This window comes from Sciurus carolinensis, chromosome 2 (assembly GCF_902686445.1).
Source record: "Sciurus carolinensis chromosome 2, mSciCar1.2, whole genome shotgun sequence".
NCBI lineage: Eukaryota > Metazoa > Chordata > Mammalia > Rodentia > Sciuridae > Sciurus > Sciurus carolinensis.
The window spans coordinates 72,449,996-72,594,174 of NC_062214.1; positions in this window are offsets into that span (position 1 = coordinate 72,449,996).

A 144,179-nucleotide genomic window follows, 5' to 3' on the forward strand; every position below is an offset into this window, starting at 1 on the left:
GAAAAGGGTCTTGTTAAATTACTGAGACTGTCCTGGAAATTGTGATCCTCCTACTTCAGCCTCCCAAGGCACTAGAATTATAGGATTGCTCCACTGCACCTGGCATGTTAGGTTTTTAAGAATTGTCAGTTGCCCAGAATGACATTTTGAATTTCTACCAGCATGTATAAATGATTCAGTTTCTCTACATACTAGCCACCATTTTGTGTCATTTCTATTTTCCCCCCTTTTCCTTTTCTCATCTCTTCTGTTTTTTTTTTTTTTCAGGCAAGTCTGATGGGTATGTAATATGTCATTATCTCATGGTGATTTTTTTGCTCTGTTTTGTTTCATTTTTTGGTGGTGGTGGTGTTTTTTGTTATTTGTTTGTGGTGTGCGTGTGTGTTTTGCACTGAGGATTGAACCCAAGGAGGATGCTTAACTACTGAGCCATATGCCCATCTCTTTTTTATTTTTATTTTGAGACCATGTCTCACTAAGTTCCTTAGGACTTCATTAGATTACTGAGGCTGACCTTGACTTGTGATCGATCCTCCTGCCCAAGTCATCCAAATCCCTGGGATTTACAGGTGTGCACCAGTGCAATCATGGTGATTTTGACTTAATTTTAATGAAGTTCAGCTTATCATCTTCTCTATGGAATTTGGGTTTTGGTCTAAAAACTTTTTTTCTAGTTGTATATATCAAAAATACTCTCCTCTGTTCTTTCTAAAGTTTTATAGTTCCATTCCACTTTTAAATGTGTCATCAGTTTTGAAGTAACCTTTGGAGAAGGTGAAGGTAGGTCAAGGTTCATTGTTTTGTCTATGGTTGTTCAACTGCTCTTATGCTCTCTGTAGAAAAGGCTTTCATTTCTCCATTTAATTGCTTTTTTGCTCCTTTGTTGAAGAGGGCCTCACTGATGAGTGTGTTTTAATTTCTCTATTCTCTTCCACTGATCAGTGTGTCTACCCCTCTACCACTATTACATATTATTTTCTATGGAGCTACAACTATATAAAACTTGCCCTTTTAACCTGCACTATTCAGTGATTTTTTAATATATTCAAAAAGTTTTGCGATTATCACAACTACAGAGTTCCAGAACATTTTAATTATCCACAATACAACCATGCACCCATTAGCAGTCACCATTCCCTCCTCCACCAAGAACCCTGTCAGCCACTAATCTACTTCTGATCTCTAGGGATTTGTCTAATCTGAATATTTCATTTAAACAGGACCATTCAATATATGACCTTTGGCTTATGGTGTCTTTTATGTCTATTTTTGCTCACTTACTCGTGTTACAGTATGTATCAATATTTAGTATCTTTTTTGGTAGAAGAATATTTTATGGTTTGACCATGCTTTCTCAAATTTTATTTTTTTATTTTTTTATTTTTTATTTTTCTGGTCAGGGAGTGCCAGGGATTGAACTCAGGGGCACTAGACCACTGAGACATATCCCCAGTCCTATTTTGTATTTTATTTAGAGACAGGGTCTCACCAAATAGCTTAGTAACTTGCTTTTGCTGAGGCTGCCTTTGAACTTGCTATCCTCCTGCCTCAGCCTCCTGAGTCACTGGGATTACAGACATGTGTCACTGTGCCCAGCCCAAATTTTATTTATATATTCCTCATTGATGTGCACATCTGTTCTTTCTTCTTTTTGGCTCTTGAGAATAGTGCTGCTATAAACATCCATGTACAAGTATGTCTTACAGTTAGTGTTAATCTTTGGAGCATACACTTATGTGTAGAATTGCTGAGTTATTTAGTCACTACGGGATTAGAGTTTTGTTTTTGCTTTTATAATGTACTTTTAGATCGTTTTTCAAAGTGGCATCACCATTTTACATTCACAACAGCAAAGTAAGACTTCACAATATCCATGACATTACTTGCTGATGCCTATCATTTTTATTGGGGTCAGCCTGGGGGAGTGAAGTGGTATCTCCTGATTTTGATGCATATTTCACTAATGACTAATCACAGTGAGTATATTTCCATTTTTTATTGGCCACTGATATACATTCTTTGGATTCACATTGATTTAAAGACTCACCATTTTTACTGAACTATTTGTCTTTTACTTTTTTTTAATTTTTAATTTTTTTTGAGTTGCAAGACTTCTTTATGTTCTGACTACTGAACTCTTACCATATGTGTTACTTACAATATTTTCTCCCAGTCTTCTGTTTTTCCTTTCACCTTTAGATGGTGTAATTTAAATGACACACACATGCAAATATTTAACTTTTATAAGGCCGGTTTATCTCTTTTCTGTTACTTGCACTTTTGGTGTCATGTCCATGACATGACCACATACAACCTTGCCTAACACGTGGTTTTAAAAATTAAAACCCATGGTCCCTTCTAATTTTTTGTTTCATTTTATTCATTTTTAATTTTATTTGCATTCTTTTGATTTTATATTTTGCTGTTATAGTCTTTGTCCAATTTCAGTTACTTTTTGCATCTTGCACAAGGTATATCCAGTTTCCTGAGACCATTAGTTGAAAAGACTACTCTGTCACAATGAATTGTTTTAGAACTCTTGTACAAAACCAGTGGATAATCCATTCATCTGTTGAAGGGCACCTCGATTGTTTCCACAGTTTAACTATTGTGAATTGAGCTTCTATAAACATCGCTGTGTGTGCATCACTTTAGTATGCTGACTTTAAGTTCTTTAGGTATATGCCAAGGAGTGGGATAACTGGGTCAAATGGTGATTCCATTCCAAGTTTTCTGAGGCATCTCCATACTGATTTCCATAGTAGTTGCACTAATTTGCAGTTCCACCAGCAATGTATGAGTGAACCTTTTCCCCTACATCTTTACCAACATTTATCATTACATTATTCTGATAATTGCCATTCTGAATGGAGTGAGACGGAATCTCAGTGTAGTTTTATTTTGCATTTCTCTTATTGCTAGAGATGTTGAACATATATTCGTTGACCGTTTGTATTTCTTCAGTGAAGTGTCTGTTCAGTTCCCTAAGAAAATGTAGTATATATACACAATGAAATATTACTCACCTATAAAGAGGAATAAAATTACGGACTTTGCTGGTAAATGGATATAACTGGAGACTATCATGCTAAGTGAAATCAACCAATCCCCAAAAACAAAAGGTCAAACGTTCTCTCTAATATGTGTGTGTCAGGGGATGGGAGAATAGATGTTCAGAGGACTGAAGGGAAGGGATGGTGAATGGAAATAAGAAAGATTGTAGAATGAATCATACATAACTTTCCTATGTACATATATGAATACACAAACAGTGAAACTCCACATCTTATACATTCACAAAAATGGAATCCTAATTAGAATAATCCATTTATGTATAATATGTCAAAATACACTGTACTCTCATGTATATCTAAAAAATTAAAAATTACAAAACCAATTTTTTACAAACACATGACATTATTTTATTTCCCTTCAGTTCTACTACATTGATCAATAGGACTATATTCACCTCAGTACAGCATTCTTTTCGTTACTGCTACAGTTTGAATGTCCCCTCCAAAATTCATGTTGAACCTTAGTCCTCAAAGTCATATGTGATTGCTTTGTGGAGATGGGGAGTTTAGAAGTTAATTATGATTACATAAGGTCATTAGGGTGGGGTCTTCATGATCGCTTTAGTGGCAATATAAGGAGAGGAAAAGATACACAAATCCGTGCCCACCATATGTTAGTCTCACATAGTCTGACTGTGTGTTGCCCTGTGCCACTTTGGAACTCTGCAGGGAGACCACAACCAGTAAGAAGGAACTTAATGCAAAGCAGCTGCCAAATCTTGAACTTCCAAAACTGGAGAACCGTGAGTGTAATAAAACCTTTATTGTTTATAAATTATTCATTCTGTGGTATTACGTTATAGCAACAGAAAATGGACTAACACAATCACCATCTAGTGAATTTTGAAATTGAGAAATATGAGCCTTCCAACTTTGTTCTTTTTCATGATTGTTTTGGATATTTTAAGTTCCTTGAATTACCATAAAATTGTTAAGATCAGTCTGACAATTTCTGCAAAAAGAAAAAATAACTAGACTTGATTTCAATAAAAATTGTATTGAATTTGTAGATTAATTTGGAAAACATGGCCATATTAAAAATCTGAATTCCTCCAGCTAATAGACATGGGATATGTTTACATTTAGTTAGATCTTCTTTAATCCCATTTTGTATTATTCTGTGGTTTTCAGTGTGCAAGTCATGCACTTGTCTTGATAAATTTACTCCTAAGTATCTTAATTTTATATTGTAAATATAATTATTTTCTTAATTTACTATTTGCATCATCTATTATGTACAATAGATTTTTCAATATTAACATTTTACAGCCTGCAAAATTACTCTAATAAATTAACTGCAATAGTATTTTTTGGGGGGGTGTAACAACTATTGAACTCAGGGACACTTGGCCACTGAGCCAAATCCCCATCCCTATTTTGTATTTTATTTAGAGACAGGATCTCACTGAGTTGCTTAGGACCTCACTTTTGCTGAAGTTGGCTTTGAACTTGCCATCCTCCTGCCTCAGCCTCCTGAGCTTCTGGGATTACAGGCATGTGCCACTGCACACAGCTACAATTGTCTTTAATAGGATCCTGTAGAAACCATATGTCTGTATATATTACCATGCCATAATCAACAGATAGTTTTATTTCCTCCTTTGCAATCCTGGATTGCTTCTGTTTTCTTTCTTGCCAACTTTCCCTAGCCAGCACCCCTATAGCAGACATTCTTGTCTGTTTCTTGATTTCCATACAAAAGTGTTCAGTCTTTCACCAATAATATGGTATTAGTCATGACTTTACATAGATGCCATTTTCCAAGTTAAGGAAGTTACCTTTTGTTCCTAATTAGTTCGGTATCTTTAGAATGAACAAGTGTTGAATTTTGTCAGACTTTTTTCCAAAACTATTGAGATTATCATTTGGCCTTTATTTTATTAATATAGTTAATTACATTAATTGATTTGCCTGTGTGATCCACGCTTACATCCTGTAATAAATGATACTGAACCATACTGTACCATCATTTTAAATGATGTCACATTTTTTTCTAATATTTCATTGAGGATTTTAGCATCTATAGTTATAGGGATATAGTTTCCACTTCTTGTGATATTTTTGTCTAGTTTTAGTATCAGGGAAACACTGGTTTCATACAATGAATTGTGAAGAACTTCATTTGTCTATATTCTGTAAGATTTTATGTATGACTGGTATTCTTTTCAATCATTGGTAGTATTCTCTATGAAGACATCTCTAGTCCTCAGAAAGCTTTTCTTTCTGGAAAACTTCTTTTAAAAATTACTAATTAATCTTATTGTTCATTATCTATTCCAATTTTCTGTTATTTTTAGCCGGTTTTAGCAGCTTGGATCTTTCAAGAAATTTCTCCTTTTCATCTAGGCTATGTGAAAAATTAATACACACTCAATCATAGTGTTCTCATAGGGTTCTTATTTATATAAGGTCTCCCTTATGATTTCTAACTTCAGTAATTTGTATTATCTGTTTATGAATTTTTTTGTCTAGGCAAATGTTTGTCAATTGTATTATTTTTCATATAACCAATTTCTGGTTTGTTTGATAAATGTCTATTAAATTTCTACTCTATAATTTATTTATTTCCACTCTCATCTTTCTTATTTCCTTTAGTATCATGTTTTGCCTTTAATTAACTATCTGTATTTCTAACTGGGGGAAAATGAGGGGTGAAATGAGGCTATTCATTCGATATCTTCTTTTTTCACATAGGTACCAATCATATGTATATATTCCTCTAAAAGTTATTTTGTGACTGCCTTCAAAGTTTGATCTTGTGTGCTTTTATTTTTATTTATCTTAAAATATTTTCTAATTTCTGTTTTTTTTAGTTTACACTAGTTATTAAGGAGTAATTTAACTTCTATATATTTGTAACTTTCATATCATTTTTTGTTTCTTTGATTTTTATTTCATTTTGGTCGAAGACTATACTATCTATGATTTAAATCCTTCTGAATTTATTGAAAATCATATTGCATCCTCACATATGGTCTCCCCGGACAATGTTTTGTGTGCACTTAAATAGAATGTACACTCTGCTATTGTTGGGTGAAGTGTTTTGCATTTGTCTATTATGTGTAATTGGTTCTTTGTACTATTCAAGTATTCTATTTCCATGTTAATTTTCTGTCTCGTTGTTCTATCCATTATTGAAAGTAGGGTATTGAAGTACCCAATAATTATGGTTGAATTGTTTATTTCTCCCTTCAATTCTGTATTGCTTCATGTATTTGAGGGCTTTGTTGTTAGATGAATATGTTTATAATTCTTTTATCTTTGTAATAGATGGAACATTTATCATTATCAGGCACGCTTCTTTTTCTCTAATACTTTTTGTCTTGAAGATTGATGTCTGTAATGCTAGTCTAGGCACTCTAGCTCTATTGTTGAAAACTGCATGGTGAATATTTAAACTTTTTTTCCACCTGAATCATTGTGTCTTTGGATCTAAAATCTCGTTTAGAGAGTTAATAGTTATTTTTACATTAATCCCTCTGATTTTATTTTGATTAATTTGCATTTCATGGTATTATTAATAATTTAAGATGTTCAACTGCCAATTAACTGTTTTTTTCTATAGCCTGTCTTTTTCGTTTCTCTATTTCTACTGTAAATTTGTAAAAGTTCTCTGTTAAATATATGGTTTTTGGTGTAACATTTTAATTCCATTGACTTTTCTTTCACAGTATATTTTAAAGTTATTTTCTTAATGGTAGCCTCAAACATTATAATTAACAGCTTAATTTAAAACAATGTAGTGTGGATTAATACCAATTTAATAGTATACTGGAATTTGCTATAGCTAGGGCTGTGTTCCCTCCAACTAATTTCTCTTGTTATTGTCATTCAAATTACATCTTTATATATTTTAATCCCATGAACACAGATTTATAATCATTGCTTTATGCACTTGCCATTTAAATTACATAGGATTAAAAAGTGTTACAAACAACCAATACAATTATGTTGTCTTTTATATTCACCTAAGTAGTTACTTCTACTAAGATTATCTCCAGTGTCCTATGATTTCAGCTAGATAAATGCCATTCAGTATTATTTGTGGCACAGGCTCATTAACAACAAATTATCTTAGTTTTGTCTGCTTGTTTTATTTTTGTTGCTGATAGCTATAAAGATATTAATCTCTTCCACATACATTGAAGGATACATTTGCTAGATATAAGAATTGTTCATCGACAGTCATTTTCACCCAGCATACTGAACATGCACCCTACTACTTCCTGTCCTCTGGTGTCTAAAGCACCTGTTACCATCAATGATGATGGCTTGTATCTGTTGAGTTGCTCCATTCCTGTTACTTTCAAGAGTTTCTCATTTTCCCTGGCTTTGACAGTTTAATCACAATGTATCCAGATATAAATGTGTCTGAGTTTAATTTTATTTAGAGTATATTGAATCTACATGGATTTGACCATATTTTTCATCACATTGGTGGCTATTTCTCCTTAAAATACTCTTCTGGCCTTTGCTTTTTCTTGTTCTCTGAACTCCCTAATGATGCATGTGCTGTGACATTTCCATAGGGGTAAACAGATCAATAAAGTTGTTTTTCTGAATTTTTAAATATTTTCATCTCAATTGGGCTATTTTTGAATTTGTTGATTATTTCCTCTGCCAGCTTCAATCTCCTATTGCACCCTCCTGGCATAGTTTTATTTCAGTTACTGTCCTTTTTTTCCTAAAAATTAGATATTGTCCTTTTTAAATATACACCTATCACTTTACTGATATTATTTATTTTTGAGGCACTCTTGACATTTTTTTTTCATTATTCATATATGGTTTCCTTTAGTAGTTTGAAATAGCTAAAGTAAAACAGTGAATTTAAATTAGTGACCTAGTAAGTCCATCATAAGAAATGGGGAATTCTCAAAGGAAAAAAAAAGACTTTTTTTCCTCTTTTGTATATAAACCACACATTCTTGTATCTTTGTATGCCAGTTTTGTTAAAACTGACCTTTAAAAAGATATGTGTCAACTCTAGAAATCATCTTCTCTATCTACCAAAGAGTTTGTTATTATTTCCTGTTGGTCTTCATTGAGAACATTAGTGGATTTTCTAAACTAATGCTATGATTATTTAGAGATCATATTAAATGGCTAAAGGGGAAAACCACATGATCATATAAATCATGATCATAGCAATTAAAGAAATTAAATTAAATTAGTAAACTAATCAATAGATACACTGAAGTATCCACTTGATTATTCACAAGCATAACATGAATGAATGAAAGAATTAATGAATGAATGAAACATGGGATTTTTCTATTTCTTATAAACAAATCAAAATTGGGACATGGATTAATTTTATTCTGTCAAAGTGTTCATCATTGTCATTGCTGTATTGACACCATTTACATTTAATCTAATTATTGATATATTAGAGCTTTAAAATCATTGTTTTGTTTTGTTTTTTCCTGTTTGTTCTGTTTGTTTTCAATATTCCTGCTTCTGGTTGTTGTTTTTTAACTTTTTTCCTATGAATTCCTTGAACATGTTTTGAATCCCATTTTGATGAACCTACGGTGTTTCTGTGTGTATTTAACTCTTCATAAACACACACACACACACACTAACATAACCACAGTCTAGTGATGTCATTTTACCAGTTCAAATGAAGCATCAAAACATTCCTTCTCTTTACAATTTTTTGCTCACCATGATTTATGTTATAATGATATAAAATATTCCCTCTATCAACATTTTGAACTCCAGGAGGAAATGCTGTAAGTTTTAATTTAATCATCAAATATAACAAGATACTTGGTGGGAGAAAGGACATGATATATAGCTGATGTATTTATGTATGTGTGTGTATATATATATATTTACATTACATATATATATATTTCTCACTGTGTTCTTCCTAGTCTTTGAAAATTTCTTTTTTCATTGCTCCCTACTATTTAGAGATTATCATTTAGTCACACTTTCATAGCACTTCAGAAGATGACAAATCATAGATAAACTATACCTTAGCTTTTCTTCACTTGAAAATGTCTTGATTCCTCTTCAGTCCCTAACCGGTATTTTGAGCAGATATGAGACTGAGGAGAGGCAGTCCTTTTCATTCAGAACCTGAAAATTGTTGTGCCACTTCCTTCTGGCTCCCATGGTTTCTGGTGAGAATTCCACTGTTTTTGAAATTGCTTTCCCTGCTCAGGTAGGGTGTTGTATTTTCCCTGTTTTCAAAAGTTTTTCCTTGTTTTTTAGTTTTCTGAAGTTTGACTATGATGTACCTTGGTATCCATTTCTTTAGGTTTGTTTTATTTGGGTCTCATTCAATTTCCTGAGTAAGTATGTATTCCTTCTGCCAAATCTAGTAAATCTTTAGTCATTATTTCCTTAGTAATTTCCTAGCCCTGTCAACTTTTTCCCCTCCTTTGAGAACTCCTATTTTATGGAGTTTAGATCTCTTATTATAGTGACACAGGTTGCTGAGGTTCTATCATCTATTTTTTTCCAGTCCTTTGCTCTCTGTTGTCATGATTTGGTATTACATTTTTCTGTCTTCAAGTTCACAGAGTCTGTTCTCTATCCCCTCCAATTTTCTGCTGAACATTGTTGTGTGAACCCCTTTGTTCTACACTTTACTGCCTTCACTTACTAGTTACAGAACTTTTTTTGTGGTTCTTATAAAGTTGTCCATATGCATGTTGTTTCAGAATGAAGACTGTTTTATCTCTTCCTTTCTAACTTGCACAATCTTTTTCTTCCTTCTTCTACATTATTGTGCAGTTAGAAGCATCTAGCATAACATTGAATGGAAATTTAAAAAGTGGACTTCCTTGTCTTATTCCTGGAATTATGAGCAAAGCACTCCGTCTTTCATCATGAAATATGAATTTAAGTATAATTCCAAAGGGGACATTAGGGTCAAAAAGAAAGAGAGAGAGAAAGAAGTGCCCTCTATGAGGGTATTTATAAACTGAGGTCATTTCACACCATCACCAGTCTACAAGTGAGCTATCTCCATTCCTGAAGGAATGACCAAAGAAAAGCAGTAGTACTGCCTGGTGTCTTCAGGGAGGAATGCGGGCATTGTCCACTAGTTAGGTCACATTGACAAACCATGGGACTTGTTACCTGCACTATTGCCCTGCTAAAGCTAGTAGAGTGAATTATTTGTCCCTTTCACCTAGGTTTTCTTATTAAATGGCATAAATGTTTTCAGAAGATTTCTACCTACTCTTTTAATGTTTATAAAATGTTTAGTGACTTATGGTTTTCTGTGTATGAAATTTTTGTATCTTCTCCTTTTTTTATAATTTGATTACTTATAAGCATATGATCTTATCATCTTATATATCTTTCTAAGGATTTGTTATTAAAAATTTTTCCACTAAGAAAAAAAAAACCTAACTCAGAGAGCAGATAACTTCACTGGTGAATTTTATGAAGTTTAAGAAAGATATTATGTTGATCTTACAAAAAAATCTCATTAAAAAGAAAGGTGGAAACTTTTCCAACCCATTTTTTTTCATTCTATGATTACCCTGATAACAAAATCAAATAAAGACATTATAGGAAAACTAAGATTAATTTCCTCATGAGCATGGATATTAAAAATTCTTAATAAAATATTAGCATAGTAGATCCATCAATATGTAAAAATATAATAAATCATGATCCAGTGGAGATTATAAAAGTTAGTTTTAGTGTTAAAAATCTACCAATACAATTCATTATTTAGAGAATAAAGTAGAAAATTATACAGTAACCTCAAAAGATGTAGTTAAATTATCTCATAAAATCCAACATCTATGCATGATAAAAATACAAAATAGCATTGAAAAGAACTTCCTCAAAGCAACAACAAGCATCTAAGACAAATCCACATCTGAGGTCATACATAGTAATAAAGAACTAAATGTTTTCTTGATATTTCAGGAATAATACCAGAATTTACCATTTCTATTCAACATTATACTGGAAGTCCTAACTGTTATGATAAGTTTAGAAGAAGGAAAAGATCTATGTAGATTGGAAAGGAGGAAATAAGGTAGTCTATATTCACAGGCAACATGATGCAGTTTATAGACAGCCTTACGGGAACTACCAAGAAGTCCTATAACTAATGAACAGAGGTAGCACAGAATAAGTTCAACAGAAAAATGGATGGAATTGGTGGGGGAAATCTACAAACTTGAAGATAAGACAATAGAAATTACCCAATCATAATAACAGACAGCAAATTAATTGGAAAAAATAAAGAAATGAATAGAGCCTCCATAACATGTGACACTGTAGTAAGAGATCTAAATTTCATATAATAGGAGTTCTAAAAAGAGAGGAGAAAGAGAACAGACCTGGAAAACTACTAAGGAAATAATGACTGAAGACATTCCAAGTTTAAGAGAAGACTTGGACATATTTATTCAGGAAACTGAATGATGCCCAGAGTAAACCTGCTTTGGTTTAGATAGTATGTGTCCCACAAAAGCTCATGTGTGAGACAATGCAAAAAAGCTTAGAGATTTGAAATGATTAGGTGATGAGAATTTTAACCTAATCTTCACATTAATCCTCTGATAGGGATTAAGTGAGTGGTAACTGTACACAGGTAGGGTGTGACTGAAGGAGCTAGTTGATGGAGGCGTGCCTTTTGGGGTACATATTTTGTTGTGAGAAAAGCTCTCTCTCTCTCTCTCTCTCTCTCTCTCTCTCTCTCTCTCTCTCTCTCTCTCTCTCTCTCTCCCTCTTTCTTTCTCCCTCCCTCCTTCCTTCCTTCCTTCCCCCCCCTTCCTGGTGCCATGTCCTGAGCCATTTTTCTTTACCACACTCACCCACCATCATGTTCTGCTTCACCTCAAGCCCCAAGGAATGTAATCAGCCATCTATGAAGTGAGACCCCTGAAACCTTAAACCCCAAATAAACTTTTCCTCCTTAAAATTGTTCTTGGCAGGTCTTGGTCATAGCAATGAAAAAGCTAACTTCAAACAAAAACTGAAGAAATGGGCACCAAGGTACATCATAGACAAACTTCAGAAAACCTAAACACAAAGAAAAACTTTTGAAAGCAGTCAGGGAGAAGCAACACCTTACCTGAGTGGGGAAAGCAATTTCAAAAACAGCAGAATTCTCACCAGAAGCGATGGGAGCCCGAAGGAAGTGGCATAACAATTTTCAGGTTCTGAATGAAAAGGACTGCCACTCCTAAATCTCATATCTACTGGAAAGTTAGTTTAGGAATGAAGAGGAATCAAGACATTTTCAGATGAAGAAAAAAGTAAGATAATTTGTCACCATACAATGTGCTGTCAAAAAAATAAATAAAAAGACTAAAGAAAGTTTTCCAAACCAAAAGACAATATTGAAAGTTAACTTGTATAAAGCAAATTTTCAAAGATGGATGAGTCAAATGTTATTTTTTTCTTTTATCTGTTGTAATTTCTGTACCCTCTCTATGTAAGCTTTGTTTTCCTGATTGATAATTCCATTTTAACTATAGATCTGTTTCAGATCTATGCAACTGACATTCTGTGAACTTATTCAGATCATTCTTAATTTTTCACAGCAATGTGCCACAGTTTTCCATTTGGAACTCTTATCAGTAGGTTTTTTAATTTTTTTAAATGCAGTTATAAATGTTATTTTTAATTATATTTTCCAATACTTATTGGTAGTGTATCCAATGTGTATTTATGTATGTATCTTTGATTTCCTAATATTGTAGGAATTATAACCTTGTTAAATGAACTTATGAGGCATAAAATAGGTTTGTATATTCCTTAAAAGAAAGTTCTCTGCAGAGATAAATTTTCATATACATAAAGGCGTGCTTTGCCACTTTTGAGATATTTTTTCAAAATTATTGTTTTAATTGAAGATATTTACAGGATAACATGTGACAATCTGGTACATGTATATAGCATATAACGATTAAATTAGAGTAGTTAGCATGTCCATCTCCTTAAACATTTAAAAAATTTTAGATTATGCATAATGAATATTCAGAGAATTGTACATATTTATGAGGTACAAGTGTGATTTTTCAATACATGTATAAAATATGCACTCATTCAATCAGGGTAATTAACATTTCCATCTTCTTATCATTGCTTTGTGTTTAGAACTATTAAACTTCTCTCCTCTAGTTATTCATAAAATATGTAAGTTGCTGTTGTGAATACAGTCCCCCAGTGTTCTGTAAAACCCAGGAACTTATTATTTCTATCTAATTGTGTTTGGGTACCCGTCACCTAACCTCCCACTCTCCACCATGCCCCCTACTCAGCCTCTAGTATTCATGACCACACATTCCAATCAACCTTATTAGTTTAACATCCATGCATGAGGCAGAATGTATGCATCTCATTTATTTCATTTAACATAATGCCCTACAGCTCCATCCATTTTGCTGCAAACAATAGGATGTCAGTGTTTTATGATTGGATAAAATTATGTTGCTGGATGAATGGATCAAGTTTTAACTCTTACGTACTAATCTTTGTGAAATTTATTATTTATTTTTATTAGCATTTTTGCTTAATTACATTGACTAGAACCTGGAATGCAATATTAACTGGAAGGGATGAGTCGTCAAGGCTATCCTCTTTAATCTCTGAGGGGAAAATATTAAGTCTTCCTCTATTAAGCTTATTGCTATCTGTAAATAATTTACAGATGCTTCTCATCAGTTTAAAGAATACCTCTTCTATTTCTAGATTGTTGATAGTTTTTTAATGGAAAAGGGCTTTGGATTTGTCATATGAATTTCCTGCATCTCCTAAAATGATTCTATGATTTTCATTGTTTATTACATATTATAATATTATATATATATATATATTATCATACTATATTATACAAAATGTATAATATATATGCATATGTTATACTGTTATGGTTTAGATTTGAGGTATTGCCTAAAAGCTCATCTGTGAGACAATGAAAGAAGGTTTAGAGGTGAAATGATTGGGTTAGGAGAGCCTTAACCCAAAAGGGATTTACTGAAAGCAGGTAGTGTGGCTGGAGGAGATGGATCATTAGGGGCATGCCTTTAAGGCTTTATAGATTCTCACAATGAAAGAGCCCTCTCTCTCTCTCTCTCTCTCTCCTTCCTAGTGCCAAGTTCCCAGCTGCTTCCCTCCACCACACTTTTCTGCCATGAAGTTCTGCTTCACCCTGAGCTCCAAGGAATGGAGCCAGCTTTCTCTGGACTGAGATTTCTGAAACCATGAGCCCCCAGAATAAACTTTTCCTCCTAAAACTGTTCTTGTCAGTTTTTTTGGTCATAGCAGCAAAAAAACCATACACTAATGCATATAATGTATTATATTGTTGCATATTATGATTATTATTATTATTACTATTGATTATTTTGGTATCAGAATTCAACCCACAGAAACTCGATTTTTTTTGTGGGGGAGGGGTGTTGTTTTGTTTTGTTTGTTTTGTTTTCAAGACAGAGTTTCGCAAAATTGCTTAGGCCCTCCCTCACTAGATTACTGAATTACTGAGGTTAGCTTTGAAATCACAATCCTCCTGCCTCAGCTTTCCAAGGTGCTGGGTTTACAGGTATGCAGCATCACACTTGGCTTTTATTATTGCATGTTATATTTTAGTGTAGTAATATGCTATATCTATAGTATATATAATCATATTTAAATTTTATTATATATTAATATAATCTGTAAATTATGTTGATTGTTTTTTAATCTTACATTTTAGGGATAAATTCTACTTGGTCCTAGTGATTAGAAATTTTAAATATTTCTAAATTCAATTTACTGTATTTTGTTAAGTATTTTTGCTTATATATTCAGTGGGGAAATTGATCTGTAATTTTCCTTACTTTTAAATTTCTGTAAAGTTCTGGTTTTTGTATAAAGGCAATGATGCATTCCTAAAATGATTTAGGAAATGGTCAAACCAGGAGGTCTGGGCTGCTTAACACAGAATATTTACAAGAAAGGCACATCTTCAGAGTTGGCCCTTCATCTTCAGACCTGATCCTGGGAGATGAGTTCTTGAGCTCATGAAATACTCTACCTGATAAGAGTTTCTTTGTATGACTGAATCAGTGGGCCATATGGCACCAGTTTAATCAGATAGTTTAAGTCAAAAATATGATTTATGTTGAGTGTCTTACTTTGTTCTGAAAGTTCTAGCCTGAATAAGTGCAGCTAGCCATGTAGGTGCTTTGTGCCTATGTGAGTGGTCTGCAATAAAAATACCAAAGCTCAGTTGAGCATCTCTGGGGGACAACTCTTCAAGTATGCTGCTGAGAAAATTAGATTCTCTAAAAGACTCCCCACGAAAGGACAACTGGAAATGATGGCCTGCTTTCTCTTGAACTTTATCCTGTGTTCCTTTCCCTTCTAGCTTTTTAAATGTTTCCTTTTATTGACCATAATTAGAACAGATTTTCTGAGTTATGTGAGTTGTTCAAGTCTCTCATTGGGTCTGAGAGGTATCTTAAGAATATAGTTCACAAGCTGGCAACACAGTGGGATTCACAAGAATGATTGTGACTCACCGAAATTTGCTAAGTTGTTGTCCTTGTTATTTGGAAAGGAAGGATGAAAGAGAAAGATGTGGAAAACTTCTGATGGATGAAAGGATACCAAGTCACCCATTTTATGAAATTATGAGACAGCATTTATATTGTGATTTTACTGAAGGTAAAGTATTTCCAGTAGGATTTAGAAATAATAGATCCAATTCCTTAAGCAATGACTCACTGAATACTTAGAGAAATGCAGAGTAATAATAAAAAAAGTTAAATGTGTAATCTCTTTGTTATTTTTATTTGTAATATCTAACATTAAAATATATGAGTGATGAGGCTGATTCTGGAGCTGCACCAAGCTTGGATTCTGGCTAGTTCTAGCTATCACTACTGACCTCAGTTTGCCAACAAATGAAAAACTATTATGGAACAGTACACTTTACTTCTATGACCTCTTGTCACCAATAAAGTAATACAAGTTGGGGAAAGGAAAGCAAAACCAGAAACTCCTCAAACTAAAACTACAATGTAAAGCAGTTGTCTCATTTTGTCAACCACTATAAGCTTCTTGAAGAAACTTTCTTAAAATTAATCATGAAGTTGACAGTTTGAGGAACAGTTTGCTTAATTTTAAAGGAGCATATCTGAATTGATTTGGGACCCAGACCATCAATAACATGTATGTACATGCTGTAACCTCACAGCTGATTAATACCCTGGGGAAGCCAGTCTGATGGACTAATAAAGGTCACTGTAAATTTGCTACCTCGTGAAGGAAAATTGACCCTCCTATTTTTTCAAGTAGAACTTCCCAGTTTAAACAACTGATATGTTGCATATTTATGCCATGATGAATTGTTTTTATGGTGACCAGGATATACATTCATTTAACAATTCCTATGTCCAGATCATGGTAAATGCTGCAAAGGGATTCTTTTGTGTGGCATCTCATGTAAACCTACTGCTAAAAATCAGGAAATGGTTTGAGATACTGGGTCGAATCAATTGTGTCTGTTTTCCTTTACAGGCCTTAACTAAAAAAAAAAATTATAGCGATCCAAAAGAGAATGGAGGAGACAAAGGAAATATCAAGAGACTCATTTCAGCAAAATGGATGTGTTTAAGTGATTGTAAAGTTATCAGATGAGTAGGCATTGATAGGATCAACACAAATGTCTTATGATAGTACCATCAGAGGTTAGATGGACCAATGGGATGCCCTACTATACCCCCAACACTGAAGGATTCTAGATGGATTTACTCTACTTCTAGTTTGGGGAAAGTTTTAAAATCAGGAGACAAATGTAACGAGACACCTGAACTCAAGTTTCCATGATCAGTGGCCTAGCCAATTGATTAGCATGAAGATTAATGAAGGATCCAGTGTTTATTTTCCACACTCCTGATTGGATAATTAGACCATGTACCAAAGTACCAGCAAAATGTTCAAAGGTTGGAGAATGGTCAAGGGCAGGACCTTTTCTGGAGATCCTCAGTACGGGAGTCCACTGAAATATGATTCCAAAATATGGTGGTGAACAACTAAAAGTAACTCAGATTAGACTGGGGGGACACATGGATATAGCAATGAATGGGCTTTAGGTGAAAATTTGAATGAAAAATGAAACATGTAAACAGATGTGAAATGCTTATATCTTCTTTACCTGGATGTAATATTAACATGAAATCATATCTGACTAGGGAACAAGTAGTCTATGTAGTATTGCAATAGAGATGCAATGTAAATTCACCATTAAAATAGTAATAATAAGACCTCTTATGTGGGAACCAGTAGAACTCTCTAAACCCACACAAGTTGTTAATTTGAACAGTATCAGATGCCTGAAAAAAAATATTACCACTCTATTGAATTAAATTTTAACTGTTAGAGAGATGGTGCCCAAACTTTTCTCTATATAAGAGCTTTGTGTATCCCATAAAAATATTTTTAAAAGTGGTTCACAGAAACTAGTGGTAGGTTATCAATGCTTGACTGAGGCAGTACCACCTACATGAGCAATACCTGATATGGCTTACACAGTGGAAAAAGTGCAACAACCCTAAGAGATCAGTATTCAGTAATGTATTTTTTTATTTTGAGATTTTCTTCTTTAAATTAAATTTATATATTTTTATTTTTCCATGCTGGGCATTGAACCCAGGGACTTGGAGATGCTAATCACACACTCTATCACTGAGTTACACTCCTAGGACTGAAATTCATATTTTAACAAATACTTAAAATTGTAAATTATATATATTAATGGGTGACATGTGATGTTTTGATATATGTATACATTATGCAATATTTAGACCAGGCTAAACACATCTATCTCCTCAAATTTTTATTATTTCAAAATCCTTGCTTTTATTTCTTTGAAATGCACAGTACATTATAGTTAGTTATAGTCACCCTACTGTGCAATAGCACACCAGAAAATTTTCCTATCTAACTATAATTTTCCCCTTTTCTCCCCAGCCTTTATAACCATGAACAAACTCTCAATTTCTACAAGATCAATTTTTTTTTAGATTGCAAAGACGAATGAGATCATGTGGTGCTTGTTTTTCTGTGCCTGGCTTTTTTCACTTAATATAACGATCCCCAGTTCCATTGATGCTGTCACAAATGACAGGATTGATTTTTTAAGTTATTTTTTTCCATTTCCAATCTCAAAAAAGAGTCAAAAACAGCTTGACTTCATGTGAAAAGGATTCAATTTGCACTTGTTATATTGCTACAGGACTACTTGAATTTACAGACATTCTGTCCTAACTTGGTTTGAAGGGATTTTGGACTTTATACCAATTCTAAGTGTTATAATAAACTGCAGAGATAATATCATAAATTAAGAAGTTATGAGTGATTTAAATCCACTGGTCACACACATGACTAACAAAGGAAGGCTGAACCTTGCTGCATTGGAGACCACGTTTTTCAACATGAGATTTTGGGGGACATTCCAGATTCAAACCACAACAAAGGGCAATATTGAAATCACTTTAGGAATTATTAGATTTAATTGTCACATGAATGATGTCCTATGAACAGCTCTTGATTAACCAACACAAAGCTGTTTGTTTTACAATTGGTAATACCAAGATGAATGGACAACATGCTTTCTGGAAGGTTTCCACACTATGTATAACTAATGGAACAACTGATTGGGAGTAAGACAAAATCAGTACAGTAGTTAAAATTTCATTTTTTCCTGCAGCAATAGAACAATCAAACAACAAAAATCCAATGTTTGGGTATTTATCGAGTTATAAGTGGTAACTTACACCAATGACCTGATCAAGTTAGTCAGAAAGGCAATGAAAAACTGAACTATCAAAGGATGCCCATACGGGACATGGTACTATGAAAGTTACTATGGGGAATCAAGGGTCATATTAAAATGAGTTGTATTCGTGACAATCAGAATTCCCTCCCATGATCTGAAGGCAATTGGAACCAACAAGTGGACATCCTGGTGTGCTGCTTTGAGGTGGTAACTTTTTCCATTAAATGAGTAGATAAAGGGGGAGCTGAAATGTTGGGCAGATGAACTAATCATTGACATATTCCTCTTGCACTCTCAAAGGCATAAAATACCAACAAAATTTGCACTGTCTACTAGCAAGAAAGACCAAGACTACAGATGACTGTGGGACAGATTACCTAGGGGAAGACATCACTCCTAGCTGACAAATAGACTATATTGTACCACACTGGTAGTTCCAGGAGGCTGTTTATGAGTCCTGAAGGAACAGAGATTGTACTTTACATACAGCCCAGTAGTAGATGAAAATGTTCAAAACACAATGAAAGGAAAGTAATAGAAGAGGACTACACCAATTTCGAATACCAGGTCACATTTTCTCAGAACAAAGAACACAATTACAGCCCACAATATCCAGTAATGGGAAAAGATCTCATATCAAATGCACATATCAGATTACATATCATTTATTTAGATTATTGTTTTCATAGAGCATCAGAACAGGCATTTGAAATATATTTTATCTAAAATGGGATGAGAAAGGGCATGAAGGGCTAATATATTTTCATGAATGTGTACAACACGAAGGTCAAAGAAGAGCCCACATTTGATAGCTTTCTCCACTTTCTGGGAGATCTGAACATGGAGAAAAAGGGGAGAATGTTACAGTTCTTCCCCAGTTTACCTTAGTTTTATTTGTTTTGTCATTTTTTCATTGACATAGATGTCAGTTAAAATTTCTTACTTAATTTCCAAAAGAGGAGTTCAAAATATCATTGTTATTAATTTCCAGATTAATGCTGTCTTCATTAGTACATACTTTGTATGATTTCAACCCTATTACATATATTAAAGTTGTTTTCATTGTCTGAGAGCCATTCTTTTATATAGATTTGTGATTTTTCTCGTTTTCACAGTGGAAAAAAACTTGCCCAAGATCCTTTACCCTGTTAAATAATTTTGTGATAATAATTTTAAAATGAAGCTCATAATCAGTTCAAGATCACGTTATCAGGGAAATACAGACCAAAACTATAATAAAATACCACCTTACATCCACTAAAATAACCAATATAATTTTTTTTTTAAATACATTGGTATGATCACTTTGGAAAGCAGTTTTGGTAAACTGAGATATTCATTAAAAATTAAAAATAGAATTCCTTAAAAACTAGAAATAGAATCTTAGTAAGGATGTTGGTGCCTAGACCAATATGGAGTGTTGGCTGTTTATTTTCCTGGAACAGTTGCAAATTTTTTTATCTAATTACCAGGTATTTGATCCGCTTCGAGTTGAGTTTTGTACAAGGTGAAAGAGAGACATAGTTTCATTTTTCTAAATATGGTTATCTAATTTTCCCAGCATTATTTATTAAAGTGACTATTTTCTCCAACATGGGTTTTTGGCGCCTTTATTATCAGATAATTGTACCTATGTGGGTGTATCTTTGTGTCTCGTATTCCATTGTTCTTCATGTCGGTCCTGATGCCAATGTCATGCTCTTTTTGTAACTATAGCTCTTTAATGTTAATTTGAGATCAGGTATTGCGATTGTAGGATCATATAACCAGCAAACAGATAATTTGACTTCTTTTTTCCTATTTGTATTCATTTGATTTCCTTTTCTTCCCTGAATTCTCTGGCTAGAGCGTCAAGAACTATGTTGAATAGGAGCAGTGAGAGTGGATATCCTTGCCTTTTTCCCTGATTCTAGAGGAACTGTTCAACAAGACTCCTAAAGTACAAGAAATAAACATCAATAAGTGGGTTAGAATCAAATGAAAAAGCTTCTGTGTATTAAATGAAACATTTAAGAGCATGAAGAAAGAGACTAAAGAATGGGAGAAGATCTTTGCTATCTGCTCTTCCAACAGGGAACTAATATCCAAAATATACAAAGAACTAAAAAATCTTAACATTAAAAAACCCAACAACAAATACACAAAACAAATTGTAGAACATTTCTAATAACCAAAGAAATGCAAATCAAAACTATATTGACATTATATCTCACTCCAGTGAGAATGGCAATCACTAAGAATACAAATAATAATAAATGCTGACAAGGATATAGGGAAAAGGAACAATCACACTTAGTTGGTGGGACTACAAATTATTACAATCATTCTAGAAAGCATTATTGAGATTCCTCAATAAGCTAGGAATATAAACCCTATATAATCCAGTTATCCCACTTTTTTGGTGTTTATCCAAAAGAACTAATATCAACATATTATAATGATATATGCATACCAAGGTTTATAGTAGCAAGATTAACAATATCCAAGTTATGGAACCAGGCTAGATGCCCATCAACAGATAAATGAAAAAAGAGAATGTGATATATATTTTTACACACACACACACACACACAATTGAGTTTCATTCAGCCATAAAGAATGAAATATGACATTTACTGGTTAATGGATGGAACTGGAGAACATCACGCCAAGTGAAATAAGTCAGATTCAGTCAAGAGTCTCTCATATTTGGATACTTGAAGGAATTTAAAAAGGGATCTCATGAAAATAGAAAGAAGAGCAATAGAGTAGATGAAGGGGATTGAGAGTGAAGGAAGAAGGAAGAATAGGGAAGTACTAGGAAATGAAATCTACCAAATTATGCTATGTCCATGTATGAACATATTATAAGGAATTCTTTTATATGTGATTATAATGCACTAATTGAAAAAAATAATACTAGACAGAAGACCAGTAGAGAAAGTGTATCAGAGGGAAGTAGAATGGAAGGAAAAGAGAAGATTCTAGGGAATGAGATTGATCAAATTATGAGAATGTAAGAATATAGCACAATGAATCTATCATGTATAATTAAAATGTTCCAATTAAAAAACCAGAAAATAACAAGTATTGAAAAATATGGAAAGAATCGGAACACATAAGTACTTTTAGTGGAAATGTAAAATGGTATAGCCTTTTGGAAAACTGAGTTGTTAATTCAAAAATTTTAAATAGAATTACCATGTGATCCAGTAATTCCAGTTCTAGCTATAGTCTCAAAAATTGAAAAAAGGGTTTTGAAAATACACATTTACAACTATATTCACAGCTTCATTATTCATAATAGCTAAAACATGAAAGCAACCCATGTTCACAGATGAATATTCAATATACATACAAATAAATATCATTTTTGAAAAGCAAATGATTATGTGTACATTTTGAATGAACTTTGTGGACATAGTATTAGGTAATGTAAGCCAATCACAAAAAAGATAAATGATGTATGATTCCACTTCAATGAAGTACATAGAGTAATATCACAGAGACAAAAAATAGAACAGGCATTGTCAGGAGCTATGGGGAGGGAGGAAATAGGGAGTAGTTGTTTAATGGACACAGAGTTTCAGTTTTGCAAGATGAAAGAAGATCTGGAGATGGGTTGCATAACAATGTGAACAACTTAGTGCCACTGAAATGTAAGCTTTAAAAGTGATTAAAATGGTAGATTTTGTGTTACCTGTATTTTACCACAATAAAAAGAATTTATGCAACCTTTTTAAAAAGTTGATCATTTTCTTTCAGACATGCTTGGATTTCAGTGTAGGATAGGGAATAAATATGAGGAAGAAGCCATATATGGTTCTACTGGGCAAAGGGATGTGAATGGAGCAGGAGAAGCAAAACTAGAAAGAAGCAGAAAGGCAATAAGGAATGAAGAAATGAAGGGTCGAAGATTAGAATTCCAGAAGGATTAATGGATTGTCTACAGTATTTTTTATGGAACATAAACTGAAAACAGGGGCTAGAGAATGAGATGTTTAGATTTAAGATTTTGGAGGTATACAGTAGTTATTGGTAGGGAATCAAACACAAGTGTGATTTCACATGAATATCTCTGTTCTGGTCAACAGCCGAGTTGTTACCCACAGGTAACTACATGGTGTTGAACCTTTTGATGGAACTGTAGAAACTAAAAGGCAAGCAAAGCAATTGACCAATCATTGTCCCTGTGTGGTGCTATGGGATTCCTGGAGCCTCAGTGTTCCTCTCATGCACTTTTCCCCTTCAGGTTGTTCTCACCAGGGTCAGGAGTGACAGTAGCACAGGCAATCCATGGAGCATGGCCTTCTTTACCTGCCTGCCAATCCTTATCTCTAAGCAACCTTTATTGGATGAACTGCTTTTTAATGGCTTACTGATGAGCCCAGCATAAGCTTGACTCCTCAAGGATTACCTTTTCTGCCATCTCACTTATCTTCCTACATATCCTTAATATTTGGAATAGGAAAGCAAGGTCTCTGATAGATTAAGCATATTCTGTGTATGTGTGTGTGTGTGTGTGTGTGTGTGTGTGTGTATTCAGACAATGAACTGTCTATGGAACTTTGACAAGGAGTGGGTTAAGAGTCTGACAGAGTGAAAAAAGCTTCTTAAAGTCTATAGGAGGAAACAGGTAGTATTGCCTTAGCCTCATAATTTTTTTTTTTTTGGTCGCTGGTTGCATTATTTATTCCCAAGGTGCTGGGAAAGGATGCAGAACTAATGTGCAACCCTGTGGCCAGGTGCAAGGCAACAATGTTTGAAATCAGGACTATCTGAAGGAAATCTGGCATAATGGCGCATTTTGTATAGGCTTTCTTTCTGAAGACAAAGACAGCCAGTGTCAGAGGGCTGGGAAAGGGACTCTAGGGGAGGAAAGAGACACAAAAGGGGGGCCCTCTGCCCCCAGGAGAGTCTAGTAGGAGTACTGGCAACTCCTTTGTCCTTCAGCTCTCTACAGAAAAGGGGGTGGGGCCCCAAAAGATGGAGAGAATGTTGGTTTTTTTCTTTCCCACCTCCTTGATCTACCCATTTTCCCTCCTTCTGAGTTTGTGCTTGTGAAGTGCAAGTTGTATACTGTGTCCCTACAGAGCATCATGATCACGACTGACCCACTTGGTTTCCCTGGTTGATATTTTACAGATATTCGTGGGTACTGAGCTCCAAGGTGCATTAATTTTGGCTCATATGTTTGAGATGTAAAACTGGGAGGGGGAATGAAAAGGAGGCTTTAATTGGACAAACTGTGGTAATGGCTCAGAGGGCTGAAATGGTATCAGAAATGGAACAAAATTTCACACTGAACACAAAACACAGGCTTGGAAAATTGCTTCCATTTCAGAAATATCCACTATTTTGCCCATTAGCTTCATTTCACACTCTGTTCCTAGATAAAATGATTGCATGGGATTCAGTAGGCACCCTGCATAGATAAACCTACTGCAGGACACTTGAAATGAAGGCACTTCAGAGAATATGGTGGTCAGTCTGTGTGTGTGGAAAAGTTGTACGTGAAAGGCAGCACGGAGTGCAGAGTGGGCAAGAGAGGGAAGCAGAAGCCCTCTTTGTGTATCAAGGGGTCTCCAGACTGGGCTTTGTATACCTTGTATACTGAGGGGTCTTCTTTGTGCCTTGCTCTCCTCATTCAAAGTGCTGGGGGAGGGGGTGCTGTTGGGGGCTGGGGAGAGGCCAGCTGAGCTGCTTCTCTATTCTAACCCTCACTGCCTATTCTTCTCTCTGGGCTCAAGAGCCCTAATCATCTATTTTATATTCTATAACTGTTCAGACTTAAATTGCCTCCACTTAAGTTGCCTTAATTTGCTGATCTACAGGAAGGTCTAAAGGGATCTCTGGTTCGTGTGCAGAATAAAAGTTTAACAAAAAAAAAAAAATGAGAGACTCTGGATTCAGACAGGAAATCACTTAAAGCTGGGGCTGGACAATGTGAACTGAGATTGTGAAGGAGAGATGAGCCACAAAAAAAACTAAATGAATAAATCATGAAAGCTTCAGGTAGATCAACCAAGATTTCCAAAATACTGACAGCCAAATCCATGATTCCTCATCTCCCAAACCCAACATTCTGTTGCCTCTATCAGGCAACGGTGCACTTGGCAAGTGCTATGTCTACTGTCTGACAAAACTCAGAACAGAATGCTTGAGATTTGGGGTATTCTTTGGAAATCGGGTATGCTGGTCTGCGTCTGTGAGAGCTTTGTTTCCGAGAACAAATGTGTGGACCAACAGCTGGGAGGGGGAGTGTGCAGGAGGGAAGGAGGGGCAAGCCAGGAGCCCTCCCGTTGAGAGGAGGGGGCTTCCGGCCTTGCACTCTCTTCTTTGATGCCTGGCAAGTTCTTCATTGTGCTTGTGTCTCCTTTAGGGTCACAGCAGAAGCAGGGATGGGAATAGTAGGGAGATAGAGAGGGCTAATGCTTTGCCGACCCTCCTAACCCGCCATTCTCTCCTTTGGGCTGACAGCCGTTCATCAGCCATTTTCCGTTGTATTACTATGAAGACAGCCTTCAGTGGCTCCAAATAAATTGCCTTTCTGCCCATCTGCTCCCCATCCAAATGCAACTGTGGGTGTGGACATTTGGGATGGAATATTGGGGCCTTCGATTCAGGTGTGGATGGATGGAGAAGTCCTGATCATCTATGGTTTAAGATGTGGAATTAAAAGGCAGATGGAATTCGACAAGAGGTGAGTTAAGAACTCTATAGAGTCAAGGGTGACTTCAAGAAGAGCTCAAAAAATAAAATGAAATAAAGAATAAAAAACATAGTCTTAGCAAACCCTAATATCAGAAATGTAAATTGTGCTCAGTGAAAGCCTTTCCCCCACTTTGAGCTTTCTAATCCCCAGAAGCATGCCTAGCTCAGGACTGGTACAGGGTGCCTGTGATATTCTACGTGATCATCCAAGGAGAGGCCACCAGAGTTGCAATTTGGTTCTGCCCACTGTCATATATGTGCAACTTTTTCTTTATTGTCATTTCGTTGACCAAGTTGATTACAAGCCTGCTGGAAGGGACTGATTTTTAGACATTTGCTATAGTCTTCAATGTAGTGAGTCTTGAATGTTTGAAATTAGGATTCTTAGTAAAAGCTGATTTCAGGCCCATCAGTAAAAGACTGTTTCTGAGAACAAAGCTCCTCATGAGTCACTTGTGTTTGTAGCTGCAGAGGGGAAGGGAGGGGGCCTTGTCTCTGGGTCTTGGGAGGGGTCCTAAGGGAGCCTGCGCACTTCTCTTTCTGCATTGCAGGGTCTTTTCTGCTCCTGCGCCAACACTGGGCACTTGGTGTTGGGAGGGGGAGGTTTGGAGAGAGTGGAGGTTGTGTGTTTGTCTCTATCTCCCTGCTTCCCCCTCCCTTTCAGTGACGTCGTGATTATTAATAAACCATTTCTCACTTATTGCTGCGGATGTAAACACTTCACCAGATTTGCGCAGCTCTTGCGTGCACGGTCCTATTGACGTAAATGGTGGGCTGAGATTTGATATGGGCTATGAGTATCCCAAATATAGATATAAAATAAAATTAAAATACCCTGATCATCTGAGAGTTATGATGTGGAACAAAAGGGGAAAAGATGCTTCACAAGGCATAATTAAAGATAGGAGAGGGTGAGGATAAATCTGAGCACGGCTTCCTAATGATCCCCTCCTCTTGGGTTAACCCTACAATGCCCAGTAGCCCTGTCATCCTGAGGCAGGAATGGGGTGCTAAGTCCTTACAAGTCTGGCTGTTTATTCTGAGTCTCTTTAAGGGATATATGTGAGTTTCCATTTTAGAAATAAAAGTGGTAGTAACCAAATGGAAGAACTTGGGATAGTGTGGTCATGCAAAGATGAACCTTCCACTTCTGTTCTGACTAATCTCTCTCAAACTGGAAATAATCATGGACTAGGACGTCATCCACTGTGTTAGTGCTGTTAACTATGAATGTGAAGTTGTAAATGTTGTTTACTTCAGGTCCGTGTGTTTTCACAAATGGAAAGTTCCATGCACCCACTATTACACTTACCATATATAATGGTTTATCAGCCTCCCTAAATCCCCTGTGTATCACCCACTCAGTATTCCATGTCATCAAATCCCTGGCATCACTGAACAGTTCATAATGTTCAAAATGATAAATCTCTTTCATTTCCCCTTTTGCCTTATCAAGGATCTTATGAATTGAAATTATGCACTACGTAGCCATTAGAATTAGGGTACTTTTACTTATCAGCACTTTTAAGGTTTCTTCGTGTTTTTGTGAGACTTGATAGCTCTTTTACATTGTTGAATAGTATTCCATGTATATGGATGTACCATGATTTACCATTCACCTATTGAAGTACATAGTTGTTGCTTAACAGTTTGCATGGGCTATGAATAAAGCTTATGTAACCATTTGCATGCACAATATGTGTGTGGACACAAGTTTTCAAATCAGTTGGTTAAATACTTGGGAGTGTGATTGCTAGATCATATGGTAATGCTATGTTTAGCTTTGAGAGACTCTGCCAAATTGTCTTCCGAAGTTGCTGTGCCATTTTGCATCCCCGCCAGCAAAGAATGAAAGTCTGTTTGCTCTGAATTCTCAACATCAAATGGTATTGTCAGATTTCTGTTTTTGTTTTTGTTTTTGTTCTTGGAATATTGCCATTCTAATAAGTGTAGTGGTATCTTGTTTTAGTTTGCACTTTCCTAATGACAAATGATGTAGAGCATCTTTTCATATACTTATTTCCCATATGCATATCTTCTTTGAAGAGATATCTGATCATTTTTTTTTTGCCTGTTTTAAAATTGAGTTATTTGATTGCTCCTTGTTAAATCTTAAGAGATCATTGCATATTTTGGACATAAATACTTCATCTGATATGTGTTTTGCAAATATTTTCTGCCAGTCTGTCACTTTACATCTTTTTCATTGTCTTCACATTGTCTTTGTCAAAGCAGTTTTAATTCTAATGAAGTCCAATTCATCATTTTTTTTAACGGAGTGTGCTTTTTGCTGTCATATTAAAAACTCATCACCAAACCCTAACTTACTGAGATTTTGTCTTATGTCTTATTCTAGAAATTTTACAGTTTTACATTTAGGTTGAAGATCTAGTCTGTCCTGCTGCTTTCTCTCTCTCATCTCTATGCCAGGCATGTGGCATGAAGAACTAGGAGAGAGACTTCAGTGTGGGGCCTGCCTGCCTTCCTTTTAATTTTTGTATAGGATAGAAAGTTTTCGTTTAGAGTCATATTTAGGCCATATGGAAATCCAATTGATTCAGCGCTCTTTGTGGAAAATGATCTTTCTCTGTTTGTTTGTCCTTGTCAGAAAGCTATTGACTACATTTGTTGAGACATCTTTCTGGGTTCTCTAGTCTATTCCAGTGACCTATGTCTGGTTTTTCGCCAATGCCATGTTGTCTGTATTACTGTTTCAATATGTTAAGTTTTGTTGGTGTGAGTCCTCAACTTTTTCTTCTGTACCATGTTGATTAACCTATGTCCTTTGTGTTTTCATAGGAATTTTAGAATCAGTTTGTTGCTATCTTCAAGATGGCTTCCTGGGATTTCACTGCATCTATAAATCAAGTCAGGAAGAATTGACATAGTAGCAATACTAAGTTGTTTTTTTTATATTTTTGTGTTTGTAGATGAACTGCATGTCTTTGTTTATTTTTTTGTGGTGCTGAGGATCAAACACAGTGCCTCACATATGTGAGGCAAGCCCTCTGCCACTGAGCTATAGCCCCAGCCTCACAATACTGAGTTTTTCAACCCATTAATAATGATTATATGTCCAATAAGTTAGATTTTACTGGATTTCTTTAATCAATATTTTGTAGTTTTATGTGTAGAGATTCTCTACATATTTATACCTAAGTACTGTATTTGGAGGATTCTATTATAAATAATATTCTTTCTCATTTCTAATCCCAATAGTTATTTTTGATATATAGGAAATTGATTATCTTGCAATTTTGTTATAGTGGCTTATTAATTTCTAGAACTTTTCTTGTAACTCCATTGACACTTTCTACACATAGAGTTGTAGTAGTCCATTGTTTTCATTACTAAAACAAAATACCCAAAGCTGAATACTTTATATAAAAAAGAAATTTATTTAGCTCATCGTTTTGGGGGTCCAAGAACATGGTATCATCCTCTGCTCAACTGTGGTGAGAACCTCATCCCAGATAACATCTGAAGGAACACAAGGGAGCGGAAAAAGGCCAGAATTGCTTCTTTATAACAACCTCTTACAGTAACTAAGGCCTCATGAATAGAATTCACAACAAATAATTGGGGCTTTGTACTTCCTCTCCTCAGTAGGCTTTAATTATTAAGTCGATTTCTTTAATATATATATGGCTTTATGGGTTAATATATTTCTCCTTGAAGGAGTTATTTGGTTGTGTCATTAATTTGCCCATTTAATCTAAGTTATCAAATTTTTGAGCATATGATTCTTCATCATTTGTCCTTATTACCCTGCCAATATCCTTAGAATCAGCAGTGATTCCCCTCTTTCATTTTTGATATGGTTGTATCTTTTATCTTTTCAATTGGCTAACCTAACTAGAGGTTTGTTTTTTTTTTTTTTTAACTAAATTTGGGGTTTCTTTTCTATGATTCTTTCCTTTGATCTTTTATATGTAAGATTCTCTCTCCCTCTCTCTCTCTCTCTCTCTCTCTCTCTTTCTCTTTCTCTCCCCCCCCCCCTTTGGTTTCTTTTAAGATTCTCACTTTGTTTTCCTGAAGTTTGACAAGGTGTTGTTTTTGTGTTGTGTGTGTGTGTGTGTGTGTGTGTGTGTGTGTGTGTTTAAGGTATTCAATTCCTGTAGTTTTCACTGAACTTGAATTGGTGGTTTGGGGAGGTCTTGCATTAATTGTATTACTTCATTATTACTTCACAGTTTTATTGTGTTCCATTCTCTCTTCCAACTTTTGATATTGTCATACCACCTTGTATGTTCTCTTCTGTTTTCTGTGGATTCGTTTTAACATTCTTTTTTCTCTTTGCACTTCAGTTGGAAGGTTTCTAATGACTTACCTTCTAGTTCACTGATTCTTTCGTAACTGTGTTGACAACTTGAGACATTTTTCATTTCTGTTGCCGTGTTGGTTTTGTGCATTTCCTTTTGATTCCCTTCTTATTTCTACTTCATTACCCATTTTTTCTTGCATGTTGTCCACTTTTCCATTACAGATCTTAACATATTAATCAAAGACATGTTAAATTCCCTCACTCCAACATCAGTGTCATATCTGAGTCTTGTTCTGATTACTGCACTATGTAGTTTATGTTTTCCATTGTCTTTGGGCATGGAAAATTTTTTCATTGAAAACTGCCATGTTAGATCAGCTATCAGCTGCTGTAATTAGGACTATATGTGTGCGGATTTTGGTTAATTCTGCCAGGAATTGTATTTTATTTAATAATTGTTATAGGTATAGGTACCAAAAGTTTTGAATTCCTTTAATGACCATGGTTTTGTCTGATCTTTTAACTTTGAGAATTCTCTTTGTCCTACCACTTAGAGTTTGTGTCTTTCAGACCTTTCAGCTGCAATCCACTTTATTAAATGGGGGATGTCTTCCTATACTTACAGGATCAGAAGTAGAGTCCATAATCTTCCAAGTAACTCTTAGGCTTTTCAGTTTACTTGTATGTTTTACATGATTTTTGTTTACTGGTTTAGTTTATCCTTTAGGGGAAACAGGAAGATTAGAGAGGGCTGGCATGGAGAGGAGGTTCTTATCCCTTTCTGGCATGTGGTTTCAGAATTGTGGTCTGGTGGTACCCTTTCACCTGGAGAGTCAGCCACCCTGGAGAGGAGTTTGTATCTCGGTTTGCTTCATGGAGTTTGGTCTCCTCTTCCTCTGACAGAAGGGGAGTGTGGATCTTTCTGATATTTTGAGAACCTGGTGAAGTTTCTGGAGCTAAAAATTTGGACTCATGTCAAGTCTTACTTCTTTTTTATTTTCTTTCTTTTTTTTATTGTAAACAAATGGGATACATGTTGTTTCTCTGTTTGTACATGGAGTCAAGGCATACCATTTGTGTAATCATAAATTTACATAGGGTAATGTTGTTTGATTCATTCTGTTATTTTTTCCCTTCCCCCCACCCCTCCCACCCCTCTTTTCCCTCTATACAGTCCTTCCTTCCTCCATTCTTGCCCCCCTCCCTAACCCTAACTCTAACCCTAACACTAACCCCTCCCACCCCCCATTATGTGTCATCATCCACTTACCAGCGAGATCATTCGTCCTTTGGTTTTTTGAGATTGGCTTATCTCACTTAGCATGATATTCTCCAATTTCATCCATTTGCTGCAAATGCCATAATTTTATCATTCTTTATGACTGAGTAATATTCCATTGTATATATATACCACAGTTTCTTTATCCATTCATCAATTGAAGGACATCTAGGTTGGTTCCACCATCTGGCTATTGTGAATTGAGCAGCTATGAACATTGATGTGGCTGTATCTCTGTAGTATGCTGATTTTAAGTCCTTTGGGTATAGGCCAAGGAGTGGGATAGCTGGGTCAAATGGTGGTTCTATTCCAAGTTTTCTAAGGAATCTTCACACTGCTTTCCAGAGTGACTGCACTAATTTGCAGCCCCACCAGCAATGTATGAGTGTACCTTTCTCCCCACATCCTCGCCAACACCTGTTGTTGCTTGTATTCTTGATAATCGCCATTCTAATTGGGGTGAGATGGAATCTTAGGGTAGTTTTCATTTGCAGTTCTCTTATTACTAGAGATGTTGAACATTTTTTCATATGTTTGTTGATTGCTTGTACATCTTCTTCTGTGAAGTGCTGTTCCTTAGTCCATTTGTCGATTGGGTTATTTGCATTCTTGGTGTAGAGTTTTTTGAGTTCTTTATAGATTCTGGAGATTAGTGCTCTATCTGAAGTATGATTGGCAAAGATTTTCTCCCACTCTGTAGGCTCTTTCTTCGCATTGCTGATAGTTTCCTTTGCTGAGAGAAAGCTTTTTAGTTTAAATCTATTCCAGTTATTGATTCTTGCTTTTATTTCTTGTGCTATGGGAGTCATGTTGAGCTGACATGTTGAAGATCTGGACCTACTTTTTCTTCTATAATCTGCAGGGTCTCTGGTCTGATTCTGAGGTCCTTGAGCCATTTTGAGTTGAGTTTCGTCCACGGTGAGAGATATGGGTTTAGTTTCATTCTGTTGCATATGGATTTCCAATTCTCCCAGCACCATTTGTTGAAAAGGCTATCTTTCTTCCATTGCATATTTTTGGCCCCTTTGTCTAGTATGAGAAAATTGTACTTATTTGGGTTTGTGTCCGTGTCCTCTATTCTGTACCATTGATCTACCTTTCTATTTTGGTCCCAATACCATGCCATTTTTGTTACTATTGCTTTGTAGTAGAGTTGAAGATCTGGTATTGCAATACCCCCCTGCTTCGCTCTTTCTGCTAAGGATTGCTTTAGCTATTCTGGGTTTCTTATTCTTCCAGATGAATTTCATAATTGCTTGTTCTATTTCTGTAAGGTACATCATTGGGATTTTATTTGGAATTGCATTGAATCTGTATAGCACTTTTGGTAGTATGGCCATTTTGACAATATTAATTCTTCCTATCCAAGAACATGGGAGATCTTTCCATCTTCTGAGGTTTTCTTTAATTTATTTCTTTAGTGTTCTGTATTTCTCATTGTAAGTCTTACTTCTTATTCTAATTTCAAGATACTATCTGGAAAGTGAGCAGAAATGATGTGCCAAAGTATTTTAATATATATTAAATCACTAACAAGCAATTTAAAAAAATTGTCCTTGCTCTTCCAACTCACACTACATACAATAAATAGCTCAAAAAGACATAGAAGCCTAAATGTGAAAAGTAAACATTTAAACTTCAAGAAAACACAAAGTCCTAGGAGAATATCTCCATAAACTTAGAATTTAGAAATATTTATTAAATAATATTTCTGAAGCAGTAAATATTTTTTAGAAGACTGACATTTTGGATTTCACTAGAATTAAGAACTTTATATCACACGTAGGACATATAGCCAGAATTTACAAAGAATTTCTGGAAATCAATAAGAAAACTTCAGACAACAATATTTAAAATGGACAAAAGATACGACTCTTCAAGACAAAGATGTTGGAATGGTGAATAAATGTGTGAAAAAAAGTTCTCAATTCTGCTACTTACCAGAGATATATGAAGATATTTATAACCATTCACCTGGATAATTAAAATAAAAGAACTCATAATCAATTAAGGGAGAAATTTAACTCTCATTACTGCTGGTGAAAGTGAAAGTGGTTCAACATTTTTGGGAAAATGTTTCTTACTAGCTGGTAAAGCTAAATATATTTCTGGTCTAAAATGCAGCAAAATCCATCTTAGTATTTGTCTAAGAGAAATGATTATTTATTTTTAACAAAATTATTTACAAGGTCATAACTTCATTCATTATAGCCAAAAATTGGGGTTGGTACAACTGTTCATTAGAAGTAAAATGGGGCAATATATGTGTCATAGCCATACAGTGAAATACTATACAGTAATGAAAAATAAAACTAGACACATCAATAGTGTTACTTATTCTTATGGACATAATGTTGAGTGACAAGGGCCAGATTCTATATGATTCTACTGATGACATGCTCAACAAAATTTGGAACAGATCTAGGAATACAGAGGACAGAAGAATGGTTAGTTAGTTCTAGAATGCCACTATCTAGGTACAGAAGTATCTACCCAAGCATTGGAAATGTTCTTTAACTTGTAAGAGGTGTCTGATTGCATTGGGTAACTAAATCTTCATTAAGTTACATATTTAAGATTTGTGTATTTACTGGACATAATTTATCCTCTGTCTAAATAAGAAATAAAAATTAACTTTTGCCATTGGGGCTCTTGAGTTTTTGAGCCCATCTCTGTGAAAACGGAACTGGCAGAGAATCACGTAGTGGGAGGGAGCAGTAAGCAGTTTCTTTGTGTCCAGGAATCCTAGTGAAAGGTGATCCTCTGATCTTGGCATTACTCTGGAGGGTCTTCTTTTCTTCCACCTCCTGCAAACTGATGGAGAGTTACAGGGCCATTTTCTTTACCGATTCTTCCCTGCCCTCTGTCTTTCTGAGCTGGTGACCATTAATGTGACGTGTTTAAAATGTCACCAAAGAAACAATCATAAACATGACATTCCACAAATAGCTCCCTTCTGACAGAAAAACAAGTGTAACTGTAGGACAGTACAGCTTGGTATGGGCTGTGGGGGCTCTAACTTTGGGATAGAATAAATTCCTGATACTTTGCGAGCTGACAGAATGAATGGGCAGTTATCGTAATTTAATAAATGTTACTTTACAAGCTGATGGTGTGAGGAAAGAACATTGATGGAAGAGAGAAACAGACAGGAAGGGAAACCAAGATCATAACTCTAAGCTCCTCTCACTGTCAGCCCCATTCCTCATTCTCATCCTCAAATGACCCTTTCTGAATGAGACTCTCGAGACATTTTTCCTGAGACCACTGAATAGATGCACAAAGCTCCCACCAAGCAATCCTCCCTGTAAACATGCCCAAATTGTCCACTCACTGCCCAAGCTCATGGGCAACCCATGGGGGTACCATCTGTAAGTCTCCATCAAAAGAATAAACAAACTCAGATAATATGTGATAATGATATGAAAGGAAAAAATAAGAGATGGGTAAATAGACAAGTGTTAAACTGAAGGAAAGACCGCTAAAGAGGAGCGGCTCAGATTCCCCAAATGGGAAATGTGCCCATGTCAGTTAAATTCTTCACTGAACGTGGCAAGCCTCAGACAGTTGCTATGTGTATGGGGCAGGAACTTCAGAGGAAGAAAATCAATAGGAATTCTCAAATATGCTAGAAGTTTCTAATTGGATTAATCAAATTATGAATAAAACTACATCAGAACTTTTAGGGCATCAACCATACTTCTGAGATAAAATGTATTCTGAGATAAAATAAAGAGAGGGCTGGTTTAAGTTTGGGGGTGATGGGGGAGACAGGGTGCGGTGTGGGTGAGCTAGGCCCATCTGTGCTGCAGCTGTGCCTCCCGTTGACTACTGTGGGTATGGGGAAGACTGATGGTGTCTGCTCATTTGTCCCTTGCTGTCCTCTGACCTCCTCTTTTTGAGTTCATATTTTTTCATGGAATGTTTACCCACTAGACCTCATGGCCAAATCCTAATTGTGCCTTCACAGCAGTTACCTCAGTATTCCCCAGCATTTCCATCTATACCTACAACAGAACTGCAGGTGTTGATGTTTGTGTGGGGCTTTAGCTTTGACGGGGACAAAATAATGTACTTTAATGATCTATGAAAGACTATGTGGAGAGCGAGGCAGCTGCTCTCTCATACAGATTGCTTTAAAGCCTGGGTGGATGAAATTTCAGGAGGGTGGAATGGAGAAAAATGTACTGGGGACTAAAGCCCATCTACAAAATCTGTGTTCTGCTCCACAGCGACCCCCTTCCTCACCCCAGGCTGTCTCTGCCCACACAATTTTGCTAAGCAGAGGCAGAGATGAGGGACTGCAAGCGTGGTGTGTGTGACTCATCCTAGACTAAGGCAGGATGTTTGAAATTGGATCTGCAGTTCTCTAAATTGTCACTCTTGAGTTGCTCTCCACAGTCCTCTCTGATTGTATAAATGCACGCTTTTTGTGTTTGTTTCTGTGGCAGGGTCATAAGCTGCCCTCTAGCTTGATCACCTGTTTGCTGACCTGCAGTGAGGCCTACGGAAGTTATAGACAAGATCTCGCTCTGACTCATCTATCCTATTGCAAATTCTCAGAATTACTGCCTGGCCAAGGGACAGGGATGGAGTTTCAACAACTGGCTGCATAAGTTAGGCTGGTACATAGAGACTTTGAAATTGGTACATTGGTGTCCTTAAACATAAAAATTATTTTCAGAGAAGCTGTGTGGAGTTGTTATTCTGAAAACTTTTAATAGATAATTTTTATGTGTAGGAGATAGAAGGGCAAATAGACTTTGTTCTGGGCTAGGAAGGATCTTCCTAATACCTGTCTATTCTTTTTGGTACACTGCAGTCTTCCTACCTTTGCCTCATTGTGGGGTTGCATGATGAAAAAGGAATCATTGTCCATGTCAGAAGGTCTTCCAGGGACAATTACCTTTGCTGTCCTAAGCCTACCTGGACTCACTGTCTGGAAAGAAAGGGAAGGTAACATTTTGTTTGCTTTAGGTTTGAAGAAAGTTACAGCGATTGTGCAGAGAATTCTCACATATACCCATACCCAGTCCTCCTTACTATTAGTATCTTTCATTAGTATCATACATTGGTCTTAACCAATGAATCAGTATGAACATGTTACTACTAATTAAAGTTTGTGCTTTATTGATATCCCTTTAATTTATGCCTAATGTCCTTATTATGTTCCAGAATCCTATCTAGGACAGGATATGACATGTATTAGTCATGTTTCCTTAGGATCCTCCTGGCTGTGATAGTCTTCATTTTTGAAGACCTCCATCCACAGTTTGAGGAGTCCTGCTCAGGTAGTTAGTAGAATCCCTCTCTATTGGAATTTCACTGCTGTTATTTCATGATTAGACTAGGTTTGGGGAAGGAAGAACACAGAGGTAAAGTGTTATTTCTGTCCCATCCTTTCAAGAGTACCTGCCAAACTAAATGTGGTTGCATACACCTGTAATCCAAGCTACTCAGGAAGCTGAGGCAGGAAAACATGAGTTCAAGGCCAACAGGGACGACATAGCAAAAAAAAGTAAAAGAAAAAGAGTACATGCCATCAACCTAACTTAATGCACTGACATTGATCTACTGACTGAGGTAGAGTTCGTCAGGTAATCACTGGAAGGAACTCACTGTATAGAGCCCACACATAAGGAGTTGCGAGTTATTCCAAGCCTCCTTGAGGATGGATCATCTACGTTTGCAGAAGAAGAATACTTCTTTATAACCTTCTTTATAATCTACATAATTTTATAAATATCCAAAAAGGGTGGGCTGTCAAATGCAAGCTAATATAAATCAGGATATTTAATTGGAAATCTCTTGCACAATTTGGAGTCCAGGCTAATAACTGTTGAAAGTGAGGCTTTGTTTTCTTCTTGGTGAAAGAACCTGATGTCAGATCTCTAGAAGTGTGTTTGGAAAGCAGAATTTGGGTGGGTTTCTCTCTAGAACCCATGCACTAAATGTAGACATAACTGGGTTTTCCTGTGTTCCTGAAATTTCTACTTGAAGCATGAAGAATATGAGGGAGGTTGTGAAAGTAAAAATAAGTGTCAATTTGGGTACTGGGGTGGGCAAGGTTCTTCAGCAGTAGTTGAAGTGTTTCAGTAATAGGTACTGGATACCTAAGAAGGTAAAGAAATGTCCAAGCACCATGTCCACCATAAAAATTAAAGACTGTGTTAAAGTACATTCTCCAGGAGTGAAAGATTGGTTTCTAGTTTCCTTAAAATAGACATTGACTGTATGTGTCTATAATAGGTCACCAGTTCTCCATGGTGGCACCTCTCCCCTCTTTCTACCCCCTGATCTTGCTCAGAACCCCCACCCCTCTGAACCTCCAACACATACATTTCTTCCTCATGCCTCTCCAACTATGATGCACTCATGGGACCACCCCTTTTGGGGTAAATTATGCAGGATTCCTCACTACCCATTTTTTTCCCCTTCTGTGATTTCAACAGAGAAAAACCAGTATATCTTATAACCTGGGTTCTATGACAAAATGAAATGTTAATTTGAAAAATATTTTTAAAAGACTCTTTATGTTAATTTTTTCCTGAAAGCAAAGCTGATGATACCCTGAAGAAATCCTATGACATATTATTCATCAGCTTGTAAAAACTTGTTTCACTGTAATCAAAGATCTCCAAAGTGTTATTGACTTACAATCATGAACACTTATTTATTGCTCATATATAATAGCAGTGGTTGACCACAGATTTATTTGATGTCTTCTGGTATCTAGGAAGAAAAAAAATCACATTCTTATAGTGGAAGAAAAAGTTATTGCACTTCCTCAGATGGTCTTCAAAAATGTGCTTGAAAGTGGCATTCACCACCTCCACTCTATGGGAAATAAAATCTATCCTTTTTACAGGTGTGCAGGCAGGAACAAATGGAAACTACAGTGGAATGTACCACAATCCAACAACTGTGACCAATATCACCTTTCCCTCTTAAGTATGCAGCATTTGTTCTTTCTTCAAAGTGAAATCATGAAGTGTTATCTAATCACATTGGACAAATTCTCATATGAATCTCACGATAGCCTTTAGCCTTTTGGCTCCTCAGTATTTCAAGGCATAAAAAAGATAAGTTGAATGTCCCTCAAAATTGACATACAATAGCGGGGCAGATTATTCTCAATGAAAGTTCTCATTCAGAAAGAGGAAGAATGGGGGTCCTCATTTTCATTACTCTGCAGGAATTCTGAAGTCTCTTTGGAGAGTCATCCTGAGACACATGAGCTAGATGGTAGACAATCTCCTTTCATCAGTTCTAGTATCTGCTCCCTGGGAGCAGGTCTCCAGTGGATTGTTCTTTATGACTCATGGTACTATTGGCAGTTGGTTGATTCTTTAAGAGGTGGAGCATTGTGGGAGGAAGTTGGGTCGTTGGGACATGCCCTTAAAGGGGATAGTGGGACCATAGTCTCTTCTCAGTCTTCTTCACTTCCCTATCATGATGTCAGTAGCCTTGCTCTACCATGTGCTCCCTGTCATGATGTGCTGCTTCCCCACAGGTCCAAAGCACTGGACCAACCAACCATAAACTGAAACCTCTGAAATTCTGATTCAGAAATGAGCCTATGTTGAATATCTCAGGTATTTTTGTTATAGTTACATAAAGCTAACACACCCTTTAAACAATTCAGAGATTATAACCAAGGGTATGAGACCAAGTCTTTGATTGATTTGGTTTTGCCTTAACACCAAGTTTTGAAACCATTATACTTCAATTTCATCTTTCATTATTTGGATGAGATAAATGATTTCATCTTCCAACCTCACTTTCAAATTCACAAAATATTGTCTGAAATTATCTGTTATAAAACCTTTTATAGAGTAACCAATACTCTCCAAAACAAGAACATTGCTTTCAATTTCCTAATCTCTTTACTTAAATCCATAAGCTCATTCCAAATTATCATGCACGACAGTTTTAGCAAAAAAATTTTATTAATAAAAACATAATCACTATTTTTCTGCAGTTGATAACAGGCTTGGAACTGCCCATTATCTGAGTCTGAAATGAATATTTTAGTTTTTTGATCTGATGGTACCTCACACAGGTATTATTGCTTTATTTATCACTGTTCCCTAAGTTATTGACACCAAACCTCATTTAATCATAATCATGAACATTAATTTCTCGTTCACTACACATTGACTGTGTATCAGTAGGGGTCAATTGCAATTCCCCATATGTTTTCTTCATTCCAGGATTCAGGTTGAAGGACATGCCATTCTTGTGACAGCAGGAACAAAAGCAACCTCAGAAGCACATGATGGCTCTTAAGCTTATGTTTGGGTGTGGTGTTTTCATCACTTCTGCTCACATTCCACTGCCAAAAGCATGTGACATGCCTAGGCATTGGATGGGGCAATACAATCTTCTACTAAGAAAATGGGAATTAGTATTCAGTACTGGTAATACAACCTGCTGCCATATGAGAGGGAGACAAGAAGTACAGTCACCATGAGATATCTTCATAGGGCCTGCCTGATATTATTCATGATATATTGATATATATGTATATCAAAATATATATACATATATCAAATCAATCTATATATATATATTTGATATATATCAAATCTCCCCATATCTAGATAGATAGATAGATAGATAGATAGATAGATAGATAGATAGACAGACATGTGTACCTGTGTTCCCCACAGATTTTCTTTTTTTCTACAGCAAAACAGGAGAAATGAGGCTGGGGACATATGAAAGAAGGAGGGGGCATCTTGTTGCCTTTTTCCCTCCTTGTTGGAACCAGTGTATCCTAATAAACCTTTTTCTATCCTGTTGCTATGGAGATAGAACAAAACACAGCTCAACATTTACTCACTGTTACCACCTGTTTCCCTGTTGACATGCACTGCAGTCGCTGGGCTTTGAAATGGATTAAGGCGACCCCTGATGAAGGTGCCTGCAGTGTGTACACAAATACTGTGATAATCAGTAATTTCAAACAATTCCTGAAATGTGGAATTGTATAAGAAGCAAGCAAATAAGCGAGAGAAATAAGGAAGCACTTAGCACACTCTCATGAACAAAAGATGTATGCCTTATGAAAAGCATTTCTGACCCTGTAATGTAAGCTGTGTCCTATTAGTCTCTCTGCTCATCCTCTGTGCTCATTCCTAGAAGCATTTTCTGGCTTCAGAATGAGCACAGCTGCTGAGGACATGCTATGTGATTCACACTATTGCAAGCCAGAACATGTAAAACTGGGGCAGGGTTTTTAAAAAGTGGTTCTTTAGTGCAAAGTAACATTCAGGTCTATTTGTCTACATTTAGCTATTGAGAACAAAGTTTAGAAGCAGACACATGGCTAGGCATATGTGGGTAAGAGGAGTGAGAGAGCTGTGGTTCTCACTGGAGTATGCAAAGGCTTCGTTTGGCAATGAGAACATTTTTTTCTTCCCACAGTCAGTCTTGCCTCTGTCTAGAGAGATGGGGCACTGTCTCCAGGAAGATGTCCTCTGCTCCCAATCTAAGGTTATTGTTCCATAAAGAAGTTTTTACTGGGCAGTTGGAGAAACATTGACATCTCAAACTAACCCATTTTATATCCTCTTTTGTAAATTTTCTGAACACAAAAAAATTACTTTAAAACATTATTATTTATTTGTTTGTTTTTCGAGGCAGGGTCTCACGTTGCCCAGGCTGGATTGAATTCTCTTGACTTAGCCTCCTGAGTAGCTAGAAATACAGACACACTATGTCCAGCTGAACACCTTACTGTTTTTATTTATTTATATACTCCAGCCTATTTATGAGACATATTTGTCTTAAATATCATTTACTTGTTTTTCTGTGAAAAATAGAGTTCAACATGTCATTGCCCCATAAATTATTTTAAATATTACCAATATTTGTACCTCATGGTCAGATTTTTTTAATTGGTACTTCTCTGTACACAATGATATTTAAACTCATAAAATAATTTCCTTATAGGTACTGAAGAAACTGGTAAGTTGAGAATCTCATTTCTAATTTCATTAATATCTTTAGTAAACCAGAGGAATGAATGATAAAAAAAAAGATATGAAAAGAGAGTTCACAAAAGTAAATGCATAAAATAAATAAATTATAGAAATAAAAGATCCAATAGTTGAGTTAATAAAAACTAGGAAGATAGACCAACAGTGAATATGTGAAAATAATTACAAAAATAATGAGTAATCTGTATTTGAGATATCTAGGGCATAGTGAAAATATCAAACATACTTGAAAGCTACACAGAAGAAAATAAGAGAAATGGGGGGAAAACAGTATTTTAAGAAATAATGCCTGTGAATTTCTTCAAATTGATGTAGATTTCAAATAAGAAATGGGAATTTTGTGAAATCCAAGCAGGATAAATACAAAGAAAACCACACCTATGACACACCATTCCAAGTACTGAATATCAAATTTAATGAGAAAAATCTTGAAAGGAGCCAACAAAAAGCAGACATATTATGTTTAAATAAGCAACAATAAGACTGACATATTTCTAAACAGAAATAATTGAAGCCAGAAAGCAATGGAATGTATTCTCTAAAGTAACAAAAGTAAATAACTACTGATCAAGAGTTCTGTGTTCAGTCAAAATACTCTTGAAAATCAAAGTAAAACAAAAATGTTTACAAAGAAATTTTTACCAACATACCTGCCTTAAAAGAAAAGATCAAAAGAAACTTATAATGGACTGAGTCCACTACCGCTCTCATATTTGTGAGTTTAATCCTTATTTCCAATGTAATAGTATTTGGAAAGGGCTTCTAGGAGGTAATCAGGTCATAGTGGTGTTGTCTCAGGAGTGGCATGGACACCTTTATAAGAAAAGGAAGAGAGCTAGCTCGATCTTTTTGCTCTGAGAGAGTGCAGAAAGAAGATGGTTCTTTGTAACCCAAAGAAGGGCCCTCATCAGAAGCCTTCATGCTGGCATGCTGATCACAGATTTCCCAGCTTGCGGAACTATGAGAAATACATATCTGTTGTTTATAAGCCACCTTGTCTATAGTATTTTGTTATAGCAAGCCAGACTAAGACAAAATTTGGTACCATAAAATTTTGGTGTTGCTATAACAAATGCCTAATGGTCAAGAAGCATCTTCATGACTGCATAATGGAAAGAGGCTATAGAGTTTTGAAGTGCCTGCTAGAGAAGCAAAGATTGTCACAAGGGAGCTTCAAAACTGATGGCAGTGAGGGCTCAGAAAGAAAAGAGGAGAACTGGGGTGAAAGCTAACGGTTTTTAAGAGACTATCTAGGTGATCCTGAACAGAATGGCAGTAGGATCATGAATGATGGAGTCCATTTTTTAAAAGGTTCAACACTGAAATGAGGAACATGTTATTGGAAATGATAAAAGTTTTGTTACAAAGTGACAGAACTTGGCTTAATTATGTTTGTGGTCCGATATTTTGTGAAAAACAAATTCTAAGCAATTAAATTAGATATTTGCTAGAGGTTTCTAGCAAAGTGTTGAGTTAACTTGGTTGCGTCTGATCATCTATAATAAAAGTTTTTAATAAAAATTTGGGAGTGGTGGTACTCATCTATAATCCCAATGACTCAGGTGTCTAAGGCAGGAGGATTGCAAGTTCAAAGCCAGCATCAGCGATTTAGCAAGATCCTGTTTCAAAAATAAAAATAAAAAAGCACTAGGGTTATAGCTCAGTGGTAAAGTGCCTCTGGATTCAATCCTTAGTTAAAAAAAAATCCAAAAGAGAAAAATAACTTCTTAGCCATATGACCTCTCACTGTGGCATAGCGGGTAGGGCCCCCCAAAGCCCTGGAGGCTTAGCCCCTATCCAGCACAGCTCTGGGGGAAGAACTACCACTTCAGAACTTCCATTCTACCTGGAGGGTAGAATGTCTAGCTGAGGAGTGTTATCCAGATCTCAGGAAATCTACCTTGCTAGATTTTGGACTTGCTTTGGATTTATCACCCTTTCTTTCTGTCCTATTTCTCCATTTGGAATGAGAATGTATTTGGGAAGTACGTTACTTGTTTAGAGGTTTGCAGTTGGGAAAGAAATTTGAGGATGAATCACACCTCAAGTTTCATCAATGTCTGATTTACATAATGTTTAGATGAGACTGTGAGCTTTAAACATTAGATGTGATGCTGAAACTAGTTAAGAATTTTGAGACTGTTGGAATGAAATGAATGTATTTTGAATGTAAGAAGGACATGAATATTGGGAGGCTAGTGACATAAAGCAATGCATTTGTGTCCCTGTCAATGTTGTATGTTGAAACCCTAATTCCAATGTGATAGCATTTGGAGGTGGAGGTGGGACTTATAGGAAATAATTAAATCATGAAGAGGAGTCCTCAGGAACACAATTTGTGCCTGTATAGGAAGAGACCAGAGAGCCTCTACCATAAGCTTACACAACCAACTTCAGGGCTTCATGCAATAGTGAATATGGGCACAGATTGAGAGATCAGTGGAACAGAAAATAGAATGTAGAAGAGGTCACATATGTACAGTCACCTGAGTTGACACAATTATACTGTAAAGCAGTGAGGAAATTATTTTCTTTTCAAAAATGTTCCTAGCAATAGAGAAAAGAAAATATGTCTTGGTCCCTACTTTTGTCTTACAATATAATCAATGATTGGAAGTCTTTTGGGTCTAAATATTAATGGTAAAGTAAAAAGTGACTTTGTGATTCCTTTTTTTTTTTTTTTTTTTTTTTTTGAGGTACCTCTGGGCTATATTCCCAGCCCTGGTTTTACTATTGTTGTTTGTTCTTTTTTTTTTTTTTGTCTTTTGAGACAGGGTCTCAGTAAGTTAAGTTGGTGAGGCTAGCATGGACCTTGCAGTCCCCCTGCCTCAGCCCGCCGTGCTGCTGGGATTATAGGCCTATACCACCAGGCCCAATTGACTTTGTGACTCTTAAAGAGACACGTGTGAAACATGCCTCCAGCTGGAGGAATCACCAGTTCTGTTATCAGGAACAAAAGCTGAGAAAGAAGGATCTCAACAGCTCATTGCCACACAGAGTTCAGATTTTGGATATCCTGAGTTCTCTCTAAATTTCACAGGATTTTATTTTCTCCCAGTTTGTCAAGAACACTCAAATTAGAGACTCCAAACTTAGGGGTTTTGGTAACAAAATTTCACTCTGCTTTCTGAATTTGGGACTGTGAATCTTCAAATGTGGCTCATCTTTCCAGTCATGCTTCTTATTCACAGTAGAAGACACCTGGAAATACCCAAGGTGCTCAAGCTTTTTTACACAATGGAATACTATGCAATAACAAAAAGGAATGAACATCTGATACATTTAAAAACCTGAGAAAACCTTGAAAATATTATGATGATGTAAAGAAACCTTACAAAAACTGGTACATGCAATCTGACGACACAGTTTTTAAGAATGTGCAAAACTATTTGTTATGAAATATTAGAATAGTAGTTACTATTAATTGACTGGGAGGACCATGAGGAGATATTCTAAGATAATGGTAATTTTATATAGTTTAATATAGTTTTGAGATCCCTGGGTGCATCCCATTGTCAAACTCATAACTTCAGATTTATACTTTTCACTATAAATAAATACAATTTTGAAAGTAACTAATATCCTGATCTCAATATGAATAGGAGTGATGGTATTCACATCTACAATTTTTTAAATGCATCAAAAAGTAAGATGGATACATGTATAGCTATTTGCTAGAGCAAATATAACAAAATATTAATTATAGAATCTAGGTGGTAAGAACCCAATGCTTTAAACTTTCTGTTTGAAATGTTTTACAACTAAACAGGGAAAAATTAGCAAAGGGAACCACCCCCCAAAATGTTAAGGATTCAAATGGTGCACACAACTTACCTTTAATATTTGCTCTTTGGACTGTAAAACATGTGAAAATTGATTTTTAAATCCTATTTTACTTTGATTGCATATATTTTTATTCTGTATTACCATGAAATGAAATGAAATTGATAAACCTTATGCTTTTGTCATACCTAAATTTGGTAATACAATCAAAATAATAAATAAAGACAATTTATTTGTTAAAGTTTTCTTTTGTGAAAGTATGTTCTTGAACTATATTTTGAGGCAAAAAATATAGTGCATTTGAACATACTGAGGCCAAAATATTCAAACTTTTAATATAGGAAGTGCAATTGAGAATATTCCTACAGTTTTGCTGTTTTTGTTTGTTTGGTTGGTTTGTTAAGGATACGATGAGACACAGCAACAAACAGCAGTGTAAGATTTGGGGTAGGGAAGAAGACGGCAATACTGATGTGAGGGGTCTCAGGGGGAGCAGAATGTTTGTGGCTCAGCACAAGATTCCTCATGGTATTTGAGACTAATTGTGCTCATTACCTAATGATAGTTTTGGAAGCAAAGTCATTGTAGAATGATGAATTGGAAGCTTAAAGTGTTCCATGTTAGCTTTATTCCCAAATGTCTCTTCCTGCTCTCCTCCTTCTCTTCCTGAGCATGTTCATTGCAACCAAAGGTGTTCTTGGGAGCTAGGATTTGGAGATGAATTGGGGATTTTTTAATAAAGGATTTAATGACCACACCCTAACAATCCATGACTTAAAGTGCAATATATAAGATGCACCTGTGGCTTCACTTGATAACTAGTGAGATCTTATAGGAAATCCACCACCTTCTAAATGTAGACATGCTCTTATATTGAAAAATCCTGGGGAAAAAATTTTGTCCCTCTGATGGTATCTTTGGTCTTCAATATTTTATATTTAGCTCCTACTGAGGACTTGAACAAATTAACCAGTAATATCAGATCTATTACCTGCCTGTACCTGGGCAGCACTGGGATATTGGAGAAAGTTGTGAACATTGACAGCCCTTCACAGGTGCTCACACTTGCATAAATGTTTCTAAGATGCAAACCACTATTCTGAGGACTTTGTACAATTAACTAATTTAAGTATCCTTAGAACACTATGATATTGGTACTTTTCTTATTTTACAAATGAGAAGTTTGAAAATTTACATAAATTGACAGAACTAATGAGGGACAGAACCAGTAATTGACCCAAAGTAGCTGTGAGGTGGACTCTGGGTTCCTATCTGCCATGCTCTGCAGTTTTTCAAAAGTCACAATGAGAGTGAGTCTTGGCAAAGGGTTAAGCAACATGTAGAATAAAATGACAAGAACAGCTGCCCATGATCTATTTAAGACAAGGAATGGAAAATCCTGTGAAAGTTGACCAGGGGTGAGGTAAGAGCTCAGAGAGCCAGAGGGGCTCCTGTTGGCCAAATAGCCAGAATGGTGGCACCTAAGGAAAGGCCTTCCTGATCTCAGAAACATGAGCTGTGCCCTCACCAGCTGCTCTCCTCACCCCAGGTCCAGCCCCCGTGAGGTGGCTTGGACTGAAGTGAGGATCATAAAGGGACACTGTTCTGCATGATGTGATTGGGTTCAAGCCAGAGCTGGAAAGTAGATATCTAGGGAGATGCAATATCCACTGAACATCTAAGCAGGCAGGCCCTGTGGGGACTTAGGTGGTGATGTCCAGCCAGGTGATGGCATATACTGGGTAAAAGCAGTCAGCAGCTACCAATTCTGCTAAGTCTGATCATCTGCAATCAAAAGATTCTTCTTTCTCTCTCCAGCTTCTTCATTTCAACCCATTTCTGTCTCAGATGATAGTATAGGAGTGGGAGAGTAAGATTTGTTTTTCTATTTTCCACCTTAGTTGGCTCCTCCTCCCATGCACACCCAAAGCTCATGATTTTAGAGAGATTTTTCTATTGTTAATGTGCTTATTCAGTTTGATACAGCAATTGTTAACTGGTTTTGTTCATCTGTTATATATATATATATATATATATATATATATATATATATATATATATATATGGTTGTAGATGGACACAGTACCTTTATTTTATTTGTATGTGGTGCTGAGGATTAAATCCAGTGCCTCACACATGCTAGGCAAGCACTGTACTACTGAGCTACAACCCCAGCCCTGTTCATCTGTTATTTCTATAGATATAAAGTTTTTGTTCTAGGACTTTGAGTAGGGCCCTGCACATCCCAGACATGAGCATAAAGTGCACAAACTCCATGATATTCCAGGATGTGAAATGTGAAATGGAGAGAATACTAAAGTTTGTGGGCTGAAGGTCTTATATTTGCACATCAGCACAACTGAGAGAGGAAAAACAATGGTATTACCTAATGAATCCCAGAAGTGTCCTGTCATCTCAATTATCAGCATTCCTTCCTCTTGGCCTTCAAACCTCACAAACATTAAGGATTAAAAAGCTTGAATGGAATGCAAAAGCACATTGTGTGTCATGCATGTTGAAAGACTCAAATATTTTATGTCTATAGATTTTTGGGATTCACATCCCCAACTTGCCACATATCTTTCCTGAGAATAATGGAGGGTAATCAGGAATTTTCCCATGGATTATGAGGTGAGAAAAGAACATAATAAGCCAAGAATATTTCCAGGAGCCTCCACGTTATTCTCATGTACTATGTTATGAGTCTTTATTGTTGCCCTGCTGTTTACATAGCTCACAGTAGATGCAGGGACTAGGAGGGGGCTGGAGAAGCCGGAGGAACTGCCTGAGCATCCATCCCTTGTCCTTTTTGGGTCAGCCACTATTTTTCCCAAAGCGTGACTCTCTCATTTGTCTGCATGTAAGTTGCACAATTCCTGGATTGTCACCCAGAACAGAATAGAAGAGCAGTAGAAAAATCATAAAGTTTAATAGACTCTGGTTAATGTTCTGGGGTTTTTTAATTAATTTTTTAGTTGTAGATGAACACAATACCTTTATTTTTATGTAGTGCTGAGGCTCAAATGCAGGACCTCATGCATACTAGGCAAGCACGCTACCACTGAACCAGAACCCTAGCCCTAGTTAATGTTTCGTACCACTGTTAATGTATTAGTTTTGATAAATGTTCTATGACTTTATAATGTGCTTAAATTAGGGTAAGAAGGGAAAGGGTATACAGCTTGTACTGTTTATAGTTTTCTGTAAATCTAAGAATATTTTGAGTTATATTTAAAAGAGTTGATGGAATATTACTCAGCAATAAAAAGGTACAAACTATTCATATGCATGGCATTATATATGAATCTCAAAATCTGGTTGAGCAAAGAAACCAGGTCAAAAACAAACGTACTATATTATTCCATGTATATAATCTCACTCACCCCCCCCAACAAAAATCCACTAATCTACAAAACAATTAAGTAGTGATTTCCTGTTGATATAATTTGGAGTGGGATTCCAATGGGGGGGGTTGCTATAGAATTCTTTTTCTTGTTTGTGGTGATGATTTCATGGGTGTATACTCATGTGAATTCTCATCAAACAGTATACTTTAAATACATGCTTTTTGTTAATTTTACCTTAATAATATATAGATGGATGGATGGATGGATAGATAAATAGATAGACACATTGAGTTAACGACAGGAGTTATTTTTCTACTGTCAGGTATTAATGACAGAAGTATATATGGAAGTAGAAAATGACCATTTCACCATTATCAATTCAATGATTGATTCAGCCTTGATCATCAATTGAGGCTACGACAATCTGGTGGAAAGTTCATTTGGTAACAGTATATTCAAGTGATCTGAAAACATCACACTAAGGGCAGCTTATCTGTCCCAGAAGGTAAAATACATCTATATTGTGATCGAATTTAGCATTGCTGATAGAATGGCAACTTAACATTATGTGCCTCCTGACGCTATGGAAAAAGGACAACTTTACCATTCTAATCCCTGCAAAACAATCAAAATGTGAAACATTCTACAGCACAATTGTGTTAGAGTCTTGAAAATCTAGCAATGTCATTGTTTAAAAAGTCACATACTTGCTCCTCATGGTTGCACACACCTGTAATCCCAGTGATTAGAAGGTCAAGGCAGGAGGATCACAAGTTTGAGGCCAGTCTGGGCAACACAGTGAGACCCTGTCTCAAAACTAGAAATAAAAAGGGCTGAAGATATAACTCAATAGTAGAGCGCCCCTGGGCTAAATACTCAGTACTGCAAAAGAAAAAAAATGTCACATATTTGTGAGCACGTACTGGTAGGGGCCAAGGGTTACCAACACAGATTTGAAAAGACTAAAGAGAGTCAAAACAACAGAGTTCATGAAACTCGTTTGGATTCTGAATTTTTAAAAAATAATAATTAAAGAAAAAGGTCTAAAGATATTTGGGGACATGGGATGTATACTCAATATTATCGAATTACACTTAATCATCTTAGAAGATACAATATCATCATAGTTATGTGGGAACAAAAATGTGAAAACATTATAAGTAGATTGACGGTGAAGGAGGTGGGTAGACACATAGAATGCAAATATGCCAAATTGTTAACAAATGGTAACTTCAGGTGAGGATATTATAAAATCTATATTGCTATTTTTTTTTTTTTTGTTTTTCTGAGTTTAAAATTTTTCAAAAGAAATAATTAAGGGAAGAAGGGGAAATAGCACAAAAAAATCAATGTTGTTTTGTTCTGGGCTGTACTGCCTCTGATTCATCTTTGCAGCATTCCTCCCTGTCCAGGTCGCTGACCCCCGGAAGCCTCTTCTGGTCAGGCTCAGGGATTGGTTGTCGTGAAGTGGCCATATTGTCACCAGATTGTTCGAAATGGAGGATTTTTTTTTGCGGAAAGGTGGTGTATCCAGGCTAATGGGGGAAAACAGGATGGAGGGAGGACAGAGAATGAGTCAGTTGCCATGGAGCCGAGCAGTGAAGGGCCCCTTTTGCTCAGGCTTGACGCTTGTTTATAATCCCGAGAGGTGATGGGGGTGGGGAAAGAGAGGAAGAAAGATGGGGGCTTAATTTGCTCTCATAGATTCTGGCTGCCCACGGGGCTTATTATCCTTGATTGCCTGTTTTCTGCTTTTTGTCACCATGGAGACAAGCAAAAACGTGACTCTGCTCAGATTTACGCACTTTGCTCACTGAATGCCTTGTCCTTGTGTACCTGCTGGGTCTCTACTGTGGGATGGGATCCCTATGGAATATGTCTGTGCAAGGCATATGATTAACTAGGTGGCTGCCATGAGGTGTGTGGTGAGCCTTTGGTGGGGGTGTTAAGATGTCCTTAGGGAGTTTGCTAGAGCAGAGTTGCTGTTGGCTTCATTCCTCAGGTCAGACTGCTAAATCTTGGATATGTTTTCAAGGCTGGGATGTGGGAGCAACAGGCTGTGCTACTGAGGACATACTGTGTGATGAGAAGCCCGCTCCCTACCAGCAGCACATTCAGAAATTTATCAAAACCCCCCACCCCCAGTTGGTGTCTCATGGTGGAAATATTTTGAGGTTCTTACTTGCATATTTGGTCCCTAAGAACAGATCAGAAGAGCTTGTCCCAGGGCAGCATCATTTTCTTTAACATGAGGAAGTCCTGTGTAAACCCTCTTTGTTAAGTGCTGAGAATAAAACTGGTATCAAACATCCTCCAGGGGTTTGAACAAAAGGGTGGGGAAAGGTAGACAGAGTTATCTTGGAAGGCAACCCACATGACTCCCAGAAATCGAGCATAAGGAATCTTCAGTGTCCAGGTTTCAAAAGAAACAGTGGGACGAGCAAGGGAGACAAACTGATATGTCTGCTCATTTCTGTAAGTTACTAAATAGTGGCTTCTCCAAAGTTTGGTGATATTCACAGACTACTTGCAGAGATGAAAGAATGGACTTAGATCCAACTTTTGAAGGTTGGAGGGGTTTTTCCTTCTGGCAAGGGTGCTACTTCATAGTCAATGTCTTAAGAATTGGAATGACTGTACCACCCAAAATGATGTACGTATTCAATGTAATCCCTATCAAAATTCCAATGTCATTTTTCGAAGAACTGAAAATAAATCCTAAAATTTTCATAAAAACACAAAATACCTCAAATGACCAAAGAAATCTTAAGCAAAAAGGACAAAACTGGAGGAATCATACTACCTGACTTTAAAATATATTATGAAATGATAGTAATCAAACCAACATGGTACTGACATATAAGCAGAAATAAAGAACACACAGAACAGAGAGCCATAAATGAATCTATACATTTATGGTCAGTTGAATTTTGAAAAAGATGTCATGAACACACAAAGAAAAAAGGACATTTTCTTCAATAAATGGTGTAATTTAAAAAAAATAAGTATTGGCAAGAATGTGAAGAAAAGGGCACCTTTATACATTGTTAATGGGAGGCAAGTTGGTATAACCATAATAGAAAATATTCTGGAAGTTCCTTAAAAGTCTAAAAATAGAACTAACATATGACCCAGCAATCCTACTTCTGGATATATATCCGAAAGAATTGAAATCTATATGTGGAACAGATTTTTTCCCTCTTATTCAGTGTAGCATTATTGAGAGTATCCACAATATGGAATCAATATATGTGTCCATCAACAAATGAAAGAATAAAGAAAATATGTTATAAATGGTATACTATACAGCCTTTAAAAAGAAAAATTCTGTCATTTGCAACAATATTGTTGAATCCTGTAGACATTATGCTAAGTGAAGGAAAGCAGGTACCAAAAATAAATACTTACATGTAAGTAAGATTTTAGATTTACTAATTTTTTAGATTACTTACATGTAATCTAAAAAAAAATGAGTTCTTGAAAGTAGAGTTAAAATGATGGTTACCACAGGCTGAGGCAAAGATAAAGGTAATGAGGAAATGAGGAGACATTGTTCAAAGGACAGAAAATTTTCAGATAGACAACAGAAATACATTTTCGAGCTTCATTGCACAGCATGGTGACTGTAATTAATAATAATGCATTTCAAATTTCAAAATCATTGAGCATGACTTTCTAATGTTCTCATCACACAAAATTTGTTCTCATCACAAAAAATTGCCTGATAGATATATGATTATTTTATCAATTAAAATAAAAATAATTAGTTAAATAATAATTGGAATCAATGTGATGATTAAAGTAATGTGAATTGAGCTATGAGTGGGTGCTGGTTTTCTAGGTATTTAAATAGAGAAAGTTGAATCTTAGGCCCAGACTTGAGAAATAATGAACAATATTCCCTCTTGGATTGCTTATTCTTGATTTCCATTCTCAAGGGAAATATTTTGTCTCATTCTCCCTGAAACACATTCTTCTGTGCCTCTGGATTTAGAACAGCCATTTCACAATCTGTCAATACAGTAATACTCTTTTTCAACATGAAATGTGCTGTTCCTCTACTCTTAGCACCTCTGACTATATCCAACTGAGTTGTCATGATTTGGATGAGCTGTGGAGTCCATATTGAAAATGTCCAATAAAGAAGCAATCAGCAGTTTGGAGAATTCCTAGTTAATTTTGTAGTGAACCTGTGCCAGGAGTTTCATATGAGACCTTGCATGGCAAAGGAGGCTTCATGAAGTCTGAGTAGAGAATGAACGATCCTGAATGCAGAAATATGAGCTGTGTGCCTGGTCAGCTACATTCCGCCTTTCAGGCTTCTAATCCCAGGAATCCCTTCCTTGCACAGTGGGAATATGACCTTGGAATCAGGACTTAAATATCAGCGTAATGCATGCAAGCAAGCATGTTTGAAATTGCTATTTTCTGAGAATTGTTGGCGAGGCCAGTATCAAGATAAACTAGTAACAAGTGACTGAAGGGAAAGCGGGGTAATAGAGCATTTCTCCTCTCTCTAAAAGTCCCATGGTGCCTGCTCACCCCATTTGGAGTTTGGTACACAGCATAACCTATTGGCACACTGCTCAGAGAAACTCCTCCCCTTGAAAGCACAACACCCTGATCCCACTGTTTGCCACTTTGCCATGCTCCATGTAGAATCACTTCTTGGCCAAATCTTGGTGTGACTCCATGATCTTTAATTCTTTCCCATAACTCCTACCTCTCCCACTGGATGACCATGTTTCAGAGAGGTTATATGGGGTCTAGGAAACATGACATTCTTGGTTTGGTCACTAAAGAATCATTTAGAAACTAAGGGAAATGGAAAATGGGATTTGAACAGGCCTAAACCTGGGGTTAAACAGGTTATTGACAGAAGTATCAGTCCATTTTTTTCTTTTCTAACAAACTATCTGAAGCTGATTTATTATACTAATCATTCTGAAGGTTGAAAGTCCAAGATTGGGTGACCTCATCAGTTTGGCCTCTGATGAGGGCTTTTTTGGCTACAACACATTTACAGAAAAACAGAAAGGGAACAAGCCACATATGAAGGCACCAAGTTCATGGGTTGTCTCGTTTTATAACAAACCAGTCTCATGAGAACTATCAGGATCCTAGGGAAAGTACATTAACACTTTTGAAGGGTAGCCCCTCATGACATAACAACCTTCTGCCAGGTCTCTTAAAGGTCCCACCAATTTTTTTATTTTTCTGTCTACCAATAAATTTATTTGAGATATAAAGATAAAACATAAACATTAGGAATATATCCTCAATATAATTTTAAATTAAAAAATTAAAATTGATCCCATCACAGAGAAACTCCACCAACTCTTTGATACACACAATTTCAGAGCTCTCAGGCCACAGACATCTGACTCCATTATCCTGGACCTGAGTTGAGGCAGAAAACCATGGTGGAGGAGTGCAGCCCAGGGCATGAGAAAGCAGAGAAAGAGCTCGGCTCACCAGGGATAATATACATAACCCAAAGTTATGCCCTCAGTGACCCACCTCCTCCAGTCACACAGTTACCTCCCTGTGAATCCAGTCAAGTGGATGAATGCATTGATTTGGTTAAGACTCTTATAATTCAATCATTTCCCCCACTGAACTTTTTTTGCATTGTCTCACACATGAACTTCTGAGGGACACCTCACACCTAAAATGTAACAAGGGATTGCTTTGCAGGGCCAAATTCATGCTGTGGGATGGGAACTCCAGGAAAATCTGTTTTAGAATAATAATCCTGTTGTTATATTTTGTCCAGGGAGGGGAACCTGGTGTACAGTGGGAGGGAAGTGAGAACATGGAGACCTTTCTGAAGAATGGGCATGACCTGATGTCTGCTTTGTGTTCATGGGTCTGCATGTTCATTGTTTCTCACAGCAAAAAGAGCAAGCATATTCACTTTGGAGCTTGAATGGAGGGAATGCCAATTTCCCCTTCAGTGAGCATTTCTGAACTTTTGGTGATGAGTTGTGATAATCTGGACACAAAAACACATGTATGGATCCACATAAGTTGCACCTCTGTACCAGTCAGATGTTCCTAGAAAGTTCTGTTACAAGTCTTTCTTTAAGTGTAGAATGGCATTGGGTATAGAACAGAAAGGAAACAGGAATTAGATAAGAAAATGTATTTCATCCTCAATACTTATGCTATGCTCTCTTCTTCTCAGTCTTCATTCCAGGCCTCAGAGCCTCATCAACTGGGGGTGGCAGGAATGGAATAATAGGGATTTTTATGTGATAGGGCAACATAAATATTCTTGTTTGGAATTTAGTTCTTCTGCTGAAGCGTAGTATAAGGACCAGCTATGGTTTGAAGGCCCTCTCCAAAAGTTAAGTTGAAATTTAATTGCCATTGTAACGGTGTTGGAAGGCAGGAACTCAAAGAGGTAATTAGATCATGGAGACACTATCTTAATGAATGGATTAAGGCCATTAGTTAAGTAAATTAGTATCTCAAGAGTGAGGTAGATATCAAATGGGGGAATTGGCCCCATTTTCTTCTTTCACACTTGCTCTCACTCCTTCACCATGTAATAACTTCTGCCACATTATGATGCAGCAAGAAAGCCCTTAGCATATGTGTTCCCTGGATCTTGGACTTCACAGCCTCCAGAACTATAAGCCAAATTAACTTCTATTGTTTCTAACTTACACAATTGTTAATCTATTACACTAGCAGAAAATAGACTGAGACAAGGCATTACATGGGTCTGTTTTTTTTCTCCCAAATAGAACTGATGAAAACCTCCAAGAAGGTAGAAGAGAAGCATAAATCGTCCCTCTGGAGTGTGTTGAACCTCTCACTTTTCTTGTTGCTCACTAGGGATTAAGGGCCAGGGACAGAAGATAGATGGGAGATGAGGACAGGAAGCAATGCACAACTGCCTCCTTCTCCTCACTATCCCTTCCTTCCAATGAGCCCAGGGATCCTTATGGTCCATCATTGTGAATACATGGTTCACATGGATTGACACAAAATCACATACTCGGGAGGCATGGTCTCCTAGCCACACACACTTGTTGGGCATGAGTCAGCCTGCAGACAGAGTGGGCTCTGACCCATGGAAACACAGCCCTCTGTGCTTAGTGAACATCAATCTCCATTTCATACCCAGCATTTCCCAGTTTAGAACTGAAAACAATCCATAGCTCACTCCTGACTCTGTTTCTTCTTGACTGGAAAGAATATTCCTGGAACCTATACTCACTCTTCCTCGTGAAATAGGGAATCTCTGGTGCATAGAAAAGGCTGGCTGGGTCTCAATAAACTGTTTGACATCTTGTCTCCATAAACAAATTCATTCCATATGGTTTCTGATTAGTAAGTCTAATTTCCTTATCAGCATATCACATAAATGTGTTTCTAAGTCCTACTTCACCAAATTCTGACCTTATTCAGAAATACTTACTATTTTGCATCTCTGAACCAAGGACATCTTATAATTGTGTTAGTTAGCAATGCTTTTTTTTTGCCTAGTGTTACATAAAATAGTCATGTCTTTGAAGTCAGTGAACTCTTTGATTTAATGAAATACATATTTATGATGATTGGGGTCATGAGGTAGAATGTAAGATTACCTGGTGGTAGTGAAGAGAGAAAAGACAGATTCCAAAACTTAGTGATTAAGATGTGGAGTAAAACAATGGGTTTGGAAAAAAGGTGAGGTAAAAGCTTGGTTCTGCCCATGCCCTCATGAAAGTGCATAGATAATGCAGTACTGACAGCATGAGGCAACCAATCCTGATTATAAAAATGACTGGAAACAGGACTTTCCTGTGAACCAAAGCCTTCACTACATGCCTCTAGTCACTGGAGGGCCCATAATAAGGTTCAGGGTTAAAATATTTGGGTAGGTATGATATTTCACCATAACTTTCCAAGTCATGCAAAATTGAGTTTTATGAAAATAAAAGATATCTGTACAGTATCTTCCAAGAACAGATTTGCTAAAAGTCAACTGGGAGACAGGAAGATACTCTATGGAATATTACTCAGCCATAAAGAAGAATAAAATTATGGCATTTGCTGGGAAATGGATGAAGTTGGAAAATATGCTAAGAGAAATAGGCCAAGCTCAAAAAACCAAAGGCCAAAGAGGGACCCACTTCTGACTTTAGAATTTGGAGAGGGGTTTGAAGCATGAGCATTTCTATTCACAAGTGGTAGGAGCTCTTCACCTACACCCTAATATCCACTGCAGACTGAGAAGACTGAAAGGAGGTTGAGTATCAAGAAGAGGAAACCTCTAGTTGTCTTTACCTTGCTTGATCCTCCCACTCTAATGGGCTTATGGCTCCTTGGATGCTATTTTCTCTTTTACTTTGTGCAATCTGAACAAAATATGACCCAAAATTAATGCACATTGGATTTTTGACATTTCCTCCACATGTGCCCTTTAGCAGTGGGCTTTGGGATGCTCACAAAGGTGGTCTCAGGGGCTCCCTGGTAATGATATTCCTCATTCCAGGCTGCAGTTTCCTAGAAACCTTTCCTATAACAGGAAGGGAACAATCAAATGGGCTCTCTCCAAGAGTAGAGAAGATAAAGAGAGGAATAAGACTGGGCTCTCTCTTTCTCTGCCCTTCTCTACCCATCTCCTGCCCCATTCACACACAAAGAGACTAATTTTGAAATAGTTTCTGAGTGTCCACACTGCAGGTATAGGAGAAATGATCCAACCATGATATTCCTGCATTTCAGATGTGGAATTTCAAATGGATTGTGATGTTGAGGAGAAATGAAGAATGTGAATAAAGATGGAAAAACAGTATATGTTATCACCAGGATCGCAGAAATCAGAACAGGGCATCTTGTAAGGGCCATTTCTCAACTGGAGTTCTGCCTGCCAGCATCAGGAAAAGGACCTTCATATAAAAGATTCTCCCACTATGTTTCCTAATACTACTTCATGTCAATGTTCGCACATTAATGTATATGTCCTTGTATATGTGTTTTGGTGTTTACATGTGTTATTTCAACATGCATATTTGTACTGAATGTGACTTGGGGGTGTTCTAGTGTGTGTGTGTGTTTGTGATGAAGTGTGTGTCACTGTGTTTTGATGTGTGTTTGTGTCAATGTGTGTGTCATTATTTATGTGTTGGTGTGTATTTCTTTTCATAGTGTGTGCAAGAATGTATTTTCATGAGTATATTTCAATGCATGTGTTTGTGTTGATGTGTGTATCAGTGTTTATTTGTGTTTTTTTTTTCAGTGCTGGGGATCAAACCCAGGGCCTTATGTATGCAAAGCAAGCACTCTACCAACTGAGCTATATCATCCCCAGCCTTATTTGTGTGTTTCTTAGAGTGTATGCATTTATCTTCTTGAGAACAACACTGATGGAAAAAATTGCTATAAAGGTATATGTGGCCAAAGAGGTTCTGAGAAAGTAAAATAATACAGTCCACCTCCTACACTAAGATGGTACTTCTCTGAGCTAGGGACATGTGTACTGGGTGGTGACTGGAACTTTACTAGTTCTAAAACTCCTCTTTACTTGAGGTACAGCTGGAAATATGGGAATAGGTGTAAGGGATGTGGGTTTCCACTTTTATCTTTCTTCATTATAGCATAGCTGTGGATAAGAGAATGGGTTCTGGAGGGAAAATCATTGCATTAAATGGAGACTCTTAGTAATTAAGACAATGTGGTTCTTGCAAAAAGAGAGAGAAACCAGAAGGGAAGAAAAAAGATTTAAAAATCTAGATACATGCATAAGCAAATTATTTGTTAGAAAGATCAATGGGAAAAAGATACGTTTTTATAAAGTTTTAGGAAATTGAATATCCATAGAGGATAAATAAAATCTGAACTTTGTCTTCACATCATATACAAAATCAATTCCAAGTGAATTGCAGACCTAAATATAAAAAAAATAGTTTAATACAATGCTTAAAATGCAATTTAGAAAAATAACCAGGACCATGAGTAGAACAAGATTTCTTAAGCTAGGCCTAGAGACTATTTATTATATGGAAAAAAGATATTCTGATACAGTTGATGAAAGAAAAGTCTCTGGAAACAGAATGTGTCAAGCTCAAGGTTCTTCTATTTCTTTCCTGTGGGAATTCAGCTAAGATTCATAAATGGACCATGGGAAAAATAATAGTACCTACCTCTTGAGATGACAAGATTAAATGAGCTTTGTAATATACAGTCCATGCAGATAATAGCAGGCCTATAGTAACCACTAAATCAGTATTGCTAATACTGATTACTTTTTCTAAATAACTTCATGATGTATCATCCATTTCAATTGTAAAATGCACTAATTATTTCTATTACTATGAAAGAATAAAGCATGATGACACAAATGTTTCCTATCACTTATAGTTTTTCTTATAATTATTGGACCATACCTTCAATTTATACAAATATGTATATTTGACTTATAACAGTCCTATGATTACATGGAGTAGAAATAGAAGCAAAATATATTATGATGATATTCATAAAAATCCCCCCATTCAAATCAAATTTCCGAATCAATTTTCAACTCATTTTGACTGTGTCTTTCCCCACGTTATCATCATCTGTGATGATCAGAAGTCTCCTTATTGTCACATTTCTTTTGAGAGTCCTATGCTACTCTCTGACATTACCTTTGCAACCACTGTCATACACTCTGATGTTACAATATCACCAGAGTATGGCAATGGATGCTTTTTAGATGAAGTTTTTAAACCAAGTCTTTAAACAAAGTTCATACATGAGGACAAGCAACTTAGGAGTGTCTTTTGGCCAGTAGTGTTTGGGCACTATCAATTTAAAGATGCATCTCTGTTTAAGAGGTATGAAAGGTACACTGTGGTATCAATGGAATACACTATTTTCTGCTGTGACTCCCATTTCTCAGTGTAAAACATGGTGGATCATCTGCTCTATTCTGGTTTATTTTCAAATAAGCATCCTTAAGTAACTACTTCATAAATGTTGACCAAATCCATTTGCCACCTACCTGTTAGAGATATTAGAGCTGTTTGTAGACTACTGTGAAGAGGAAATTTTATAAATTATATTTCAAAAAACCCATTGAGAAAAAGAAATTGGAATGTTCCTTGAAAGTTTCCACTAGAATGTTAGCTGTCTTAAACACTTTTTAAAAGCTATATTTGAGAATTTCTGCCCAATTATTGGAAATATGAGCAATGTTCCCTAAAAGATGCATTCCAAATTCAATTGTCAATCCAAAACATTTGCATATCTCTTTTTATTCTTTCTCTTTTGTGCTTTTAATCATCTGATTAGTGATCATACAAACCACTTTATGATCAGTCATAGCAGAAGTACATGCATTATGGTCTTCATAAAATGTTTTATTCTACCTGCTTACTATTCTGATACACTATATTTTGAGGTACTTGGACACTGGAATAGGTCTTAATGTTTTCAAATGAATATATTGAGTGAAGAAGTTCATATAATTCTTGACTTAGAATGTTCATTGAAATTGTACCTAGATTTTCAGGCCCCAAAAAGGCTGAATCAAGTTAATACCAAACCCTAATATCAAACAAGAGCCATTCATCATTCACTGACCTCTGACTTCTCTTCTACACTGTAAATATGAGATGGTCCATTCTTGACTGGGCAAGATTCATTTCATGATCTGGGTAAACAGAGACTGATCTGGGCTGAGGATATAGCTCAGTTGGTAGAGTGCTTGCCTTGCAAGTACAAGGCCCTGGGTTCAAATCCCCAGCACCACCAAAAAAAAAAAAAATAGGACAACAGAGACTGATCTAAACCATCATGTTTACAAATACATCTAAACCCAGAAGATGCTTTTCTATGGTTTTATGGCTTGAAAATAAGTATATAATTCCATGATACAAGTGTCAACAGACTTCCCAGACTCACAGAATTAATGATACTGGCTGTAAAATGAAAAGAACTTAGTTATCACAGGGTTTTCTCAGTCCTGAAGATCTGATTATCTTTTGAAAGCTAGAAGAATACCTCATACTTATAAAAAAAAATGAACTAAGTGCTAAAATGATTCATGCTCCACTTTCCTGACATTTTTCAGTCTTTACTTCTAAAGTCTAGAAATCATGTCCTTTCAAAAAGTCTTTAGTGGAATTCTACAGATACATTGTCAGCAGTTGTCTCCAAATGACTCCTCTGAGGTTTGTGACAGAGAGACACCTTTCTTTAAAGATATAGTTACTGAACTTAAATTGATGACTGGTAATGGGGAGTATGACAGGGAAGAAGAAAGAGGAGATGAGTCCCTGGGGCTTCCTGGTGTCTTCCTGATGCAGCTGCACCTGGGTTGGAAATGGTGGACAGATAAGGACGCTACCCTGCTACACCGAGTCCAAGTTCATTTGTTTATTTATGATTTTATTTTATTTTTTAATTTAATTTTATTTTTGTTAAACAAATAATATTTTAAAAATATTTTGAAAACATTTTTAATTCATAGAAAGTTTCATAGATAGTACATAAAATTTAAAATGTTAAGCACAGTTAACATATTAGTTAGCCATAGATATTAACATGTTCACCATGGTGAATTTATGAAAATTGAGAAACGGACAGTGGTTTTAAAAAAAATCTAGTAACTAGACTTTCTTTGTATATTAGCAGGTTTTCCATTAATGTCATTTTTTCTGTTCCAGGATATCTTATTACATTTAGGGTAAGGTGTACTACTTATTGATTGCTACCTAACAAATTACCACATAGTTTACTGGATTAAAACTACACATGTGGGCTGGGGTTGTGGCTCAGTTGTAGAGTGCTTGCCTAGTACGTGGGTTCAAGCCTCAGCACCACATTAAAAAAATAAGTAAATGAAATAAAGGTATTATGTCCATCTACAAAAAATTTAAAAAATTAAATTTGAAAACTAAAAATTAAATTAAAAATTTAAAAACTACCTGCACATGTATTTTCTTGCAGTTCTCTGGGGTGGAGAGTCTCAGGGAAGAAGATGACCAAGGCTGAAGTCTTAACTGAAGTCTGAGCTGGAGAAGGCTATCCTAAGCTCACTTGATGGTTGTTAGCATTCAGTTCATTGCAGGCCATTGGTCAGAGGCAGCATTCAGTCCCTTGCAAAGTTGGCTCATGTTTCATCACAGCTTCAAGGGAGAAAATATACTAGGAAGATAGATATCATAATCTTGTGAACATAATCACCCAAGTGACATGCCATCATCTTTAAGGCATTCTGTGCTTATAAGTACGTCACTATTTTGGCCTACACTCATGTGGAGTGGATTAGAATGGCAGGTTGTATTCTACCAAGAGCTGGGGATCCCTGGGCAACATCCTAGGGTTCACCTACTGCATCAGGTCTTCCAGTCTGAAATGGTTCCTCAGGCCTCAGGTCTTTTTCATGATCTTGACTCTTTTAAAAAGTACTGGTCAGATATTTTCAGTAGAATGTTCCACAATAAGAAATTTATACAATGATTTCTCATGATTTTATTGACATGATTTTATTGATGATATGGTTAAATATGGAAACAACATTTATCTAAGTATGACAATAAGAATAACTGCAGAGTATATCACTCAGAAATGCAAACTTTGAACAATATTTAATTAAAATAAGCAAATGACAAATATAAAATTCAAAATGGTAGCTACCTTCAGTGAATAAGGCAAAGGATGAAATTAGGGAAATATGCAATCTTTCCATGTTTCATTGGACATTTGCATAGCTTTGCAATATGTTTCACCCATTTTTTTCTTTCAAATTATCAATATGATTAATATTTTGTCTTATTTAAAATAACATAAAATCACATGCATCATATGCATTAGAATGTTTTGAAGTATATATAAATTGTGCAATGACTAAATCTAGATAATTAGTATATTCACTGTCTCACATAATTATCATTTTTATGATAAGAACACAGCGGTGAAAGTGGACATCATTCCAGATCTTAAAACAGTTTTCCCCATTGAATGTGATGTTAACTGTGGGTTTATAAAAAATGGCCTTTATTTTGTTGAGGTGCATTCCTTCTATACCTAATTGGTTGATGGTTTTTTTAACTCAAAAAGAAGTTAAAATTTGTTTGCTTTCTCTGTGTGTATTGAAGTCGTTTTCTGTCTTCATCCTATTAATATGATGCATCACATTTATCGACTTAAACATATTTAATTGCCTTTGCATTTTTATACATTGAATGGTCTTGAGAACTTGACTTCACAAAATCAATTATAATATTGAATGATTAACTTTTTGATACTCAACTTTCCTTACTCATGTGTATGTCTATCCTTCTATCAGTGTCACAATATCTTGATTTCTGTAATTTTTGGTTTCTTTTTTTTTTTTTTTTTTTTTTTTTTGCGGTACTGGGGAATCGAACTCAGGGCCTTGTGCTTGCAAGGCAAACACTCTACCAGCTGAGCTATCTCCCCAGCCCTTGATTTCTGTAATTTTTGTAGTACATTTTGAATTCAGGAAGTGTGGTTGAGTACTTCATCTTTATTCTTGTTGTACAAGATTGTTTAGGCTATTCTGGTTTCTTATATTTTCATAAAATTTTAGAATCAGTGTCTGTTGTTACAGAAACAAAGGCAGATATAACTTTGATAGGGATTACATAGAATGTATGGGCCAACTTGAAAATTATTGCCCTGTTTTAAGCCTTAACAGTAGTAAGTCTTTTGATTAATGAACATGAAGTGTTTTCTTAGTTAGATCCTCTTTACTTTCTTTCAACTACCCTTTTTATGTTTTAATTGTACATACACTTATTTTGTTAAAATTATTTCTTATGATTTTATTTTTAGATGCAATTTCAATTGGAAGTGTGTTCTTAGTTTTATTTTTAGACTGATAATTGACAGTATATAGATATATGACTTGTTTCTGCATGTTGACTTTATGCACTGCAACCTTGCTGAACTCATTTTTAGTTCTAATAATATTTTAGAGGATTCCTTAGGGTTTTCTACATATAATATATATTTTGTAAATAGAAATATTTCAACATCTTCATTTCCAATCGTGATACCTTATTTTTCTTTTCTATCTTAATTTCTCTGTATAAAACCTCCAATACAGTTTTCAATAAAACTGGCAAGAACGGATATTTTTGTGTTTCTTCTCATCTTGAGGAAAGTATTGAGCCTTTGTGATAATGTGTGTTGTCATATGTTTTAAATGAATGTTCATTTTATTTTAATAAAGTTTCCTTTTGTGCCTAATTTATTGGATGTTTATCAGATCTGCCCTTCTAACAGATTTTAAGTATACAGCATTGCTATGTATGGGCAAATTTTTGAATAAGCATATCTCTAGAACTTATTCATCTTAGAAGTCAAAAATGAGTACTGCTTGAATAACAACACTCCATCTCACCCTCCACCATGCCCCTCAACTGCCATTCTACTTCCTGCTTCCATGAGTCTAACCATGAGGCCTAAGTACAGTCATGCAGTATCTGTCCTTCTGTGCCTGGCTCACTTTCCTTAACATAGAATCCTCAAGTTTCATTCATGTTTCATATGACAAAATTTCCTTCCTTTTAAAGATTGAATAAAATACACTGAATAATACTCCACTGAATATATATATACCCAGAACTGAGATTGTTGGATCGTGATGCCTAATTCTTAATTTTTTGAGGAACCTGCATACTGTTTTTCATAATAGCTGCATCATTTTATATTCCCACCAGTAGTTTATAAGGATTCAAACTTCTCCACAGCCTTGCCAAAATTTATCTTTCATTTAACTGATGATAGTCTTTCTAACAGAAATGAGGTGTGATACCTTATTGTGGTTTGGGTTTGTTTCCATGATTTGTGATGTTGGTCTTTTCATATACATTTTGGCCATCCGTGTAGCTTTGGAGAAATGGCTCTTCAAGTTCTCTTCTCTTTTTTAATTTGAATACTTATGGGGATTTTTGTTATTTAGCCATAGGTGTTACTCATACATGTGGATAATAATCCCTTGTCCAATGCATGGCTTGCAAATATTTTCTCCCATTCCAATGGTAGTCTTTTAATTCTGTCTTTATTTCCTTTGTTGTGTAGAAACCTTTTAACTTAATGTAGTCTCATTCACCTACTTTTGTTTATGTTGCCTGTGAATTTAGTGTCATATTCAAGCAATCTTTGCCTAGACCAAGGTGTTAAGGTTTTTTCCCTTTGTTTTCTCTTAATAATTTTAGAGTCATGAGCCCTATGTTTAGTACTTTAATTCATTTTGAGTTGATTTTTGTATATGGTATAATTTGAGTTCAGTTTCATTCCTTTACATGTACATGCCCATATTTCTCAACATCAGTTGTTGAAGAGACTGTATTTGTCACATTTTTCATTCTTAGCACTCTTGTTGACCTTATATATTGGGTTTATTTTTGAGAGTTCTCTTATGTGTCTTCTCTACTTAGTTAATTGTTTATTTAATTGTTTATTTTATCCTTATGGACTGTGTTTTTAGTATTTTCTAAGTTTCTGAAAATGCAAGATGTTTCAGATGTGCCTGGCATTTATGTCTTTGTCAATCCTAGAATCAAACATTTCTAAGAAACTCTTTTTTTTTAAAATTTCTTCCAATTGGAGAATGGAATTTCAGAACTAGGTGTGCTTGCTGATACTGTAGTGTCACTGCAATTAGACCCTTTCAGCAAAATAAAAAGCTAGGAAATTTCAAATATATATATATATATATATACACACACACACACACACACACACACACACACGTGCACACCCTTAAGCACATCCACACATCTCTATTTATTTTGTATCTATTTTTCTGTATTTAAGTCTGCACAGGTACATAGATATATTAAAATAAACATATTTATGATGATATCTATAACTCTAGGTCAGAACCATGAGATTCATTCTGGTCCTTAACTATTCATAACTTCTTTCTTTGTAGACAAACTTTTCCTGAGTTCAAGATTTTAATCATTTTTTTTCTTTACATGCCCACAGACCAATCTAAATTCACCTTCATGTATCTTTCACTGCTGGACAGTTTTTAATGACTATGACTTAGTTAGGGATACTAGACTGTTGAATAAGGTGGTAAGAAACATCAGACTTGATCATCTGTTTATAGATATTAAATTAAAAGCAGATTGCAATTTGGCAAAGGGTAAGTTGAGAGTTTAGAGAAATGAGCACAGTCCCAGAAGCCTGAAATATGTAAGCAGCAGAAAGCAGACCATTTGACCTTTTCTTGTGTGTTTTCATGGTGACCTCCATGGGCTGAGCCTCAGTCCCTCAAGGATCTTTGGGTGGGGCTCATAAGTAGATGTTAATGATTGGTACTGGGACACCTATTGTCTAAGATACTGCAAACTGGACTTGCTTGGGAAATGTGATATACAGTCTACTAATTACAGAGGTTACTTTTCTGAGGACAGACTGGAAGCAGTCATCTGGTGGGCTGAGAACTTGGAAAGTTTTTGTAGGCCTTAGTGACCTCATGGTATACATGCCCTCAATCAACTCATGCAAAGAACTATCCGTCCTGGCTCTCCTGCTCACCACTCATAAAATTTATGCCACCTCCAGAGATGATTTCTTCTTGTGCTTTGAGAAAGAAAGTTTGGCATAAAGCCATGTACTCTCTCCATCCCTTCTTTTTAGATTTGCCTCTTGGTTGTGGGGCTCCAGATTCCCCTATAGATGTGACACTGGCATGAGCACACACTCTGATGATAAATGACCTCCCATATACCCTGAAAAGGAGATGGGTGCTGGCAAGCAATAAGAACTGAGGACAGCATCATGAAGAGGGCAGCTGTAGCCAATAAAGAGCTATTCTGAGGCTGGAGGTCTAAGCTGCACCCTCATACCTCACCCTAAATAATAGGCTGCTGTTAGGTAAAAGCCTCTTCATACCAAGGGCTGAGGCAGACTGCTGAAGATGAGCTACATGGTTTAATGTAACACAGGATGGGCCTGCAACACGTAGGTAATAGTCAAAGAAATTAGTACCTCTCATGAAAATTATCTTTCACATCTATTTGTGACTCAGAATAAGCTTGGTGAAACTGTAGTTGATAGAGGATGACATGTCAGGGTGGGGAGAACAAGGTAACGAAGCTACTGTCTGGGTTGATATAGATCATGAAACCTGCTCATATTTGGGGGAAAACTGAGTCATCCTTACTTGTGCTTGGATTACTGAGGAAGACTGTGACCTGAATTTCTCCCTCTGTCTGCCCCTCCATCTGCTTTAGCCCAAGGCTTTGCTTGCTCTCTCTCTCTCTCTCTCTCTCTCTCTCGCTCTCTGTAACAGCTTATAGAGGTATAATGCACAATTAACCATTTAAACTCAGTGAGTTTTAGTATTTTCACAGTATTGTGTACTCATCACAAAAATCAATTTAAAATATTTTTTTAAAAATTAGAATAAAAATAAACCCTGTAGCTTCTACTATCATCCACTAATGCCCTTCCCTTTCCAGTTCTATGTATGTGTGTATATAGACTACATTTTGTCTATGAATTCATCCACCAATGGAGAATTGTTGTCCCCATCTTTTGGCTACCCTAAATAATGCTGCAAGGAACATGGGTGAACAGGCATCTCTTTGAGACCATGATTTCAATGATTTTGTCTATAAACCCAGAAATAGAACTACTGGATCATATGATAATTCCAATATCAGTTTTTGATCAATCACTACGTTTTATTCCATAGTGATTCCATTTTACATTCTCAAAAACACTACACAAAAATTTCAATCTATCTACCTCTTCATCGATATTTGTTAATTTTGTAATATATATGGGGAGGTATCTTGTTGTTTTCATTAGCATTTCCTTAAAAATGAATGATACTGAGCTTCTTCTCATGTACATATTGGTAATTTGTACATCTTCTTGGAAATGGTTTTTAGGTTCTTTGTCTTTTTAAAATATGTCTTGTTGTTCTCTTTGATCTCATGGCTATTAAGTTATTGTTCATTTATCTAACTCTCATTGAAGTTAATTATTCAACAAACCTTCACAGATGTGAATATTCTTCTAACCAGTCTATCTGTAATAATGAGTCACCTCAGATAGAATGGGCAGGAGTCCATGGTGTAGTCAGAGTGAAAAGTAGAACATCTTAGAAATACAAAAATTACTGTGGGTAATCAGTTGCAGCTGCAATTTCATATGGATGATGAAAGACCTGTAGAGTAAGAAGATGTAAGGAAATATAGATCAAGAGAAATGTAACAACTATAATAGCCCTGATCACAGAAATATGCACTTTGTTATGTAACAGGCTCTTTCTTCTTTTAAAGATATTAGAAAGCAAAGATGAGTACCAAGGCTGTTCAACAAAGTTGAATGCTCCCAACCAGGATATTTTATCTACATTCTTGGTGATGAACTATTGGGGCTCAGATTTGTGGCTTCTTCTCTCCCATGCTCCCAAAAAATCTGATAGTAGCCAAGTGAAGAGGAGGTAGAGGACAGAGACCCCCAGACCACCTCTTCTGTTTGAAAGGCATTTGCAAATCCTGAGCAGTGTTCCCTGAGCCATGGAGAGATCATTCCATGATCTGTTTTTCTGAGACAGAGATCACCTTTAAGGGATATTGGAATGGGTGGGGCAAAGTGGTCACATTTGAAGAGTATGGGAAGATTTTCTCTATCAACATCTTTCTGCTTCTATTCTCATCTATCACAGCTTTGTATGCTATTGCCTCACTCAGGAAAGTAGTGGCTGATCTAAATGTTGCTCCTTCAACCAACTACCTGTCCAGAAATAACTGAACAAGCTTGGGTTGTTAATTGGACTAACTTAACTTAAATGAGATAGGATAAAATTCATATGATATTACTTAAGAATAGATTAAATAGAAAATCATAATTTTTCAAGAAGCCAAGCCCCCTTTCCTCCCCCAAATTTTAGACTAGCTTCCACATATCAGAGAAAACATCAGACCCTTGACTTTCTGAGTCTGATTTATTTCACTTAGCATTATAGTCTCCAGTTCCACCCATTTACCAGCAAATGACATAATTTCATTCTTCTTCGTGACTACTACTTTACATGTATAAATTGTGGGCGGAGAGAAAAGACATGGGGCATTCCATCAAAACGAAAGAAAGATCAAGGCAGAAGAAAGGGATTAAGGAGAGGGAGGATAGACAGGAAATGGAAAAAGAGTGGAATGAATCTTACCAAATTTTTAGTGTTCATATATGAATATACTAAAGTGAATCTCATATAATGCAAAAGTAACTCCTGAATTAATGCACTAGAGTAACATTAAAATCAAAATATGTGTCATTATTATTGTTAATTATGTGGCAGTTCACACAGAAACTGGTATCTGAGTCCAGAAAGATGGTCATCTGTCTTTTGTGGTAACAAAAGTTAGGATTACTCTGTTGTCTTCACCAAATTGTGAAGTGGACAACAGGTTTCCTGAGCAAGCAGTTTGAGGAGACTTTGGGAAACAGAGTCTTTATTTCTGAAGTTGATTGCTACTGTCTGTGCCTGGTAAAATATCAGGGTAAAGAAATAAGATGAGAAAAGAACAAATCAGTTCAGAAGCAGGAAAAAAGTGAAGACAATAATATATAATTTCAAGACAGGAAAAACAAATACACAGGGGGTCCAGAGAGAGATAGCATTTATCTCTGGGGAATACAGCATGAAGGAGAGTGCTGGGGGATTGTGTCAAATGGCTTTATTATTATCTGAAATCTTTTCATTTGTCTAAGGAGAATACATGCATGAATAAATGCAAAATTTATCTTCTTAATTGCAAGGAGATGCAGTTTGAAAAATCTTTTTTACCACTCAAAAGGCTAAATTACAGATTTATTGTTCTCTGCTCAAGAAGAAAAGAAAAGAAAGAAGTGGTGGTAGGGCTGAGATTTTAAATGACTTTTTAAAACAGTAAAATGCATTAACTTGTTGACATACTTCAGCAAAACTATCAGAAAGTTGTATTCTTCCTGTCTTGTACTCAAGATGGATTAAAAGTACTCCTTTACAACCACCTTTAAAATGGAACAGAAAAAATATGTATGATAATAGAAAGAAATGGATTATTTTTAAAACTCTCAAAGGTAATTGTGGGTGTGGCTACATGTAAAAAGACCTGATCAGAAACACATACGTTGTAAGTTTACTGAGTGTCTAAGACAGTTAAAAACTGTGTCTTTTCAAGAATTAAAACAACGATGGGTTACAATTATTTTGGAAAATAGTTTCTCAATTTCATATTAACATACACTTATAGTAAGAATCAGCAATACCATGCTAGTTATTTACCCAATAGAAAAGAAACTATATGTCTGCAAAAATACCTGTTCACAAATATCTAGAGTAATTTTATTTCTAATAGCCCCAATCTGAATCAACACAAAAGTCTTTTGACAAGCAATAAACATGTGTTTGTGTGTTCACACAATGGAGTACCACTGTGAAATTAAAAGGGAATGCTACTGATATACTACAGCATGTATGTCTATTAAAATATAAAAGCAGGTAGGATGAAAGATCTGAACTGTAGGATCCTACTTACAGGAAACTATAGGAAAAAATCCAACCACTAGTGACAGAAAGACTATCCAGGAAGTCACAATCTAGTGAAATATCTGGAAAGTTCAAATACTTGTATGAAGTTTTAGGTGGAATGGAGAAAGGAAAAGTCACTGGTGACTAGGACAAGGAGACTCACTCCCTGTCAAAGGCATGGTTCTCTCTCAATCCTGGCTCAAGTTTTTGATCTCTTCAGAGATCACTGCATGAGAAGGGTTAGAGGTTTAGCTTTCTTGTCCGACATGCTGTTCTATGCTCCCACCTTCCATGTTTGCCCTGTATTTGTTTGTCTGCTTCATTTCAAATTACAAACAACACACACCCATGAAGACACTTGTTTCTAGTGAGCTATCTTTCTGGAATATTCACACGCAAGACAAAAACCTAAGCATGCGTCTCATGCATAGCACACCTACTTCATTCTGCTCAAGTCACACCTAAGCATCTGAAGTTTGGTTTATGAACTCTGATTCTGGACATAAACCATTATGTCCAGTTCATTATGATCTATGTTTGAATACAATTTTAAGATATTATGCACATACCATCTAATCATTTATTTAAAGTGTACAATTTCATTTTTTAGAATAGTTAGATATATGAAAACATCATCATAGTCAATTTTAAAATATTTTCACTACCTTAAAATCACTGTATGTTTATGCTGTTCAACCCTAAGTGACCACTAAAATATTTTGTCTACAGATCTTATTATTCTCTACAATTCATATAAATGGAATCATAACATATAGTCTTTTGTAATGCACTTCTTTTAATTAGCATGATGGCCCAAGTTGTAGCATGTGTCAGCACTTTATCATTTTTATGGCCAAATAATATTATATTACATGGACAAGCTATAGTTTAGTGATCCCAGTATGTTTCTTTGAATGAAATGTAAGCTATAGTTTTACATGGTATTACTGAGTGCTTTTAGAAGCATCATTTGACCTAGTTATCCCACTCTTCAGTATATATCCAAAGGATTTAAAATCAGCATACGACAGTGATGCAGCCATGTCAATATTTACAGCAGTACAATTCACAATAGCTAAGCTATGGAACCCTTCGACAGATGAATGCATTAAAGAAATTGTTACATATATATGAAATGGAGTATTACTCAGCCATAAAGAATGATTTTATGGCATTTGGTGGCAAATGGACAGATTAGGAGGGTATTATGCTAAGTGAAATAAGCCAATCCCCAAAAACCAAATGGCAATTTTTTTTTTTTCTGATATGTGGTAGCTAAATCACAAAAAGAAGGGAGAGGAGAAGAACAGAAGTTCAGTGGATTAGAAAAAGGGAAATTAAGGGAAGGGAGAGGGAGAGGTAAAGGAAGGACAGTGGAATTAATATGATATTACATTCCTATGTGCATACGTGAACACATCAGAGTGATTCTCACTATCATGTCCATCCTCAAGACTGATATCCTAAATAGAGTAAGGTACATTCCATGCTTGTATAATTATGTCAAAATGTATTCTTCTGTCATTCATAACTAAAAATAACAAATAAATTTTTTAAAAGAGTAATAAAACTTTGGACACACTGAAGGAAACAGTAAATTCTCACTTCTGAATGCAGAGAAATATGAATTTTTCTCTCTGCTACCCATATTTCTCATTCTAGGCTTCAAAGAGGTTATAAAAATTAAAAGCAGGATGTTCAAAACATACTGGGTGGTACACAAGGAAAGACAGAATATTAAAATTGGGGTTGAATTGATATTTTTTTCTTCTGGAATTTGCAAAATATATGGAATAATTTATGTGGTGAAATAACAAGAACTACTGTCACCCTCTGAACTTCAAGGGGTCTTCTTGGATTCTGTGTCATGTTCATAGTGAACATCAGGAACCATGATTTCTAGCTGAGCAAGATTAAAGAGGGGAATTAAAGTGATGATAGGATTTCTGTTTCTTGCCAGTAAGCCAGAGCTTGGACTGGATTTGTCCTCCTGTCATAAACAACTAGAAAATTAGAAAAAAAAATAGGTGAAACAAATGTTTTCAAATGTTGGAAACAGGTATCATAGACCTTAATGCTTGAAGGAAAACAAAAAATGCCCCACTTTCTTCCTGGCAGCACCTTTAGAGAGGGTCCCAAGAACCAGTGGAATAGTTCTGAGATGGGGAGGCAGATGTCAGGACCAAGGAAAGACAAGATGGGTAAGATTTATAGAAAATAGCAACAAAGGGAAGAAAAATATGCAGAAAACAAAAAGCTCCAGAAATCTGCCTTCTGATCCCATTAAGTCTGTTACTAAACTATACACATATGGGAGAAATCTCCAAGACACTGGGCAAAAAATAACCATAGAGTTGCAATATGAAACATTCCTAGATGTTATGCAGAGTTGGAGAACATTCCAGTACAGGCCAGGCAAAATGAATTAACTTGATTTACCCACCAAGACATTCAATGGAGACCCAGAAAGGGTGACTTATTGGTAATATGGCCAAACTATTACTAGAGTGAGAGTGACTCCAGGCATGCCCAAATAATACTTTAAAACAAGCCTCAAAATGATTAAGCTGGTTTGCAAGCTAGTTAACTGACGATCAAAACAAAGCCAATGAATCCACAAAATCAACATTCGCAATCTTCAGCAATCACTCAAAAATTACTAAATATGTTAGGAAGCACAAATACATGACTCATAAATAAGAGAAAAAATGCCAGTCAAAACAGACTCAGTTATGATTGGACTAGAACACCAAAACTTTTAAATAGATAGTATAAATTCTATAATAAATAACTCTTTATTCACAAGTGACATGTAAGTAATTTAGAAAGTTCTAAATAATCTATTAAATGACAGAAGAACTAAGCAGTGAATTTAGCAAGATTGAAGGGCACAAAGTTGAAATACAAAGAAAAATCATTGTGCCTCTATTTACTACCAGCAAACAAATTGAAAATAGAGGATGATCTCACATTAAAATGCTTCTACACAGCAAAAGAAACAATTAAATGCATGAAGAAAGAGCCTACTGAAGGGGAGAAAATCTTTGCCATCAAATCCTATAACAGGGTATTGATACCAGAATATATAAAGAACTCAAAAATTTAGCAACAAACAAAGAACCCAAGCAATAAAAGGGCAAATGACCTAAACAGACATTTCTCAAAAGTAGAAATACAAGTGATGAACAAATAAAAGAAAAACATGTCTAACACATTTAACAATTAGGGAAATGCAAATCAAAACTACACTGAGATTTTTATCCAGTGTAGTTTAACTCCAGTTGAAGTAGTAATCACAAAAAATACAAACAGCAATAATTGCTGTCAAGGATGTGGGGAGAAAAGGTATACTAGAACTATTGAAAAGTTACATTGTTAATGGAACTGTATATTTGTACCACCACATTGGAAAGCAGCATGAAGATTTATCAAAAAACTAGGAATTGAATCACCATATGATCCAACTATCCCACTCCTTGCCCTTTCTCCAAAGGAACTGAAATCAGTATATCATAGCATGCCAATGCTTATAGCAATGCAATTCACAATAGCTAAATTACAGACTAGATGTCCATCAACAAATGAATGAATAAAGATAATGTGGTACATATACACAATGGAGTTTTACTCAGTCATAAAGAAGAAAGAAATTATGGCATTTGCTGGTAAATGAATGGAACTGGAAAAATCATGCTAAGTGAACTAAGACAGATGCAGAAAGTCAAGGGTCAAATGTTTTCTCTCATTTGCAGAAGATAGAAATAAGGAATTAAAAAGAGAGGTTGCTTATAAAAATAAAAAGGAAAACAGTGTAATAGCAGTAAATTAATGGGGAAGGAGAATGGATGGGTAAGGAAAGAAATTTCAGGATAAAATTGAGCAAATTATGCTGTGTGTATGAACATATCACAATGAATTCCACTTTCATGTATAACTGAATACACCAATTAAAAAACAATAAATAAAAATGTCACTTATACCAGCATAAGCAAGCATGAAACAAAATGTTTGCAAACCTCTGCACTAATAATTACAAATAATGCCATGACGATTTAAAGAAGACCTAAATAAGTGCAAATACACAATATGCTCATGGACAGAAAGACTCAATATTGTTAAGATAGAAAGTTCAACTCAAGTGGATTTATACATAAAATGCAAACAATCAAAAGCAGAGTGAGTTTTTTGAAGAAAATGAGTTTGATTTAATTTAGAAATACAAAGGACTGGAGTAGCCAAAATATTTTGAAGGAGAAGATTAAAGTTAAAAGATTCACACTGTCAGATTTTACGCTACTATAAAGCTACACTAATCAAGACAGTGTGTTATTGTCCTAAGGATAAACACATAACTCAATAAAACAGTATAGTGAGTTCTGAAACAGATGCATGTGTGCATATTAACTTGTTTTTTCATAAAGTTCCCAATGAGGGACAGAAAGATTTTTCAATAAGTTCTGCAACAGTTAGTCATCTACATGAGGGGAATAAGCTCTATCCTTATCTCACATTATGCACAAAAATTTAGTTGACACAGATCATAGAAATAACCATGAAAGCTAAGATTATAAAGCCCTCAGAAGAAAATGAAGAAAGTAATCATGACCATGGGTCAGGCAAAAGATTATGGCTCAAAGGATAAACCAAATACATTTTTAAAATACAAATTCTACTTCACAAAAATGCACATTTTTCAAAAGAATATCAAGCTAGACTGTGAGATGGTATTTAGAATACATACATCTAGCAAAGAATTTATAACTAGATTATGTAAAAAAATTCGTGAGGCTCAGGAATTAGGCAAATAGTCCTATGAAAAATGAGAAAAAGGCTTGACCAGACATTTCACTTTAGAAAACATATGAATGTACAAAGATGTTCAACTCATTATTCATCAACAAAATGCAAATTAAAACCACAGTGAAATACCACTACACACCCAGTAGAATGGCCAAAATGTAAAAGACTGGCAATACCAATTTCTGGCACAAATGTGAAACAACTAAAATTCTTATCTAAAGTTGTAGTGAGCGTGAAATAGCACAGCTGCTTTGGAATGCAGTTTGACACTGTCTTAACAGTGGTAAACATATACTTACCATGTAAACCAGTAATACTAATACTACATATTTAACCAAAAGAAATAAAAACTTATCTAAAGAATGAATTGAACATAAATGTGTGTAACAACTTTATTCATAATATCCCAAAACATGAAACAATCAAATTCCTATCAAAAATTAAGTGGAAAAACAAATCATGCTATATGCATGTAATGGAATATATGAAAAGGAAGAAACTCCTTATATATACAACATCATGAATGAGCCTTGGAAATACTATACTAATTTAAAGGAGTGAGACATGAGAGTACATACTATATGATCAATCTATATGTTGTTAATCTTTTGGACAAAATCATGTCAGTATTTGCCTATCACTGGAGGTTGAACTGAACACAGAAGGGAGGGGGAATTTAGGGGTTGATGAAAATTTCTGCATCCTAGTTGGGTTTGGTGGCACATGCCTGTAATCCCAGTGACTTGGGAAACTGAGGCAGAAGGATCACTATAAAAAGTGAGACACTGAGAAACTCAGTGAGACTCTGTCTAATAAAATACAAAATAAGGCTGGGGATGAAGCTCAGTGGTTCAGTGCCCCTGAATTCAATCCCTGGTACCAAAAAGGGTAAATAAAAAAATCTGTATCCTGATTTTTATGGGAATAATCAATTATTGAAACCATTAAATTATACACTTAAATGAGTGAAATTTGTTGTATATAAAATGTAAAAATAAGATAATGTGTTTTAAAAGGAATGGAGGACTATGGTTTTCCTATGTGGCTAGAGTGTCTAGAGTTGTGTTTTCTTTCTTTTTTTTTTCCTGCTTTTAATTGGCTTAAAAATATATCTACAAGTCAGGCATGGTGGCACACACTTGTAATTCAGCAGCTCTGGAGATTGAGACAGGACGATCACAAGTTCAAGGCCCTAAGCAAAACATAGTGATACTCTGTCTCAAAACAAAAAATGGGGGGAGGGGTTTCTGGTGATGTAGCTCAGTGGTAAAGTGCCTCTAGGTTAAATCTCCAGGAACCTCTCACCCAAAAAGGAGAGAAACAGATACCCAAAGGTAAGCTCTGTCGCTCTGCCTACCCTCTATCAGGTCTATGTACACTATACAACCAGTGTTAGACTAGGATATGATGATTCCTAATTTAGGAGTATACAGCAAAGATAAACTTGATATCCCATGCCACCAAATGAAAAATAAAGGGAGACTGATTTTGAGATAAGACCATAGTGGATTTGAACAAAGAGGATTCATAGAGATGCATGAAGAAAAGAGCAACGCCTGGTTTTGCTAGTACATTTGATTGTGAGATGTGTATGTTGTGTGCCCTCCTAATTGCATTCCCAGATCTAAGTTTCTGATCTCCAGAAGCCTTGGTCCACAACCAGAGGTGGGGTCCTGATTAATCATGTGATGTATAGGATTTTTGGTATCGGGGATTTCAGCAGAAATGTGTTACCCAGGCCTGCAACTGTGCTTTGTTCCGGAAAGGTTGTTATCAAGTATATGGAAAAGAGCAGGAAGAGAGGCTGCAGATAAGTTGGGAACTATCTCCCTGGACTTAGCATATCTTCGCAAAACAGCATAGGCATCTCCTCCATCTCTATACCTATTGATGGAAGACACATTTGGTAATTGGGAAAAAGATAAATTGAGAGGTGCAAAGAAGCTTCATCGCCATTCCCTTCCTTCCTTCCTTTGCTCCCATCTAAATGGTTTATAATGAATTCAACACTTTTCTTACCTGGAGTACAGATAAATTTAGTGTCATTTCATATATGCGGCTCCCTTTGCACACTAATTGTCTTCTACAGCCTGGACTATGTAGTGCTGTTATTTTATTGGGGTGCAGAATTCCTTTATTTGGGTCTGGAGTTTAACCTCTGTATTTTTATGGTTGAAAAAGTTGGGGTGGGGGGGAAGAGTCTGGAATTTGGCAAGGAGTTAAGGCTTTGGAGGTGAGTAATGGCTTCATAAAGACTGAATTAAGAAAACAGATGTATCTTAGGAAGCTTTGCCCAGATCTGAGAAATATGAGCTGTTCTCCCTCTCAGCTGCCTCTATCCTAGTTTATGACCTGTTGTTGCAAGGACTGTCAATAGGATCCTGCAGAAACTGTCCTGCTCCACTCTCAGCAACTCTGCCCATAGGCTGGAGTCTGGGGTAATAGGACTGCACATGATATTGTGGGATCCTGATGCAGATATTGAATAACGAACAACTCATTTCTTGAGTTGACAGAGATGACACTTGCAGTTCTGTGCAATTTGGGGGAAGAATTGGGAGGCAAAGAACTAGAATTATATTACTATGAGCTATGTGCCTGCCAACTACATTTCTCTCTTCAGACTTATAAACTCAGATACTATTGCTTACTAGGGAGTATGCACTAGATCCTCAAATCTTAAGTCATGATTTGATGTAAGATTTTAGAGTAGATTTGAAGTTGCTAGTTAGGGAAAGCAGTTACAATGTGGCCTACAGAGGTATGGGGAATGGGGCATGTGCTCAGAAAATTTCTGTTACCTGCCCAGGCAGAGTGCTGTGGGATGTTTCAGCTCTGGAATCTTCATGGTGACCATTCTGGAATTTTCTACTGCCCCCTCATGACATAGAACCCACCCTGCTAACTGGTCTTCAGTCTTCATCTGTCCAATCACACTTTGATAAAACATGAGCAATGGCTAATCAACCTGCCATACACTTCCCACCTTCTTCTTGTCCTTTTGTGCTTCTTGGTCATTGAGGGCACCAGCGATAAGGAGCATCCTTAGCAAAGGTGCCTGGTGAATGGAAAACACATTGTGCACTACGATTGTGAAGAACGATGCTTAATGCAAAAGGGAATTAGACATCACAAGAGCATAAGTTACTGTGGAAAGAAAATTTATGCTAAATGAAATGGAAAAAAAGTTTTCCACAATTTAATCCTTGAATAGAATTGATGCTGCATTTTCCTGAGGGGTGAGGTCAGCAGTTGGAGAGACCAGATGCTTTATGAAGCTTAAATGGAAAGAACAGCAATCTCTAAGGGGGAAAAAAGGAAAAGAGAAAGAGAAAAAGAAAAACAGAGCTATGTTTCCTGTCTATTGCTCTCCTCTATCCAGGTCCCCATATCCCTGAAGGGGGTTCTGCCTAAAGCCTGGAATACAGTTTTGAGGATGTGAAGTTTCAGTTTGTTTATTAAAACAAAGAACAATATTTTGTATTCTTGACAAGGGCAGACAGTCGTGTGAATCTGTGGTGTCATTCTTCAGCACACAGGGATGACAGAGGAGGTGTGAGGCAGGAAGGCCTGGGACTCTGTGATGAGCCCATACCCAATTCTTGGGCCTCTTTAGGGTATTCCTTTTTCTCATGTCCTCCTTTCAAACTGCTGTACAGGATGGAATGATTTTAATTTTTATCTAAAAATAAAAATTTTTATTTTTATTGTGCTTATCCACCACCCCTTCTCCCCAAACCGTATACCAAATTTTTATTTTTATTGTGCTTATCCACCACCCCTTCTCCCCAAACCGTATACCAAAGCTCATAGTGTCTGAAAATGCAACTTTGTACCATTTCTGTGAAAAAGGAAGCTCTCCCCATGCATTCATAGGAGTTTTCCTTTCCTGTCCTCCCTGAAAACATTTAATTCTGCCTACAGCTTCAGAGCAGTCCAGGGAGTACCACAAATGTGCTTCAAGACAGCCAACTTGAGGTTTTGCTTCATGCCACAGCCAAGCAGCTTCTCCTCCTAGAAGAAACCCCATGAAGATAACACAAACTATATAAGGATTTATTTTTAAATCTTTATAAGTATTTTATATTACTTTCATATTAATGTCATTCATATACATACTACTTTTTTGCAGTACTGGGGTTGAAACCCAGGGCTTCTCACCAACTAGGCAAAGAGTCTACTGTTAAGTTGCATCCCTAGCCTTCATGGACTACTTTTAAATTTTTTATTGTTGTTGTTAAGGTATAGGGTCTTGCTATGTTGCTCAGGCTGGTTCCAAACCGCTGAGCTCAAGCAATTCTCCTGTCTCAGTTTCCAATGTAGCTGGGTCTAGCAGCACATGCCACAGTGCCAAATTCTGTTATTATTAATAGGTTAATAATTCAATAGTATTAGCATTAGTATAATACACATTTAAATGTTTATAATCTACATAATTTTAAATAAAAATAAGTGCAACTAAAAATCACTAGAGAGCAATCAAAAGCAGGCAGAGACTGTAAGGGAGTTGACATTTGGTTATGGGGGTATGGCTCTAGGTGAGTTTTCCATTGCTTTATGGTTTTTAGCTTCAGGGAAGTTCCAAGTCACTGACTTGAAGGACAGCTTAAATTCTAATGGAAAAACCTGCAGTTTTATTGGCAAGAAGGCAAGGGATAGATTTGGGGGCAGTTACATGAGTTAGATAATGGGGGGAGGGTAAGGTCTTAGGAGAAAGTCATAAAAAGGGGCCCTGACTTCTGTTTCTCTACTCTTGTCAGCTCTATGACTGACCCTGAAATATGCAAAAAGGGCAAGCTCCAAGCAACTTACATAAATCCTCAACAGAGATAGTTCCCACTGAGTTTTCAGTTTTTGTTCTGCCAAATAACTACTAATTAACATATATGAATATATATTTATACATATATATAAAACATCTGAATCAACAATAGTTCATATGTATATGGTAGTTGTCCTATGAAAGTATATAGTCTAGTGACATTATACCCATCTTAGATTGTGTAAGTACAAGCTGTGATATTTGCACAATGACAAAATTTCCTAGTGGAGCATTTCTCAGAACATAGCAGCACATGAATGTATATATGTATACATCACAAGGACATATTATAATCAGAACATATCACAATCAAGATTGTTTATAATATATCATTAATAATTTCCAGGACAAAATCCAAAATTACTCGACATATGAAGAAACAGGAAAACATGATACATCTCAAGAGCAAAGACGATAAGCAGAAACATGACAAATCCTGAGTGAGGCTATGATCTTTGGAATGAGTAGGAGGCTGATTTGAACAGTCATAACTGAAAGGCTTCAGGCAGCCTGCAGTACAAAGCATGAGAGTAAGTTTTGGGGTACATAAATGTGAGTTTTTCTGCTGTAAACCCCAATTCTCATTCAGAACTTTTCATCTCTAAGAGTCTCACCGTGCCACAATTTCTAACGAGATGCTTGAGATGTATTATTGTATTGAAGCAGCAAGGCAGAAATCAGAATGTTTTAGATTGTGCCCATTCTGAAGAGAAACAGTGCCCAGTTCTGTGTCTGGTAATAAAGAAAAGGGAAGGTATATGGTCAGCAGTGGAATTTTCAGGGGAAAGACCAAAGGGAGCTCTCAGGGCTGAGAGGGGTTTTGATCACACATGCATTTTCTTGATGCAGCACTGGGGATTCTACGTGCACCCTTTCCAAGGCTTCCCCTGATACTGGGGACTGGAACAATAGTGAATGATGGAAATGGTGTGTGTGTGTGTGTGTGTGTGTGTGTGTGTGTGTGCGCTTCATCTTTCTGCTTAAACTAATGACTCCTAAGAAATTGTTTCTTGTTTTGTTTTTTTGTTTTTTTTATTAATCTGCTTTTTTGGTCTTCTTTAAACTACAGAGAGTTTCACACTCTAACTGTGTACACTCTAACTGTGCCCCTGTGTACCAGCACCCAGATCCCAGAAGCCACAGTGCTCCCTTCTTGACCAGTCTCCCCAGATTGTGCCACCTTCCATAAGAAACCACCTTCCATAGTGATTTTTTAATGATCTTTAGTCATAGAAGAATTACCCCCTCACCATTCAGTGGATACCCTCACCAGGCAAACCCAGGATCTGCAGTCACAGAGGGTATATGATGGACCCCTTATGATCATGGAAAGTTTGGGCATTTGCCTCTCTTATAAGGGAGTTTTTAAAGGTAGAAGACAAGAAGATTCTGGAAGGTTGAATGAACAGAACAATCTTTTTTTTTTTTTTTAATGTCTGATATTTGCACCTAGTTATCTTTATTCCTCTGTGACCACCAGGCCTCAATTGGCTTGGACTAGGACTTTGGGTGAGGGTTAGGGGTAATGACAGTGGGCGTGTGTCAAATTAGGTCCAGCATAATCCAGGATGTTCTAATTGCATCTGTCTAAGTGAATCTGGCATTCAGAGTCATTTTCCTGCAGGCTCCCCGCCCCTTCAGCAAAGCTCACACCAGGCATCCAGAAGAAAAGGTTGCCAAGGGGAGCAAAGAGGAGAGTACTCCCTCCCATCACTCATCCCTTCAACCCTCACCCTCGCCCCCGCCCTCGGTGCAAGGAGCAGTCCTGGCAAAGCCTGCGCAATCATGCCTTGGTGCAATGCAGGGGTATCCTCTGCGCCTGCGTTCAGCTCTTTTGGGGTGGGCAAAGGGGGGATCCAGAGGTGGAGAATTCCATCTGCTGCTTTCAACCTGCCTGCATTCTACCCCTCCCTTGAGCTAATGGTGGCTAATTCATTTTCTGGTTCTTCCATACAGACGTAAATGTGGCTCCTGCTAATTAACCTCAATATGCCCACAAGAAGCCTGCCCTGGTATAAATGAGTTAGGATTTTAAATGAACTCACTGGGGCCCTGGTGTAGATGCACAGAAGCACTCAGGAAAAGGTTTGCCGGGAGGATCAAAAAATAAGTTGGAGTTTGATGAGGAGTAAATGATGAACTAAGAGGGGAATATTACTTCATTCTATACAAATTTTAAAAGCAGCAGAATCTTGAGAAGGGTGGGGAAAAGAGCCTGAAAAGCCCTAACTAGACAGATCAGTTAGGAAGATCAGTAGCATACAGGGTGTGGGCAGGAGGGGTAAGGTGGACAGGGTTGCTGCTGTGTGTGATCAAGTCCAATGAGCAGTAACAAGGGCTTAGATTTAATAATATGAAGGTCAGCAGAGACCTAAGTAAGAACATTTGGATGAAGGAATAAAAACAAATGCCCCTTAAAAGCAAGCTTGGAAGTGAATGTTCTATGTAACCCTAGGGAGAGACCCTTTAGGCACTCTTGCCCTACACTCTCTCCTGAGGGGTGTCATAGTATACCATTCCCAACTCAGACTCTGGGGGCAGGGGTACAACCTTACAAATCACACACACACACACACACACACAAAAGTTCCTGTGCTCTATTGCTAACCCTCAGATATGCTGAGGGATCCCGTGGTAACCTCTGACATATTCCAGTGGCTCTGAAAGACATACCATCCGGAGCACTATTCTTGCCTTGGCCAGGAGCCCAGAGTGGGCTTCTTGGATGGATAGGTCCAGCTGGAAGTCTAAATAGGAGCTAGTCCCTACGGTACACATTTCTGTGTTTTAGCAGGGCAGAGACATGAGAGAACCATGGTAATGATAGGATGATCCTCAAATTAATATTCATTAAATATTTGGTGAAAAATTGGTGAGGGTGAACATAATACTATTTTGTATAAGAAAAATTGTTGCACATCTGCACCTTGACTTTTGGGTATAGGGAATGCTTTATATGTTCTGTAATTTTTGTAACATTTTGGCTGTTTCAAAGTATTCATTTGACAAATATTCCAAAATATATAACTGTGACCAATTCCATCTCCCTGCAGACAAAGGTAGCAAAACATTTCTAATTTATATTGTTCTTAATCTCCCCACAGGGCTTTCTAAGGAATTTTTCTAAACATAAAATTTATTCAGGATCACATGAAGTAGTTAAATATTGAAAATAAAATGATTTACTTATTCTCCATTAACATTGCTTGCTTCAGTAATTTCAGCTTTATTGTGACCCTGACTTCTGGCAGAGGTCCACTCGTGGCCACAGGGCAACAGTGTATATTTGATCACATTGTTGTAGAACAGCAACATGGAAATACAAATTGCCATTAAACACATTTAGACCTCTTATGTTGTTGTGATTCAATTTTTCATAAAATTTGCCTGGTTTCTCATTTTCTTATCGCACTTCTCTCCTACTGATTTGTAGAGATCTCTTGTACAATGCAGTTTAAAAGGTTGCAAATATTTCCACCAAGTCTGTGGTTTGTCTTTTCATTTTTATCTCTTTTTATGCTACTTTTTCCTGATTTTGGACCACTTGGATTTATTTTTATAAATGATTTAAAATAAGAATTTATTTGCATATTTTTCCTTAGATGTATGTGAGCCAAACATTGCAAAACAATATTTTTATGTTTCGACTTTATCTAATTTGGGATGTTCCAATTAGTTTGAACAAATTTCCACGTACACAAACTCAAATTGTTTCTCTCTCAACTCATAATTCATATTGATAGCTTCTCCAGGAATAATAAACTAGGAAAATTTACCTCATAAATCAGTGTCTTCACAGGTTCTAGCACTCAAATCACCCCCCAAGAAAAACAAAAGAAAAAACAAAACAAAACAAAAACCCACCTATGGCATATTTTTCCCATAGTATAAAACAGCTAAATTCAGAATCATTAAAATTTGAGTGACTAATTTTTAAATTGATCATTGTTGTCCTTTAAAATGTACTGTTTCAAGCGCACACCCGTCCCTTACAAAATGTCAGCTATTTTCCATAATTCATTTCAACAAATCTTTTCTAGGCTGAACCTTTTGGCTTATTTCTGTAGATTCCAACTTGGCAGGCTCCCAAGTAAAGCTTTAAAAAAATTTTTTTAAATCGAATCTATGGCGCTTTGGGATAATTTTCCCAAATGTTTGCTAGTTGGGTAAAAATCTGGATCTGGGGAACTGGAGAGGTAAGTGGAAATACCTCAGGGTCCAGAAGCCCCATGGGTGTGCCTTCCCTTACCTTGCAACTAAATTCTCTAATGTCTGCCTGCAAACAGGGATACCAACACCCCTTCTTGAAGGAGAGGAGTGAACCCCAAACATTCCAATTTGGTCTTTTTAAAGAGATTTTCTTTCTTGTTCGTTTTATCTTGGTTGGGATAGTCCTCACCAATCAGGTTGTAGCGCCATCTAGCATTCAGAACTGGGAGTCCTAGGCGGGAAGCAAACTACCGAAAAGTCCCGGGAGCTGCTAGAGAAAGTGGTGCTGAATTGAGAGCAGCGGTCAGAAGAAACTCAAAAGGGGCAGAAGGACTGAAGACAGGGCTTAAGAGGTAGGTTGGTGGAGCAGGAGTTTTAAAATAACACACCCCCTAAAAAAAAAAAAAAAGAAAGAAAGAAAGAAAGAAAGAAAGAAAGAAAGAAAGAAAGAAAGAAATCACTGTGACTGTATTCAAACAATCTAAGGTTATATAAAGTTATTGAAAGCACCAATGTCCAATTCCTCTCCCTCGTTTAACTTACAAATTGATCAGCATCTACAAAGGGGTTGATGTCTCTACAAATATAATCAAAAGTACCTATATAAATACACAGATTGATTTGATATTATTTTTGTAATTCGAAATTGTTCACTCCATAAAATATCAGAACACTTTACTATCTCACCCAGTATAGACCTTTTATTCTTCTTTCAGCTTCATTATATTTAGTATTATATGCACCTTATTTTGTTGTCATATATATATATAGCTATTTATACATAATTAGATAATTTCTAATTATTATCATGAACAATGCTGCAGTAGACATTCTTGCTTTCTGTTTTTAAAATCTATTTGTGGCAAAATAAAATGGTTAGGTCTAAGTGTAGGCATATTTCACATTTTGCAAGCTATTAAAAAATACCTCTCCCAAAAGAGGCTTCTCTGAGATCACAAGAAGAGAATGGAACCTCCGGGGTAGCCTTCCTCTGATCTCAAAAAGGGAACTACAACTCCTGCCAGTCTCATCGCTCATTCTAGGCAGCTAATCCCTCGAAGCCCTCCCTGGCTGTGGGACAGGGGTAGACTTCTGAGGACAGGCTAAGCAATTCAGACGTGTAGAGACCCAAATATTCAAACTGAGGCCACCAATTGTGAAATTGAGGACTTCCAGGGAAAACAAGCTCCGTGCCCAAATGTGTGCACATTTTGTTCCAGGGAAATGAACTCGATGAGCATTGAGTAGGATGGTTTGCTGAGAGAGAAAGGAGAGAGAAGCAGTAAGAGTGCATCTCTGTCTTCTGGAGTTTTCTCACAGGTGCCTATACTTGCTTCTTGCTTCCTTACAAAGTCTCCATTGTAATGATGTTATCCTCTTTGCTCAACGCAAAAGAGTTTGAAAAGACTGTTTCTAAGCCTATGAATTTTGCTATGTTCTGTTTAAAGCAAAAATAATAAAAAGTTTATTATGGGTTTATAGCATATGCACAATAAATATATAAAAGCAATAGTTGAAAAATGAAGAGGAAGACGGAAAAAAGATGTTCTAAATTTTATGAAAAAAAAGCAATTTTGCTATGTTACTTTTCTGTCTATCCCCTCACCACCACTAATTCATGGTTCTTTTCTTAAATTTTTTATTTGTTTTAATTAGTTATACATGACAGTAGAATGCACTTTGATAAATCATATATAATGGAGTATAATTTCTCATTCTTCTGATTATACATGATGTAGAACCCCTCTGGTTGTATAGTTATATATATACATAGGTTAATAATGTCTGAATCTTGGTTCTTACATGTTATTTCATTTTAAGTTTCTTTCCCCTGAGACACATCTATTTATTTAATCAATATTTAATAAATTTACAAATACCTACTGACCTGGTCCGAGGAGTTTGGGATGCATTCATGTGCAAATAAAGCTATCTTCCTTCATGGAAGCTATATTACTATGTAATTACATATTAAGTATATTAAATTACTTAGTAAAAGGCAATGAATACCGTGGACAAAAAGAAAAAAAAAAGACAATAAGGTGAATAGAGAAGTTGGGTGCTGCAGGTTTCCAAAGTAAACAAGGAGGTCTGCATAAGATTCCCTAGAAGTGATTTTTGAGCAAAGATTGAAAGGATCTGAAAGAGTTAATTGCCAGAGAGGAATGTGGGTTGTCCTAGGCAGAAGGCAAAAGCCCTGAGAGCTCATATGTCAAGGGAACAACAAGGGGGCCAGCCTGGTTGTGGTGCAGTTAAAGTCAGGGGCATTCATAATGTGTATGGCATGATAAGGTCTCTGGCTTTCTCTCTGAGTGTAATAAGCTGCCATTGCTGCAGTTTGAACAGAGATGTTGAAGGTGGTCTGACTCATTCTGCTGTATTGATGATAGGAGCTGGAAGGAGGGGCAAGAGTGGAAGCAGAAAAACATACTCAGAGGCTACTGCAGATGCCCAGGTTTCATCTATATGCCAGGTTCTGTCCCTCTGCCCCTTCAGTCTTATGGAACTGTGGGCTTATGAGAGTTCCTGATAGAGTTGTGAATGGGGAATCTATGGAATCTGTAATGTCTGAGTAAGAACAGTGTTGTACCTTAGGCAGTATTGAACTGGGGTGAGAAATAAGAGTTTTGCTGTGTTTTCCCAGTTCTCTCCTGCTCAGAGAACTCTTGTTTAGCTGGGGCTCTGGGACAGGATGCTGAAGGTGTGGTTTGTAACACAGCCAGTTTTGAAACCAGAATGTTTAAACATGAGTCTATGGGGAATGTGGTTCTTAGCCTGAGAAGACATGGGGCACACCAGGGTAGGGATCTGAAGGCAGGCATGAGGCAGGGGAGCTGCAGAGGCATATGTGCTCTCTTCCTGTCCTTTTCCATTCCTAAGGGAGTCTTCTTCCCTCAGTAGGATCATAGAGTAATTAAACCCTCTGCTCTGTACTTACCCCGATTTCCTGTACCTGTGAGTTATTAAAATGTTGAAGAAGTTCAGCCCCTAATTGGTGTAGGTTCATAAAGTTTAAGAACTGATAACCATGATGTAAGAAGCAGGAAAGTCAGAGGTCAGTGGAAAGTCCTTGAAGGGCCATCTGAAGACTATGTGGGTGAAGAGCCTTGAGGAAATCAGTGACAATGAAAAAAACTCTGATTTCAGAAATCTACACTAATCTGACCAACTGACCCACTGTTAGCTCACTTCCCCTTTCTAAGCTGTCATTTTGAGGTCAGGGACAGGTGCCTAGGTTCTGTTCCAGCAAGGAAGTTCAAATCACATTTATGTATGTATAACAGCCTCCCAGGGCCACCATTTTGCATGCCTTCATCCCCCAGGCCACAGCTAATGTCAATCACGTGGAATGAGAGGTGGGAGGGGATGGGTGGAGACCAGCTCACAGCCAAGGGAAGGAGGGGGGCCTCCTGGCGCATGCGCACTCTTTTCACTGCAGTGCAGGGGTCTGCATCACGAAGGAGGGGGTTTTGTGGAGCATGCGCACTGTAGACACACTGCAGGGGCTAGTTTCGCGCGGGGAGGGGGCTTCCTGGAGTCTGCGCACTCTTCTTACAGCATTGCAGAGCCTACTTTGCGGCTGCGCCAGTTTGGCACCTTCCAGAAAGCTCGAGGGCTGGGCGGGGGAGGGATGACTAGGAGATGTTCATCTGTCATTCTCTCCCTCAGCTCCTCCCTCGGTTGGAGCGCACAATCCACAAGTGTTTTCTTTTTTTTTTTTTTTCCTCCAAGTTACTGCGCCGACAGGCGGCAACCAGACTACACAGGCCCTTTCCGTTCTCTGACAACATCTAAGTGGGATGTTTGTTAGGAGTTGGAAATGTGCTGTGCGGGTCACCAAAGTAGCATTAGAATCAAATAACAGACCCTAATTTTGGAAAGAGAGCAGCTGCATGAAGGCAGTTTGGGCAGACTGACAGGCTGGAGGTGAGCCCTAAACCCCCCCCCCCCCAAAAAAAAAAAAAAAAAAAAAAAATCTCACCTCAATGTCAGAGCCAGATGCCTTCATCAGCCTATTTTCCTTCCTGGGGCTGTCTCCCCAGCAGCCATAGCTGATTGAACAGCATCCACATGGGGACCACTTCTCAAGAAATGAAGATTCTCAGCCCACTCCCATCCTATCCATCAGAAATTCTGGGAGTTGTCCCACTAAGGTTTAACAGCACTGCGAGTGATGGGGCAGGGTGTTGAGAAATTGTGGGGGTGACAGCTCAAGAAAAACCAGGGACTTCTTGTTGCATCCAGTGAGCCCTGGTTTCCAGGATCTGACTGTAGACACCACTCCCTGCTGGACTGATAGGCGCTGAGGCCAGCCATTTCTGAAAGGGATTGGTAGCAAGAGAAAGAAAGGCTGTGAACCTGTGAAATGAAATGGGTCTTCTGAAGCCTGTGTGTTTTTGATGCAATGTGCTGCCCTCTCTGTGCCTCAGGCCCCTCGTGGCTGTGTTGGGAGTGATGAATCCAACAGAGGGAGCATTTTAAGGAAGGATGATGACTGTTATTGAAGCTCTTTCCCTAACTGCCCATTCTTCCCTTTGAGACATGGAGTATAATCTAGTGTTTACCGTACCAAAATTTAGTGCCTTAAAAGAATTTTTTTTAAATCTCCATTCTTTGTGCTTTCTTGAGATTGAGTATGAAAAATGATTCTTCTTATATTCTGGTTCCTTTATGTGTCCTTAAAATATTGTTTATATGCTGAGCAATTAATTCCTTAATCTAGCTCTTTTCTGGTACCTTACAACTTAACTAAAAGAAGCCTTAAATACTTAACTAAAAGAAACCAACTGACCCTTTCATTATTCTACTTAGAATCATTTTGCCAAGGAACACAAAATCATAGGTAGATACTTCAATTTGCCACTGGTGATATTTTTACTAATTTTCCATCTTTCAGCCTCTACCAACAGAGCATTACTCACCTTTTCCAAGTTTTTCTGACAGTTTCTTCACTGTTTCCAGTTTATACCTGCTGCTCCCTTCTAAATTCAGTGCATCAATATTATTTATTTAGGTATGTGTTAGTTTTACAGTAGTACTCCACTTTTAAGTACCTGTGTAGGTATCAGATAACTTTGGATCTTTTCAAACTAATGGTTTAAATCAACAACTTGTATTATTTCTTATAATTGTGTCTGCTTAGTGACTTGTCTGATGTAGGCCAGCCCTTCTGGGAATTGATGGTCTAGGATGGCCTCACTTATGTATCTGAAGATTGGCTTAGCTGTCAGGGATGGTTTGGCATTTGTCTTTTCATCACGGAGCAGGTTAGTCTCTCACCTTCATATAGAGTTCAAAAGCAGCAAGAATCGGCAAGTACTTTTTCCTGTATTTCTGAATTATGTCACCTTTGCTATTGTCCCGTTAGTCAAAGCAAGGAAACTCCAAGGCACCGCATATAAGGAAAGTAATTATTGCAGCCATTTTTGCACACACAAATGGATTTATGTAGTGACTATTACCATGAATAAAGATGCCAACATTTTAGGGTCAGCAGATAGGGAACCAATAAACAAGACTTGAGTTAGACCAGTCAAAAAGTTCTGTGGACATTTAAGAGAATAAAGACTCAGAAACAGAGCAAACATTATTTAAAGAAGATTCAGAAACTCTTGGATGCACATGGCTGGTCAACTAAGATGAGTGATGGGAAGTGGCAACCAGTGTTAACAGCACAAAGGTTCACAATGTGTTTGAAATATATGTTTCCATTAGTCAAAGGAGAAAACTGACTCAACAGCCAATGAAGGCTCAGTTGTAGATAGTTTATGTCTGTAGAATTATCTGTTATTTTTCATTAGGTTCATCCTTTCCTGTATAGGTCAGAAATTATTTTTTCCTGAACTCTAACTCAAAATCACTGTTTCCATCCACAAGAAAAATAATCACAGCATCTATTACTGATTCATGGCAGTCAGAGTACTCATGATAATCTCCAATATATTTCTATGGCTTTAAAAGATATGCCAGGCTCTATTCCCGTCCTGGCCAGAATCCTGGTGATGCAGTTGGTAGATGGATGGGTCCAGCTGAAAGCTCCAACATCAAACACCTGAGGTAGATATCTATGTTTAGAATAGGAAAACCATGAATAATATGTTGACCCTTCAAAGCACTTTCTTTAAGTTTTGTAAATGAGGTATTGAAGGCAAAGGGGACATGATAAAAAGAAATATTACTTGTTCATTTCTGCACTCAAAAATCAGGAATTTATTCCACTCTGAGAACACCCCAAAAGATCTATTTGGAATTGTCTTTCATCTCACAAATATTTCATCAGACATAACTGAAATTAGCCATATTAGTTAATAACCCTGGTAACTTATTTTTCATTCACATTGGACATTATTTCCATCTTTTACATTCCCATTAAATGCTTATGATTCTGTACAACAGAAGTGATCTTTAAATTCATACAAAAACAAATAGATATATAGGAAATAAAAGTAACCATCTATTTTCATAATTCTATCCTTTCATTATTTAATTCCAGAATTTCAGCTAGTTGTTTTCTGAGTATTTATCATGAACCTTATATGTAATAATGAAATTTAATACATTTAAACTCTCACTGCTGAGAATTTTTATGTTCCCATTCCTTAGACCAAACAATATAAATTAACTTTTAGAAACTGGTTTAATGATTGAATAATAGTATTTTTACTGTCATGATTCCTACATAATATTAAGCATCTTTCCATATATTTCTTGGAAATTTGCACTTTATCTCCTGTGAATCAACTGTTGGATATAAATTGCTAATTTCCTCCCGTTGGGCAGGTTGTTATTTTTAATCATTTATTTATACAAGTCCCTTATGTATTCTAGAAACCAACTCTGTCAGTTACGTGTTACAAATATTTATTTTTGCAGGATGATTTCCTAATTTTAGACGGTCTTTTTATATTAAACTTCTTTTTCAACTATGCTAATAGGGTAGTTTTTATTTTTTTTAGATGAATGAAATAGTAAATTATCCAAAAATTATTTTTTAGCTTTGCTTTTATGATGTGGAATTTTAAACTTAAAAATAGTTACAATAATACAAAGAATTCCTCTATTCTCCTTACACAGATTCATCACATTTACATTTTGCCCCACTTATCATATCATCCTTATCATTGTCTGTCTATATAGACATGGATAGATACAGATATATGTGCACAAATGCACTGCAACATTTATCTCCCAAACCTTTTAAAAATGAGTTAGATAAGGCATATTTTATAGAAGTTTATTGATGAATTATAATTATCCACAATAGTGGGATTCATTATACCATATTTTTATATGCTCATAGCACAATTTTATCAGTCTCATTCCCCATTATCTTCACTTTCCCTCCCCTTCCTTCTGCTCCAATCCACTCTACTATTTAGCTCTACACAGCTGATCTCCCTTCTATTATTATGCATGAATATAATACAATGAATTTTACATTTATGGATAAGGCATATTTTTTAACCCTATGCATTTTAGAGTACATTTCCCGTAACATTGACATTTTCTTAAGAAATCTACAGTTCAGGAGTTAGAATTGATTGAATTAAATGCTATCATTCACTTCAAAATCTATATTTAAATATTCTGTATTGTACCAATTATGTCCTTTTACAGATTTTATTTTAGAATCCAGGATTACATTTCATTTAATTGTCATGTCTCTTTAGTCACCTCCTATATGGAATAATTCTTTTTACATTTTTGAGGTGTACAGGCCAGTTACTTTGTAAAATATCTTGGAATTTGCCTTCATCTGATGTTTTCCAATGATTAGATTTATGTTGTTTGTAACATGAATATTGTTATATTGATAATGTTTCTTTCTCAATGACACATGCTTTTCAAGCCTGTGTGCTTTCTCAAGAGGTACGTAACGTTGGTTTGCACCAATACTAGCAATGCTAACTTTGATCACTTGGTTAAGATGAAATCTTAGCCAGCCAGTGGTGCCCACATGTAATCCCAACTCATTGGGAGGCTAAGGCAGAAGAAGCCAGTCCAAGGCTAGCCTCTGCAACTTAGCAAGACCCTGTCTCAAAAAAAAAAAAAAAACTCTAATAAAAAATAAAAACAACTGGAATACAGAATGTAGCTAAGTGGTGGAGCACCCCTGCTGTAACATATTCCCATTCTTTACCATTATTTTCCTTTCTCCATTATTAACATTAACATTGTAATTTATAAAAAGTAGTTTGTAGGGAGATATTTAATCATACTTTCACTCACTGTTTTAGGACAAACTGATGACTTTCTAATTCCTTTCTTAATCATTCTTGGTTATTAGCTGGTGTCATATTTTCAAATACAGTTTTCCCTTCTCTCTCATTCTTTCATTCATTGATGATTTATACCAGTATAATCTTATGATTCTCATTTTACTCACTGGTTAGAAACCATGGCTACCTTTATCTATTTTTAAAATAAATAAATGAAACAACTCTAAATTTACAGAATAAAAAAACTGTGTAGTATAGGGAGTTTTTATATAGCACAGAAAGTGTAACAGCCAGTATCCTGTATTAGTAACATTTTACATAGGTATGGTACATTTATTACAGTAAATGAATCTGTATTGATATGTTAACTGAAATCTATACCTAATTGCAGTTTCCCTAGCATTCACCTAGTGTGTACTATTTACTCCAAGATCCCATTTGGAATCCCATATTAAGTTTAATTGTCACATTTCCTTGGGCTCTATACACTGTAACTTTCTTTATTTTTTATTGTATTGACACCTTGAGGACTTCAGGTAAAATATTTTGTAGAACATCCTTCAAATGGGACTTATTCAATGTTTTACTCATGATTATGCCCTTCAGTTACTAAAGCCCTCAAACTCTGCCTGTGAACATTTACATTAATATCCCTTCCTCAAAGGAAATGTGTAAGCCCTAAGAACTCCATTTTCTTAAGTTAAAATCCACCTCTTTCTAGGTGAGGTGTCAGTGGTAGATTTGTAGAAAACTATCAGAAACCCATGTTATAGCACCATCTGTCATCCAGAAATGGAAGCACAGGAGCAGACTAGAATTAAATAGCTGGGAACCCAGCTCCCTGGTAGCTGCTGAAGGTCCTGGGAGTGACTGTGAGGACAGATCAAGAGTCCCAGAAAGAACAGAATCCAAGGAACCACTGGTGATGGACCTCAGTGAAGAGCAAATTAAAATGTCTTTTAAATTACAAAATTATTCAGAAAGTACAGAAACTTGCAAATAAAAAATTAAAAGATGTACACAAAGTTTCTTTTTTGTTTAATTCCATCCTACTTTTTAAATGTGTGAATACATTGATTTTTCAGGATTTATGAAATGTATTCAAATGAATTTATATATCTATCTACATAATGATAGGTATTTGAATGTAGATATAACTGCAAATATAAATATAGCTATCACAAAAAATGTAGCGATCACAATTTCCAAAGAAATTGTATTCAACAAAATCTATACTACCTATACAGGTATATATTTCTACAAAATTTATGTGAAGAAATCTGTATTAATAGAACTAACTACATATGTGATATTCATATTTTATTTTCCAAATATTTTTATTTGCAGAATCTCATAATGCTCTTTCCTTGTCATTATTATACAGATGTATTATTCGAGTTAGTATTTTTATTCCAAAATATGTATGTCCCTTTACTTGTCTATGGACAATTAATAGTTACTTAATTTTTTATTTTTCAGCTTTGCACAAAATGCAGGAGACACTCCTTAAACATCACACATCAGTAATAATAAAATTGGTGAGCCTGAAAAAAGCTTCAATATGCAGACCACTTAAAGAGGTAAGTACAAATATGCAATTTTCAACCTTGAAATTAGCAATTTTCAAGGTTCAGTATTTTTTCTCTAAACTAAAATGGCCTCTATAATTAGCTTAGTTTTTGTTTTGGTGGTTAGTTTTCTGTACCTACTGTTCATTGTTTTTAATTTTTCTTTGGATACTGCCTGTTCATGTAACTTAACGCATTTCTAAAATTAGATTGCTTTATTTTTCTTACCAATTTTAGGCCATTATACCTATTAAACTGAGAAGTACCACACTGCACACATAGCAAATATTTCCCAAATATTTGACTATTTTATTTGTAGTTTTACCCTATCGTTTAAATATTACTAGTTTAGTGTAAATATTTGATTTCTTGTGCACAATAGTAAAAATATGCATTTATATTGTAATTTAAAATATACAGTATTTTATTACACCTGGGAACTTATGTGTGGTAAAAAGTGGAGAATCTAATGTTCTTTTATGAATGAAGACTAGAAAAAAAGCCCCACATCTTCAATTACCCATTCACTTTGGAGTATGGATTTTTATCCTTAAGTTCTTAATTCTGTAGAAAATATATTGAGTGAAAAACAAAGGTCGGGAATCTCCAGAAAGGTGATGGACGCTGCCATCTTTCACAATTTCGAACAATTTGCTTCTTTGGGTCATTTTTTAAAATTATTATTTTACAAGATTTGTTTAAATATTTTTCTTAGGTTATGGGCTGCTTTGTACTTTATTCCCTTGACATTTAAAATTCACAATTTCGGGACTGATCTGTAAGAATGCAGCAACGGAATCCATCTGTAGCGTTTTCTTAACAATGAGACCTGAAATGCTTTGTCTTGGAACAGAGTGTTTAAAAAAAAAAAAAAAAAAAAAGTGCAACACATTTGCTACTGAGCCGAGAAAAACCGATCCTGAGTGACTGAGCCTTTCTAAAACTGTTTGAATCTTGACTTTCGATAGTCTGGAGTGAACACTACGCGAACCTCAGGTTTCCGGCACCCGCACGGTGTGTACCGGGACCGCCGCCATCGGTAAACCAGGGAAGAAACCGGGCGCAGGAAAAGCGTTTTAATCCAGCTAGCCGCTGGCTCGCAGAGCTTTGTGGGAAGGTCACGTGGATTCCGAGAAGGATGGCGGCCCGCAAGGGCCTCTTCTTTGAGCGCACTAACGGCACTAACAGGTGTAGCGCCTTTGTCTTTCCCGGCTTCCGTCTTGGCAACCTCTGCCTTGTCCGTTCAAACTTTAGGCGCTCGCTAGGAGCTTCCCGGCGGAAGTTTAATTCGCGGCGACGGTGACAATTCTTAGCGCTCAAATCCCCGCCTCTGCTGACCGCTGGGAGTTTGGACCGCGGTTTTTTTGTTTTCTTTTTTCTTCGCCCCTTTATATAGAGGGATTGACTTTTTGTGTGTGTGTGTGTGTGTTTTATATTCATCAATTATATATTGTGGAAAATTCCATAAAGTTGTTTATGGTTTTCAAGTGTTGCTTTTTATTCTACTTTACTTCCGTTAATTAGAATTATTTTAAATATTTAGATGGTTGTTGCTTTTCGTTTTTTCAGTGGGAAGTCGATGTTAATTATGATTTTATGTTTGGTTACTGATTCTCTGTTATTTTTCCCATGTTTTTATTTACTCCAAAAACTCCAGGAGGGAAATTTCTTCCAGAGATTTACACATTATCTTAAAATCGTGTGGGTATTGACAGTATAACACTTTACTTCAAATTAAAGTCTTTTAATTTTCCCCCAGAATTTTGTTAAATTTTAATTTTATTTAAAACTGCATAAGTTATTTGATTAGTATCAAAACAACTAGTGGATTTTATTATTGAATTGCTTCTCCGTGCAGATGTCCTTCACTAAAGAATTTTGTTCTTGATTTAGCCCATCCTCTTTTTTCCTCCAATGCCATCTCCTGCCTCAAGCTTTTGTGTCTATTGCAGAAACTTCTTTACTGGCATGTATACAAAATAAGTCTAGGTCTGTTTGTTTTCTTATGCGATGTAAGTTATTTGCATTTTACGTTTTTTTCTCTATTTTAAGAACATTAACATAAGAACATTAACAAAGATAAGGGCTGAACAGAAGCATGGGAGAATCCCAGTAACACTAAATCCCTATAATGACATTTAGAAATAATGTTCATCTCTATTTTCTTAGCCCCAAATTTGTATATAAAATATCCAACACTATATGTCAGTAATTATTTTGATATGTTAATGTTCTAATTTTGAAGGAGGAAATTTCATTGATAAAATTTAAAGTATATCTAGTGAAAAATATATAATGAAAAAACATTATCTAGATTCAGAATCCTGCAGTTTGTTATCACCACCTTTAACCATCCTTTGATGTCTGCCTTATCAGAGCTAAGCTTGTAAAGTACATGTGTATTTGTTTTATGTAGTATATAATTAATGATATACAGTAGTGATTAATCATATTAATTTCAACTAGATATATTCTGTCCTGGCATTGTTATACATTGTTATTAGTGCTCCTTTAATTTTTAGAACAACAATAATTAGAAGAAATATATAGTATGTATCATCATTATACCATTGCACAGGGAAGGGGACACTGAAAGGTTACAGAGGCATTAATGTCAGAATACTTCCTTCTCTATACAACACCATCCTCTTTACCACTGTGTAGAATAAACATGGTCTCACTGTCTTTTTGTCTTCTTGTCTTGTATTACGGAAGTTGAAATATTCAGAAACCAATGATGTATCTCCAATGTTTATACAATAATCTGTTTTAAGGATAAGCCATATTATATTACAAAATCACCCATCGTTCTTTGATGGGTATATGTAGTATTTGTTTTCCATTTTTGTTTATTTGGCTTGGTGTTATTGGTTCATTTTTTGCCAAAAGGAACAGTATTGGATATACATAACTGTACATTCTTTTACACTAGAGACCCTTTTTTTTGAAGAATGTAATTGTATAATTTTAACTTCTGGATCAAAGTGTATGCACCTCTGAAATCTTATTATATGGTATCAAAAAGCTATCCAAATTAAATGATTTTTTATTATATGTACCATTTTGTAGAGTTATATTGTCACATAATGTGAGAAACATTTTTTATACTGGAAAAGCTCATATGTCATTTGCCAATTAAAATACATAATTCATCATTTTACTCTGGCAGCTGTTTAAACACTGTCTATTCCTTTAACTAAACCTTTCACATTCCTTTGGTAACATTTGTTTGGTAGTGCCCTGACTGGCAGACTCATCACAGAGGGACAATACACCAGAAGAAAGAGCAGGAGGGAGCCATAGGGAAAGAGTGCTGTTTTAGGAGAATCTTTGAGTATAGTATTCTGAGGTGAGGAGAGAGCTTTGGTATGGGAACTCGATGTAGACACTGCCTAGAAAAAATGTAAGCTAAGTGATCATGTTTTTAGAATTCTAATATTCGAGAAAAATCCTACTTTAGCTTTTAAAAATGTAATAATTTATTTTTATCCCATCAAAAATTCACATGATGACAGGCAAACTTATACTATTAGCTATAATCAAGAATGTCCTCAGTGTTTCAGCATCCTTCTGACTTTCCATTTCACCTTTCTCAATATATAGATGGTTCTAACTGGGAGGCTCATCTTATTCCTCTGATTATGGAGGATGAGATGAGAAAGGTTACAAGGAGTATTATTACATCTCTTGACAGATGTCATTTATATGTATCAATCCAGTTGTGAAATATTCTCTAACTTATACCATTTGAATTTTGAGTTTACCAAAGGGGACTAATATTTTACTGTAGATTAGATCACTTTATATTGAATTAGTGCTGGTAACAGTTACTATCTGTGGCATGTCATGATTCAAAGAAAATTCTTTGACCAATTTTTGACATATTGAATAATTTTTAAGCGTTACCTTAATAATTAATCCCATAAATTTTACTTGCTATCTTAGGTATGAAGACAGAAAACATAAGAACTGCAAAATTTTGTAGATGCAATCTAAAACTGAGAGCACGTTTCTTAAGGTCATATTCTCACTTGTGACAGGATTATGATGTTCATCCATACAATGTCATAAGCCACATTTAATTTTAAGCATGAAACAACAGTGAGATGAGACTTCTATGATAAATTCTTTCTGTCTCACTGTTCTCTGTTCTTATTTCCTCAGATCCTTTCCTGCAAGCATAAATATTGAAAGTACTACAGTGAAGTTTTCTCTTGGTCTCTAATTTGAGCCCCAGTCAGTAGAGAACAAATACATCTCAGAATAATTCCTGTCAGGACTGTCAGTAAATGTGCTCACGAATGGGAAGCAGCATCCTACAAAGTTAGTGAAATATCAGTATCATGTTCACTTGAATGCAGAATCTTAAGGATAAAACAGGAATCCTCAGTTTTACCAAAACAAAGATTCAAATTTGGTATAAAAGACTGTTTCCAATTGACTTCTTAAAGAGTAAAAACATTATCCTGCTCAAAGTATATGCTTAATGCACTTGAGAAAATGAAAGCACAAGGGAATTGAGCATACAAAGAACATACCAGTTCTTGCTGGGAATCTGCTTACAAAATAGAATCATAAATTACATTTTAAAATGACACACCTCAGAGATCATGAAAACAGAGTTTTCACATATATTTCAGTCACCCTCCAGTGATACCATCTTATATAACTGTATTACCGTGATGAAAACCAGGGAAGTGGCAATGGTATGATCTTGTTAACTACACAGCTTCTTCAACTTTCAACAATCTTTTAGATACACTCTAAAAATTGCTTGTATATTTGTGTAATCACCATCGCATCTGGGTATAGAACTTTCCATCACCTCCCACACACCCCAAAAACTCTCACATTACCCTGTATTAGTAATGCCCACCTCTAAACTCTGTTCCTGACCTCTACGAATTTGATCTCCATGACTCTAATATTCTAATTTAAAGAATGTTATATCAAAGAAATCATGTATAGGTAATCTTTTGAGATTGTTTTTTAACTCATCTTGATGTTTTAAAATTCATCTAATTAGCTTCATGTATCAATAGTGTGTTACTTCTTTATTACTAAGTAATATTCCATTGTGTGAGTATATCATTATTTATACATAAAGCTCTGTGAACACTCATGTACAGGATTTTATGTGAACATAATTTTTCATTTCTTTAGGATAAATGTTCTAGTATAAGATTACTGGGTCATATGGAAGTATATCCTTAATCTTATAACTGCCAAATGGTCTTCCAGAGTAACTAGACCAATATATATTCCCAGAATCTTTGGTACCACATTTCAAATTTTAGCATTTTCAGTATATATAATGATATTTCATGGTGACTTTAATTTGAATTTCCCAAATGGCAATGAAGTGCCATACATATCTTCTCTTTGGTAAAAGGTCTCTACAAGACTTTCCTGTTTGTCTATTGATTGGTGGTGCATGGAATTGACCTCAGAGCCTCACACATGCTGTGAAGCAAGCATTTTACCACTGAGCTAAAGCTCCAGTCCAGACTTTTCCATTTTTAAAAGAAGAATTTATTTCTTAGTATTTAGTTTATGGAGTTCTTTATAATGTCTGGATATGAATTCTTTGCCAGACATATAATTTGCAAATACTTTTGTTATTATTCACCTTGAATTTTCATTCTCCTAACTTTCACAGAGCAAAATTTCTTAATTTTGAAGTTTAGTTTCTTGACCTTTTTCATGGATTGTTTTTTGGAGTCATATGTAATACATATTCTCCTAACTTTAAGTCAATAGGTTTTCTCCTACATTTTCTTTCATAAAAGTTTTACCATTTTATATTTTAAATTTAGATAAAGGGTTCATCTGAGTTTATATTTGCATAAAATTTGAAGTGTAAGTTGAGGTTCATTTTTTGTGTGTGTTAGGTCTAAAACTGACACCATTCATTTTAACTTATTTCTCCACTGAACCCTCTTTTACCTTTGTCAATATTTTGGCTCTTATAGTCTGGGTCTATTTCTGGAATCTATTCTGATGCGTTGGTATTTGTGGTCTTCCACAATACCACAATATCTCATCTACTGTAGTTTGAACTCTATATTAAAACCAGGTGATGTGATTCCTCAAACTTTATTATTCTTTTTCAAAATCATTTTAGCTATTTTAGCTTATTTGCATTTCTATATAAAGAGTTTTTGGGGAGAGGTAACTGAAGATTGAACTCAGGGTATTTGACCACTGAGCAACATCCCCAGCCCTATTTTGTATTTTATTTAGAGACAGGGTCTCCCCTAGTTATTTAGCACCTTGCTTTTGCTAAGGCTGGCTTTGAACCCTAGATCCTCCTGCCTCAGCCTCCCAAACTGCTGGAATTGCAGGTGTGTTCCATGGTGCCCAGCTCAATATAAAGTTTATAATGTTGTTAATGTCTACACATTTATGCAGGTATACATTAACTGATGAATTATTGGTATTTTTGCCAGGTAGAGTCTTCTGCGAACAAGGTATGACTTCATAATTTCCTGAGGCCTTGCAATTTTTTTTTTCTTTTGCCATTTTTCTATAACTTTCAGCATAAGGATACTGTAAATGTTTTGTTATATTTATACCTAAGTTTGTTGTTCTTATTATCCATGGTGTCATAGTTTTAGTTTATTTCTCATTTTCTGTTTGCTATATCCCACCACAAAACCTGTACATGCACATATACATTCATATTCTATATTAACCTTATATCTGTTAACTGAACTAAATTCACTCGTTACTTATAGAAGTAATTGGTTGATTTCTTGAAATATTCTACATAGATACATCATCTAAAAGTACATGTACTTCTTTTTTAATCTGTTTAGCCTTCCTCCTTTCATTCCTCTCTCCTCTTTCTTTCCCTACATTCTCCTTTTCTTTCTCTTTTTTTTCTTCCCTCCTTCCCTCTCATCCTTCTTTTCTCTCCCTGTCAATCTCCCTCTACCTGGTCCTCCTCACTCCTTCTCTTTCCCTCCCCTCATGTTCCTTCTTCTACAGCCTCCCTACCTCTTTCTTTCACTGTGGTTGGAATGGATATCTTTCCCTTATTTAAGTCCTAAGAATAAATCATCAGTCTTTACTAAGTATGACTTCGGTTTTAAATATATGATATTTACCAAATTGAGAATGTTCTCCTCTTTGGACTTTGGACTGTTCTTATTTTCTGACAGATTTTATCCAGAATGAAGTGTAGCATTTGTTTCTTTTGAATTTTTCAAATGTATTTAGTCTGGGTTATTGTCCTAGAATGTGGTTTATCTTGGTTAATGTTTGGTGGTCACTTGAAAAAAGAATATTCTACTGCTGTTGGATGGAGCATACAAATCTATAAGCACAAATAATGAATAGTGTTGCACATATATTATTTATCTCTATTGACATGTTGTTTCTCTAGTAAATTTATACTTTGTCATTCTACTAGAGATTGAGAGTAGAATACTGGAATTTCCAACTCTGCTTTTGAATTTGTCTATTTCTTCTTGAGATTCTATCAGTTATTACCTCATACATTTTAAATATCTGATGTTTAGTGCTAAAGGACTAGGTTTTCTATTGTCCTATTGAAAAATAGATATGTATTATTATAAAATATCCTTCTTTTTATTCACTGTTCAATGTTATTTTACTGTTTATGTAAAATGGGTTGACTTTTACTGATAGCACCATTACATCTTCCTTTTGGTATTTGTTATAAAGTCATAATTTATCCTTCTACCTTTACCCAAGTTTTACCTTTATATTGAAAGTGTGTTTCTTCAGGCTTTCACTTTTGTGTCCACTGTGACTTTCTTTGAGTATGTGTATTTAGACCTTTTACACTTACATGATCATTTGATCCAGTTTCCTTCATTATATGTCTTATTTAGGAAAGATATGGTGTCTCTAATGATTCAATTTTGTCTTTCTTACTAGCTTATTATCTATATTCTTATTATTTTGCCAATTGACTTATGGTTTATTGTATACATTTTTAATTTATCATATTCTATCTTCACATGATATCCTACCACTTTGTGTATAAGAGCCCTAGCTGGATGCAGGTGCACACACCTGTAATCCCAGATGCTCAGGAGACTAAGACAGGAGGATTGCAAGTTCAAGGCCAGCCTGGGAAACTTAGCAAGACCCTTTCTCATTTTTTTAATTTAAAAGGGCTATAGATGTAGCTCAATGGTAGAGCACCCCTGGGTTCGATCCTTAGAATCATCCTTCCTGACCTTTATGAAATATTCAAACATTTTACTTTTCCTTGTAACTTTACACTGCAATATTATTATTTTTGTCTAAACAGCAAATTAGGTGTTAAAGATATTTTATATATTTACACATCACAGATCCTTGTGTTCTTCATTCATTTGTTTTATGGACCTAAATTCCCATCTGTTATTGTTTTCTGCCTGAAATTTAAAGTTTCTTGTGATAAGAGTCAAGTAGCAATAAGTTATTAAAGTTTATAAATGAATAAAAGTATACATATTTTCTTTGTTTTTGAAAATGTTTTATATTTTTATAGAATACTGAATTAAATCTTTTTGCTTTTAAGTACTGTAACAGTGTTACCATACTGTCATCTTGCTTGTGTTGTTTCTAATGGGAGATCTGCTGTCTCTCTTCTGTTATTCCACATCAATACTTTTTCCTTTTCTCTCCTTTTCTTAAAGTACTGTTTGGAACAACTTGTTTATGATGTGCTTTATACAGATATCTTCGTGTTTCTGGTGCTTGAAATTCTCTATGTATCTGAATGTGTATGTTTATATTTTTACCAAATTTTAACTCCAATCACACATACATTAGGCTGTCCTACAGCTCACTGATTCTGTTTTCATTTCTGTTGATTATTTTTCTCTCTGTATTTTATCAAACTCAAAGAATCAAACTCAGCTACTCACCCGAAAATCCAAAGGGAAAAAGGAATGGTGAAAATCAGGAAAGGAACTTTAATCAGTATAGCTACATTATGAATGCAAGTAACATCAACTGTCTCAGTTCTGACTTCGGAGCACTGGCATGACCTTTAGTTTTAAACAGAGGAAGCATTGGGGCTGGGGGCAAAAGATATGTGTAATTAAACAGTCTAGGACAAATTGTGGTGTGGTTGATGATTATCTCAGTTCTGGTTCTGTGAGGAGTCTGCAGACAAGTCCTCCCTGGAGGGGCAATCTTCATTTGCTTGGCAGGATAGTTATCTGTCAGATCTGTGATCCTTGAGGATAGATCCTTGAAACAGATAATTCTGTTTCTATGAGACAACTACTTCTCCTTAGGAGGGATGCTTTATCATGGAGTGATCTGCCCACAAGTCTGCACTGTTCCTGGAAGGTGAAGGACAAGAATTGGATACTTCTAGAGAGCCACTTCAAGGGTCAGGATTTTGTAAAAACTAGCAGTTCAATATCCCTGGAAATCTTGAAGAGGATAAGATAGGTAAATTTAGGACCAATAAAACTTGTACTAGCATGCCTACACGTACAGCAGAGCAGAAATCTGATTCAAAGTCATAAAGGAGACAGATAGGAAATGAAGGCATCAATGCAAAGCTTTATCCTGCTATCCTGGGCATCTGCAGACCTGAGTGAAAAGTTAATGCAGTTTCTAATTTTGTTATATAATCTTTAGTTAATTCCATTCAATATACTTTTAAACATCACTTGCACTGTAGTTTTCCTTTCTAAAAGTTTATTTTGTTTTTTTTAACTACCATATCTTTTAATTGTTCAATATATGGAGTGCTATGATTTAAAATATCATTTTCAATATATGGAAAACAGGCATAGTAAATGTTCTAAATGTTCATCCTAGCATCTGTATAACTTCTGAGTCAGTCTTAAATGATTAAAATATTCCTAATTATGGGTCATATTTGTATCTTTCTTTGCATGCCTAATAACTATAAGTCAGATACCAGAACTCTGCACTATTTGGTGCTGTACATTTTTGTATTCCAAAAAATATTGAACCTTAGGATGAGACATTACATGGAAGAGTCTCGTTATTTTGCATTTTGCCTATAATATCACTTAATAGATACAGGAGGCTGCATTTAATCAAGGATCATTCTCCACTGCAGAGGGAAGACTTTTCTTTGTCTTCTTTCCAATGTGATTGAATCTCGAAGTTTACCAATCTGGTTGATAAGAAGAGGCATTATTCTCAGTAATATGTAAGTATGAAAGATAACTAATTCTTTCAAGTGATTCTTTCTCCCTGCCTCAGTTAGGTTCTTAACTCAAAGCACTTCAAGTCCTTTGACAATCTTTAGAGTTCCAATTCTGAGCATTCTAGAGAATGGTGTTACAGAATTGGGCCAACTATTTCTTCCATACTCTCAGCATATTCATCACAACTCAGAAAGTCTGCCAAGAATCTTGCCATACCAAAGCCTAGATACCTTGTTGAAGCTGTAGGTTGGAGCAAAGTAGGGTTCTCATGATTGTTTCAGATCGCTAAAGTCTTCCTGTCTGTCCTTCATTATTTTGATATGCAGTGTCTTGCAGCCATCAATTTGTAAACTTTGTCCTTTTGTTTAGTTTTCCATATAGCCAGACATATTCAATCCTTATTAGATTTTTCACATTTCTAGGTACCTTCTTCCTGCAACAATTCAATCATTACTATACCTCTGGCTATAGGATTCTAGTTTGAAACATTAAGGTGAATGAGGATCAATGTGAATTAAATTAAAAAGACAGACAATGGCACTGGCATTTCTAACAGGAAAGAGAAGGTCAGAATTGCTCTAGGCACAGTGGCTAAATCTTGACTGCATGTCAATGAAACAAAGATTTAAGACAGATCTAAAAGAGAAGATAATATCAATGTCAAACTATTATACCCATAATAACCTCTTTTATACTTATTTTTAAAATTCCTTCTACAATTGTAAGGTCATAAATTTTATTCACATGTTACAATTAATTTGTAAATGATTTCATCAATACTTGACATTCTGATTTTTCTGAATCATATTCTGATCCAGAGTCATGGGTATTTTAACATTACCCTTTGTGTCATGAAGACAGATGTTAAAGAAACATTTTTAAATACAAGAGGTTTTACTATTCTTACCAAACCAGGGCCATTTCGCATGCTGCCCAGTATGCCAATCACTGAAGCAATTAGTTTGAAAGACAAAGACTATTCTTGAGATGGTCATATGTGGGGACAGGAGAGCAAGTGTCAAATCTGACACTTTAGCCATATTTGTTGGATAAAGAAGGGATTTATGGCATGGGAAATGGTGATTGGAGGCAAGGTAAACAGTGGTTTGCATATATGTAATCAAACTTCATAGCTCTTCATAAGACACATGTTCAGAAAATGGTGGTATTAGCATTCTCTGAGGGCAGTTTTTGTCCTCCTGACATCAAAGAAATCACACACAGGACGTCTGCAGGCACCCACAGGAAGGGTCAGTGATTTCAACAAAATCGACCTTCAAGTCCCTGAAAAGTAACCTAGGCAACTGTTATTACCATGACTCACACCTCAGAGGTGTTATCCACAGCAAATCTAGTGGGAGATTTATGTCATATTGCTCAGTTCTGTGACCTCCAAAGTTGGCAACTTTTAAAGTCAACTAAAAGTAAGTAAGCAGAAGTAAGTGAAACTAGAGGGTTTATTTAGGTTTACTCTTAGTTTTATGGTTATCTGTGTGATTTCCTATAGATACCAATTGTACAAGTTTTGATGCTAGTCATCTCTCAGAAGGTGATAGAAATTTTAGGACATGTTCATTCATGTGCAGACAATGAACCATGTCACAGTTCTACGAGGCTAGCAGACATTGTTATAAATTTTGAAAAAAAAATGCACAAAATAAATTTGACAAAGTGTGGTAACAAATACGGATTTGAAGATATTGGTCCAGGGAAATAGATTAACAGATTTGAATATTGGAAGACCAGAACATTTTATGTGGTCTAAGAGGCATATGTATCCCAAAGGAAAGATGAGGTACAGATGAGATGAGAAGCAAAATGATCCATCAGGGGATCTTCACAGTGGTTTGAGACCTGGGAGGCCAGAGATGAGGCTAAGGTGGACAGCAAGGTCCATGTCCTGTCTTGAGAACAGAAAGAAGTGAAATAAACAGGTTACTGTTCAAGTTCAAATACTCCTCAGATTGAAAGAGTGTTGGAGTTTGTTGGAAAGTGGGTAGAATAAAGAGGATCTTTTGTGCTGCTCTTTGTTCACTACTTGTGTGGTTCTCACAGTACAATAAACTATTTTCATAGTCTCTGGGATTTCAGTCCAGTGAGGCCCAAGACAGGACATGAGAAGTGGCCAGGGTATCTGAAGCACAGCAGGGACAGGAAGGTCAGAGCTAAGAGGACTGGGGAGGTGAGAGGCAGCAGGTCAGTAAGTGATGCAGGAGAGACAGCTCAGAGAGGAATGAATGCATCCTGTGCTGTGGAATTTTGAATGTCTGGGTCTTTTACCTTGAAAATATTATCCAGGCCCATGAAGTCGGCCTGTCAGGAAGACAGAACCAATAAAATGGTCCCTGCCCAGTGGAGTTAAGTATTACCAAGAGGGTTGGATTTGAGAAAGATCCACTGTAGAGAGAGATAGAACGGCCTGATAGGCTAGTAGGTTCAGGGACTTGGATGCTTTTGTTCTTCTCCCTCTTTCCATCGCTCAGATCCTTACCCTCCTTGAAGTATAGGCTCCTGTCCCCCAAACATTTTACAGGTGAGTGTGATTCTGGATCAGAAATTTGGAGTTGTCAGCTCACAGCGTCACCTGGTGTCCACATACATTGGAGACTCAGAACAGCCTAACGGGAAGCTGCCTATAAAGGGTGTCTGCGGCTGCGCATAGAAGAGACCCAGCGGTACTGCAAGGCAAGGCGGGCAGCTAGCGCCGGGCTTGGGGGTGGGGGATGCACTGTGGGTGGTGGGCTGTGGAGCGGGTAGTGGGAGGATGCCTGGGCGGGGGTCAGTGGAGCAGGAGATGGGGACATGGGGTTAGTGGAGGTGGGACATGGGACTGAGCTGGGATGTGGGAGTGTTCTCTGCGTGGAATACACAAGCTCAAAGGTCTGCACCTTAAATTCTTTTACATTTCTGTGATAGTCTCATATACTTGTCATGACTTTCCCATGTGTCTCATATCCTAACACGCATTTTAACATTCTTCTTCTGTTGCATGGCATGCCCTGCCTGTGTTTTCTATATGTAGTAACACTGTAGCTACCTACATTTCTTTTTGGTATATTATTCATATTTAAAGTATTTGTCATAGTAAACAAAGGAAAATACCACATGTTACTATGCCTTTAGATAATTACTCCTAAAGGATATTTTCTCATTTAATGGGGGAGTCACCTCTGTATCCCCTCAAGCAAAGATTCAATTTGAGCATTTTTGTTATTGCTACCGTTGTTTGCTTTAATTTTAGATAATTCTATGTTATGGAGACTGTTATGTCTCAAGTATTCATTTGGAAAATCCAATGACTATATCTATTTTTTTGTTTTGCAGCCTTTGCAATATTATACCTTTTCTTCTGCTTACTTTTTACTTAATTGACTCTTAAGTTTCAAAAGGTGGAAATTACATATAGCTCTTTCTTCTTTTCTAAACTACACAATCATTGTATAACTGCTTTTGAACTTTCTAACACTACAAGATGCTCAAGGCTAATTGTATTTATTACCTGCCCAAGCCTAGTACCTTTCATTTACTTACTGAATCCTAATTAATTTTGTTGAAGGTTATTATTAAAATGGAAGATCTGGACACCAGGTGTACTATTATTACTCTCTCTCTGACTCTAAGCCTTGTCGACTCATAAAGTAACATATCTGTATATACTCTCACATGTATACATGTCCATAAATATGTCTATGCATGTTTTTTTTCACTGCTGTTACCAAAGACCTAACAAGGACAATTAGAGGAGGAAAAGTTGGTTTGGGGTTCAGTGGTTCAGAGGTCTTAGTCCATACACTAATGACTCCATTGCTGGAGGCCTGAGGTGAGACAGAATATCATGGCAGAACAGCATGGCACCTGGAAGCAAAAAGGAGAGAGGCAGTTCCTTTCATGGGCAAAATATAAACCCCAAAGTCATGCCCCCATCAACTCACCTCTTCCAGCCACACCCTACTTGTACATACTCAGTTTATCCCTATCAGTGGATTAATGCACTGATTAAGTTAAGGCTTTCGTAACCCAATCTTTCTACCTCTAAACTTTCTTGCATTGCCTCACATATGAGCTTTAGGGGACACCTCATATCTAAACCATAATAGTCTCTATGTCTTTATATTTAATTTAAAATGAACACCTACTCTTCTCCAGCACCACATCATCTAATTCATAGAAATCAATGTACTTATTCCCACTTAATGGTACATAAACTCATATTCTCATCAGTGAGAAATTTGACTCATCATTCAGTCCAAAAACACATGCATAATGACTTCAGAATTGTACCCCCATGGGAAACAACCTTAACCAACTAAATACACTTATTTCCTAAGTTACCTGTGTCAGCTTGTATTTCCCTCACTCCTTTCAGTGAGGTCATTTCATATATTTCTAATAGAATTATATTGCTTTGTCCTCATTGCTCCTGGGATCACCAAACCTATAATAATTTTTATCATCTATATATATTTAGGCTTTTAAATGTATAAACCCCAATAAAATTCTGTAGGATTTCAAAAGAAGAATCATGTATCTGTCATTACAGTATCATGCATATTATCACTGCCTTAGAGAAATCCTATTTATTTCACCTATTCAAATGTTCTCTCACCCAAAACTATAGTAACCACTGATCTCTTTCCTATCTCTATACTTTGTCTTTATATAGTGTCACATAAATGGAATCACAGCTCTCTTGCTTTTTCCAACTTCTTTTTTTAAACTTCAATATGCCAATTAGATTTGTAACATGTATCTCATTATTTACATTTGTATGTCTCTAAGATCAAAAAACTGTTAAGCTATTTAAGGTATTTCTTGGATATTTATATAGCTTCTTTGAAGAAATGTCTACTTAAATAATTTACTTATTTTTTATTAAGATATTCACCTTTTGTTTTATAGTTGTAAGGAATTTTATATATTCTGGATAATACATTATTAGCCTATATAGTTTATAAATATGTTATCCTGTTCTTTGAGTTATCTTTTCACTTTCAATGGTATATTTTGTTTAATTCTGATTAAGTTTGATATTTCTATTTTTCTTCTGTCATTTGTGCCTTTGGCTTCACATTATAGAAATAATTTTTCAGCTAAAGCTATAAAGATTGATTCATATGTTCTTTTCCACAGGTTCTCCAATTTTGCTCTTACCTTTTTGTAAATGATTCATTTTCATCTTCTATGTATGCGGTGTGGAAGAGGAGTCCAATTTACATATGATATCCACTTTTCTAAAACTTTTTAAAAATATTTTTCTTGTTGAATATTTTGACCAAAACTGTAAAGTCAGTTGACTATACATATAAAAATTAACACTTTTTTTTTGAACACTTAAAGCTGTTCCACTAATCTAGATGTCTTTTACCAGTACCACAACGTCTATGTTGCTATTACTTTGCAGTAAGGTTTGAAATTAGGAAGTATGAACTGAGTGCTCCAACTTTGTTCTTGTATTTTAAGATTGCTTGGGCTATCCTGTATAGCTTTCATTTCCACATGAATTCTAGAATCACCTTGTTCATTACTACAAAAGAAGACAGATGGGCTTTTGCTAGGGATTGCATTTAATTTCTAAATTTGTTTAGAATATATTGGCTTCTTAACCATAATAAGCCTTCTAATCTAAGAACCTGCGACATTTTAAAATTTATTTAGGTCTTGTTCATTTTCTCTCAATACCTCTTTTAAGCTTTTGGTGCACATATCTTACACTTCTCTTGTTAAATATATTTCTAAATGTTTTTAATTTTGATGCTATTTTATGTATATATTCATTTATTATTTTGACACAGGTTCTTGATGTGTTGCTCAGGCTGGTCTCACACTTGTGTGCTCAAGTGATTTTCCCTCTTCATCCTCCCAATTAGCTGGGAGCACAAGCATGTACCATGTTCCTGGATGATATTATTTTAAATTTTTTGATTTTCATTTTTTATTACTTTTGTATAGAAATGCAATAGAATTTTTATATTGATTGCATATATTTCAGCTTTACTGAACTCATTTTTGTTTCCAATCATTTGTTATGTAGTTTCCTTAGGATTTTTCTATCTACATGATTATGTGTATCATTTGCAGCCAGATGTAGTTTGACTTGTTTTCCATATGGAAAAAGTGATGAGAAATATACAATGTCTCATAGTTATTTTTCCACCATAGTATCCCTGATGACTACTTCCAGGATGATATTGAGTAGCAGTGGCCACGGTAGATATCTTTGTCTGATTTCTGATTTGGGGGAAAGTACTAAACTTTTCAAGATAAACCTATGATGTTATGTGGGTGTTTTGCATGCATTTTTTAGGTTCAGACAGTTCTTTTCTGTGCCAAATGTGTTGAGTGGTTTTTATCAAGAATGAGTTTGGGGTTTATCACATACTTTCTCTGCATCTTTTGAGATAAGCATTCAATTTTGCCCTTTATTCTATTTGCATGTTTCATCAGTTGCTTTTGTATGTTAAACCAAACCTTGGATCACTTTCCCTTTGTCATACTATATCATGCTTTTTATATTATTCTAGGTTTGGTTTATTAATATTTCCTTGAAGATTTTTGCCTGCATATTCAAAAGGCATATGTCATATTTTTTCTTTTTTTAAAGATTGTCATCGGTGCATTGTAATTTTACACAATAGTGAGATTTTTCTGTTACATGTTTGCATGTGCACACAATAACAGTATAATTAGGCCAATTTTGTTCCCCACTACCACATCTTTGCCTCTCCTTCTCCCTCCCCCTGGTCCCTTCCTCTACATTACTGGTTTCTTTTCTGTTTCCAGATCCCCAACCCACTGCCATCACTTTTTTTTTCTCTAGCTTCCACATGTGAGAGAAAATATAGAACCTTGACTTTCTTACTTTGGCTTACGTTACTTAACACCTTCAAGTTCCATCCATTTTCCAACGAATGACATCATTTCATTCTTTATGGCCAAGTAAACTCCAGTTCATCTATATACCACATTTTCTTTATCTATTCATCCATAGCAAACACTTAGGCTGTTTCCATGCTGTGGCTATTGTTTATTGTGCTGGTATAAACATGGGAATATATGTATCACTACAGTGTGGGGACTTAATTCTTTAGGATAAATACTGAGAAGTAGTATAGCTGGGTCATATGGTGTTTTCATTTCTAGTCTTTTAAAAAAACCTCCATACCAATTTCAATAGTGATTACTAATTTACAATCCCACCAACAGTGTAAACATGTTCCTTTTCCCCCATAGCTTCTCCAGCATATTCCTCTCTTTTTTTTCATTCTTGATGGCTGCTGTTCTAACTAGAGTGAGATGAAATATCAGTGTAATTTTGATTTGCTTTCCCTGATTGCTAATAATGTTGAACATTTTTTCATATGCTTGTTGGCCATTTGTGTTTCTTCTGTGGAGTTCATCTGCCCATTTTTTGATTGGGTTATTTGTATATTTGGTGGTAAGTTTTTTGCATACTTTATATATTCTGGAAATTAATTCTCTGTCAGAAGATTAGCTAACAATGATTTTCACCTATTTCATAAGTTCTCTCTTCATGCTTTTAGTTGTTTCTTTTGCTGTGCAGAAGCTGTTTAATTTGATGTTACCTCATGTCACCAAATTAATATCCCTGAGCTTTAGGAATCCCATTGAGGAAGCCATTGCCTGGATCTATATGTTAAGAGTGTTGACCCTACTTGTTTTTTTCTAGCAGTTGCAAAGTTCCTAATCTAATTTCTAGGTCTTCATTGATATGTAATTTTATTTTCTTGTAATATCTTTGTATGATTTGGACATCAGAAGTAAACTGGTCTCAGAATGAGTTGGAAAGTGTTTTTCTCCTCTCTTTTGTTCTTTGTGGTTCTTTTTTCCCAAAGAGTTTGTAAAGAAATTGTACTATTATTGAAATTTTTAGAATCATTTTCTAGTGAAATCATCTTGACCTGGGTGGGAAACTTAATCCTAATGACAACCACATCTGCTTGGAAGGGGATTCTTCCCAGCAGAGCCTTCAATTCAGACCTCAGCCTTGACCATGTTCTACATCTGCATTCCAGACTAGAGAAACTGTGAGTAATTTATGTGAGGGTTTGAGCCACTAAGCTGTGCGGCAATTTGTTATGCAACAACAGATAATTAACACACCTGACAGTAAATCTAATATGGTATTCTGGATCACATTCTCAAGTAGCAAAAAGAAATGGCATTAGTAGAAAACTGGCAAAATGAGAAGAAATTCCTTAGTTCATTTTAAGAGTTTTGTACCACTGTCGATTTCAGTTTACATAAACATACTGTGGTTATGTAAGGTGTTCAGATTACTGGAAGCTGAATATACATAAAATTCTCTGTATCACCTTGAAATTCTTTGTAAATATAAAATTATCTCAAAATAATAGTTTCACAAGATATTAATTTGATGCAACCCCATACACACACACACACACACACACACACACACACACACAAACACACAATTCCTACACTTTAGTAGCTGAATGTACATATATAGAGAGAATATCAGAATAACTTCCATTTTTTTCCACTATTTCAAACATAGGTGCACCTGCTTCATGAAAACCCTCTCAAAACTGCAGGAACCCTCCTCCTCTTTCTTTTTTCCCATCATATACCCCATTAACAGTCAAAAGTTTGTGTGTTAGTGAGGAGTTCTTCAAAGATAAGTCCCTTTGCCTCACATCTCTGAAAGCATTGTTTTCAGACACTGGAAGAAATCTGAAAGATCCTGCTAAAGCTTTTGGGGGAAATATGATTTTGGGGAAATCATGTGCGTTAGTTAGTTTTCCATCTGCAACAAAATACCTGAGATAATCAAATTATAAAGAGAAAAAGGTTACTTTGGCTCACATTTTTGGAGGTTTTAGTTCATGACAGTTTCACCTCACTGCTTTTGGGCCTGTGGTGTGGCAGCATATCATGGCAGGAGCATTTGGTGAAGCAAAGCTGTTCTCAAGGCCAAGACAGGAAAAGAAAACAAGAGGAAGAAACTGGAATCCCCAAATGCCCTGCAAGGGTACACTTTCAGTGATCTAAAACTTCTCACTAGGCCCCCCACCTCTTAATGTTTCCACTTATCTCTTAATAGTCCTATGCTGAGGACAGAGTCCTTGTTATGATTTAGATATGTAGTATTCCCTAAAAGCTTAAGCGTGAGACAATGCAAGATTAGAGGTGAAATGTTTGGGTTATAAGAACCTTTACCTAATTAGTGCATTAATCTGCTGAATAATAGAGATTAATTTGGTGGTAACTGTAGGCAGGTAGGGTGTGACTCGAGCAGGAGGATCATAAGGTGTATAACTTGGTCTTTGTTAAGCAGAGCTCTCACTCTGCTGCTTAGTGACCATATCCTGAGCCACTTTCCTATACACGCTCCTCTACCATGATGTTCTTCCATACCTCAAGCCCTGAGGAATGGAGGCAGCTGTCTACGGACTGAGACCTCTGAAACTATGAGCCCCCGAATAAGCTTTTCCTCCTCTAATTGTTCCTTTCAGGTCCTTTGTTTACAGAAGCAAAAAGCTGACTAAAACAGAAATGTTATAGCTGAGATGTGAGGTGTCCCCAAAAATCTCATGTGTGAGATAATACAAGAGAGTTTAGAGGTGAAATGATTGGGTTATGAGATCCTTAATGTAATCAGTGAAATTATTCACATAATCAGTGATAGGAATTAACTGGATTAATCAACTGATAGGTAACTGTAGGCCAGTAGGGTGTGACTGGAAGGGGTAGGTGGATAGGTGCATTCCTTTGGGGTTTATATGGTTTATATTTTGTCCTTGTTAAGTGGAGCTCTCTCTCTCTCTCTCTCTCTCTACTTCCTGGTGCCATGTTCCAGGCTGCTTTCCTCCACCACACTCTTCCACCATGATGTCCTGCTGCACCTCGGGCCCTGAGCCATGGAGTCCGCCATCTATGGATCAAAATCTCTGAACTGTGAGCCCCAAAATAATCTTTTCCTTTTCTAATTCTTCATATCAGATCTTTTGGTCACAGCAGTGAAAAAGCTGATTATAATAGCCCTTAACACAAAGAACACATAGGTCTTTGGGAGACAATCCAGATCCAAAGTATAGCACCTTGGTTGAGAACTGTCAGTGATAGGGACCCTAAGTAACTTTTTGCATTTAGCAGAGTGTTTCCTTAATGCAGGGTTTCCTTCTTTAAATATTCAAAAGACAACTAACCGTATCTTTAATTATTTGAAAATGTCTCTAATAATTGTTAATTTTATTCTGTAGACTCCATCAAGAATTCTTTGGGGACCATGAGGTCTACTGTCATTCACATTCTGGAATAATGCTTGCCATCGCCAAACCCAAACACTACTGAAAAGGTATTGTGCTGGTAGTGAACTACATGTAAAACCAGAAAATGTTAGTATGGGATTTAGTCTAATCCTCACTTATGAACATATGGAAGTGACCATTTAGATAAACAGTTTTTGTCCGGTAAAGGCAATTAGTGATTTGGAATGTGTGGTACACATAGAAATTCTAGTTCAAAGAGGAGAAAAAAAAAAAAAAACCTTTGGAGGACAGAAGACATCTGCAGCCCCCATGCAGTGATTTAAAAAATGGACACAAGACAAATGATGACTGCCCATGTGCTGAATAAACAAAGACACCAAAGCAGGGAGGACTGCCCACTCACTCCACGCAGCTCCCTGTGCACAGCCGCAGCCCTCTGCTGGCAGCACCAGAGTTGTATCCAGGAACCAAGTCCTCGAAGCTGCAGAGCAGTGGGACTGCACCCTCATATCGTGAATATCCAGAGTCAGCACTCTTTATTTTATATTCCGTAATCATGGGGCATAGTCTCCGTCATACATGCATAACTTCAGTGAGAAAACAAGCTGCTGTGCATGGAGATCTGAAATGAGCAACACAACTGACCTAGACCACAGTTCTCACAATTGAGGTCAGGAGAGCAGATATTTATATGCTTTTATTTTGAACATTTATAATTCAAGAAACATTCTCACCCCTGTAAGCTCACACTTCATTCTTTGAGAAGGGACAGACACACTTAAAATCCATTTGAACCCATTGAGGTTTATTCTGTGAATGTTTATTTTTAACTGGAGTTCCTGTAATAGGTAATCAACTCATCAATTCTACTTCATAATTCCAGTGTGTACATTATAATCTATAATTATGTATGCTGTGAATTTAACACTTCACCAGACACACACACAGAGCAGAATGCAACTTTATCAAAGGCCACATGTAGATCTGGATAAAGAATGACCCATCTCAAAGTGACAAATGGAGGTCAATGAACTGAGTGCTCAGGGTTAAGAGAAGACAGGCGATAGACACAGAACAATACCAACATAATGTCACAGGCTCAAAAGACACAGTGTTGAGCATTAAGTCTCCCAAGATGACTTTCTGATAGCATAGAAGATGTAATTTCCCAGAGCCTACTGTGAGCAGACTTCACAGAGGCTGACCTGGCCACCAGAAAGGTACCATTGCAAACATCCCAAAGTCAGACCCCTTTGTGAGGCAAGAAACCAATACCCTCTCTCTATACTTGTTCAAACAGATGAGGGTGTCCAGTAAATGCACAGGCCAAATACTTGAGATGAGACATGTTCTTAACTTTATCCAGCCTTCCTGATACTGAATTAATAGATGCATACTTCAGTCACAATCTTAAATAGTGAATTAGATTTCTTCCTCATTCAATATACACATTAGGGAATATACCAAAGTCCATCTAATTTATAAACCCTGTCCAGGTATGGTGGCAAACACTTGTAATCCCAGTGACTTGTGAAGCTGAGGCAGAATGGCACATTCAAGGACAGCCTCAGAAATAGTGAGGCCAGCTTCAGCAACTTAGCAGGACCCTTCCTCAAAATAAATAAAAAGGACTGGGGATGTAGCTCTGTGGTTAAGCAACCCTAAGTTCAATAGCCAGTACCCCCCACAAAAAAGTAATTTGCAAGTGCCCAAAATTCACAGTAGCAAGTGGGCAGAGCAACACATTTTATGAAACCATAATGCATCCACTTCTGCATTGACTAATCATTAAGTACTTTGTATGACCAACATCCATTTGATCATAAAGATGAATAGGGGAAAAGAAAAAGTTAGATAACTAAATTTGGAATGCAGCTTCAAGGGAGAATTGATTATATTTCCAAGCGGAGAGCAGAAATTCTCAATATAAATTTGTTTCTAAGTTTTTAGAAAGCCTCCACTCCAGTGCACACTTTCAAAGAGTGCTTTGCCATTCCTATCTTATTTCTCAATAGATTTTTTTAACCATAGCTTATAAAATTACTTCTCCTTATATTATTTTTTACTTGTAATTTGGTCTTGGAGTTTGTCTTTGAGTAAACTCAAGCTCTGATCTGACAAAACTTTAGGAAATTTGATGGTAGATATCTGTAATGTGCCTTTTATGGGATACTTCTTCATGCCTTGAACATCCCGACCAGTAAGAAATTGTCCCTCTTGCAGGAAACCTGTATGTACTGGCAAAGTCTCTTATTACTCTTATCTGAACTGCATCTATCCATACCAACATATCCACTCTATAGTAGAGTCCTCACCAGGAAAGAACTTAGTGACAGGTATATTCAGGGATATTGTCAAGTGAGACACAACTCACTCAACAAAATACATGAAATAATAGCAGCATTGTATCACTTAGAGATCCCAGAGAGAAGAGTGCAGCATACTTCACAGGTCCAAGGGTATAGACGAAGTTGACCAGAAAAGCAGCTGGTCCAGGGGTGGGGAGGATATCTGAGAACCAAAGCCTTATTGGGGTCCAGGGAACCATCCAACAGGCTTCCTTTGGGTAATTCTAATTTGTATAAGCAAGCAGGCTTCCAACAGTTTACACTGTAAATAAGAGGTAGTTGTCTGTTTCTGTTCAGTTTATGGGGGAAGAGTGGGCCAAAATGAGAAACTGGGAGGAGACAGAGAACGGGACACTGTATCAAAGTTGACTATGCCTTGTTTCTGGTATAAGTAAGTTAAACCAATATCCAAATGGATGCCAACACAACCTATAATTATTGGAGTTCATTGTAGCTTGTAAATAGTAATTATAATATTCCGCAAGTTGCTCTAATAGCTAGGTCTAGGGTATGTGGAATTGGCCAGCTTATACAATACAATATTTAAACAGGATTCCTCAATAACAGACCAAAACACAACAAATGAGACATCATGATTTTACTAGTGAAACAGGGCAGTCGTGTGGAAAAACATTATTCCATTAATAATAGTTTGCAAGTTCTTACATCTTTAAAAGAGAGATGCAGCTTAAAATTGATAGTGTAAAAACACTATTGACCAGAAGGCAGTCTCGTGATCATTTTCATATGTACACACACAAAGTTGGTCTAAAAAATATTGATTGACACCTTACAATGATACACTGATATCAACACTAGAAGAAAGGCTGTCAGTGGCTTAGAAAGATGATCTCATGAGGAATAGTGTGGGACTTCCTTAAGAAATGCTGCACCACCAGATCTACATGCATACAAGATGTGATGAAAATGGTTCAGGAGAGTTTATCCTGAATGGAAGAAAGTTTAGAGTACTCTCATTCATATATTTTGCTTCTACTTTCCTTCTCTCTTTATTTATGGGTTCTTTTTAGTTAAACATGACAGTATATTCCATTTTGATATGATTATACAAGCATGGGATATATTTTATTCTATTTTATTCTATTAGGACCCCATTTGTGGAATGTACATGATGGTGAGATTCACTGTGGTGTGTTTATGTATGTAGATAGGAAAGTTATGTCAGATTCATTCCACTGCCTTCTCATGTATTCATATCAGTGATATAAGACAACTTTTCATATATAATTGAAATAATTTTCCATTAATAACTAGATAAAAAATCTAAGTGATAGGAAATATTTGTGCCAAAGTTTGCAACTGGTATCATTTCATTGTTATGTAAAGTAATGAAGCATCTTACAATCAATGCAAATGATACATCTTTCAAAAACAGCAGTTATGGGTTATTACCTGCTGACAGTCTACATGCTTTATGTTTGATTGCTTTATTCACTTCTCACATCTCAAGAAGCAGGCACTGTTCCTGCTCCCTTGGTCCAGGTCTGCATTTGAGCTCACGCTCTGCAAGAAAGGAATAGGATGATCTTAAGCCTGACTCAGTCTGTCTCCAGAGCCCTTGCTCATATCAACTGTGTTATACTGTTTTATTCCTATTTGAAACCTACTTTCCAGTTTTACTTTAAGACTTTTTACCATATCCCATGGTCATGAAGTTACATTCACAAGATAAGTTTTAATACTGTATTATTTTATCTTTTCCTGTGGTTTATTTCTTTGTACAAATACTGCTTTAGTTACTTACCCCAAGAATTTTCCCACCAGAGTCTATTTGTTAATCACAGTGTTATTCTACAATAAAGAAAGAGTAAAACTGTGCACAATTTGCATCTACACCAATGTTCTGAGCTGTACCTTGAGTGACGAGAAGGGCTTAGAACTTTTGAATATCACTATTGGCACTTAACATTCCTGATGTTCCTGTGTGTTAAGCAACATACTTTCTCTCTCTCTCTCTCTCTCTTTCTTTAGTAATTATATTGATGCCTCATCTGCTCTTTTTTGCCCTTATTTTTTGGAGTCTTGGAAGCATTCTACTGCCCCAGCAACATCTAGAAGGGCAGGAGCCTGTGCAGACACCATCACATTCTCCAGCTCAAGCCCAGAGGATCCAGTGGGTGTGTCCTCTCCAGACCACATTCACCAAGGCACAGCTGAGCTGGGTCTCTCTGTGGGGTCTGCATAGGCAAGTGCAGCTGTCCCTGCCCGCCCTCTGGGGTTAAATGTGGAATTCAGATTATTTGTAAAAAGAATGGCATTATTCTGTTTGTTGAACAACAGCACATTACTGCTTCAGGCCTTGCCTTGTCATGTTTATTCTTGCTTTGTATTCTGATAGCATATGTTTACACTTGCACATATATTTTCATGTTTGGTCACAAAGAATATTGTCTATAACCAAATTTTGTATTTTCATGTTGCAAATTATTGCTTTTTATTCCTGTTTTTAAAAATGCATCCCTAATCATTTTTCCAAGATTTCTTTAAAGTATTTTCATCTTTTCATATCTGTCATTGCTTAATTAAATGGGAATATCAATGTACCTGGAGAGAAAGATGTTATGCATTATCTATTCTAATTGTTCAGAAACTTCCTCTAAATACCTTGGTTGAAAGTGAGCAAGACAGTCTTTCCTAAGAAAAACAAGGAAAATGTGTTCAGAGTCTTGTGCTTAAGAAGATCTGTAGGCGGTTTCATTATGTAGTTAAATATTTTTAAATTGTGAACTATTCACAAGAAAAATTAACAATAAGAATAATAAATGTGGACATAACACTGAGGCTCCCTGAATACAGAGGCTCACCACTTACTGTACATACATATATATGTCATCATATTGTCTGCTTTTCTCCTTAGGCAAAAACTATAGGCATTGGTTGGAGTCCTTGATTGCCTCCTTCTCATTTTTGTGTAAGTCTCCATGACTTTTTCTTGTACAGATGGTCCATAATATAGGTATGTATTATTCTTTTACTCTTTGATGAGTAAATACTAAAATTCTTTTCAGTGGTATAAAAATGCCTCTCAGAAATGTATACATATATCTCTAGGCAGCACCTATTTTTGTAGTATTGTGTTATAAATAGGGACCTGAAAAATTTTATTTTATCAACTTGTGTATTATTTTTAAAAAGTTTGGGCTGGGGAGATAGCTCAGTCAGTAGAGTGCTTGCCTTGCAAGCACGAGGCCCTGGGTTTGATCCTCAGTACCGCCAAAAAAAAAAAAAAGTTTACATTCTTATGTCTCTTGTAGATCATACTTTGCATTGAATTTGTCAATAATTGATTTACATTTCTATTATTAAGCTGATCTGTTCATGTACATTGTTTTAGGCTGAACCTTTGACACTCCTCTGACAGTGATGTGAATAGATGCTGTGTATTCTGGCTTGTGAAGATGGTTATTTCTCAACCCAGGCTAAACATGGATTTCCTCACCTGAAACCACCAAGAGAAGCAAAAGCCAGAAGAGGACAGAAACAGTAAGCAGATCAGTACCTGCTTAGAGCCTGCCATGTTTGCACCAGTACAAACTTGTCATTGTTGAGGTGGACACATTCTCTATTGAAGGATGATTCCCACAGGTACGTCTTTGAGATGCAAGAGCATGCATCTGCTATAAAATTAAACTGTTTAGATCTGTTTAAACTCCTCTTGCAGAGGGTAGTATTTGTTAAAATTTATGTGATATTGGCAATAGCCAAAGCATGAGTATTGACACTTTGTGGATGCTTTCATGCCAAACTTAAAACTTTTGAAAGTTAATGCTACTATCAGGGATTCTGGATTTCTATATTGTATTATTGTATATATGTTTCAAGATCAGATCTTGTCTTTTGCCAAAAAAAGAACATTTATCTTGACTTTTTATTGTTATTATAACTTGACACCATTATCTATAATTTCACTGCATCTAAAAAGTAATCCTATGCTCTGTGCAAACTATGTAGACTGTGACATCTATGTAGGGCAGAGGCAAGATGATTCCAAATTTTAAAGTAAACTGGAGAGAGGATGAGTGGGTAGCTCAGTGGTAGAGCATTCGTCTTCTGTGTGCAAGACCCTATGTTCAATCCGTAGTACTGCCATAATTAAATATATAAACTGGAATTTTTCTGGAGAAACAAATAGAAGAAATAAGAAATAAGAAATATTTTCATCTTTTGATGATGTCTTAGTTAACTGTTCATTCCTGTGATCAAAATACCTGACAAGAGTTACTTAGGGAAAGAAAAGTTTTTTTTGTGCTCATAGTTTCAGGAGTTTAGCCCATGGTGATACTGCTGTATTATTCTAGGCCTGAGGTGATGCAGGACATCATGGAAGAAAGGTATGGTGGAGGGGAGCTGCTCAGCTCATGATAACTAGGAATCAGAGAGAGGGAGTTGTCAAGGGCAATATATAATCCAAGGCCATGCCTCCCCCTCCCCATGACCTACTTTCTACAGCCATGCCCCATCTATCTATAGTTACCACCCAGTAGTCCATCCAAATTGCTGATCCATTGAATGGATTATTCTGATGATGAGGTTACAGCTCTCATAATCTAAGCATTTTACCTCTGAACATTCCTGTATTGCCTAACATGTGAACTTTCCAGGGGACATCTTATATCCAAATCTTAACAAATTATAATTGTGTTGTAACCTTATAAGTAGAAATTCCTATTTAAATTAATTTATAACAATAAATTTTATCAACTACATGTAATAAAAAATCATAATAAATGAAGTTTGGTGTCTGTGATGTGTGATTCAAGCCATCTAAACACATTATTTCCTACATCTGTAAGGTAGTCCTTGGTTTATTGTAAGATGTCTACGTCATGCAAAGCCTTCTATTAATTTCCGTTACTAATAAGTTGAAAGGGTTGAAGGACAAGTTCATTTTTTAATTTATTGGTTCTTTTAGTTATATATAATATTAGGATTCATTTTGACATAATTTTAAAAACAGGGAATATAATTTGTTCTAATTGAGTCCCCAATATTTTCCCTTTCCTCTCCTTCCTCCCCCTGTTACCCTCCTTCCACTTTACTGATCTTTCTTCTATCTACTTTTATTTTTATTTATTTATTTTTAGTTAGTATCTTGTGAATATACATAATGGTAAGATTCACATATGACTGTTAGCTCATTTAAATGGCTTCTTATTTTATCTCTTTTTCTTCTGCTCTGCTTCCAAAAATTTCATAAGTGTAGTGATGGTATCTGGCAACCCCATCCACATGGGAACTGCCATGAACTAACTCTCTCTCTCTCTCTCTCTCTCTCTCTCTCTCTCTCTCTCTCTCTCTCTCCTCTCTCTCATCTATCTCTCTTACTGTAGGACATACGGGACGACTAAAGGAGTTGAACTTCAGCTTCATCTGCCCAACTCAGAAGTCTGTCAAGGTCCTTACTATAGGCCAGATTTGGAACTCCGGAAGAAGTAAGCTACCTCTCAGGGGCAGTATTAGGACTCAGTCTTTGTTTCACTCTTTTACGTCTCACACTCCTTAATTGTTTGATATATAATGTCTTGCAAACAGCCTTGTATGTGTACCCATTTTTTACTTTTATTTGCAGTACAGCATATCTAAACCAGACAATTTTTTTCACACAATCTCTTGATTCATTCCTCCTGCAATTACTCAGTCATTACTCTATTCTTGGTTCTATACTTCTGGTTGGCAACATGAAGGTAAATAAGTAACAATGTAAGAGAATCTCAAAAAGACATCACAGAATTTGAATCACTACAGGGAAGGTCAGAATTGGTAATAAGTGTAGGTTTGTAGGTGTTTCCATTGGAGATGTACACCTTATAGAAATGAACCTAACATTAAAGATGAACCCAAGGGGCTGGAGTTGTAGCTCTGTGGTAGAGCACTTGCCTAATGTGTGAGACACTGGGTTTGATTCTCAGCACTGCATATAAATAAATAAAATAAAGGTCCACTGACAACTATATATATGCATGTATATACATATATAAATAAATAAATAAACATATATAAATAAATGAAAGAATAATACCTCTGATAATTACACTATTTTACACATGGCAGACTCAGTGTTGAAAAAATCCTTATCCTTTTAAAGTCATAAATTTTATTTACATAAAAATAAAAGCAATTAAAATTAATTTGTAACAGAAATCCCAAATATCTTAATATTTTCTTTCTGAAAGTTATGCAACACATTTTGATCCATAGTTATGAATATTTTCTCACCAACCCATGTGGCATGAAGACAGATGGCAATGAAACATCCCCTAACAAAGAGTCTGCGCCATTGTGCAATTTCCATTCTGAAACTTTTGATTCAAGTGGTCCAATAAATTGTGACAACAAATGGTTCAGGCAAGTTCTTTCATGTACAGACAAAGAAAATCATGTCATGACTGCCTCTAGGCCAGCAGTAATTGTGATAAAATTTGAACAAAAATGCATATGCCAAAAACGATGAAATAGTGTAAGTAATAAGTACTTGGAAATATTTATCAAGGGAGCTATGTTAATGGAGTGGAATGTTAGAAAACAAGAATTTTCTTGGATTACAAAGGCAAAACTGCCAAAAAGGGCAGAAGAGATGCAGGTGAGATGAGAAGCAGCATGTCCATCAAAGGGTCTTCACAAAGGTTTGAGGCCAGAGAAAAGGCCGAGGTACAGTTAGGGTTTATGTCATGTCCTGGGAAGAGGAAGCAGAGAAAGAAACATTGATCTTCAAGTTCCAATACTCTTCATATTGAAAGAGAGTTGTTTGTTGGAAAGCAAATCAGAGAAAGTGAGTATTTGAGTGATTTATCAATTTATGTGTGAATATCAATGTAAAGGAGAATCTCCTGTTTTTTTGTGCACTGTGTGTGTGGTTCACAGGAAAACAACATAGACAAGGTTTCCATATTCTCTGAGAATTCAGTCCAGTGGGAATCTAGATAACTTGAACAGAAAATAAACTACAGAAAGAAGAACTATACTTGGAACTCAGGACAGCATCAGACCCAGAGAGGGAAGGACAAGGAAATCCTCTTGTAGAAGGAACAGTGGAGCATGTTCTGAAGAGCGAGGATCAGTGAGTGCAGCAAACAAGGAGGGAAAGTGTGTCTGTGCACTGGCCAGGCATGAAAAGGGGTTCTCTCTCTCTCTCTCTGTCTCTCTCTCTCCTTCCTGAACCTGCTGAGCTAAGCAGTTTTACTCTGGTGGGCCCTTCCCCCACAATGTACTTCCTCACCTTGGGCCCAAGCAACAGTGTTGTCCATACATGGAGACCTCTGAACCATGAGCCCCAAATAAATTTTTCTTCCTCTAAGTTATTGTTGTTTGATGTGAAACAATATATTAAAGACAATATATTAAAGAAAGTTATCCATAAAACAAGCTATGAGAGGGAAGAATTAGGATTATTTTGTTATAATAAGGTATATTATATAGGGAACAATATAGTGTTATTTGAAAAGTAATATGTATTAGTTTTAAATTTAGTATGGAAAACTGTAAGACAGGCTGTAGGACCAAGGGCCTCTTTTCTTGCTGACTATTGACCAGAGGCTGGATTCAGATCCTTGACTTGTGGACTTCTTCCACATGGCAGAAAGTCTCATCAAAGATGTCAAAGGGAAGAGTTTATAGCAAGAGAATCTCAATTTTTTGTAACATAATCATCCAATGCTATTCCTTCCCTTCAAAATAGTCTACTATTTAAAAAGCCATCTCCTGTTTGGATCACACTCGTGGGAAGGAGACAGAATATGTAGTGTGTATACCAAGTGGTGGGCATCATCTGGTGACATCTTGTTATTTGGGTTCACTCTTTGATATTGTATTTATAATCATAAGAGTTTTAAGTTCTGATAAAATAAAGTTCAGTTTATCAATTTCCCTTATTAGTTGTTTGCTTGGTATCATAAAACATTTATTTAACCTAAGGCCATGGAAATTGATTCCTATGTTCTCTTCTACAAGGTTTGTGATTTTTAACTCCTACATTTGGGTCAGCACTAACTGTTATCTACATCTTGATCCTTAACCCATAAAAACTGTTAGAGAGTGTGTACTTCTTTCTTATGCCACTAATTTATGTGGTAATTTTTTCATGCAGCAATGTATAGGTAATGTATCTAAAAACTAAATGCAATACAGTATCCTGGATTAGATCCTAGAACCTAAAAATAACACAAGCAGAAAACCAAGTGAAATACTGTTATTGATTGCATCTGAAAAGTTCCCCAAATGCTCACTGAGTTAAAGAATTGACTCCCAGTGTAGCAATGATCAGAGGTGGGGCTTTTAGGAAGTTATTGGATCATGAGAGCTCTGATTTCATCAATGGATTAGTGGGTTTGTAGCTGATGACATTATTGTGAGGTTATAGAAACTATAGAAGGTAGGGTCTTGCTGGAGGAAGTAAGGGATTGGGGTCATGCTCTACAAGGGTATTTCTTGTCCCCAGCCTTTTTTTTCAATCTCTGCTTTCCAGACACCATGAGATGAGCAATTCTGGTCTCCCCTTCCCTCTCTGCTATGAAGTTCTGCCTTGCCACAGGCCCAGAGCAATGGAGCCCGCCAACAACACACTGAAACCTCTGAAACCGTGAGCCAAAATAAATCTTTTCTCCTCCAAATTTATTTTCTCAGGTATTTTGCCACAGTAGCTGAAACCTGACTAGCACAAATATGAAAAAATAATGTTCAATAGTTTTGTAACCATTATTTATTTCTCATTTTCTTTAAGTATGCTATGGTTTTGTAAGATATTAACATTACAGGAAGTTGAAAGTTGTAAGAAATTTTTTCCTATCTTTGTAACATTCTCTAAGTCTAAAATTATTACAAAAATTAAAAACCTAAGCACTAATTTGGTTCCGAAAAATCTTTAAAACTCAATCCTACAACATCAACCATAAAAACAAAACCCCTTGTTCTCTAGAATGGAATGGTCAAGTGGAGAGAGAATAACAAGGCCCCTTCCCTTATAATCCACTGCTCCAAACACAGGTGTGCCTGCTTCAGAAGGATTACATGAAGGTGCAGGAATGGCCCCTTTTCCTCTTCCTCATCATATTCCCCATTATCCAGTTGACAGATTGTCAGTAGCCACTTCTTTACAAATAGGTGCCTGTACCTCACATATTCCAGAAAACCCAATTTTCAAACATGTATATATGAGTATGTGGGCAGGATTCCATCAATAAGGTTTTAGAAGAAATGTCTTTCACACAAAGTCAAGAAGGGGAAATTTCAATAATGGGGAACATGGGTTATATTTCTGCATTTAGAAGAATGTTTTCTTGTTACAAATTTTTCAAGTTTTCAAGAGACAACTTTACTTCTTACTATCTGAGAAAACACCTGTGATAATTTAGTTCTTTTTTATTCTACAGATTCCAACATGATTTCTTTGGAACCATGCATTCTATGAACACAGCATGGAATTGCATTACTCATAGCAAATCCCAGAAGCCACAGAATATGTATCATCATGGTCTCAGGTAAGCTGGACTTTTTTTTTTAAGTTAATAATAATGATGTATTTATACAGGCCTGGGTGTGAAAATTGAAATGTCATATTTTTGGCAGATGAAAACTAGAGTGTGATTCAGAATGTATTTTGCACTGATAGAAAAATTCTATTAGAAAAGAACAAAACAGCATAACAACAAAATGTGCCCACCTCTCCACAGATCCATATGCCCAACTCTCCATGCAGTAATATAAGAGATGAGCACAGGTTAAATGACCATTCTGCACATGTACTGGATAAACAAAAAATCCCACAGCAGGGAGGACTGGCCACTCACCCCACACAGCTCCCTGTGCACAGTCACAGCTCTCTGATGGGCAGAATCAGGGCTGTGTGCAAGACCCATATCTATAAAGACTTCAGAGCCTTGGGACTGCGCACTGCAGTCCGTGGACATCCACAGAGTCAAGACTTATTGTCCAGTCCATAATCACGTACTATACCATAGCCTTCTCTTCTCCACACCTTATTCATAACTTCAATGCAAAAACTATCCCTGTAGCTTGGAGACCTGGAGTGAAAGATAACAGTTAACTTTGACCATATTTCTCACTTCTGAGATCAAGATAGAAGATTTTTGGGGCTGTTTTATAAGCAATTTTAATTCACAAGACTTTTCTCACCTCTCAAAACTAATATTTACTCCTTGAGAAAGAACAGATTCATTTAAATTTCAAATCTTCTTTTTATTTTATTGGTTATTTTTTGTTATACGTGACAGTAGAATCCAATTTGGTATAATTATATAAGCATGGAATATATCTTATTAGAACCGCAGTTTTAAGGATGTACACAATGGTGAGATCATTGTGATGAATTCATATATTTACATACAAAAGTTACATCAGATTCATTCCACTGTCTTTCCTTTCCCTATTCCTGCCACATGAAGAGTCTATCTACCTTCCCTATCCCCCAGCACATGGAGAGTCTGTCTATTCATATCATTTTAACTAGATTAATATCATTTTCCTATAAAAGGCAAGGGACTGTCAAATCTCCTTTTCTTCATTTCAATGCATATGTTATAAATTATCATGATATTGCTCTGAATTATTCTTCACTAAGCTCTTCAGCAAAGGTGGAGTGGCAGGACATATGAGAGGAAGAAATAATATTTGTACAAGGAATGCCCTTTTCCAAAATGTCTATTGATGGTACATTAGATATAAGTGGTTGGGGTTAGTAGATGACAGGTAATAGACATAGAACCATACTAACATGATGTCAGAGAAACAGAAGACACAGTGATGAGCAACCAATCCCCACACATGAGTCTCTGATAGCATGGAAGATTTCATGTCCCACAACTCACAAATTTCACAGGGTCTGGACTAGCCACAATAATTCTGAGAAAGATGCCATCACAGACATCTCAAATTCAGATCACATATAAAGGGAAAATAAACTATATTGTCTCTAAACTGTATCCATTATATAGTATACACCATATTCTATTAGTACATACTATAGGAATAGATACCTGACTCATATAACGGAGATCAGAATTTGCTGTTTATTTGAGGGCTCCTTCAGCCTCAAATTATAAGTAAAACTACAGCCAGTATACTAACTTATACATCATGTGAGATCTGTTTCTTATAGTTTTGAGGAAACATTAAAGCCCATTCCAATTTTAATGTACCCCAAATTAAAGTTGGTTATAGAGTAGAGATGGGACAGAGGAAAACATTTTTAAACACCATAATTCATCTACTTCTGCAGTAATGAATCATCAGGTGATTTGTAGGATCCCTATTCAACTTATTAGAAAAAAGAATTAAGTCTTGGGAGTGTAGCTCAATTACCCAGCATATGCAGGGCTCCAATTTGAATTCCTAGCACTGTAATACAAACAACCCCCCCATTCAACCCCTTCCCTTACAATTCACTGTTCCAAACACAGGTATGCCTGCTTTAGGAGGACTACATGAAGGGCCATTCCTGGACTGGCCCTTCATGTAGGCAAAAAATAACCTGAGTAGTCTAGAAAAAATTGAATGGGAAGGAGAAGAAGGTAGATATACAAAAGTGATAGATTAAACTTGAATTTGGGATTCAATTTACAAGGAGTGTATCTCATGTTTCTAAAGTAAAGGAAGAAATTGCCAAGATGCAGCTTTTTGCTATTTCTAGTTTGCTCTTGAGTGTTAACAAACCCTAGTCCTGCCCCAGAATCCTGGGATATGTGCAAGTTTGCACTGTGTCTATCACAGAATACTTCTTATTCTGATGGTTGGGCTAATGTCTAAGCAGATGACTTTCAATGAGTTGTCCCTCTCACAAGAATCTTGTTTATTGTGACAGACACGCCTGTGGCTCTTGTCTAAGCTACCTCCAGTTCATTCCTACCAACATAGCCACTCTCTAGGAGAGCTCTTAGTGAAGAAGTATTTAGTTTCTGGGGTGTGCTTCAACTAAGACACCAAGGAGGCAACTTGATGAAACAGATTAAATAACAAGCAGCATAATATTTACAGATTACACAGAAAAGAGGGTAGTTTGCCTCACAGGCACAGGGGAAGTGGGGGCCCTCTGGAATAGCCATGCACTCAACCAGTGGGTGATGATCAAAGAGAGGATATGAAAGTGAGAAGAATAGGTTGGAGCCTTTCTTGAGGCCCAGGATGTTACCCTTGCTGGTTCCATGTGGGGATACCTCCCTGTTTGGCTTAGAGAAAGCAAATGTGGGTTCCATGGTATCATACTGTGGCTGAGAGGTGGTCATGTCTATCCATATATACAGTCTGCCTAGGGTATTTGGGTTACTGGGTCAATTAAGATGAAAGTTGTATCTAGATGTTCCTGTTTTAGTCAACTTTTTTTTTTTTTTTTTTTTTTTTTTTTGCCACTGCTACCAAAAGACCTGACAAGAATAATTTTAGAGAAGGAAGAGTTTGTTTTAGGGCTCATGGTTTCAGAAGTCTTAGTCCACAGTGATTCCATTCCTCCAGGCCTAAGTTGAGGCAGAACACCAAGGCAGAGGAGTGTGCCCGAGGAAAGCAGCTGGAAACTGGCACAAGGAAACAAAGAGAGCTCCCATGAACAAGGACAAAATACGCACCCCAAAGACATACCCCCATCCACACACCTACCTGCCTACACTTACCACTTAGTTTATCTCTACCAGAGGAGTAACATGCTGATTAGGTTAATGTTCTTATAAACCAATCATTTCAGCTCTAAAACTTCTGGCATTGTCTCACACATGAGCTTTTGGGGGACACCTCACATCTAAACCATAACAATCCCATAGTAAGGTTGTATAAGGTAGATACCTGAATTGAACTCCTTGAGGAACTGGGAGGAAGTGGAGAGCTGAAACCATGTCAAGTGTGACGAAGACCTGCTTCTAGAATGAACAAGTTTTTAAGGATTCAAAACCTGACAATATTGGCAATTCCAAACTTAGTGATTAGTATATACCTTCTATTATTCTACAGCATTTATATATTATTAGTTCATTCAATCCTGAAAACATGTCAATAGGTAGGCACTCTTACCATGTCCATGGACAAGTTCTGAGTCTGAGTTAATGACTTTCAAAAACAGAATATTAGAACTTGAACCTGACTTAGTCTGTCTCCAGAGTCTACCTTCTTCAACTGGGTTAGATTATCTTTTATATGGCACACAATTCCTAGGCTTAGTTTAAGAATTTTTACTCTTCACAATGATCATGAGATAATTTTCCTAAGTTAGGTTCTAAATACTGTGCCATTTTCATATGTAGGTGTATGATATACCTGTAATGGATTTTTGTATAATATGAGGGTAATGTGAGGGTTATGTTTCAACAACATATATACAAATTTCTAAAATGTTTATTAAAATTCTATTTTCCCACTATTTTCTCATATATTATTATCTTATTTATGTGAATGTATGTTTTTGAGCTTGCTTCTATTTATTAATTTTCCCTGTCTTGTGCAAAAATTGCACTGTGTTGTTATTAAGAGATTTCCTTTTCATTATTATTTTCCATCCAGAGGTTTTAAAGGGAAACAAGCTAAGATAATTGGTGTCACTGATTTCTCCTTCTTTTGATAATAATCATGGCCTACAATTATAAATAGAAAACTCAATTTGAATTATCTCATAATTTTACAGGTTTTTCAGCCACATAACAATAAGACATAGGAAAGCAGGTTTGGCTCCAGGCATCATTTCCTTCATCCCTAATGCATCACCTTTCTCTTTGGGCTTGTTGGAAGATGGCCATATCATGTCTTTTTGCAGTCAGGAATACCAAGAAAGGGTTGAAGGTCATATTCTTTCAAACAGCTTCTCCTGTGTCTTTGCCTTTTTCTTCTGGACTGCTCTTTTATTTATGAGACCCATGTCACAGGGGAGCAATGATGGCACATAGCAGCCCTTTGTGCATGGGAACTGGCATGACTACTCTTTCCCCTTTTTAATACTGGACATAGAGAATGACTTGGTGCATTTGGATCACCTTGTAGTCCAGACTGTCTACTCCATCTTTTCTTTACTTTTTTTCATGCATTCTAATTATGCAAAATAGTGGAGATTCATCATGCTACTTATGTACATGCACATAACATATTTGGATCAATCTCATTCCCCTTTACTATTCCATTCCTTTTCTTCCTCTGTTCACCTGATCCACTAACTACTAATCTGCCTTCTGTTATTTACTATTCTAATCAGTAATTATAATTACATATATATACAAATATATGTATATGTGTCATAGTCATAAATGGATATAGCATAATTTTATAGATTTCATTTCGCAGTACTTCCCCATGCTCTCCCCTCCTTCCCACTGGATCCTCTTTCTCTACTCTATTGGTCTCCATTTTATTTTGTGGACTCTCTTTATTTTACACTAAGTTATTGCTTTTATTTTGGATAAAGAAAATTGTGGTAAACATATATACAATGGAGTTTTATTCAGCCATGAAGAAAAATGAAATTGTGTTATTTGTAGGCAAATGGATGAAACTGGAGAACAGACTAGGTAAAATAAGCCAAACACAGGAAGTCAGGGATCAAATGTTTTCTTCACCATCTTTTCAACACAGAAAGACTGCCAAGATCCTCACCACACCATATCCTGCAAGCTCTCTGGAAGCACTAAGCTGGAGCAATAGTAGAGCTCAGTCATTGTTTCACAACACTTGGCCCGCATTATCCTTCATTGGTGCACAGTATCTTGCAAATATTTCTCCTTGTGATTTTTTTTGAAATAAAACCAATTTATGATGAATGGACATCTTTACATCATTTAAAGGAAAACAATACATGTTTTTGTCATCTCCTTTAAAAAAAAAAGTTTAAATGTTCTTGTAGACCGTGTGCTCCTCATTAAGAATGTTCCTAGTTACATTCTTATTTATTTATTTATTGGTTCCTTTTAGTTACACATGATAGTAGAATCCATTTTGATATAATTATACAAGCATGGAATATATCTTATTCAAGTTAGGATTCCATTCTTGTGTATGTACATTATGGTGAGATTCATTGTGATGTTTTCATATGTGTACATTAGAAAATTATGTCTTTGGTGTATATCTGAAAAATTTAAAATCAGCATACTATAGTGACACAGCCCCATCAGTTCTTTTCTTTTTTTTTTTTTTCCTTTTTTTAACCTACTGTTTTTAGACACATGTATGTCAAGGATTATAATATATTCTTTTTCTTTTTTTTTAGTTTAAAATTTTGTTTTAATTTTAGTGCAACAAGTATCAGTGGATATAATCCATAGAAACAAGCATAGAAGGCTTGTTTGCTCTTTTCATGGCCCAAAAATTTTGAGAATGCCCCCTTCAGAGGGCTTTGGTACAGTGTCATATTGGCATGTTATGTTCTAGCTCTCAAAACACCACTTCAGAGGTGTCTTTCTTGTTCTAAGATATCACATAAGCACATGGCCGTATGTCCTATCTTGGCTGTCTTTTGGGTAGCTCCAAACTTGCAGAACTACTTTAGACTAAGGTCTATCTTTGTGACAAAGTACATTTTATCTGGAGCATAAAGAAAAAGAATGAGTTTACCAACAGATACCTGGATAGTTATGAGAGCTAATGAAGCTAGACTCTTAGGAGAACACATCTGAAGGACCCACCCATGGGACTGGAGGGATATAAGCAAATTGCCATGAGGAACTTGAGCTCCAACAACCTGGGTTGGTGGCATCTGTAATATATTCTTGAAACCAGATCAATTTATCATTATGTAATGCCCTTTTTTCTTTTTTTTTTAAACCTTTATTTATTTGCATGCAGTGCTGAGAATCGAACCTGGTACCTCACGCCTGCAAGGCAAATGCTCTACCAATGAGCCACAGTCCCAGCCCTGCCCTTTATTCTTGATAACATTTCTTACCTTAAAGTCTGCTCTTTTTTGAAATTAGTATAGGTACTCTTGCCTTTTGTTATTTTCTATTTGATTGTGTCCATTTACTTTTAATTTATATCCATCTGTATGTTTAAAGTAACTTTCTTCTAGGCAACATGTGGTTGAATCTTCTTAGTTGACACAAACTGACAATCTCCCTCTTTGATTAGTTGATTAGTGCTTTTAAACCCTTGAAATTCACAGTGATAATGTTTATACTTGGATTAATATCTACCTTGCTCATTATTTTCTATTTGTTGTCCTGGTTATTTTGTACCTCCTTTGTATTCCTCTATTTTTCAACATTTCTTAGATTTTTTTATTTTCAATTTTTAAGTGGATATTTTATTTAATTTTAATTTTTTTAGTTGTAGGTGGACACAATACCTTTATTTATTTTATGCAGTGCTGAGGATCTAACCTAGTACCTCATGTGTGCTAGGCAAACACTCTACCACTGAGCTACAAACCCAACCCTTAAGAGGATAGCATTTTATGTATTTATTTTTAAATTATTTTTTCTCTTTGTGGTGCTGAGAATCAAACCCAGGACCTCATACATATTAGGCAAGTGCTCTACCCCTGAGTTACAGTCCCAATGCTATACCAGGATGTTTTGAAGTACATATGCATTGTAGAATGGCTACATTTTGCAAATTAAAAAGTTAATTACCTCATATAGTTATTACTTTTGTGGTGAGAATACTCAACACACATTCTCTCTGAATTTTTCAAGAATACAATATAAAATAAGTACCACCATTAGCTATAGTCACCTTGCTGCAAAAATGATCTCTCTTCTTTCTTTCTCCCTCTCCCTCCCCCTCTCCCTCAGTCATTGTTTCACAACACTTGGCCCTCATTGTCTCCCTCTACCTCTCGCTCTCTCTTTATGGTACTGGGGATTGAAATCAAAGGTGAGCTACATGTCCAGAACTTTTTTTTAAAATTTCATTTTGAGACAGGGTCAGGGTCTCATTAAGCTGCTGAGGGACTCACTAAGTTGCTATTGCTGACCTCAAACTTGTGACCCTCCTGCCTCAGACTCATGAGTTGATGAGATAACTGGCATGTACCACCATGCTTATCACAGATCTCTTAAATTTAATTCTCCTATGTAATCATAATTATGCATCCTTTAGCCAATATCTCCCCAGACACCTTCCCCCTAGCACCTCCAAACTCTGGTAACCACCATTCTACACTCTACTTCAAAGAGATCAAAATTTTTATGAGTGAGATCAGGTGACCATTTCGGTTTTTAATTGGTTCTTTTTAGTTATACGTAACAATAGGATTCATTTGACATAATTATAAAAGTATGTAAATGGATGGAACTGGAAACTATCATGCTAATTGAAATAAGGCAGTCACAAGAAGTCGAAGGTCTAATGTTTTCTCTGACATGCAGAAGCTGGAAGCTAATCCAAAGTAAGGGGGTGTTAAGAATTTATGAAAGGGCTGGGGATATGGCTCAGCTGGTAGAGTGCCTGCCTCATAAGCACAAGGCCCTGGGTTCAATCCCCAGCACCGAAAAAAAAAATTTTTATGAAAGATCAGTGGAATCAACAAAGGGAAATGAATGGAAGCAAGCAGGAATGGGTTAGGAAAAGACAGTGGGATGAATCTGATTTTTGTCTTTCATGTCTGATTTAACTTAACATAATGTCCTCCAGCTTTAAATATGTTATCACAAATGACAGAATTTCTATCTTTCTTTTTAAGGTTGAATAGTACTGCCTCTGAAATATTTCTTTTGATTTCTTCAATTAGCTATCCATTATTCAGGTGCATGTTGTTTAATTTCCATATATTTGTAAAGTTTTACAGTTTGCCTCATTATTGACTGCTAGTTTTATATCATTGTAGTCAGGTAAGATAGTGGATAATGATCTCTCATTCTTAAATTGGTAAGATTATATTTTGTCCCATCATATGACTTGGAGAGTATTCCATGTGCAGTTTAGAGGAATGTGTGCAGCTGTGGGATGAAATGTTCTATGAATGTCTGTTATGTCCATTTGGTCTAGAGTATAGTTCAAATCTGATGTTTCATTGTCAATTTTCTCTCTGAATGATCTGTCCATTGCTGAAAGTGGGGTGTGGAAGTCTTCTAGTATTTTTGTATGCAGTTTACCTCTCTCTATATATCTAATAATATTTGCATTATAAATTTGGGTGCTACAGTGTTAGGTGCACCTAAATATTTATATATGCACATTTATATGTATGCATATATATGTATATATACGTATGTTTGTATAGATTCACAAGTCTTATATCCTCTTCATGAATAGACACCTTTATCAGTATATATGGATGGCCTAAATATTTGTGGATTTAGCCAATCCTGGATTGTAAATACTTGGAAAAATTGCATATGCCCTGAGCATACACATGCATTTTTTCTTTTTTAAAATTCCAATATGTAAGACTCTATTTTTTTACATTTTTTATTTGTTCTTTTTAGATACAGATGACAATAGAGTGTATTTTGACATATTATATATACATGGAGTATAACTTATTATTTTTTCAGATCCCATCATTGTGGTTGCATATGATGTGGCGTTTTACTGATTGCATATTCATATATGAACATAGGAAAGTTATGTCTGATTCATTCTACTGACTTTCCATTCCTGTCCTCCCTCCCTTCCCTTAGTTCCCCTTTGTCTAATCCACTGAACTTCTATTCACCCCCTTGTTGTATGTTAGCATCAACATATGAGAGAGAACATATGGCTTTTGCTTTTCAGGGATTGGCTTATTTAACTCAGCATGATAATCCTCAATTCCATTCATTTACTGCTAAATACCATAATTTCATTCTTTTTATGGCTGAGTAATATTCCATTGGATATATATACCACATTTTCTTTATCCATTCATCCATTGAAGGGTACCTAGGTTGATTCCATAGCTTAGCTATTGTGAATTGAGCTGCTGTGAGTATTGATGTGGCCATATCACTACAGTGTGCTAATTTTAAAGTCCTTTGTATATATACTGAGGAGTGGGATAACTGGATCAAATTGTGGTTCCATTCCACAGTTTTTGAGGAATCTCCATACTCCTTTCCATAATGGTTGCACCAATATGCAGTTCCACCAGGAATGTGTGAGTGTACCTTTTCCCCCACATCCTCAGCAACATTTATTGTTACTTGTATTCTTGATAATTGACATTATGACTAGAGTAAGATGAAATCTCACTTTAGTTTATTTTGCATTTCTCAAATTACTAGAGGAATTGATCATTTTTTTCATATATTTGTTGACCATTTGTATTTCTTCATCTTCTTTAGTTCCTTTGCCCATTTATCGATTGGGTTATTTGTGGGGGGGGGGTTGTGTTATTTTGAATTCTTCATATGTCCTGGATATTGATCACTTGCATTTTTCTCATCATTGTTCTATGAGCAATATAGTGTAAAAACTATTTACATAATATTATGTTTTACTAGATTTTATAAGTAGTATAGAGATTACTTAAAATCTCTGAAGACAACCACTGTGGGAATAAGTATGGAGGTTTCTCAAAAGACTAGGCATGGGAATACCATATGACCCAGCTATACCACTCCTTGGTATTTATACTAAATAATTAAAGTCATCATACTATAGCAATACATGCATGTCCATGTTTGTAGATTCACAATTCACAATAACTGAGCTATGGAACTAGCTTAGGTATCCATTACTGGATGAATGGATAAAGAAAATGTGTACATATACATCCATTTGTGTACATATGTACATATATGCACAATTAAGTTTCATTTAGGTATTAAAAAATGAAATTATGTAATTTGCAGGAAAATGGATGAAACTTAAGAACATTGTTAAGCAAAATAAGCCAAACTCAGAAGGTGAAGGGTCATATGTTTTCTCTTACAGGACAACATTATCCTTCTCTAGTGGAATTCAGTATCTTGGAACATTTATTTAAATTTGTCTTTTCTTTATTAATCTTTCTTTTGAAATATTATATATATATATGTATGTATTATTTTTGAGCTCTCATTTCTTTTCTTTCCCATTGATTTATTCTTTGTGCAAACACACTGTAGCATTAGTAAGAAAGTTTATTTGCCACCAGAACTTTTCTGCCAGAGTCTGGTTTTTTTCTGTCTTTTGCCTTTACTTATTAAATGGTATTTTATTTGCTTATTTAAGTAAAATATAAATATGCCTAAGACACTTACTGACTCATTCACAGTCCCAAAGAAGATGGCACACTCGAGCTGGGATGAGGGGAGGGAGGGTATGAGGAACAACCAGTGTAGTGCATTCCCCTGCCAAGCCAACCAGGGTTTCCAACACAGGCTCAGGACACAGAAAGTGTGTCTGAAGCTACAGATGTGAGCTGGTAGACACAATATCAGAGGGATCTCTGTGAAGATGGCAGAGAACCAATGGGACTGAAGCTTTCTTTCTTTTACTTTTTTGGTACTAGGGATCAAACTTAGGGGTGCTTTACCAGTGAGTCACATTCACAGTCTTTTATTTTTTGAGACAGAACCTCACCCAGTTGCTGAGGTTAGCCTTGAACTTGCAATCCTGCTGCCTCAGCTTCCAAAATCACCAGAATTTCAATGTGTACCCAGCTAGTACTAAAGTTTTTTCTGAAGTGTTCTTTCTTCCACCAGAGCCTGTTTTCTTAATTATTGTGCTTCTCAATAATGAAGACTGAAAAATGAAACCCTGCATGCCTTGCACCTACACCAATATTCCCACTTGTGCCTTGAGTAAAAAGGAGGATTTAGAATTCAGAATATTGCTGTTTACACTTATTTCTCTGATGTCCATGTAAATCTTAGGCAATGCCCCCCTCACTGCTCCCCATGTTATTTATTTAGTATGTTTTTCAGTGTATTTCATTCAGCTGTTCCTCCTCATTTTCTTACTCTACTTCCTAGATCCTTGAAAACTTTCTGTTCCATCAGTAACAGTGAGCAGGGCAGACATCCCTGGGTGTTTCTAACACATGTGAATGACTGTGTGGGTGTGTCCTCTTCTCTGGACCATGCCTACCAAGGGCAAGGCAACAGCTGGCACTGGTGACTAAGGGCCTGTCTGTGGGGTTTGCATGGGGAAGAACAGCTGCTCCTCATTCTCCCCCTGGGATTAGTTGGGTAATTCAATTCTTTTGTATAAACATCAGGTTTGTCAATGGCACATGACCACTTTAGACCTTGCCTTGTTATATTTGCTCTTGCTTTTTCCTTGGGCATGTAAATGTCTTTTAACATTTGTGCATAAATTTACATTTTTTGTAACAGAGACTTAATCTACAACCAAATTGGTACTTATTGTGTATTAATGCTTTTCATTCTATGTTTAACCATGCATTCATAATAGTTTTTGAAAACATCTTTTCAATTATTTTCATATTTTCAAGTATTATGCTACTAAATTGAATAGGAATATTCCTTTTATTAGAAAAAACACATGTGACACATTCTTTATGTTAGTGTTTTCCAGAAATTTCCTCTGAGATATCTCTAGCTGAAAAGGAGATAAACAGAGGCTTGTCTGGGAACCACAAGACAAAATTTGTTCAGTTACATACATTTAAAAAAAATAATGGTGAATGTTTATATTACCTGGCCTACTTTGTTCTATCTGTGAAAGGGTCACAAAACATTGGGTAGAGAAGGCATAGAAATGCCATTTCTGATTACAAATGCACAGCATTTTGTTAATATGCAAAAAACAAATTTCATCATTTTGTTTTATTTTTCTCTTACCAAAGTTTTTATAAGCATAAGCTGGGGTCCCAGATTGCTTCCATCTCGTTTGTTTGTTGGGTGGGGAAGGGTACCAGGGAGGGTATTGAACTCAGGGGCACTCACCACTGAGTCACATCCCCAGCCCTATTTTGTACTTTATTTAGAGACAGGGTCTCACTGAGTTGCTTAGCACCTCACTTTTGCTGAGGCTGGCTTTGAACTCGCCATCCTCCTGCCTTAGACCCACAAGTCACCGGGATTACAGGTATGCGCCAACGTGCCGGGCTCCATCTTGTTTTTGAAAAGGTTTATATGCCTGTTTCCTTGTATGCATGGTCCATGATACAACTACATGTTCTTTTCTTACTCTTTGATGATTTTCATTTGTTTTTCCACAGAGGAATGCGTCTATGCTGAAGAATTTTGAATATCTGGGTCTTATTCCTTGAAACTGTCCCAGCCCATGAGGTCTGTCTATCAGGAAGAAAGCAGAATCAATAAGATGGTTCTTGTCCACTGTGAAAGTCATTATGCATTACGAGGAAGGGTCGCGCTGGGCAGGAGTGAGGGTGGTTAGGGTCCGGAGGGAGACCAGGCTGCTGAATGGACAGTTTCAGGGACCTGGATGCTCGGTTCCTCTCCCTTTCGCCATTGCTCACACCCCTCCACTCAGAGTGCACATTCTTGTCCCCTCAGGGATACTGCAGGATTGAAGGAAATCCATAGATGAGACAAATTCAAAACTGCTTGCCTATCGCCACCTGGTGTCCACACACTGGAGGTTGAGAGCAGTGCAGCAGGAAGCAGCTGAGAGGGTAGGCGGGGTCGGCAGCTGCGCAGAGGAGGGGGATCTGAGGGGAGCAGCGCTGGCGAGGCTGAATACCCGGGGTGGAGGTGTGAGTTTAGAGAAGTGGGTGGAGGGCAGAGGGCAGACTCCCCAACGGGCAGTGGGCATGTGGAAAGCGTGGGGGTCCAGCCTTTTCAGTATGTTTCTCTGTGGATATAAGAATACCTGTATGCATGTCCTCTAATGTGTTATTTATTGAATGTCATACAAATTTCATGATTTCTTCTGTTTCTTGAACCATAGCATATCTTAAAACTGAATTCTATCCGTAGTGCCCTGTGATATTACCTTTTATAGCACTATTATTTTTATTGGTTCTTTTTAGTTATACATGACCCTATAGCACATTTTGATATAATTATACATACATAGACTATATCCTATTCTAATTAGGACCCCAGTCTTGTGGAGTTATTTGATGGTGAGATGTGCTGTGGTATATTCACATATGTACAATGTAAAGTTTATATAGCAATGGTTACCTAAATTTATTATTGATGGGTTACACTGTGATATGTTGATCTGTGTATACACAATAGAAAGGTTCAGTCAATATAACTAATGGACTCATTACCCACCAACTTATATTCTTGCTGAAACCATTAAAATATATTTTAAGCAATTTTAAAATATACGGTATAACTTAGTAAACAAATGAAACTACTTTATGCTGTGAATATAGCCCTTGCTGCTCTGCCATTACAATATATTTTTTAAATGAATGTTTCTTTTTCTCTCTCCCTGCTCCTCCCTAATCTCTCCCCTTCCCTAATCTCAGGGAAAATGGGATTACCTGTCTTTCCCATATTAGGCAGATTTATATGTTCTTGAGTACACACCCATCATAGGAATGAAATAATCCAGATTTGGGGGATGGTACCAGAACATCTCAGAAATTACTGTCTCCCAAATTAACAAGTGAATTACAACTCCCCTCAGAGAACATGTGAATGTAGGCTTTGAATCTTCTCTTTAAAAGCCCCCTGTTCCTGCTGATGGGGAGAATCACAGCCTCTGGGATAGGAGTCCCCTGTGTTTGTTTCCCTTTTCTAAAAACAAAAACAAAAACAAAACAAAATGAATGAAATTACCAGCACTTCCATTAGTATGCATTTAATTGAATATTTCTGAAAATTAGTGTCGCCTTATTTCAGGAGGGTCACCCCAGAATAGCCTTAAGCAAGGCTTCTTTTTGGGGTGCCATGTTTTCCTTTTTAATTTTGGTAACTTATATACAGGAAATATTAAGCTATCCATTTTCATTTGGAAAATCCATTTGCATTGACCATTACTTTGTTTTTTATTGTTTACAATATTATATTTTTATTCTGCTTACTTTGGATTTAATTTTCTCTTTTCCAAAGGTGGAATGTTAGATGACTGATTTTAGAGCATTCATATTTTCTAAGCTATGTATGCATTCAGTGCTATGTTTCTTTCCAGATTCTACTTTCATTACATCCTACAAATTTTGATAAGTTGTGTCTTCATTTTCATTTAGTTCAATGATTTGACATTGTTATTGGGTTCTCTTCTTTGACCCAAGTGTTATTTAGAAGTGTTTTGCTTACTCTCATGTATTTTGATATTTTCCAGTTCTCTTGCCATTAACCCTTTACTTTCTGGCTTAATTCTGTTGGAGGCCAAGATCATACACTGAATATTTTCCATTTTTAAAAATTTGTGATGGTATGTTCATGGCCCACAATATGGTCTATCTTAGTGAATGCTCAGATGAATTTAAGAATGTGTAATCTGTAGAAGAGGTCTACAGATGTTAGGTATATCCAGTTGATACATAGTGCTATTAAGGGCAAGTATGTCTGTAAATCTGCCAACTGGATCTGTCCATTTCTGATAGAAGGTGTTGAATTCTCCAGTGATAGTGTACTCATCCACTTCTCCCTGCAGTTCTACCTCATGTAGTTCAACACTCTGTTGTTAGGTGCATACCTGTTATGTCTTGTTGGAGAACTATCCCATTTAAAAATTTTTTATTTGTTCTTTTTAGCTATACATGACTGTAGAATGTATTTTGACATATTATACATACATGAGGCACAACTTCCCATTCTTTCAGTTGTACATGATGTGGAGTTTCACTGGTCGTGTATTCATATAAGAACAGAGGAACGTCCTATTCATTCTATTATCTTTCCTATTCCCATCCCCACTCCCTTTCCTTCATTCCCCTTTGTCTAATTCAAAGTACTTTTATTCTTCCTTCCCAGCTCCCATTGTGTGTTAGCATGAGCATATAAGAGGGAACATTTTGGCCTTTGGTTTTTTGAGATTGGCTTATTTCACTTAGCATGATAGTCTCTAGTTCCATCCATTTGCCAGCAAATGCCATAATTTCATTCTTTTTATGGCTGAGTAATATTCCACTGGGTATGTATACCACATTTTCTTTATCCATTTGTCTGTTTAAGGACACCTAGATTGGTTCCATAGCTTAGCTATTGTGAATTGAGCTGCTGTAAAGATTGATGTGGCCCTGTCACTATAGTGTGCCCATTTTAAGTCCTTTGCGTATATACTGAGGAGTGGGATAACTGGGTCAAATGGTGGTTCCATTCCAGATTTTCTGAGGAAACTCCATACTGCTTTCCAGAGTGATTGCACCAATTTGCAGTCCCACTAACAATGTATGAGTGTACCTTTTCCCCCACATCCTCAGCAACATTTATTATTTGTATTCTTGATAATTGCCATTCTGACTGGAGTGAGGTGAAATCTCAGTCTGGTTTGGTTTGTCGTTCCTCTTCTGTGAAGTACCTGTTCAGTTCCTTTGCCCATTTATTGATTTGGGTTATTTTGTGTGTGTATGTGTGTGTTGTTTTTTGAGCTATTTATATATCCTGGAGATTAATGTGCTTTCTGTGGTACAAGTGGCAAAGATGAGAACTACCTCTTTGTCTGTACCCTTTGATCACATATATTTCTTTGTTTCAAGTTTGCTTCTCTAAAATTGATATTGCTACTCTTACTTTCTTTGGGTAGTGTTAGCAAGGTGCATTGTTACATACATTTACTTTCAATTTGTGTATTTTGTTACATCCACTTATTTTGAATTTGTATGCGCCTTTACATTTTAAGTAGGTTTATTTTTTATTATTTTTTTTTATTCATTGTACACAAATGGGGCACAATTTTCATTTCTCTGGTAAAAGTAAAGTCACACCGTTTGTGTGATCATAAATGTACATAGGGTTGTTATTTTTGGCATCTTTTTAATCCATTAATTTTCTGCCTTTCATGGTTTTAATTGAGCATTATTTGAAAAGATGCTTGGATTCTTGTTTTTATGGCTTTTATTGGTGCATTATAGTTATACATAATAATGCGATTCATTGCAACATATTTGTACATGCACACATCATTTGATCAATCTCATTTCCTAGTACTTTCCCTCTCCCTTCTGCCTCCCTCTAATCTCCTTCCTTTACTTTACTGATCTCCCTTCCATTATTCTTTAAATTAGTGCATTATAATTATACATAAAAGTGGGAGTCATTGTGGTATATTCCTACATGGACATAGCATAATGTGGTCAATTTTGTTCCCCAGTACCTCCCATTTTCCACCCCTCCTTCTTCCTTCTGATTCTTCTTCCTTAACTCTACGGCTCTCCCTTCTATTTTTATTTTGTGGTCTACCTCTCTTACAGCAGGTGTCAAGAGATATTGTACCTTTTCTAATGCAAAACAGGTTTTTCAGTATTATTCTTTATGACTTTGAAAAGTAGCAGTAAAGTATTTTGAAGCATGTCCTAAATTACTATTTGTGTCATGATTTCCCATAATAATTCTAGGGATATGGGTTAAATTGCATGCATGTTTATCTAAATAAGAAAAGAAAAACTGAATATATACTATTTAGAAACACAAATGTACAGAAAATAATTTTTAAAAATTAGAGAATATAGAAGAGAATTTCACAATAATAATAACCTTCCTCAGTTATGGAAAATGATGAAATTGGAATGATGCATTCAGGAGGTATACACTTCTCTTTTGTATACGCAGTAGTGACTATTTTAAAAAATTCAAGATATTTTTGGTTTATGGGACATTTATAAAGAGAACATATTGAGTTTCCACCTATCCCACAGTTTACCTTATTATTAAACTCTTTCAGTAGTGTGAGACACTTGTCACAATTAGAAAATCATGGTTGTACACTATCATTAACTGCTATCCACACTTCATTCAGATTTTCCTCAATGTCCATTTTTCTTCAATGATCCCCATCCAGGACGCCACATCACATTTGGTTATTATTCTTCCTCAGGCTCTTTTGATACTGACAATTTCTCAGAAATTCCTTTTGAAAAATAACATCTGCATTCCCATTTGGGATGTTTCCCTTATGATTAGACTGCAGTGGTGGGCTTTCAGAAGGAAAAGAGCAGAGGTAACATGCCATTCTCATCAGAGCCTATCAGTGGTATATGTTATCAGCATGCATTAACTCTGTTGAGACTTACTTGATTAGTTGGATTTGGTAGTTCCTACCAAAATTTCCCCCTGTAAAAGTATGCCTTTCCCCCCTTTCCATGTTGTTGGATTTGAAACAAGTCACTGTGCATTGCACACACTTAAGAAGTGGGCCACCATGCTCCACCTCCTTATGGCCTAGTATCTACAAAAAATATTTGGAATCACTTACCATGTACATTCATCTGTTCTATTCATTTTATAATGTATTTAATCAACTACTTATTTGTATTAGTATGCAAGCATACATTTATTTTATATATTACTTATATACTTTATTTATACTGATATTCAGATTGTTCCATTTTTAGCCATTAGAAGCTCTTTCAGTTAGCTCCAGTATATTTTTTTCCAGTACTGGGGATTGAATTCAGGGGTGCTCCATCTCCCACCGAATACATCTCCAGACCTTTTGTTGGTTTGTTTTTTGAGACAGGGTCTCCCTAAGTGTCTGAGACTGGCCTCAAACTTGAAATCCTCCCTTCTCAGCCCCCCAAATAGCTGGAATTACAGGCATGAACCACTGCACCTGGAGACTCCTATATCATTTTGAAGTACCCCCATAAATAATATATGGTGCCAATTTCCTTCTACTGCAATGTGGAATTTAAATCTTAGGGCACTGGTTGTACTTACTGCTACTGGTGAGTATGTTGATTCAAAGTTTTGTCAAAGAAACATGTCCCTATATATACTAATCATAAATATGCACATACCTATAAGTATTTTGACATGTCCATATGTATGTATATTTAGTTAAACATGAATTTTTACCAGTGTTTCCATTGCCGCATCTAATCCAATGTCACATCAATTTACTCATTCACACTTATACCTATGCAATGTACATCCTAAAGTTGAGAAAGTTGGCTTTGTTAACTTAATCATACCATCTGAAAATACATGCATAGTAATTTCGGAATTTAATCCATTTTCCCATGCACCCATAGGAAACATCTTTACCATATACAGTGCAATGCTTATGTATAAGTCCTTTGGTATTTTAGACAAGAATCTCTACTTACTTCCTATTTAGGTCAGACCCTCTCCTTCACTCCTGTCAGTGACGTCATTTCATACATTTGTTATTCAGTAATGTTTTCTTGTCTGCATACCTTCCTGGGATTTCTCAGCCTAATAAATAAGGTC